The sequence below is a fragment of the Sminthopsis crassicaudata genome, chromosome 5 (genome assembly GCF_048593235.1).
Source record: "Sminthopsis crassicaudata isolate SCR6 chromosome 5, ASM4859323v1, whole genome shotgun sequence".
Lineage (NCBI taxonomy): Eukaryota > Metazoa > Chordata > Mammalia > Dasyuromorphia > Dasyuridae > Sminthopsis > Sminthopsis crassicaudata.
The window spans coordinates 242,535,111-242,657,006 of record NC_133621.1 but is presented as its reverse complement, the minus strand read 5'-3'; the positions used below and the strand labels follow the sequence as shown (position 1 = coordinate 242,657,006).

The window sequence follows — 121,896 nt, the reverse complement described above, 5'->3', positions numbered from 1 at the left end:
TCAGCATTGTGTACCTATTTAGGCATTAAATAAATGCGATCGATGATGAAATTGATGGTACTCATGCTAGCATTTAGGCTTGTCTCTTTTTAAGCCCTCCTCTCCCATGTTTCCACAGGCTGACACACAGCTAATACGCTGTGTGTGGAAACGAAGTTAAACGCAATCTCCACCTCCTTCGCGTTGATACTATGTTTGTCCTTCGCGGCTTGCCGTCCCCGGCTCTAGGAAGAAACTATGGCGGCGCTCGTAAGCCTTCTCCGGCATGCTGGATGGCCCCGGACCCGGGCTCTGCGCACTTTTGCTACCGTTTTGTCTGCGGCCAGAGACTCGCAAGCTGACTCGCAAGTTCCGAACATGCGTGAGTTTAGTCCTCCCCACTCCGTTTCTTTTTAGACTTTGACTCTCTTCACCCCCAGATCGACGCTGTCTACCTTGAGCTAGCATAGGACAGAGGGGACGGGATTTGTGCAAGGCTTGGGGTCGGAAGCTGGAAGTTGACTCGGGCCCACCCGCAGCGTAGCGAGGGTCCTGCGGAGCTGTGGCTCACTGTGTGAAACCTTGTGTCCAATAACACTTATTAAGCCACAATTCCGCACCTTGCACTTGGGTCGCCCCTGCCCTCAGAAGCTTACAATCGAGTAAGAGAGACAACGTGCAGACCACTTTGTACAAACGAGGTATTTGCATAACAAATTGGAGACTGTCGCAGGAGGGTAGTCCCAAAGTTAGAGAGGACTGTGACTTTTAGCTTTGACTATAAAAAAAAATCAAGGAATTGCACTAAATGACTCCCGAGAGTCTAAACCTTTGGTCCTATCATTTCTGGAGGCAGCCTTTTCCCCTTTGAGTTAGTTAATTGAAATGCTTTCTTATTTGCAGTTGAAATAAATTATTCATTTTTGCTATCATTTATTAAGTTCCTACTATGTGCCAGGCACTTTGGTGAAGTTATTTAAATAATCTAAAGTCCCTGCCCTCAAAGAAATTTGTAATTCTATGGGGGAGACAACATACAAATGTGTACAGAGCAAGCTATTCAGAGAATAAGTAGGAAGTAATTAATAGAGGGAAGATACTAAAAGTAAGAGGACATGAGGAAGACTTCCCGTAAAATACAAGATTTTAATTGGGAATTAAAGAAAGAAAAGGTCAGTAGCGAGAACACAGTAAGAGAAAAGAGTCAAGAGATAGAGTAATAGGATTTTTCCAAGCCCTTTAGATCCTCTTTGCATCCAAATAAGAACAAGACCCCTTGCAAATGACAGTCTTTCCTACTAGATGAGCTGAACTTGGTAGGATTAGGGTTAATTGAATATGGAAATTGACTAATTCTGTCTGCCAAAAAAAAAAACACCCAACTTGCTCTGTTTTTATTGCCTTTTGTTCATGTATGTAAACATTTCGTACAATTATTTATACTTACATACGACATAAATACAAAATAGAAAAAAACACTTTACCATGTGTACAAAATACAAGAGAATTCAAAATATAAAATAATAAATTTCAATTTCAAGAAAGCCTGTACAATTAATACTACACATTTATACTTTGTATTCAGAGCTGTTCATCTTTGCTTCCTTCTAAGTTTTCTTTTGCTCTCTGCTGTGCACTTTTTACTTTATTCTTTTTTTCCCTTTTCCTGGTTTCATTCCCTCCCTCCCCCCAAGAAAGCTACAATTAAGCTTGGAGATAGATAAATAGATACATACATATACTTTGGCCCTTGTCTGCCTCGAAACTTGTAGAATTAAGCATTTTGACAAGAAAAAAAATCCTTTGACACTCGACCCTTGCTCAGCACTTGTCACAGTATGTTGTCTTGTTTTAGTAATAGAGGTGTGAGGTTGGCCACACATACTGCCTAGCTCTTGATGCCCCTGCTATTTGCTCTCAGCGCAAACTCCCCAACTAAGGTAGTAATGATCAGGATTATCTGGTTATAGTCCATGATGCTTAGATTGTGCAAGTCAGCTGGCAGGTTGCTGGGCAGTCCTGCCACTGCAGCATGTAGTTTCCGAACTTCCAAAACATCAATACTGGAAAGGTCACTGAAGAGAAGCAGCAGCAGCAGCCGGTAGTGGGAGGCCAGGTGGAGGCTATGGCAACAGACGACCTAGGATTCCCGACAACCCTGAGCTCAAACAGGCAGGAGAACCTGTTAGGCCCATAGTTTCTGCCTTCATATCCAGATCCCCCCCCTCACTCCAAGGTAAACTTGGACAGTTAGGGTAGGGGGAAGAATATAGCGATTTCTCTCAGAAATCTCAGATTTGGGTCAAGAAGGAAGGAGCTTGGCTGGGTTGGGCTGGTTTTTCTTGGCTCTCCACAACTAGAAGCACCACTTATCCCTTTGGGGAACTGGGTGGGAAGGAATGGTTAGGCTGAAGCCTGGATCTGTACTCCTTATAGGAAAAATTTGCTCTCTAATTGTAGTTTTTGCCTCTTGTCTTGCTTTCTAGGTCTAATTAATGAGAAATACCAAGGTACTGACTGTATATACATGTATACACATATATACATACTTATTTATAGACACATGCACATGTGTATTCATATACTATATTATGCTTATTTGTCCTGTTTCTCCAAAGCTAGATATTATCTTCCTATATAAGTTCAAGTCTTTTCATATTCTTCTAAATTTACTAACTCACATTTTCCTACACTACAGTGATATTCCAACTTTATATTGTCTAGTTACTTTAAATAGTCTAAACTATTAATTGTGTCATAGAACAAATATACTTTCAGACCAGCAATTAGCTATCCTTGCTTTTTTTGACCTATACATTTTACACCTGATCTTTATTATTATGTTTGTGTGTTTCTCCTACTTCCCATTCCTTCTATTTCTTTTGCTTTACCTCCCTACCTACCTGTTTCTTTGCCTTCCCACTCTTCCTCCAAGGATCTCTCCCTTGTCCTCTCCCCTCATCTTTCCCCTTTCTCTTTATCTCATTACTTTTAATCACCTTATCTCATTCCCATTAATCTGCCTACCCTTCTATACTTTCCCCTCCCATCCAATTCCCTTACCCTCATTTCTTTATAAATTCTTAAAACTTTTATTTCCTTCCAAATGTTTATATTATTCTCTTTAACCTATATCTGATGTGAATAGAGTTCCCTTTAAAAATCCTTTCTTTATCCTCTCCCCCATCCCAATCCTCTTACCCTCCTGCTTCTTTCTGAATTTAGGAAACTTACACCCTTCTAGATATAACTGTCTGGCTATCTTTTGTTCTTTAACCCATTCCCAATGAGTGTAGGGTTCCAAAACTAATCCTGCCTTCCTGCCCCATCCAACTCCTATGTCATTTATTTCTCTTACACTACTTTCATATAATATAACTACTCTTTATCTTTTCTAACACAAGTTTTGCTTTTTAGAATCACATCATATTCAGCTCTACCCCAATCCTTAGAACTGCTCATTTACTGCTTAGACATTGTTTGCATTTCCTTGTATAAAGCATAAAAAGTTTGTTCTTATTGAATCCCTTGTAATTAGTTTTTGATGTTTATCTTACATTTTTCTTAGTCTTATATGTCAAATTTTCTGTTGTTTAGGTTTTTTTGCAACAGAATTCTCCAAGTCTAGCATATCCTTTTTTTTTTTTTTTTTTTTTCATTCAGGATTAAACTTATTTTGCTGGGTATGGTATTTTCATATGCAACCCCAATTCTTTTGCCCTTCAACCTGCGTTCTTTTAATGTAATTGCTAGTAGTTTTGTGTGATTTTAACTGTGGTTCTGCCGTATTTGAATTCTTTTTTTCTTGTTGCTTGTAATATTTTCTCTTTGACTTGTGGGTTTTGGAATTTGGCTATGATATTCCACTAAGTTTTCTACTTTCTTGTTCTAACACTTCAGGACAATTTTCTTTAATTTATTTTGTTCTTTAATTTTCTTTAATTTTCTTTTTATCTATTCTAGATGAGGTGTTTTTCTTATGAGATCTCACATTCTCTTCTATTTTTTTCATTCTTAATATTTTCTTTTATTTTTTTGTTAGTCTCATATCTTTGGTGTTTTCCCCTTGCCCAATTCTAGTTTTCAAAGAATCATTTTCTTCCTTAAGATTCTAGATTTCTTTTTCCAGTTGATTGACTTTCTCTTCATAATCTTGTTTTTCTTTGATTGTTTTTTTTAAATTTATCCTCTATTTCTCATTTGATTTTTTATAAGTCTTTTTTTTTTTTTTTTGAGTTCTCTGAATTCTTTTTTGAGCAGATAACCACTTGAAGTTACTTTTTTGGTTAGAAGAGGCTTTTTTTGTTTTAGTATCCTTCTCTGAAGATGAATGCCTTTTTCCTCTATTCTCATAATAACTTTCTGTGATTGGGCTCTTTCTTTGCTTGCTCATTAAAAAAAAAGAAAAAAAAATTATAGGAGCTTGTTAGTAGGGTGTTTTCAATATTTTATTTTTTCCAAGTACATGTAAAGATAATTTTCAACATTCATTTCTGTAAAGCTTTGTGTTTTAAATTTTTCTCTTTCCCTCTTTTACCTCCTCTCTTCCCAAGATAAACATATTTATCATATTGTACAAGAAAAATAAGACCAAAAAGGGGGGGGGGAAGGTGAAAATACTAATCTATAATTAATCTCTATAATTCTCTTTCTGGATGTGATTAGGATTTTCCATCCCAAGCCTATTGGAATTGACTTGAATCACCATATTATTGAGAAGAGCCAAATCCTTCACTTCTTGTTACTGTGTACAATGTTCTCCTGGTTCTAAGGGGCTTGTTAGTGTAATCACCTCTAGTCCTAGTGTCTGTGGGATGGTGCATCTGGCCTTCTATAAACAGATATTTAATTTTTTAATTTTAATTTTAATTTTTGGCAGAATTTGATTTTTTTTTTTTTTCAGTCAAAATGTGTTTAAGCAACCAATACATAGACTATCCTTGGAGTTACTAAAATACATGAATTTGCAATTTCAGTGATGTGGATGTTTCTCTAAAAGTTTGCAGATTATAAACCACCCATGATTGTTTAAATGTGTAATTTTTAGTGCTCTCAGAACTTCTGTATAGGAAATCCTCTCAGTGTTATGAATAAATAAGGAACTGATTCAAAACCTTAAGAATAAAAGCCATTCTTCAGTTGATAAATGATTAAAGGATATGGAGAGGTTATTTTCTTTTTATAAAGGAATTTGTATTAGAAAGGTTTATTAAGAAACAGACATTTAAATGTCTTCTTGATACAAAAGTCAAGTGAATAAAATAATAGTAATAATAATAACAATATCATGATAATAATTAAATAATTATAATAATATAAAATAAATAATAACAATATTATAATAATTAAATAATTGAAATAATAATAATAAAATAACAATAATAATAAAATAACAGAAAAAGATAACATTTAAGCTTGCCAAATAGAGGAAGAGTTGGCAGTAGAATTGATAAAATATTTTGATATTAATAACATCCTTATTCTCTGAGGTTCTTGATTATTATCCTCTTTTTTTCCCCAAGAAAACCATATGCATGGATAATTTTTCAACATTGACCCTTGCATAGTCTTGTGTTCCAAAATTTCCCCTCCTTTTCCCCACCTCCTCTCCTAGACACTATGTTAAGTCCAATATATGTAAACATATTTATACAATTATCTTGCTGCACAAGAAAAATCAGATCAAAAAGGAAAGAAAATGAATAAGAAAACAAAATGCAAATGAACTACAACAAAAAAAGTGAGAATGTTATGTTGTGATCCACACTCAGTTCCCACAATCTTCTCTCGGGGTGCAGATGGCTCTCTTCATCACAAGATCATTGAAACTGGCCTCAATCATCTCATTGTTGGAAAGAATCATGGTCATCAGAATTGATCGTCATATAATCTTGTTGTTGCTATATACAATGATCTCTTGGTTCTGCTTATTTCACTTAGCATCAGTTCATGTAAATCTCTCCAGGCCTTTCAAATCATCCTGCTGATCATTTCTTATAGAACAATAATATTCTATTACATTCATATACCATAATATTCAGCCATTCTCCAACTGATGGGCATCCACTCAGTTTCCAATTTCTTGCCACTACGAAAAGGATTGCCACAAACATCTTTGTATATGTGAGTCCCTTTCCCTCCTTTAAGATGAGGTTATTTTTTTTTTAATTTTTTATAATATTATCCCTTGTATTAATTTTTCCAAATTATCCCCCCCTCCCTCTATTCCCTCCCCCCGATGACAGGCAATCCCATACATTTTACATGTGTTACAATATAGTCTAGATAAAATACATGTGTGTGAATATCATTTTCTTGTTGCACAATAAACATTAGATTCCGAAGGTACATGCAACCTGGGCAGACAGATATTAGTGCTAACAATTTACATTCACTTCCCAGTGTTTCTTCTCTGGGTGTAGCTACCTCTGTCCATCATTGATCAACTGGAAGTGAGTTGGCTTTTCTTTATGTTGAAGATTTCCACTTCCATCAGAATACATCCTCATACAGTATTGTTGTTGAAGTGTACAGTGATCTTCTGGTTCTGCTCATTTCACTCAGCATCAGTTGATGTAAGTCTCTCCAGGCCTCTCTGTATTCCTCCTGCTGGTCATTTCTTACAGAACAATAATATTCCATAACCTTCATATACCATAATTTACCCAACCATTCTCCAACTGATGGACATCCATTACATGAGGTTATTTTGTAAAGAAGAAATCCAAACTATCAACAGCCATATCACTAATAAATAGACAAATGCAAGTTAAAGCAACATTTGTCCATTTCTCTAATTCCAGAATGTCCATTGTGCTTTCAGGAGTCTTAAATGATCTACCCTAAAGAATCACAACAAAGACCATGTGACAAAATTCTGTTTGTTCTCTGAGCCAGGCAGCTCGCTAGCACAGTGAATATATTGTCAGGAAGAGTAATCTTCCCAAGTTCAAATGGCCTTAGATATCAAGAGTTATATTTACCTCAATTTTCTCATCTGTAAAATGAACTGGAGAAGAAAATGGCAACCACTCCTGTATCTTTGTCAAAAAAAACAAACAAAAAAAAAACCTAATAGAGGTCACAAAAGGTTGGATACAACTCAACACATTTCTAAACTACATAAAAATAAACAGTTTCTTCTTTTAGCACAATTATTAGACAACTTTGAAATTCTAGGGCTCTACCTTAATTTGCGTTCTTGCAAATTGGGGTCCCACATACCACTGTTCAGTTTGGTTAACTTTTATTTTTTAGTGTTTATAACATTTTTAGAAAAACTATTCATAACCAAGCAGTTCTTTGCCCACTCAAATACTCCCTCCTTTAAAGTTGAAAGAGGCCTTCTTTCCATATTCTCTATATTGAGAACTTAGGTGATAACAGTAATTCAAAATCACTAAGTCCTGGAGAGTATTTCTCTTTCTCTGTTTGCCTTTTCCATTGGGAAATAGAAAGATTCCTTTTTCTGTTTTTCCTAATTATAATATTCCTTTTCTTTTCTTTTCTTTTTTAAATTTTATTTTTATTTTATAATTATAACCTTTTTTTTTTTTTTTGACAGTACATATGCATGGGTAATTTTTTACAACATTATCCCTTGCACTTACTTCTGTTCAGATTTTTTCCCTTGCTCCCCCAACCCCCTTCCCCCAGATGGCAGGCAGTCTTATACATGCTAAATATATTACAATATATTCTAGATACAATATATGTGTGTAGAACCGAATTTCTTGTTGCACAGGAAGAATTGGATTCAGAAGGTAAAAATAACAGTTTACACTGTTCCTTTTCTGGATGTAGCTGATTCTGTCCATCATTGATCAATTGGAATTGGATTAGCTCTTCTCTATGTTGAAGATATCCACTTCCATCAGCATACATCCTCATACAGTATCATTGTTGAAGTGTATAATGATCTTCTGGTTCTGCTTGTTTCACTTAGCATCAGTTGATGTAAGTCTCTCCAAGCCTCTCTGTATTTCTCCTGTTGGTCATTTCTTACAGAACAATAATATTCCATAACATTCATATACCATAATTTACCCAATTATTCTCCAATTGATGGGCATCCATTCATCTTCCAGCTTCTAGCCACTATGAAAAAGGCTGCCACAAACATTTTGGCACATACAGGTCCCTTTCCCTTCTTTAGTATTTCTTTGGGATATAAACCCAGTAGTAGTATGGCTGGGTCAAAGGGTATGCACATTTTAATAAATTTTTGGGCATAATTCCAGATTGCTCTCCAGAATGGTTGGATTCTTTCACAACTCCACCAACAATGCATCAGTGTCCCAGTTTTCCCACAGCCCCTCCAACATTCACTGTTATTTGTTCCTGTCATCTTAGCCAATCTGACAGGTGTGTAATGATATCTCAGAGTTGTCTTAATTTGCATTTCTCTGATCAATAGTGATTTGGAACACTCTTTCATATGAGTGGAAATAGTTTTAATTTCATCATCTGAAAATTGTCTGTTCATATCCTTTGACCATTTATCAATTGGAGAATGGCTTGATTTCTTATACATAAAATCAATTCTCTGTATATTTTGGAGATGAGGCCTTTATCAGAACCTTTAACTGTAAAAATGTTTTCCCAATTTGTTACTTGCCTTCTAATCTTGTTTGCATTAGTTTTGTTTGTGCAGAAACTTTTTAATTTGATGTAATCAAAATTTTCTATTTTGTGATCAATAATGGTCTCTAGTTCTCCCTTGGACACAAACTCCTTCCTCCTCCACAAGTCTGAGAGGTAAACCATCCCATGTTCCTCCAATTTATTTATGATTTCGTTCTTGATGCCTAAATCTTGGACCCATTTTGATCTAATCTTAGTATGTGGTGTTAAATGTGGGTCCATGCCTAGTTTCTGCCATACTAATTTCCAGTTTTCCCAGCAGTTTTTGTCAAATAATAAATTCTTATCCCAAAATTTGGGATCTTTGGGTTTGTCAAACACTAGATTGCTATTTTTATTCACTATCTTGCCCTGTGAACCTAACCTATGCCACTGATCAACTAGTCTATTTCTTAGCCAATACCAAATGGTTTTGGTGACTGTTACTTTATAATACAGTTCTAGATCAGGTACAGCTAGACCACCTTCACTTAATTTTTTTTTTCATTACTTCCCTTGAAATTCTCGACCTTTTGTTGTTCCATATGAATTCTGTTGTTATTTTTTCTAGGTTATTAAAATAGTTTCTTGGAAGTCTGATTGGTATAGCACTAAATAAATAGATTAGTTTAGGGAGTATTGTCATCTTAATTATATTCGCTCGGCCTATCCAAGAGGACTGAATATCTTTCCAATTATTTAAATCTGACTTTATTTTTGTTTAGGTATCAGTACCATGTCTGTGTCATAGAAGGAATTTGGTAGGACTCCTTCAATCCCTATTTTTTCAAATAGTTTACATAGCATTGGAGTTAGTTGTTCTTTAAATGTTTGGTAGAAATCACCTGTAAATCCATCTGGTCCTGGGGACTTTTTCTTAGGAAGTTGGTTAATAGCTTGGTCTATTTCTTTTTCTGAGATGGGACTATTTAGACTACTTACTTCTTCCTCTGTTAATCTGGGTAAGCTATATTTCTGAAGGTATTCTTCCATTTCATTTAAGTTATCAAATTTATCAGCATAAAGTTGAGCAAAGTAGCTCCTAACTATTGTTCTAATTTCCTCTTCATTAGTGGTGAGTTCACCCTTTTCATTTTCAAGACTATCAATTTGCTTTTTCTCTTTCCTTTTTTTAATCAGGTTTACTAAGGGTTTGTCTATTTTGTTGGTTTTTTCATAGAACCAACTCTTAGTTTTATTAATTAATTCAATAGTTTTTTTACTTTCAATTTTATTAATCTCACCTTTTATTTTTTGAATTTCAAGTTTTGTGTTTGGGGGTTTTTAATTTGTTCCTTTTCTAGCAATTTTAGTTGTAAGCCCAATTCGTTGGCCCTCTCTTTCTCTATTTTATGCAAGTAGGCCTGTAGAGATATAAAACTTCCCCTTATTACTGCTTTGGCTGTATCCCACACATTTTGGTATGATGTCTCATTATTGTCATTTTCTTGGGTGAAGTTATTAATTATGTCTGTGATTTGCTGTTTTACCCAATCATTCTTTAGTATAAGATTATTTAATTTCCAATTATTTTTTGGTCTATTTTCCCCTGGCTTTTTATTAAATGTAATTTTGATTGCATTGTGGTCTAAAAAGGATGCATTTACTATTTCTGCCTTACTGCATTTGATTTTGAGGTTTTTATGCCCTAGTATATGATCAATTTTTATATAGGTTCCATGAACTGCTGAGAAGAAAGTATACTCCTTTCTGTCTCCATTTAGCTTTCGCCAAAGATCTATCATATCAAACTTTTCTAGTATTCTATTTACCTCTTTGACTTCTCTTTCTTATTTATTTTGTGGTTTGATTTATCTAATTCTGAGAGTGCAAGGTTGAGATCTCCCACTATTATAGTTTTGCTATCTATTTCCTCTTGCAGCTCTCTTAATTTCTCTTTTAGGAATTTAGATGCTGCACCACTTGGTGCATATATGTTTAATATTGATACTGCTTCATTATCTATGCTACCCTTTAGCAAGATATAATGCCCTTCCTTATCTCTTTTAATTAGATCAATTTTTGTTTTTGCTTGATCTGAGATGTGGATGGCTACTCCTGCTTTTTTGGTTTTGCCTGAAGCATAATAGATTCTGCTCCACCCTTGTACTTTTAGTTTGAATGTCTCACCCTGTTTCAGGTGTGTTTCCTGTAAACAACATATAGTAGGATTCTGACTTTTAATCCAGTCTGCTAACTACTTCCTCTTTATGAGGCAGTTTGCCCCATTCACATTTATGGTTAGAAGGACCAATTCTATATTGCTTGCCATCCTATTAACCCCTGCTTATGCTTTTCCCCTTTCCTTCCTTCTTACCCCCCTACCCAGTATTAAACTTGTGAACACCACTTGCTTTTCACAGCCCTCCCTTTTTAGGATCCCTCCCCCACCTTAAAGTTCCTCTCCTTATTTTACCCCTTTTCCTCACAATTTCTGTATTCCCTTCCCCTTAGCTTACTCCTTCCCTTTCACTTTTCAATGAAGTAGAAGAAGTTTCACCATAAATCGATTATGTCTATTGATACACACTATGTTCATCTCCTTTCTTTCTCTCAGATATAATAGGTTATCTTTGCCTCTTCATGAGATGTAGTACCACCACTTTACACTTTTTTATGATATAATTTCCTTTCCACCTCTAGTTTCTAAGACAAATTGTGCATATGTTCTTTACATATTTTTTTGGCAGAAGTATAGTTCTCAAGATTTCTTTTTACCTTTTTAGAAATCTCTTGAGTTCTGTATTTGAAAATCAAACATTTTATGTAGGTCTGGTTTTTTCATCAAAATAGATGGAATTCATTTATTTTGTTAAATGTCCGTCCATCTTCTTCCCTGGAAAATGATGCTCATTCTTGCTGGGTAAGTGGCTGCATACCAAGTTCCTTAGCCTTTCGGAATATCATGTTCCAGGCCCTGCGTTCTTTTAATGTGGATGCTGCTAGATCCTGTGTTATCCTTATTGTGGATCCTCTATATCTGAATTGGTTTTTTCTAGCAGCTTCCAATATCTTTTCCTTTGTCTGATGGTTCTTGAACTTGGCCACTATATTTCTTGGCGTTTTGATTTTAGGGTCCCTTTCAGTAGGTGATCGATGAATTTTTTCAATGTCTATTTTACCCTCTGTTTCCAGAATGTCTGGGCAGTTCTCTTTGATAATTTCCTCGAAAATGATGTCCAAGCTTTTTTTTATCTCACATTTTTCAGGGAGTCCGATTATTCTCAAATTGTCTCTCCTGGATCTGGTTTCCAGGTCTGTTGTCTTTCTAGTAAGGTCTTTCAATTGTTTTATTTCTCTGGTTTTGATTGACTACCTCTTGGTTTCTCCTTGAGTCATTCATTTCTACTTGTTCGAGTCTAATTTTCAATGATGTATTTTCTTCACTCACTTTTTTTATATCTCTTTGTAATTGTCCAATTGAGTTTTTATCTTCTATGGAATTTTTTTCCATTTTATCCATTTTATTTTTTAGAGAGCTGATTTCTTTTTCCAACTCACTAATCCTGTTTTCCTTGGAGTTGTTTACCTTTTCCAGCTCACTAATCTTGTTTCTCAATGATTTGATTTCTTTATCCACTCTGTCTTTAAATGCATGGGATGACTTCTCCAGGCTCTCTTGCCAAGCTTCCCTTTCCTTTTCCCATTTCTCTTCTAGCTCTCTTGTGAGAGCCTTTTTGATTTCCTCTAAGAGATTCTTTTGTATTGAGGAGCAGATCATATCCCCCTTAGGGGATTCCTCTGGGGACAGTCTGTTTTTAGTCTCCTCAGTGTTTGAAGGCTGCTCTCTCTCCATACAAAAGCTGTCAATGGTTAGAGCCCTTTTGAATTTTTTGTTCATTTTGTCAGAGTAGGAATCAAAGAAAACAAATTGACAAGAGAAACAATTGGTCTGTTTTGCGGGGGATGGGGCTGGCTGGTATTAATGGGCTTTCTCTACAGACTGGGTGTAGGGCAGCAGAGAGCCACTAACAGGACAGCGATGACTGGGCTGAGTCTGCACTCTGAGGCTCTGAGAAAGCGCCGAGTCAGTCCAGGTGGGGGTTGGGGGTGGCCGGGTTCTGAGAGACAACAGCTTTCAGGGGTTTTAATCTTCCCCTCCGGTGTTTACACCCTCTCCACTGATCCTAGCTTTCTGCCAAGACGGAATATCCACAGTGAGGAAAAAGTCTTTTTGCAGAAACGGCAGAGATCACACCCCTCCCCCTCTGGTCTGAGCTGTGTGAGCTGTCTGTCTCGCTCTGACTTGCCTGCCCTCAGTCTGCGCCCAGTCTGATTGACCCTTCCCCGAGCAAACACAGACCTTTTCTGGCGACTTTCAAGGATGTCTTCTCTTGGTGATTATTTGTGGATTTCTGGGTCAACCATTAAGTCTGAGGCTTGTCATGAAGTAAGTTCTTAGAGAAAACGAGGAGCTCAAGCAGCTGTCTGCCTCCACGCCGCCATCTTGGCCGGAAGTCTCTATAATATTCCTTTTCTAAGAGTTTGAAAGTCCCTTTCAGTAACCCAAAAAATCCAGTCTCTTGGCTGTTTTGTAGGTAAGATGAGTGAAGGGTCTTAAATTACCAGGCTGACAGGCCAATGTAGCTAGTGAGTCTGAAAGACTTAACCGTTGTTGAAGAGGGCCACATCCATCAGAATTGATCATCATATAGTATTGTTGTTGAAGTATATAATGATCTCCTGTCCTGCTCATTTCATTCAGCATCAGTTCATGTAAGTCTCTCCAGGCCTTTCTGAAATCATCCTGCTGGTCATTTCTTACAGAACAATAATATTCCATAATATTCATATATTACAATTTATTCAGCTATTCTCCAATTGATGGGCATCCACTCAGTTTCCAGTTTCTGGCCACCACAAAGAGGGCTGCCACAAGTATTCTTGCACATACAGGTCCCTTTCCCTTCTTTAAGATCTCTTTGGGATATAAGCCCAGTAGTAACACTGCTGGGTCAAAGGTGATGCAAAGTTTGATAACTTTTTGAGCATAATTCCAAATTGCTCTCCAGAATGGCTGGATATATTCACAGTTCCACAAGGTACCTTTCTTAACACATTCACATCAGACTCTGCTTGTTCAGTAGCCATAGACAATTTACTCTCCATTCTTCTAGGGATGGGACAAGGGCCATCAGCATCTCTAGAGACATTACCAGAACCATCATGTGTGGGCTGACCTTTTGCACTGCCCATCCCCTACTTCATTCTGTACCAGTCCTACAAATTAAGCCATTTGTTCTGGGTTGAACCTGACTCAGACCAGTCCTTTGGTAAGAAAGATTTCATATTGAGATAAAATAAGATAATCATAGGTTATTCAACAGTTATCAAAAGGAAATTTACTTACCCAGGATAGGAGAAGAATGTTTAACCAGGATTAGTCTTGAGGACATCTGGAATTCATTCACCTGAGTGAGGTTCCTGTGCCTGTTCTTCTTTGTTCCCTATCTCAGTGTCCTTGATTGTTTTGTAGTCAGGTGATCAGGAAGTGCTGGTAACATCTTCAACAGTCCCTGAAGTCCATCAAATTTCAAAAGATATGTTTCTTTAAGGAAATAATATACATGGAAGAAGGATTAGAATATTGCACTTACTTAATACAAGTCCATTCTTTCTTATTTATCTGTAGTATAATTTTGTGGCATTTAATTACTAAAAGACCTCTGGGTTTGGTGTCAGGAATTAGGATATAAACCCACTGACACTACTATGAATCTGATGCTATCTGTGTGTACCTCTTTGGTCCTTAGTTTTCTTATCCATAAAAAATAACTTCTCTTATTCCTTCCAACTCTAAATGTATAATCTTTATGAACATCAGAACATTTCCTACTTTCTTTTGACTTTTCTCTCACTAGATTTATTGCTCTTAAAAGATTTTTGCTCTTAAAGAGAAAACTATTCCCTCTCCCTTGGGAAAACAAATTAAAAAAGAAAAATATTAATTGTCAGACAAAACATATGTCAATAATAGCCCTGCCCAAAATATATCTGTTTCATTCTGTACCCTGAATTCACCACCTCTGTGTCAGGGAGTGGATAGCATGTTTCATCATTAGTTTTTTAGAATCCTGGTTAATCACTATATTGATCATTTGTTTTAAAATGTTGTTATTGGGTAAATTGTTCTCCTGGTTTTGTTCACTTTACTCTGTATCAGTTATACACTTCTTCCCCAACTTCTTCTCTTAGAGAAAGATTAGGGTAGCATATGCCAGGTAAGGTGGAGCATCATCTTCAAATCCTGAAGGAGACAGCACTAAATTCTGAAATCAAAAGTCTTCGTAATAGGATTGTCCCTCAGATTGCTAGACCTGCTTCCAGCTTAACTTCCATCTCCATCAATGAGGGAAGAAATCATTATGCAAAAGGGGACCCACATCCATCATTACCACCAGCAACAATTGCTCACCAGTTGTCATCAACAAACAAATTGTCACAGGGCCTTGGGAATAATTGTTCTTTTCCCTGCATACCACTCACTAGTCTTGCCTCTATCCTAGGACTCGTGGCCGTCATATAGGGAAAGGATCACACATCTTCATCAACTTGCCACCCAATTGTTATTTTGACATTAGGCAAGCCAGCCCAGCTGAAGAATCAGAGCAGCTGAAAGGAGGAAGTGTGCTAGATCTTCATCTTCATCTTCCCATAGATTTGGAAGGAGATAGTCCCAGGAATCTGAACTCCAGAACCTTGGGGATATCAATGCCCACCAGCCAGGCCCCCACAGCCATCACTGAAGGAAGAAATTATTATGGAGAAAAGGCCCATCTTCCTCATCTCCCCTTCCCCCTTCGCTTCCCCCAGCTTACAGGAGTACAGGAACCCTGGGAGTGGCAGCACTTCCGCCCTTCCTCTCCTCCCCCACCACTTGCCTTAGACCTCTTATCTGTCACTGAGGGAAGCAACTCCTGTGGAAAAGGAGGAAACCATTCTACCAGTTTCCAATGAAGGCACCCTGAGGAAGAAACAGGAAGCAGCATGTGCCAGGCAAGTCATACTACTACCACCACCTTGACTACCATCTCATTAGACATGAATGGAAATGTTCCAGAACCCTGGACTGAAAAAAAATATTATTTTCAATCCAGTACCCACAGCCATCAAGCTGGGAAGCAAGTCTTATGGAAGTTCAGCCAAGACTGCTTCTATAGGTGCTGTAGCTATATCCATTAAAGGTCCAAAAAAGAAAGTACAATAGTTCAATAACAGAAATTTATATTTTCCATGGAAATAATGTTTTTTAAAAAATCAACATCTACTTTGCCCTAAGGATCATGGGGCTTTTCTGTCTGATTTGCAGCTGAAACCTTCTATAGGTATTGCCTCATTCATTAAAATGTAAATTTCTTGAGAGCAAGAACTGCCTATATTTCTCTTTATTCCCAGTGCTTTGCACATAGGAAACATTTGGTATGGATTTCATTCTTTTCTTAAAGCAAAAGAGTTTTTATTATATTCATATAGTATAATTTGATGTTCATTCAGTTGTGTCTGACTCTGTTGATTCTGTGGATCATAGCTTGCCATCATTTGATGGCTACTTCTTTAATTTCCAATTCTTTAATCTCACAAAAGATGTGCAGGAAATATTTTTATTCTTTTGCTCTTTCTTAGGTATTAGATTAAAGGCCAAGTTATAATATGGCTTTGTCAAAGGATACACACAGGTTAGTAGCTTTTGGGTAGTAGCAATTCTAAATTACTTTCTAGAATGTCTGAACCATTTCACAGCTTCACAAACAATGCATCTGTTTGCACAACAGCCCCTTTAACATTTGTTGTTTTCCTTTTTTTGTTAGCTTTGCCAATCTGGTGGGGCAGAAGTAGAACCTGAGATTACTTTAATTTGTATTTCTCTATTAATAACTTGTAGCATTTTTTTTTTTTCAGGTGAGTATTGATAGATTGGATTTCTTCCTTAGAAAGCAACCTATTTATATCCTTTATTAATTGGAGGATGGCCTTTTCTTAAAGATCTGAATCAGTACCTTATGCATATTTGAACTGAATCCCTTCCCATTAAAAACTTGCTGCAAAAATTTCTTCCCAGTTAACCTGTTTCCCTTCAAATTTTAGCTGCATTGTTTTGTTTGGGGATTTTGAGGTTATGTAATCAAAATTGGCCATTTCCCTTCCATATTTGGTCATGAACTATTAGATCTAAAAGATAATTATTCATTACTTATCTATTTTGTTTATGATGTCAGCCTCTATGTCCTAGTTATGTATCCATTCAAAGCTTCATTTTGGCACATAGTGCAAAATATTGCTCTACCCCTAGTTTCTGTCTTATTGCTTTCTGACTTTCCCTATGGTTTTTGCCCCTGGGGCGGGTCCTCTGAGGGGTGGGGCCAGTCCGGAGGAAGCCCAACACCCTCAACCCTTCCAGACAGGCATTGTGGAATGACCCAGTGCAGTGGCCTTGGTCTGGTCCCAAACCCAGGGCCTTGGGACAACTAGGGAGAGCCTGGCCCACGTGCTCCGAGGTGAGCTTCCTGACCAGCAGCGCCCCTCAGGGTATCCGAGACCCCCGGCTTCCCTGCAGTGGAGACCTGCCCATCTCCGTGAAGCCCTCTCTCACCCTGCCACTCAGGAGGCCCCACCTCGTCCACCTCAGCCTTCGGGTGGTCCCTCGGTCCTCCTGACCCGGAGCTCATCCTCCGGACCTCTGCCAGTTATCCTGTCCTCCCGGCCTAGCCATGGGCATCTGGCTCCCTGACTCCGGCCAATCCGATCTCTTAGTGGCCAGCTCTGTGCCGGGGCGGGGCGGGGGGGGGGGGGTTTCTCCGCTCTCCCCCCCACCCCACCCTGGGCTCATGTTTCTGCCTGTTTGGGGTAGTTGGAGTCTTTCAACTTGCTTGTTATTACTACTCAATACTTACTTACTTTTTTGCTTCTGTAGGTTTTATTACCTAATCTGTTCCATTTAATGACCTCCATTTTATCAATTATTTTAATAATTTGTTGTTTAGTTTGAAACATGCTTCTAGTAAGGCCCTTTCTTCTGTGTGTTAATCTCTTTTTAGACCTTTTGTTCCTTCCAGTCAGTTTTGTAGTTTTGTTATTTTTTTTTCTCTTTCTATAAAGCAATGCTTTGGTAGTTATATTGGTATGATATTGAATTTATTTGTGTTATATTATCATTATATTGGTTCATCTCTACTCTCATCAGTTTTTATTTCCCTAATTATTTTGGTCTGTCTTTATTTCTGTATATCTTATAGTTGTAATCTTAACGTTCCTTGATAGGTAGACTACCAGGTATTTTATAAATTTTGTTGTTATTTTAAATGAGATTTCTCATTTAATTTTTCTGCTGTTAGTAAATACTGAAAGTTAATATAGATTTATTTTATATTCTGAAACTTTGCTGAGGTTATTAATTACTTGAATTAATTTTTAATTGTCTAGTATTCTTTAATGATATCTGCAAAAAGCAATAATTTTGTTTCCTTTTTTGCCTATGCTTTTGTTTTGCTTAGTTTCTTTCTGAGATTAGATTATTTAAATTCTCTGATTTTTGTCTTATTTGGACATTTTGTATTTTTTAAAGTATTAACTCGTTTCCTTTGAGTTTTAGTTTTAAGTTAAGGATAAAGTAATTTCTAATGGTTTCCTTGAGTTTTTGTTTGTTGTGAATTCTTTTTTCATTTTTGATTCTAGTAACTTGATTAATTTGATATGTCCTGAGGTTGAAATCACATAGCTTCTTTCTTCATTTCTTTTCCTATTACCCACACTCTCAGACCTATCATGTAAAAGTGTAGCTTCCCCTTGGTACACATTGGATGTGTGACCCATCTCTGGGGTACAAGCCACAGAGCTGACAGTTGGCAACTCTTCCTGCCTCATCAAACTTGGTCCAGCTTCTTACCAATTGAGTCTTAGCACTGGTAGGCTTTTCCGGGCTAGGTCCTGTCCCTACTGCCCTCAGACTTCTATTTGTCTCTCTGGCTGATCTTAGAAAATTAACTTGTGATTTTTTTTCCTTGGTTTCACAATTATATTTTGTCTTGACACTCTAAAGTTCTTCTTGTAGGTATTTATTTATTTATTTTGGTGTTAAAAAGATGTGTTTTATTGCCAAGGAATAGTTTAGATTTATCCAAACACATGTTATGCTTTCATATATATTTATGTCAACAGTCTTATGTCCCCGTGATAGAATAAAAACTCGTGGCAATAAAAGCCATTTTCCTTGTAAGTATTTAGGGAGGAGTTGTCTGCATTGCTTCTTTCTGTTCTCCGTTCTTTGCTGGTTTCTACCAACCTTTAATTTTAAATATTAAGTAATTTAAGTTACCATTATGAGTTTAAAGTTAAACTACATGGCAAAATTAATTTTAAAAACTCTTTATTTTGCTTTGTAGTTAAAACAGAAAGCAATAAAACAGGGAAAACATCTGGAAAGTCCAAAAAACAGGTAAGCAGTAAAAGTAATGTTTGCCATAAATTTTTAAGTATAATTTTGGGAGATTTAAATGTTTACTTATATGTTGATACATAGTTATTTCAATGGTTGTTCTCCTTGCCTCAAGTAAAGGGAAATGTAACAACCCAAATGCAAAATGTGTTTTCATAGTGTGAATTCATGAATAGAGAGGAATAATTTTTAGGAAGGAAGTGAGTGAAAGTTCCTTTACTTAGGGTTTAAGGAGTCAGTAAAAATGGTACTTTAGTGAAATATTCTTTCTTAGATAGATAAATTCTGAAAAATTGGTTTAAAAAAGGATAAAATGATACCTCTTATTCCATGAAATTCTTAAAACTAAAACACAAGTTGCTCCTCTCTACTGCATATATTTTGCTTTACTTTGTTGCTTTTAAAATGGTTTTTAAAGAAAAAATTTGGACATGCACAAAAATATTCTTGTTTAAATATTCTTTTATTTATTTTTTTTTAATATTTTTAAATGTTTATTCTTTAGGTTCTAAATCCTAGGACAACAAAGATGACAGTGGATCAGGACTGGATGAGTGTTTATCCTGCTGCAGCACCATTTAAACCTTCAGCAGTGCCTCTTCCTATTCGAATGGGCTATCCAGTGGAAAAAGGAGTACCTATGGCCAAGGATGGAAATCTAGAACTTTTAAAGGTAAAATGAATTTCAGTTCTATTGGTTAAAGAAAAGAAAGAGAAAATGGTTTTCATTTGAATGTAGTAACTTGAATTAAGGTATAATATCCACACATTTAATTTTAATATGTGCTCATGTAATTATGTAATATGTTCATAATTTTCTTAGGGAGGCAGGGCCAAAGGAAATATATTCAGTAAGTGAAGTTGCTAACTATTTAGCTTTGTTGTTTTGGCCATGGGACTAGGAAAGTAAAATATGTATAAATTAGAAGTTTTGCCAGAGAAAAGATTATGAAAATTCTACTCCTTGGTCAGTTCTTGCTTTTTACCTCTCTAAAAAGACAGTAGAAAATTGATGAGACAAGCAAGTCTCAACTTCTGCATTCCTGAAACATCATAAAGTTATACATTAATAATTTGATTAATAGAAAACTATAATTTGTGGGCAGATTTTTAATTTAATGATATGAGCTATAGGATTTTTTTATTTTTGTAAAGAAAATAGGGCTACTAAGGTGATTTATATTGGAGAGCATTTCTTCTTATATTACAAATGACTAAGTAGTCTTATTTCTGTTATTCCACTAAATCAGCCCTGCATAGAACATTTTCCTTGGAGCTGAGAGGGCTGAAATTGAATTCTACTTTAGATACTTCATACCTATGTGATCTTGAGAAAGTCATCTAGCTTCTCTTAGCCATTTATAAAGTGGATATAATGGTACTTGGACTATATACCTCACAGCGCGACAATGACAAAACTTAATGCACTATGCAAATGTGAGTTATTGTTAGTATTATTAAAAGAGATTCTTTTTGACTCTTAGAAAAAAAGTTGACTGAAAGAGAATGCTGGAAATGAGCTGTGTTTTTAAAGGGAATATTTGAAGGAATCTAAGAAAATTACATTCAAGTTAAGAAATTATAAATGCTTCTGATAATAAGCGAATTTGATAATATTTTTTGCATACATATATATGTAGTAGAGTATGAATAATAAGAAGTAGTATGGCATAATAGAGAGAAAAATGATCTCAGAAACCCAAGTTCCTGCTTTGCCTTCTTATATGTCAATATACATATTGATATGTCACCCTAGGTAACCAATTTTACTTCTTAATTTTTTAGAAAAAGCTCTAATTGATTTTAACCGAAGAGAAGCTGGTAACTTGAATTGGTTGAGGGAGTGATCATTTAAGTCACAGGTTCAGTCCCTATCCTCCAATACAGAAGGAGTTAGTTTGAAGTAAGGTACAAGATAGACACAATAATAATAAACAATTATAAATAGTGAAAAAAGATGTGGCCTCAATATAAAAGATTTTTGTTTTTTTTGGTTGTTGTTTTTTATTCATTCATTCATTTATTTATTATTAAAAAAACAACAACAACAACAACATCATACCAGGATCTATCTTATTTCTCATGAAAGTTGTCACATTGTGTAGCTATCCATATCAAGTGATGCTACTGTGAATGAAAACAATTTTTAGATGTTTCTTTTGAAATTGTCCTCAAAGTACATTCTTTCAAGATTCCTTAGGTGACACGTTTTGTTTTATGTTTGAGAATTGCTTTGAATTTTACAAATAACCAAAAATAATTTGGGCAATAAGATGGATATTTTTGTTTAAAAATGGCTCCATGAGTCTTATGCTAGAGTATTGTCATTGTGAGAAATTGAGTCATTGGTCACAGATGAGCTTCTTTGCATCACATGGTATCTTCTAAATGCTTCAGAATGCTTGTGATGCTATGATTTAATAGAATAATTTCTGCTTAAAGAAAGCAAAAAGCTACACTGTCTTTACCATCTTTCCTTTTTGGCCAGGGTTACCAGGCTAGTCAGTAATAGGAATGCTGTAGACATAGGATAACTGAATTTCTGCAAAGTATTTGATAAAGTTTCTCCCCATAATTTTGTGGGCTAGATTAGGAATATTAGGTAGATTCTGAACTGGTTGAATGACCTACCCCTAACAAAAGAGCAACTTAAAGGAGAGAAGTTGCTGCTGCTGTTGTAGTTATCAGAAAGTTCATTGAAGGAGTATGCTTTATTTTTTTAAAATCTTCTTAAGATATTTTATTAACTTATTTTCTTAAATGTGGATTCATTTCAGATCCCCAATTTCTTGCATTTGACTCCTGTGGCAATTAAAAAGCATTGTGAAGCTCTAAAAGGTGAGTGATTATTTAAAGTTTGTGTAAACAGTACAAAAAATAAAAAATTTCATAACTGTAATATATTATAAAACTTCTAACTTGTTTTAATATTTCTGTTAAATTTCTCCTTTTTAAAAAATTTTATATTATTTTCCCCATGCTTCTTAGTAGTCTTTTTCTTGTATTTATTGAATTTATTTTATCATAGAGACTGAGAGTCGAAGACCTGAATTAAAATCCTGCCTACTTAGCTTGCTGTGTGACCCTGGACAAGTCATATAACATCTCTCGACCTTAGTTTGCTCACCTGTAAAATGGGGATAATAATAGCATCTATTTCAGGATTGTTGTGAGGATCAATTGAGTATGTAAATCTATAAAGTATTTTATAAACTTTAAAGTCTACATAAATACTATTATTATTAACTGTAATGTTTACTGTAATGTTCAGTTCTAGACCTTATGAGGAATAAAAAGAATTAGAATAGTTTAGTTTAGTTGACATAGAGATTCCATATGTAAAAAGGCAAAAAAACATATTTATAGAGTAATATTGTCAAATAGAATTTAAAGTAGGACAAATTGAAGAAATAGATGTCAAAGAACAAGATGTTAATATTTTGGCTAAGTGAAACCACAAGAATGAACTATTTTGAACCTTCCAAGGAGACAAGGAGTTCTAGGTTTAGTAAGTAGATGGGTTATACAGAGGAGCAAATTTGTGAATATCTTTTTTGAGAAATTGAATTCAAGGGTGGTTTTAAAAAATGTAGGTTGAATTTACAACAAAGTGGAAGGACTAGAGGGAACCACCTGTTGGACATGCTTAGTATATGCATTCAGAGCAAAGATAGAAGAACAAAGCAGAATTTCAGAGAGGCAGGTTCATCCTAGTATTCCCATTCCCACTCTTTGTCTAGGATAGGCTTTCCTATTGGATTCTGACTTCTCAGTGCTTGTGATCAATAATTTAGGCTGTAGGCCAAAGTAACACAAAAAAAGGGACAGAGAATAAATATACTCTTTCCAAAGTTACACCCTTTCTGAAGGGAAGATATGGCATGTAGCTGGAATTTCAGCTTTGAGAGATAAGGAAATTATTAAAGGGAGGTGCCTGAGGCTCTTTATGCTTTAAACCTCTGGAGGGTTAACTAAGCAATGTAAAATAATACTTATATGCTACTTTCACTATAATATATATATAAAAAATTTTTTTTATCCCTAAATGCCTTCACAGTCTGTTTCCTTAATTTGACTATGTATTAGATTGTAATGGACTGAGTGGTGGAGAGAAAAGGAGGGGTAAGACTAGGAATGACAAAAAAATGAGGGAAGATCATGAACAGAGAATGAGGAATCTTGAAGAATAAATTCTTTAGCTGAAAGAACATAGAACTAGAAGCCAGGAGAACTGGGTTCTAGTCAGAGTTCTGCCATTAACAACTTGTATAATTTTGAGTAATCACTGAATATTTCTAAATTTCATTTTTTTCTTTGTTAAATGGGGATATATCAACTGCTTTGGCTTTCTCATTTCATCATCATCATCAGTCACATTTTTGAAGTACTTTAAGGTCTGCAAAACATTTTACATCCATTATCTCATTGGATGACAAGCTTAATATGAGCTTCAAAAAGGTAATGTGAAAATGTGAAAATATATTTTATAAACCAACTTCCTATTATTTTTGCAATTTGATAAACGAACACTGTTGGAGTCTGAAGAGGTCTCTATATTCTCTACATAGCCATATTTGAAATAAACTTTAAAATTCCCAGATTTCTGTACTGAATGGCCAAAAGCACTGGACAGTGATGAGAAATGTGAGAAGCATTTTCCCATTGAAATTGAGACAACTAGTTATGTTTCAGCAGGACCATCTCTTTATAATCCCAAAGCAAGAGCTGTGACATTAAAGGTAAGACAACTTTTTTTTAAAATTAATTTTATAATTATAACTTTTTTTTTTTGACAGTACATAAGCATGGGTAATTTTTTACAACATTATCCCTTGCATTCCCTTCTGTTCCGAATTTTCCTCTCCTTTCCTTCACCCCCTCCCCTAGAAGGCAGGCATTCCCATACATGTTAAATATGTTATAATATATCCTAGATACAATATATGTGTGCAGAACTGAATTTTTTTTGTTGCACAGGAAGAAATGGATTTAGAAGGTAAAAAATAACCCAGGAAGAAAAACAAAAATGCAAACAGTTTACACTCATTTCCCAATGTTCCTTCTCTGGGTGGAGCTGATTCTGTCCAATATTGATCAATTGGATCTGAATTAGAATTAGATCTTCTCTTTGTTGAAGATATTCAGTTCCATTGGAATACATCCTCATACAGTATTATTGTTGAAGTGTATAATGATCTCCTGGTTCTGCTCATTTCACTCAGCATCAGTTCATATAAGTCTCTCCAAGCCTCTCTGTATTCATCCTGCTGGGTAAGACAACTTTTAAAAAAATTAAGAAGCATTGTGACATATTTATCTTAAGAATTTTTAACCTCAAATTTAAAATAAATTAACATTGTTTAATCACCCTACTTCACTGATGCCTGATTTTAGAGACATCACATTTAAATACTGTTCTACTTAAGAGAGCATCTGACCAGAGTAAAATTTGATAGGGACTGCCACTTACCTGCTTCTGGGCTCTAGGTCTTTTTTGGTGTAGACTGGTATTAATTCGTGGTATGAATTTTTCATATTTTGTGGTTTCTTTTGGCACAGTAAATGACCATTTCATTCATATGTTACAATATGTTCAGCTATTCTTTTTCACAGGAAAGTCACATTACATTACAGGTAAACACCTAAACAGTCTTTGACTGACTACACCTTCCCCATCTTATGCTTGTACAAAGAAGTGATTTTTTTTGGAATCCAAATGTAAGATTACATTTATCCCAATTAAATTTTCTCTTATATTCAACCCAACATTCAATCCTTTTAAGACTTTTGAATTCTGATTCTTTTGTCCCAGCTTTGTGTCATTTGCAACTTGTGTGTGTTGATTAAAATGTTAAAGAGTAAAGGCCATCTATAGATAAATGGGATACTTGAAGAGAGTCTTTTCTTCCTAGTTTACTTTTATCCATTAATGTCCACTTTTCTGGTAATTAGTTCCAAATCAACCTCATCATATTATTGTCTAATCCACATCATTAGATCTTTTCCACAAGAAAACAGTCAGATGCTTTCCTTAAATCTCGATAAACTTTTCTGCTTGGCAGTTTGGATTTATTTTTAAAAATAAGAAAAATATGTAAAATACTTATAGTCAGATATCCCATTGCTAGGCATATACTGTCAAGAAGATCAAAGACTTCCAAAGACTAGGAATAAGGTAATGTCAATTAAGTAAAGAATAATTAAACAAATTGTTGTTTGTGGTAAATGAAGGTAAAGCAATATTACCATGGTATTAGAAATGATGAATCTGGAGAATTCAGAGAACTTGGGAGCACTTATATGAACCACCATAGGGAAATATGCTATCAGTCAATAAGCAAGCATTTATTAAATATCCACTGGTTTCTGAGCATTGTAGTAGCATTTAGAAATATAAAGACATAAATGAATTAGCCCTTACAACTAAGGGTATACAGGGACTTGAATTTGGAGTTCAGGATGATATGACGGGATATGGAAACAATATACACAAATATCATTAAATTCTAAATGTATATAATATGTAAAATATATAAAATAAAATGTATCTAAAATAAATGCCTGCTGATTTTGGAGTAGAACAAAGCTTCTTAAACTGTGAGTCGTGACCCTATATGGAGTTGCGACCCTATATATGGAATTACTTGATTGAAAGTGAGGGTCATAAAATTATGGTTTATTATCAGTAAATGTTTGATTTGTAAACCTATTTTATATCTCTTTATACCTGGAAAGTTATAAAGTTCTTGGGTGATAAAGGGTTGTGGGTAGCAAATATACCCATAAGTGGGTAGCTCTGGAATAGAAGATGCTCATAGCTGAAGGCATCAGGAAAGACTTCATGTGGAATGTGATGTTTGAGCCAAGCTCTGAAGCAAAGGAGAGGTTCTAAGAGGCAGAGGTGAGGAAAGTGTAGATTTCCAGATATGGAGGACAGCATACACTGTTTGTAAGGAACACAGAGGCCAATTTGGCTAGACTGTGTAAGAAAGGGGAATAATATACAATAAAGTTAGAAAGATGTGTTGAGGAGGCTGTAAAGAGCTTTACAAAGCAACCAGGGAAACATATCTGATCCCAGAGGTAGTAGTGTGAGATAGGTGAATAGAAAGGAAGGGACAAAGGTGAGATGCACGTTTATGGAAGCAGAATGCAAGAGTTTTGTTAACTGATATATAACATTTTTTATTTATATATATATATATATGTAGAAAAAACAAAAAAAATGAAAGCTTTATAATCATAATAATCAAGAAGGTTTGCTTTGGAAAAGAGTTGAAAAAATATATTTCTCTCCTGTCTTTACAGAGGTAAGGGAACCAATGAGGATTGAATATTATAGACTCAGTTATTATATTAATATATATTATAATTTATATTATATATTAATTATTAAACATATTAATTAGTTATAATAATTAATATTAATTATATATAATATAAAATATTATAGACTCAGTTGTTTGGTTGATTGATTTTGCTGACCTGCTTCCCCTCCCCCCTTCTTTTTAAAATTTTTCTGATACATAGGTTTGGGAAGAGGTAGGAAAATTTTGGAATGAAGGTTATGTAAAAGCAAAAGATACCTGATGTCTTTCTAGTTTAATTTTAATTTACATTATTGTGATCATTGGGCAAATTGTTTCATTGTTTTGACTTCTCTCTTTAGGTCATACAAGTTTTCCCAAATTTCTATGAATTTTTTATATTTTGCCATTTCTTTTGGCACAGTAAAATGACCATTTCATTCATGTGCCACAATATATTCAGCCATTCTTCAGTCAGTGGCCACCCACTTTGTTATAAGTTTTTGCTACCATTAAAAAATGTTGCTACAAATATTTTTGCATCTATAAGGCTTATATTTCATTCTTATGGGTTTATGCTTAGTAAAGCTCTTCCTAGAGCAAAAAATTATATATTTAGTTTAATGGCTTGTGCAATATAATCTAGATTGTTTTATAGACCCTATATATAATATTGGACATGGCTGTTACGTTGATTTTTTTCTGAAAAATTTCCTTCTTTTTATTCTTTGTTAAAAAGAGATGATTTTCTTGGATGGGGAGGGATTTTTTAGGTAATATGAAAACAAAGGATGTCACTGAGTATATAGGGATGCATGAATGTTCATTATTCATGGTAATCCTTGCTCCTGGGAAGGAGGAAACTGGTGGATTACTTAAGCTTGAGGGCTCTGAGGTGCAGCAGGGCTAACAAATCTACACTACGTATCCATGTTATTTGTCATCAGTATAGTGAGCTCCCTGGAGTGACAACACTACATGGCTGCTTAAGGAAGGGCAGACCAGCCCAGGCTGGAAATGGAGCAAGTCAAAGCACTCTGCTAATCAGCAGGGGGCAACCCATGAGTGGCACCTGCAGCCTGGACAAAATGGGGAGACCTAGTTTCAAAATAAGATATCATCAACATTGATATTAATGAATAAAATATAATAAAGAGTATAGAAAAATGGTAGGGGAAGATGAATTCCATTTTGGACATGGACATGTTGAGTTTAAAATTAAAATGTCTGAAACAGCCAGTTTGAAATATCCTGTAGGCAGTTGGAGATGTATTATTACTAGAGCTTAGGAGAGACTAGAGGTTTGAGAATCATTTGCATAGAAATGAAAAATAAATCCTTAGAGCTAAATGAGGTGATCAAATTAGAGAATTGAAGAGGATTGAGAAGAGATCCCAGGAGAACACTCATAGGGGGCATAATATGGATGATAAGCTATCAAAAGAAACTGAAAAGGAACATTCTGACAGAAGAATCAAAATAATATTAACATCATGAAAACTCAAGAGACGAGAGTTTTCAGGAGAGAAGGTGGTCCCCAGTGCCAAGTGTTGCAAAAAGTCTTAAGAGGGACAAGGACTGGGAAAATGCCATAAGATATGGTATTTAAAAGGTCACTGTCAATAACTCCACTTCTGCTGGGTAGAGGAAGAAGCAAGCACACCATTCCCAAAACCTGATCCTTTCTGACAGGAGTTAGTACCATTCTGAATGGGGTAATTTCTAGAAATGTGTCTACTAAATATATTAATGAGAATAATATTAAAGATCCTTTGGATACTTCTATATTTACTCCTTCTGAGAATTTCCAAACATTATTTAATGCTAGTTTACCACAGAAAGTTGCCCTACACACATACATACATACACACACACACACAACTAGATGAAATTTATGTTGCAATTTTAGTTGCACACAATGATTAGAAGAAAGAGGAATTGATGTTTTAAAAGAATTTGGTGAAGAAGATGCATTGGTAGCACTTCAACAATTTAAAAACTGCTCTCATATTTCTTAGAATAAAATATTTTTTTTGGTGGAGTTAATGGAAGCATAAAGGTAGAGAGAACAATAGGGAACCAAAGTGGTTGATTCTCGCCAAGGACTAGTTATGGCAAACAATTAAGGCAGTCTTGGAAAGAATAGGTTATGCAATTAATGTGACCACTCAGAGAAATAAAGGATGGGGGGAGGACTTCCTCTAGATTCATTGTTTTCTAGACAACAGCATTTCATTGGCACATAACTGTTTGAAGGTGGACTTTTTCTATTATTGGAAAAAGCTAGGCCTGTCTGCATGATCCTAAATCTTACTTACTGAGAGATCTCTTTACTAGTCTAAATAGAGTATTTGCTTTTATAGTTTTCTCTGCAAAGCAATTCAAAAGTTAAACTATATAATATAAATATATATAAACTCTTAAACTGTGTAATATTCATGAAATTTGCTCTGGAAACATCAGTATTTGCATCTCAGCCACCAATAATGAAGTTTTTGCTTTGTTTATTCCTAAGAGCAAATCTGAGGAATAGATTCTTGAAAAATTTAGCAAATTATAGAGAGCCTTGGAGGTATCTTTTTGTGCCACCAACTAAATGACAAGAAAAAAGAAGCAAGGATTCTGGGCTAAGTCAGATCTTGAACGGTGAATATGCTGTTTGTATGGTATCTCTGTTTTGTCAGTTTGGGAGACTGGAAGAAATAAAACAACTAAAGAATTATGCATTCAGTGGGGGCAGCAAAGTGGCACAGTATCACCAGCCCTAAAGTCAGGAGGACCTGAATTCAATTTTGACCAGACACTTAAAATTTCCTAGCTGTGTGACACTGGGCAAGTCATTTAACCCCAATTGCCTCAGGGGGAAAAAATGTTAAACAAGAATTATACATTCATTCACTTAGGTGAGTGAGATGGTGCTATAAAAACTTAGAGGGGAGAAAATGTTGCAATTTTTCTAACCCAGATCAAAAAAAGTAAGAACGTAAAGCCCCAAATCAAGCAACTAAAAACCAAATTATGATGATTTTTACTGTTATAGTTCACTCATATGCTCCCTTCAATGAGAGGTCGGTGCTATAGAGGTAAAAGAAAAAGGGATATCCTTCAGGATATTATGGATATGAAGATTATTGTGATCATTTTGGCTGTGATTACCATAACTCATGGTGGATATGAAGATCTGTATTCAGGTCAAAAGATTTTCAAATGGGAAATACAGAAAATCTTGGTGCTGCTCCATTTAGAGAGTGATGCTGCTTCTTCCTGTGTTAGAGCTGATTATTCACAGAGGCATTTGTGATGACAAAGGAGATAAACTAGCAACAAAGAGACCACAGGGCAGATCCATACCTGTCTAAGTGAAGTTGACTTGCTTTCTGGGATTATACCCGAAGTCTGGAAAGAAGTTGAAGGAGATCAAGCACTCTTAAGTATTTCACCTGAGTAAAAATATATGGAAGACTTGTCAGCGAAGAACATGAAATTATATATTGGATGTTGAACTAATATTTTGATTTTAGTATGAATTTCTTTTAATAAGTTTTTTTTGCAGTGCAGTCTATCAAAAGTAAAACTTCTTTGTTTTCCTAATATCTTCCAGCAAAATTTTTTTCAACTTATTTTAATAAAGAATAATTCCTCTTTTAAAAAAAAAAGTTGCGGACAAGATTAGAAGGGAAGCAGTAAACTGGGAAAATATTTTTCAAGGCATCATTTCTAAAATATATAGAGAATTGACTCAAATTTATAAGAATTCAAGCAATTCTCCAATTGATAAATTGATATCAAAAGATATGAACAGAAAATTTTCAGATGAAGAAATTGAAACCATTTCTAGTCATATGAAAAGGTTTTCTAAATCACTATTGATCAGAGAAATGCAAATTGAGAAAACTCTGAGATACCACAACATACTTCTCATTGGCTAAATGACAGGAAAAAATAATGATGATTGTTGGAGGGGATGTGGGAAAACTGGGACACTTAATACATTATTGGTGGAATTGTGAACTGATCCAACCGTTCTGCAGAGCAATTTGGAACTATACCCAAAGGGTTATCAAACTGTGCATACTCTTTGATATAGCAATGTTTCTACTGGGTTTATATACCAAAGAGATCTTAAAAGGAGGAAAGGGGACCCACATATGGAAAAATATCTGTGGCAGCCCTTTTTGTAGTGGCAACGAACTGGAAACTGAGTGGATGCCCATTAGTTGGTGAATGGCTGAATAAGTTATAGTATATGAATGTTATGGAATATTATTGTTCTGTAAGAAACAATCAGCAGGCTGATTTCAGAGAGGCCTGAAAAGTCTTACATGAACTGATGTTGAGTGAAATGAGCAGAACCAGAAGATCATTGCACACAGCAACAAGAAGATTGTACAATGACTAGTTCTGATGGATGTGACTGTCTTCAACACTGAGGTGATTCAGATCAGTTTCAATGATCTCATGGTGAAGAGAGCCATCTATACCCAGAGAGAGGACTGTGAGAACTGAGTGTGGTTCACAACATAGCGTTTTTACTCTTTTTGTTGTTTGCTTGCATTTTATTTTCTTTCTCTTTTTTTTCCAGTTTTGATTTGATTTTTCTTGTGCAGCAAGATAATTGTATAAATAAAAAATTGTATAAATGTATGCATATATTAGATTTAGCATATATTTCTACCATGTTTAACATATATTGGAGTACTTGCCAATATATGTTGGGCTGGGGAGGGATGAGAGAAGGAGAGAAAAATTGGAACACAAGTTTTTGCAAGGGTTAATGTTGAAGAGTTATCTCCATGAAAATATTTTTAATTGACATTAGTTTAATATTTTAATAGTTTTAGAGACCATTTCTTTAATGAAAAAATAAGTAAAGGGAAAAAGAGAAAATACATTCTAGCGGTAAGCATTAAGAGAATCTGAGGGCTTTCAAAAACATCCCCCCATCACCCAAGTTTATTATACAATTTATTAAAGTTTTTTATTTTTTAAACACATGCATGGATAGTTTGACATTAACTCTTACAAAACCTTGTGTTCCGATTTTTCCTCTTTCCCCCCCACTAGAAGGCAAGTACTCCAATGTATGTTAAACATGGTAGAAATATATGTTAAATCCTATAATGCATATATATTTATACAATAAGTAAGAAGTATGGATAGCTTTTTCCAAGAGTTTATGAAAGGGGGAAAGAGTTATAGAATTTGAAGGAATGATAAGGTAGAGCCTGGATTTGGTCTAGTATTGGTCACCTTGGTTTTTTGTTTTTTGTTTTTGTTTTTGTTTTTTGCAAGCAAGAAGGAAAGATTTAGGAGATAAGAATAACCTGAAGCCTAGTGAGAGATTAGTTGTTATACCACTAGAGAAGATTAAGCATTAGAGGATTAAAGAGTACATATAAAGGGATTGGATTTAATAGCAGTTTATCAAAAATGAGTCAAGAAAGAATAAGGAATGATATTAAGAAGCTTTGAGATATAGGACTCATGACAAATGATCTTAATTTTCTTTTTTTTTTTTTATTAAAGCTTTTTATTTTCAAAACATGTATGAATAATTTTTCAGCATTAACCCTTGCAAAACTCTGTGTTCCAATTTTCCATCCCCTCCCAATGTAATGCTGGAAAAACTGGGGCAAGATAGAGATTAGAGAGTTTTTAATATTTTATTTGAAAGGGAGAGATTTACTGGGAATGTGAGGTTCCCATAAAATGTATATACACATGTCTCCAAGCTACTGGGATAGACCAAAGCAGGGGTAGAGTCAGAGCACTGAGAGTGGGAATGGATTCTCAATCCAGTTCTGACAGGATAGGGGAGACATTCTGATAAATTAGATCAAGAAGAACAATGACAGAATGGGGAAAGACACTGGGTGTTCTGGATAAGTAGGGAAGGTCTGGGGTCTAAGACAGAAAAGGTCTTTTTTCCTTATCTGGATCATGATGATTAGGAGGGAGGGTTGTTGTTGCAGGATTGAGCAGAACAATTAGAAACTGAGATACAATACCCTAGATGTCAAGTAATCCAATATATGTTAAACAGAGTGCAAATATATGCTAAGTACAATATATGCATACATATTTATACAATTGTTGCTCAAGAAAAATCAAACAGGAAAACAATGAAAAAAATGCAAGCAAGCAACAACAAAAAGAGTGAAAATTCTATGTTCTGAACCATACTCAGTTCTTGCACTCCTCTCTCTGGGTTATAGGTGGCTCTTTTCATCACAAACCTTTTTGGTCTGAATCATCTCATTGTTGAAGAGAGCTATGTCCATCACAATTGATCATCACGTAATCTTGTTGAATGGTCTTAATTTTCTCAATGAGATACTCAGCTGGGAAGGATATAATGGGAGACTTTAGGGAGAAGAAATTTATTTTCTTTCTTTCTTTTTTTTTTTTTTTAATTAATTTTATAATTATAAAAATTTTTTTGATAGTACATATGCATGAGTATTTTTTTTATAACATTATCCCTTGTATTCATTTTTCCAAATTTTCCCCTCCCTCCCTCTACTCTCTCCCCTAGATGACAGGCAATCCCATATATATTAAATGTGTTACAGTATAACCTAGATACAATATATGTGTGTGTAAATCCAATTTTCTTGTTGCACGTTAAGAATTGGATTCTGAAGGTAAAAGTAACCTGGGTAGAAAAACAGTAGTGCTAACAGTTTACATTCAATTCCCAGTGTTCCTTCTCTGGGTGTAGTTGTTTCTGTCCATCATTGATCAACTGGAAGTAAGTTGGATCTTCTTTACTGAAGATATCCACTTCCATCAGAATACATCTTCATATAGTATTGTTGTTGAAGTGTATAGTGATCTTCTGGTTCTGCTCATTTCACTCAGCATCAGTTCATGTATGTCTCCCAAACCTCTCTGTATTCATCCTGCCGGTCATTTCTTACAGATCAGTAATATTCCATAACCTTCATATACCATAATTTACCCAACCATTCTCCAATTGCTGGACATCCATTCATTTTCCAGTTTCTAGCCACTACAAAAAGAGCTGCCACAAACATTTTGGCACATATAGATCCCTTTCCCTTCTTTAGTATTTCTTTGGGATATAAGCCCAGTAGTAGCACTGCTGGATCAAAGGGTATGCACAGTTTGATAACTTTTTGAGCATAGTTCCAAATTGCTCTCCAGAATGGCCAGATTCTTTCACAACTCCACCAACAATGCATCAGTGTCCCAGTTTTCTCACATCCCCTCCAACATTCATCATTATTTGTTCCTGTCATCTTAGCCAATCTAACAGGTGTGTAGTGGTATCTCAGAGTTGTCTTAATTTGCATTTTTCTGATCAGTAGTGATTTGGAATACTTTCATATGAGTGGATATAGTTTCGACTTCATCTGAAAATTGTCTGTTCATATCCTTTGACCATTTATCAATTGGAGAATGGTTTGATTTCTTATAAATTAGGATCAGTTCTCTATATATTTTGGAAATGAAGCCTTTATCAGAACTTTTAACTGTAAAAATATTTTCCCAATTTGTTACTTCCCTTCTCATCTTGTTTGCTAGTTTTGTTTGCACAGAAGCTTTTTAATTTGATGTAATCAAAATCTTCTATTTTGTGATCAATAATGATCTCTAGTTCTCCTCTGGTCATAAATTCCTTTCTCCTCCACAGGTCTGAGAGGTAGACTATCCTCTGTTCCCCTAATCTATTTATGATCTCATTCTTTATGCCTAAATCATGGACCCATTTTGATCTTATCTTGGTATATGGTGTTAAAGTGTGGGTCCATATCTAATTTCTGCCATACTAATTTCCAGTTTTCCCAATAGTTTTTTTTTTTTCAAATAATGAATTCTTATCCCAAATGTTGGTATCTTTGGGTTTGTCAAACACTAGATTGCTATAGTTATACCCTTTTTTGTCCTTTGTATCTAATCTGTTCCACTAATCGACTGGTCTATTTCTTAGCCAATACCAAATGGTTTTGGTGACTGGTGCTTTATAATATAGCTTTAGATCAGGTACAGCTAGACCACCTTCATCTGACTTTTTTTTCATTAATTCTCTAGAAATTCTCCACCTTTTATTCTTCCATATGAATTTTGTTGTTATTTTTTCTAGGTCATTAAAATAGTTTCTTGGGAGTCTGATTGGTATAGCACTACATAAATAGATTAGTTTGGGGAGTATTGTCATCTTTATTATATTCGCTCAGCCTATCCAGGAACACTGAATATCTTTCCAATTATTTAAATCTGATTTTATTTTTGTGGCAAGTGTTTTGTGATTTTGCTCATATAGTTCCTGACTTTTCTTTGGTAGATGGATTCCCAAATATTTTATACTTTCAATATTTGTTTGGAATGGAATTTCTCTTTGTGTCTCTTGCAGTTGCATTTTGTTGGTGATGTATAAAAATGCTGAGGATTTATGTGGATTTATTTTGTATCCAGCAACTTTGCTAAAGTTGTGAATTACTTCTAATAACCTTTTATTAGAATCTCTGGGGTTCTCTAAGTATACCATCATATCATCTGCAAAGAGTGATATTTTGATTTCCTCATTACCTACTCTTATTCCTTTAATCTCTCTCGACTCTTATTGCCGAGGGTAGCATTTCTAATACAATATTGACTAGTAATGGTGATAGTGGGCAACCTTGTTTCACTCCTGATCTTACTGAGAAAGGTTCCAGTTTATCTCTGTTGCATATTATGCTTACTGACAGTCTTAAATATATGCTCCTTACTATTTTAAGGAATAGTCCATTTATTCTTATAATCTCAAGCGTTTTTAGTAGGAATGGATGTTGTATTTTATCAAATGCTTTTTCTGCATCTATTGAGATGATTGTATGGTTTTTATTAATTTGATTATTAATATGGTCAATTATACTAATAGTTTTCCTAATATTAAACCAGCCCTGCATTCCTAGTATTATCCTGGGGATGATTTTCTGAAGTCTTTTTGCTAATATCTTATTTAAGATTTTAGCATCAATATTCATTAAGGAGATTGATCTATAGTTTTCTTTCTCCGTTTTCAACCTACCTGGTTTAGTACCATGTCTGTGTCATAAAAGGTAGGACTCCTTCATCCTCTATTTTTTCAAATAGTTTATATAACATTGGGGCTAGTTGTTCTTTAAATGTTTGGTAGAATTCACATGTAAATCCATCTGGTCCTGGGGAGTTGATTAACAGCTTGTTCTATTTCTTTTTCTGAAATGGGACTATTTAAGCAGTTTACCTCCTCCTCTCTTAATCTAGGAAGCCTATATTTTTGGAAGTAGTCATCCATTTCACTTAAGTTATCAAATTTATTGGCATAAAGTTGGGCAAAATAACTCACTATTTCTCTAATTTCCTCTTCATTGATGGAAAGATCACCCTTTTCATTTTTAAGACTAACAATTTGATTTTCCTCTTTTTTTTTTTTTTCCCCTAATCAGATTTACCAAAGATTTATCTATTTTATTGGCTTTTTCATGAATCCAACTCTTAGTTTTATTTATTAATTCAATAGTTTTTTTTACTTTCAGTATTATTGATTTCTCCTTTTAATTTTAGAATTTCAAGTTTAGTTTTTGGTTGGGGGTTTTTAATTTGCTCTTTTTCTAGCTTTTTAAGTTGCAGGCCCAATTCATTAATCTCCTCTTTCTCTATTTTATTCAAGTAAGCCTCTAAAGATATAAAATTTCCCCTTATTACTGCTTTAGCTGCATCCCACAAATTTTGGTATGATGTCTCATCATTGCCATTATCTTGGGTGAAATTATTAATAGTTTCTAGAATTTGCTGTTTTACCTGGTCATTCTTTAAGATGAGATTATTTAGTTTCCAATTACTTTTTGGTCTATTTACCCCTAACTTCTAATTGAATATAGTTTTTATTGCATTGTGATCTGAGAAGAAGGTATTTACTATTTCTGCCTTTCTGCATTTAATTTTGAGATCTTTATTTCCCAATATATGGTCAATTTTTGTATGGGTTCCATGAACTGCTGAGAAGAAAGTATACTCCTTTCTATTACCATTCAGTTTTCTCCAAAGATCTATCATACTTAGTTTTTCTAATGTTCTATTTACCTCTTTAATTTCTTTCTTATTTGTTTTGTGGTTTGATTTGTCTAATTCTGAGAGTGCATGGTTGAGATCTCCCACTATTATAGTTTTACTGTCTATTTCTTCTAGAAAATCTCTTAACTTTTCCTTTAGGAAGTTAGATGCTATACCACTTCGTGCATATATGTTTAGTATTGGTATGGCTTCATTGTCTATGCTACCTTTTAGCAGGATATAGTTTCTTCCTTATCTCTTTTAATTAGATCAATTTTTGCTTTTATTTGATGTGAGATAAGGATGGCTACCCCTGCTTTTTTGTCTTTACGTGAAGCATAATAGATTCTGCTCCAACCTTTTACCTTTACTCTGTATGTATCTCCCTGCTTTAAGTGTGTTTCCTGTAAACAACATATTGTAGGGTTCTGACTTTTGATCCAGTCTGCTAATCTGCCTCCGTTTAATGGGAGAGTTCATCCCATTCACATTTACAGTTAAAATGACTAATTCTGTATTTCCTGCCATCATATTATCCCCTGATTATGCTTTTTTTCCCTTGTCCTCCCTGAACCCCTTTCCAAGTATTGAATTTATGGACCCCACTTGTGACGCGCAACCCTCCCTTTTTAGTATCCCTTCCCCTTTCTTATACCCTTCCCTTATTCCCCTTTTCCTTTTCCCTTTTCCTCTCCCTCCCTTATAATGAGGTGAGAGAGAATTCTCTGAAAAACAAACATGTCAATTATTTACTCTTTGAGCCTACTCTGATGAGAGTAAGATTCACACAATGCTTCTCCCCCTCTCTAAATTCCCTCAGATGTGGTAGATTTTCTATGCCTCTTCCTGGGATGTAGTTTCCCTCTTTTTATCTCTCCTTTCCCTTTTTCCGATACTATCCCCTTCCCTTTACTACTTCCCTTTTTTTATGTTATATCAGTAAAATCAAATTATCCGTGTGGACTTTCTGTATATCCACAACAGAGATACAGTTCTCAAGAGTTCTTTTTACCTTTTTCTGCTTCTCTTCAGTCTTGTGGATGTAGATCAAATTTTTTGTTTAAGTTTGGTTTTTTTCTTAGAAACAAATGGAATTCCTCTGTTTCATTAAATGACCATCTTCTTCCATGGAAGAAAATGCTAAACTTAGCTGGGTAGTTTATTCTTGGTTGCAATCCTTGTTCTTTTGCCTTTTGGAATATCAGGTTTCAGGCCCTTCGATGGTTTAATGTGGAGGCAGCTAGATCTTGCGTGACCCTTATTGTGGCACCTTGATATTTGAATTGTTTTTTCCTAGCTGCTTGCAATATTTTTCCCTTAGTTTGGTAGTTCTGTTGCTTAGCCACAGTGTTCCGTGGAGTTCTTTTTTTAGGGTCTTCTTCAGAAGGTGTTCGATGAATTCTTTCAACGCCTATTTTCCCTTCTGTTTCTATTATCTCTGGACAGTTCTCTTTGATGATTTCCTGTAAAATAGAATCTAGGCTCTTTTTTTCATCATAATTTTTGGGAAGTCCAATCTCTCCTAGATCTATTTTCCAGGTCTATAGATTTTCCCAGTAAATATTTGATGTTATTCTCCAGCTTTTCATTTTTTTTGTTTTGTTTGATTGATTCTTGGTTTCTCAATGAATCATTCATTTCTTTTGGTTCAGTCCTGATTTTTAATGAGTTATTTTCTTCATTCACATTTTTTAGTTCTTTTTGTATATGTCCAATTGAGTTTTTAAGTGAATTATTTTGCTCTGTTGAATTTTTTTCCATTTCACTAATTTTTTTTTTTTTTTTTAGTGAGTTATTTATTTTTTCCAAATCACAAATCCTACTTTTTTGGGAATTTTTTATCTTTTCCAATTCAGAAATCCTACTTTCCTGTAATTTTTTTTAACCTTTTCTAATTCACAAATTTTGTTTCCCTGCACCTCCTGCTAATTCTTTGTTTTTTCCAACTCAAATTTCAGGACATTATTATTCTCTATCATAGCTTCTCTTTCCTTTCCCCATTTTTCTTCAAACTCTCTTAACTTTTAAATAGTCTCTTCTAGGAAAGAGTTATGTGATGGGGGGCAGGTATCATTCCCCTTTAGGGTGTTATTTGGAGACTGTCTGCTGTTAGCCTCCTCAGTATTGGATACCCGCTCTTTCTCTGTATAGAAGGTGTCAATTGTTCTCTTCAACTTCTTACTCATTGTTAACACTCTGTGGGGGGTCTGCTTCCTCCCAGAGTGGATGGATGCAGCAGTCTTGTATCTGGGCTAAGAGAGAGCTCTGGGAGAAAGTTCCCCTCCCCCCTCCCAGGAAATGCCTCAGAGGTGGTTAGCACCGATGTGCTTCGAGGAGTGCCCTGTGAGGAACGCTGCTGTGTGGCCTAGCGACTGCCCTGAGGTTTAAGGCTGAACAGTGTAAGCGTCACAAACCCCAGCCAAAGCCTCCCATGGGGCCCTGGATATTAGCAGCTGACGCGAAAAGCCCCTGCACTCAAATCAGAAGTGTCTGCCCAGAAACCACAGTCCCTGCTGAGGAGATTCCACTTCTCTTGGAGTTCCGCTACTGCTAGAATTCCACTGCTTCAGGCTGAGTCCCGCACTATGTGGATTAGAGGCTGCACCAGGCTGTGTCCCCCTGATGTTCAGGTTCTTAACTGCCCCAAGGAAAAGCCCCGGACGGTAGAAGGCGGCTGCACAGCCGTGCAGAAATTGGTGTTAAGTCGCTTCCGGATTTGGGTGGTACTAGGATCTGGCTTTATACTTTAAAGTGGCTTGATTTCTCTTCTGATCTGCTGTTTTATAAGCAGAGAAGAGCTATCAGCCTGTGCCAGATTCCTTTATCTCAGTGGCTTCTCTGATCCCAGAGTTCTCCCCAGCCCGTTTGGCACAGTGTGCTAGCTGTGCTAGTCCAGCCCTGTCTGTGCTGATCTTTTTTTCCCCTCCCCTCTGGAACCAATCTTTTCTGTTGAAATTTTTCATTCTCTTCAGCTGGTAAATTGTGCTTCTAATCCTTGTGGTTTTTATCAGTCCAGCGTTATTTTTGAGGCTGATTTAACTAGTTGGTATTGAGGGAAGAAGGGAGCTTACAAATTTGCCTGTATCTTCTCCGCCATCTTCGAGAAGAAGTTTAGAACAATCTTTGTTGTTCTAACAACAGCAGAATAAAATGGGGTAGAGAAACCATTAGGCAGAAATGAAAGATTGTCTTTCTGGTGTAGAGACTCAATTGGGTTCCAATAACACAAATTTGGGCAGCTAGGTATTTCAGTGAATAGAGCCCGGGGCTCTTCTCAAGTTCAGTTCTGGTCTCAGATTTGCTTTATGCCCTCCAGGCAAGTGCCTTAATTCTCTTTGTTTCCTCAACTGTAAGAATGAGCTGAAGAAGGACATGGCAAGCCACTCTAGTATCTCTGCCAAGAAAACCTCACTATGGGATCATGAAGAGTTAGACACAACTGATATGAACAAACAACAACTACAACATAAATTTGTAGTGGATTCAGATAGTATAGTTTCCTGATTTTCTCCAGCTCAATTTACCAGCAGGACCAAAGGAGGTAGATGGAATAATCCAAATTTGGGGCTTGGAAAGACGGGCAAGAGACTCGAATAGAGGATGATATGTAGTTAAATTGGTTAATTGTAGAATTGAGATTGAAAAGAGAAGTAAGGGATGGGATGTTAGAGCAAGGCTTATGACCTAGAAAAGTATTGAAAGATGGCAGGAAGGGGGGGTGGGGGATTAGTGATCCAGGAGAGGTCAAAGATTAGGTAGGGAAGATTAAGATATTGGGAGAGATGGACTGATAGGAACATATGATTTGATAAAGAGAAGTGAAACACTTGTGGATATGATGAGCTAAAGGATATCTCCTTTCCTGTGTTTTATTGAGGTAGGGAGAAAACAGGTCAGAACAGTTGAGGAAAGTATAGTGTGTATAGTGACAGACTGCTGTGCCACAGTTCCCTTTTATTGTCCTGCCTCAGTTTCCCTAATAGTTCCTGCCTCAATTTCCTTAATAGTTCTGCCTCAATCCCCTTAGTTGAAATACCCCCCCTCCAGTTCATTAAGACTGATATAACTCAGGGCTACTTTAAGGTTATAAATTGTCAATATGTAAACTCAAGATAAGGGGGACTCCAGATTTCCTAGCTCTAAGCTGGACACCTCCTTTACTCCCAGTTTGATAGAATTTATGGTCCTATCCCCTGTCCTGTCATTGTTCTTTATCCCAAGTTTTCAGAATGCCCACCCTGTCAGAATCAGATTGATAGTCTGTTCCCTCTCTCAGTGCTCTCACTCTGCCCTACCAGGTAGCTTGGAGCCATGTGTGTATATATATATATATATATATATATATATATATATATATATATATATATACTTCATGGGAAGCACACATTAGCTGCTGGATACTTTGGACATCAGCCCTGAGGGCAACATGCCCCCAGCACAATCTTTCCCTTTCAAATAAAATATTAAAAACTCTCTAATCTCTATCTTGCCTCAGTTTCTCCGGCATTACAAGACAAGTTAGGGTACTGAATTTCGTGAGAAGAGGCACAATGACTTGGGGGAAATAGAGAATTGATATTAGGATTATGGGATAGATAGATAGATGAATGGATGAGTTTATTAAAGACTTATTCTATGTTAGGCACAGTGCTAAGTGTGGGGAGTTATGAAAATTGAAGACAAAATGTTAAAGGGAAGCTGGAAAGCCTGGAGGAAACTGGGGAAGTTAGAAGATCAAGCCATAGGGTGAGCCTGAAGTGTAACAGCAGAACTGGACCTTCTCCTGATATGATTGTTCATGGAAGGGACTCATCAGTCAATGATGTGAATCTCAGAATGGTAGGTTCGTAGCTGAGGAAAAATCGACCCTGGGGAGCAAGGAAAATTCTGAATCCTCCAGAACTAGGGTGTCAGAGTTATGAGAGAGAGCTCCAATGCTGGGTAAAGACAACTATTGCCAAATATGAGAATGAGAAGGTGGAAGAAATCTCCAGCACAAAAATGAAAGAAATTTTGTTACTCATGAAAGGGGAGTTCCAAAGTGCTTAATGGAAGGAAGGGGACATAGAAAAAAATAGGATTGAGGGGAATAAGAATGAGAGAACTAGAAGTGGAGATTGGGGAGAGGTGTGGCTTATTCATGATCACTGGGATGGTGAAGCTTATGAATTTTTTCTTAACATTTTTAAATGCATTATTTAATGTAAAATTTAAAAGATTTTTTTGCAGATTGTAGAATAAATCAATTACAATGAAATATAGTTATCAATATATTTTTAAAAATAAGTTCATAGTTTCCAGGTTAGGGCAATGTTACTGTTAGGAACCTGTTTTTGATATCTATTATAAATAGCCCTTGAGACATTAGAACTGTTACTACAGAGGAAGGAAATAAATATCTTGTTACTTATTTATTCTCTTTATCTTCTGAGTTTTATTTTGGCTAGAATCAACAAAAAGAAATAATTAAAATATTTTAGCTTTTATGAATATATGTGTATGCACACATTTGTTTTGTTTTTCTACATCTTGCTAAATGCTTTATTAAAAAAAATGAACACCTGTGTAAATCAAACTTGAAAGGAGTTTGAATTGTTCCATATTAATTTCGGTATAATCCTAATAAAATACATTTTTATACTTTAAAATAGAGGACCTTTAAAAACTTTTTTTGGTAGGTTTATTAAAACAATGAAAAAGAAATGCTGCCTATGTTGGTGTTAGTCTGTTCAAAGTGAAAGTAATTTTGCAATGCCTTTGTGTTCTACCAGGTGGCGTAAGTGTGCCATAAACTTATTTTGAAACGTTTATGGGCTTATGGTATAAACTATTCAATTTTGCTGAAGTATTAAAATGTTAATGTGAAAATGAGTAAATGGTGACATGAATAATACTGTGATGATAAGGATTGCAGCTACACATATACGTTTCCTTTATATTTCTTAGGTAAATAGCCAAATTATAGTGGTTATTGAATATTTTTTAGAAGTTTTATGTTTTCAAAGTACTTGAAACATATTCATTGTTTTTGGCAGATTTTTTTAAAGGTCAATATTATTATTAAGTGCTTTTAAAAACTTCACTTTGCCTTTTTTTTGGTTGTTTCCCCCTTTATTGTTTTAAAGTGTTTCTAATAAAATCTGTTTTGTTTAGGTAATTCTTAACAAACCAAAAACTGTTTTCCATCTCTTTTTAAAAATAAAATCTACTAAAATTAATGAAAGATGGTTTACAAAGAGCTAGAGAAAGGCGTCTCTTAATCTCTTTTCCCTTCTACTAGATATACATTACCCAAGCTATTCTAGATATATAAAAGTATAATTTGTTTTTAAAAATCTCTTTGTAAGGAGAATCCAGTTGCATTTAGTATCTTGTTTCCAGAAGTTTGTCTATATCTTTACTACGCTTTTTATAACTTCAAGGCTGTTTTTCTGTTTAACACTGAATAAAGAATGACCACATATTGGGGCAGCTAGGTGGTGCAGTGGATAGAGCACCAGCCTTGAATTCAGGAAGACCGGAGTTCAAATTTGATCTCAGACACTTAACACTTCCTAGCTGTGTGACCCTGGGTCACTTAACCCCAGCCTCAGGGGGGAAAAAAAAAAAAAGAATGACCACATATTTATAAAACATAGTGAAGGTGTCCTTTCTTCAGAGTGTTGACACCATGTCTTTTTGTCTTTTGACTTTTTTTCCCTTTAGGTTCATTTCTAATCTTCTTCAAGGTCTAACCTGTTCCTATTGTGTAAATGCCTACAAACTAGATATAGTAATATGATTCTGGTGGTCTGGTAAATCCATCAAAGTCACTATGCATTTATGAAGCTCCTCCTATATGCCAGGCACTGTGCTTGAAATACCAATGTATGTAATGAAACAATCCCAGCTTCTAGGGAAAAGATCAATAGGTCTCTCTTTAGAGTACTTGGGTTCAGATACTATCTCTGATGCTTATTATTTGTGTTGCCTTGAGCAACACCACTCAATCTCTTTGAGCCCCAGTTTCTTTAGATAAAAAATGAGGAAATTGAACAAATTGGCTTCTGAGGTTCATTTCAGTCCTTACTACATGATCCTGTGCTCCTATTCTGTCCTTTGTGCGTTTTTTTTTTTTTTTAACATATTATCTTTTACTGCTTTAGCCTAATCTTAACTATCTATCCATTAGAAGTGAGTGATTAACTTCCTGAAGGAAATTCTCAGTTTCTTAGAAAACCCAATATTTGGTCTTTTGGGGAAAATACTCAATGGATAGACTAGACAGAAAACTCAAAAATACTTTACATGATTTTGCTTCTATCTGTTTCCAATGAGAAATAGAATAAACCAATTATTATTATGTCCCAATAGATGATTTTAGTTTTTTTAGAATTCTGATGTGATTTCATCCTAATTGACTTAAAAATCTAAATCTTGTATTTAAATCTAAATAGTATTATCACCTGCCTGTGGTTGTTGGTATTAAATGTATCTAAACTAATTTTGCTGAATTATATTGCTTCTTGGACATTTCAGATTAGACTTTCCAAACTGAATTTAAATGACCATGCAAAGAAGAAATTTATTAAACTCGTTGGAGAGCGATATTGCAAGAACACAGATTTACTAACCATCACTACAGACAGGTAAAGACAAAAACTTCATTTTATCCACTTTATCAACTTTGTCTCTCTATCAGGAATCATTGTGGCATGGTCATTTTAACACCAACCTCAGATTTAGGTTTATCCAGTATTGCTGTTAATTTAATTTTTTAAAATTAAAGCATTTTATTTTCAAAATATATGCATGAATAATTTTCAGCATTCATCCTTGCAAAACCTTGTGTTCCAAATTTTTTCCTCCCTTTCCCTCCAGCTTTACTCCCTAAACGACAAATAATCCAATATATGTTAAACGTGTGCAATGCTTCTATTTCCACAAATGTCAAGAAAAAATGATCAAAAAGGGAAAAAATGAGAAAGAAAACAAAATGCAAGCAAACAGCAACGAAAAAAGTTAAAATACTATGTTTTGATCCATACTCAGTTCCCACAGTCCTCTCTCTGGGTGCAGATAGCTCTCTTCATCAAAGACTATTGGAATTGGCCTGAATTATCTCATCGTTGAAAAGAGCCACATTCATCAGAATTGATCATCATATAATCTTGCTGTTGCCATGTATAATGATCATCTAGTTCTACTCATTTCACTTAATTGCTGTTAATGTTAAATTTATCTATTTATTATACATTAGTGGAAACATAGGATTTATTGGCCATTTAAAATTGTAAACTTTTTGCAGAGACAAAAAGTAAGACATACAATTTAAAATATATAATAATTTAAATATTTTACCTTAGTAATAGATTCCTTTATCAAAATATCTTCTTGAGGTAATAAAGTTTTCATGATCAGAATTAAAGTTTACTTTGGCTTAATAAATTAGACTTTGATTGGTTTTGATAAGTACCATTAGGGTCAAAGTAGAAGTGATCTTAGGAAATTTGAATTATTGTGAAGGTTTGTGGCCTTCAATGTGTCAAACATCTAGGTTGTAAAGTAGAAAATTGATCCTATTATCTGGATGTTTTCTTTTCAAGTTGCCAAACATTAGGATATCTTCAGTATATAGAAAAAAAGCTACTAATGATTAATTTTAAAATTCATATATTTTGGCATTATAGAAAAAAATAATTTGTTCAATCTGAACTAAATAAAATATGAATCTTGTACAGAAAATATAAAGTAGCCAAGTTTTCATCATCCTAAACTATCTTATTGAAACTACTGGCAGAGGAATGGTTATATGAATTTTTATTGGATCATTAATTATTGACCATGATTGATTCCTGCTGCTTTATTTTTCTTTTCCTTTTTGATGAAAATAAATATGTAGTTATTCAACTTGTATAACTTGGAAAAAAATTCTTTAAATTTAAATAAATTAAACTTAAATGATTAAGCTTTATTAGCTTAATGCTTTGTTACTTCAAGAATCTAACGTTTTATTATAAGAAGATAAGGGTCGAGGGGTTTCATTCACTGATGCACATATACCAGCCCTTGCCATAATGTAGAAAATCTATGTGAATTGTTGTGGCCAGATGAGCCTCTCCAAATTTAGCTAGGCTAACATTTGGACAAGAGTTATGTAAATCCATCATGAGTTATGTTATTGAAATTCTTCAAGTTATTATTGCTCCTTAGCATGATGGGAGTATCAGGATATTTAAGATTAGATAAGATTAGAAATAAATTCTTTGTCGTTCAGTCATGTCTGACTCTGTTTTTCCATTTGGGCTTTTCTTAGCAAAGATACTGGAGTGGCTTACCATTTCCTTCTCCAGTTCATTTTTTCAGATGAGGAACTTAGGCAAACAGGGTGAGTGACCTGCTCAGGGCCATACAACTAGTGAGTGCTTGACTGGGCCACTTAGCTGTCCTCCAGTACAGATTATAACATAAATTATAGTTTGTGTTTATATTTATGTGTTTTGTGGCAAAATAATTATTTCCAGTAGAAGGGTGCAAAATAAATAGAATAGAATAGAAATGCAATTCAAGAAATTTGCTATGTGGTAATTACATTGGTTAAGTGTACAGAAAGATGGCCTCAGAGACACAAAGATGTAGGTTCAAGTTTTGCCTCTACCTGTTTGGCCCTAGACAGATCAACTATCCTCTCAGTGCCTTCGGCAATTTCCTTAATACTGTAAATTGCAGAGTATTTGTAGAAGAAGTGTCCTCCTCAGTAGTTGTCTACACTACAAGTGTCAAACACCGTATTTGGCCCACAACACTCTGAGTGTGGCCCAAACCAGATTAAAATGTAATTGGGAAATACTTAACAAAATAAATTAATTAGTAAAAAAAAGAAGTATAAACATAAGTGGTTTTTAAAGTCAATATGCGGCCTGCAGAGATCCTTATGTATGGTCTGGTGGTCCCTGTTTCTATTTAAGTTTAACAGCACTGCTCTAAACCAGTGAAACCACAGGCTTGGTTTAAAAAAAAGTTACATTTTATTTTTAAATAAACCAAATGCGATTTTATTTCTTTTTCTGCTTTCTTATATAAAGTTTAACAGAACACATACATCTCAAACTTATGGAAAGATTAATATTTGATAATCACACTGAAAAAATAAGATTATATACAGTAGTGAACTTTACAAAGTTAGATTTGAGAAAAGTTTTCTTTTTTCAGTATTGAAACTAATAGTAGACAGAAGTTTAATGAATTCATTAATACTAGAGGTGGCCATCACTGAGAAAGAATAATATAGAATTCTGTTTGGAGAGATTTAAAAATTTCAAAAGTCTAAAACAATTACTAGGCAAAACAGTTTTATTAAACAAGAAAGCAAAAGTGGATAAATGTAAAAAAAAGAAAGCTCTGAATTAAATAACTAGTAAAGAAATACTTTGTTTTATTTATAATATAAGGCATAGAATCAAGAATATATCAGTTACATAAAAAGTTTCCAAGTAAAGGACTGAGTTTTAAAATGTTTTTGAGGAATAAGATGTGTAAGTTAGTATATATAGTTGTAAAAATTCAGTGTACTGAGATTTTAATCCTTGTTTTTCTTACTCTTTTTTAAAGGTGCCCTTTACAGAGACAGAATTATGACTATACCATGTATCTCTTAACAGTTTTATACCATGAATCATGGGTAAGTTATTCTGTTTTGAGTATTTAACATCTTTAGCAAGTTTTTATTCTAATGATGTTAATTTTCACAAAGCCTTATTAAACATATTCAATTGTTTGTGGATATTAACACATATATGCTACAGAATGTCATTAGTAGCTGTTGCACTGAAAGTAAAGTAAGTTAAAACACACTTAGGTAGGAGGAGAAGGGAACAAGTGTATTTATTATGCACTTCCTCTTTGTCAGGCACTGTGCTAAGCAGTTTTCTCACTTGATCCTTACAACAGCCCTGAGAGGGAGGTGGTAACATCCTCATTTTACAAATCAGGAAACTGAAGTAATTTGGTGAAATGACTTTCCAGGGTTACACAGCTAGTGAGAGTTATTGCTGGGTTTATTCAGCTCCATTTACTCTATTTGAATGGCAGCAAAAGTGAAATGATACTCTTTCCTTGAGACAGTTTAATTTTGACTTGAAGTAGTAAAACTCCTTTCAGAACCTATAGCCTGGTAAATACAGCTCAAATAAATGGCAAGTAGTTTTGTTTCTCTCATTTTGCCAGTAGCTTGTAAAATAAAAAAAATCTGACTTACCAGATTCTTTCTCTGGTTATCCTAGAATCCAAATAAGCTTGCATTCTGGGTTTACTTGAGAAGCCTTTGATCTTGAAGATTAATTGCTTTGGTGCCAAGGGAGCAAATTAGACTGGAGTGAATAGATGTAATTAAAAGAGTGACTGTGTTAAATTTGGCTTTTGATCTTTTCTCAACAAGTCCCATCACTGAAGAGGCTTTGAATTGAAGAATTGAGATGAGCCATGAAAATATACGGGATTAAACAAAATTTTTAATGAATTGCAGCCTTTTCTTCCTTTACTGAAGTGCAATTCATATTTCAAATTTGATAACACTAGTCCTGTCTTCTAGATCTTTTCAACTCAATGATGTTTATTATTATTGTCTTACTATTAGTCAGTTGGTCTTTATGAAACATCTACTTTGTGTTAAGCACTATAGATACAAATCTAGCGAATGAACTTATCCTTATAAGGAGAATGCTTCCAACAGGAGAGACAACTCAGATATGTATAAATATATGTAGAATAAATCTGAGGAGAGTAAATATAAGTAAATTTATATTTTTAAATGAGTGTAGTGTGAAAGGGAGGACTATTAGCAATTGAGGGTATCAGGAAAAGCTTCATTTAGCAGGTGTATCTTAACTATTCTTCAAGTAAGGAAGAGTTTTTGTGAGACAGATTTGAGGGAATGCCTTCCAGGTGTGGGGACATGCCAGCTGATGGGAGATGAAGAGTATGGAAAAAACAGAAAGAAAGCCAGTTGGACTGGATCACAGAGGTCATGGGGGTGGGGGGGGTGGGGGGGGTGGGGAGGGGGAATGACTGCAGTGAGTCTGGAAACATTTGATCCTAGAGGCAACAGGGATGAGTGGAGATTTGGGAATAGGAGAATGACATTGTGAGAATCTATACTTGGAAAATCAGATTGCTAGCAGTAGAGAAGAAGGAACAAAATGGAGACCAGAGGCAGTAAGACTCATTAGGAGTCTTACTGTGGAAGTAATCTAGGTAAGAGGTAATGAGGGCCTAAACTAAGATGTTAATTATTTGAATAGAGAAAAACTGTTGGATAGAGGTGATGTAGAAATAGGAAAAGTAAGATTTGATGACTTTTAATACGTGAAGTGAAGAAGGATGAAGGGTTAAGAAAATCAAAAGTTATGGGCCTGCAAGAATGAAAAATGAATTCTGTCTGAGAAGTGTTGAATTTGAGACATGAAACAGTGCAGCAACATCATTAGAGAGCCAGCCTCGAAACCTGGAAGACCTGGGGACTGGTGTCACCTCTAACATTTTCTAGCTTGTTCACCTTGTGTAAATCTTATAACCTCTCAGTGCTGTAGACCATCCTTGAGATTCTAAGTTGCAGAGCCCACTTTGGTATGGTTAAGTTTTCTCTGGCAGTTTGCATATCAGGCAAATAAAGGGCCAAGCTTTATACTCTCTCAAAGATTTTTTTTTTTTTTTTTAAATAGTTCAGTAAGCTTAGTAATGTGAAATTAAAGTACAGGGGAAAGACAGGGGATAGATATATAGGGCTCTGAGTCATCTGCACAGAGATGATAATAAAACCAATGGAATCTGAGGTTCCCTGAGAAAATAGAGTAGGGGACCTAAGAAGAACTGTGGAGAACACACAAGTTAGAGTCAGATTGTATGATAGACATGATGCCCCAGCCAAGGACACTTCCTAAGCTGCTAGACTGAGAAGACCAGGAGAGAAGGAAGGTTATGAAAATGCAGAAAGAGGAGAGCCTTCAGGAGGAGAGGGGTGAGTAGCATCAAATGCTACAGAAAAGTTGAAGGGGAAGACTATCAGATTTAACAATTAAGAGGTCATTGGTAACTTTAGAGAGAGCTTTTTCAGTAAGAGGATGAGATTGGCAGCTAGAGTACAAAGGAGTGAGTATGAGGAAAGGTAATGAAATAAACTTATTCTGGTTGTTTGGCAGAAGGAGGGAAGGGAAATAAAGGACAATAGATGGAGGGGATCAGTTGACCAGTTAATCAGCAAGTTATTTATTAGAGCCTTTTGTGTCTCAGGTACTGTCCCATGCTGGCTCTAGAGCCAAGAATGAAATAATCTCTACTTGCAATGAGCTTGTACTCTAATGGAGAGGGCACTGAGTACATATAAAAACCTGTACAAACAACATTAATATGAAGTCAATAAGTAAAAATATTCAAAGTAGTCAAATATAAGATAGTTTGAGAAGAAGGTACAAGCAGTTGGTGGGGATCAGGACAGCCTTTAAACAGAAGGTGGTATCTAAGCTGCATTTTAGTGGAAGAGGAGGATGCTGTAAAGAGATTGCATTCCAGCCATGGAGGATGGCCAAAGCAGTAAAAGGAGATGAGATATGGAGCAACAGAGGTCAGTTTGGTTGGCTCATACGGTGCAAGGAATGAGCAGTGTAGGACAAGAGGACACAGAACTTGAGAGAAGACAGTATAGAATTGAACAATAGACTGATTCTAGGTTCATGATTGGAGGAGGGAGAAAAAGAAAATCAAAGTGGGTATAAAAGCTAGAAAATGAGAAGTGGAGGGATTAGAGGTCACAGTGAACACAATGAAAGGGTTTAGGAGGGCTGAGGCATAGGGAGAGATTTAATTAAGGAAGTGGAACAACTCAGAGAGGTAAGCCATCACTTTGGAAGAGACTCTGAATTTAAGAGGTTAAGGAATTTGAGAGAGCATCAACCTGGATGTTGAAGTCCCCCAGGGTAAGAGCAAGAGATGGAGAAGAGAAGAACAAAGTGAGTCAGGTGCTGAACTATTTAATAAGGAATTAATAATCCAGGATACAACAGCCACCATAATCATGAAAATGTTTGATATTGTGAACCTCTGAGGAGGAAAGGTTGATAAGGTGTTGAAGCGAACTGGAAATGGAAGCAGGCATTCCCCCTCCAAGACAATTGTGTTGGGCATGTAAATGTGACAATTCAGCTGGGGAAAGAGCAGAACCTGACTAAGGTGGGGATGGGAAGGAGGAAAAGGAGCCAAGTCTAATGAGGGTTAATAGATGGATGGGATGTGACAGAAGGAAGTCAGGATGAGAATTTCAAAGGAGCCAGTGGAAGGAGTAGACAATTTTAAAGTTTAAGATATAGATGGGAGAATGTTGAGGAGAGTGGAGTTTAGAAAACAGGAGATGGAGTTAGTTGTTTGTTTATTTGTTTGTTTGTTTTTTTAATTATTGAGTGATTGATTGGGATCAGCAAAAGTCTTTATTCTTGGTCTTTAGTGATAGAAGTCAAAGGAATGGACAAGTAGGATCTCCACGACCTCACCTCTTCATCTCCCGCCCAGAAGTGACCCTGGCTAGTCTCACTCCCCTAGTCCATCCTCCAATTCTCTGTATACACCAAATGATTGGGCCAGCACAGGATAGTGGGAAGGGCCATTTTCCAAGGGTATTTTTATAGAGTATTGTCCAATCGGTAATTAGTCTCAAGTGCTTGATTGTCCAACCTCAGTGCATTAACTCAAAAGTTTCAGCCCTTTACAATTGCTTAATAAAAAGCAAAAAAATTTAATATTTGTAAAAGCACTTAACACAGCACCTGACATGTAGTAAATGCTATATATGTGCTTATTTTCTTCCCTTCCCTTTAATTAGTTTTGGGTTTGAGTCAGGGGGACAAAAGCTTAGAGTTCTCATTGATAGTCATTGATAGTTGCAGAATTACTAAGATAAAGATTTGATTTATTTGGACCACAATAATTCAATTTGTTTAATTTTTATGGGAAGTATAAAAAAATGTGGATGGTAATCTGAATGTGATGGTGTGGATGTGATCTGAAAATCCTGGAATTCTTGTGCTTTGAAGAATTCTTATATTATTGATGTGTTGATACATATTATTTGCAAAACATATGCATGGTTAAGTGCAAATCAGTCTTGCCTCCATGTTTAATTCATTGTAGTCAGATTTTTAAATAGTTTCTCCAAGTTTTCATTTAATACAAAATGAATTTGTAAAGTAAGATTCAGTTTCTTGGGTGCTCTGTAATCCATATTGCCTTTTTTTCCCTAATGGGAAGTGTGAGGATTTCATTTGGATTCTACTTTTTCTTTCTTTCTTTTTTTTTTTTTTTTTTTTTTTTTTTTTTGTAAAGGACATTAAATTTTATTTATTATATTAAATATATCATTATATTATGCATATAATAACCTAATGTAGTATTAATTATTATAAATTAATATTTTAAAAGTTCTCACTATATGTATTAAGATAGCAAGTTGAAGGACCCCAGATGAAGAAACTCTAGCTAGGGTTTCTTTTGTTCAAAGAGCAGCAAGCAGTTTATAACAGCAGAGCCAGGACAAAGACCTCAGTATCACATTAGTGTGAATATGTTGCAGGATAAGTCAGTCTCCTAATAATTTCCTGAAGATAGAATAGTAATGATGACTTGAGACTAGGGAGATTCCATCCCCAGGGAACGGTGAGGAAGAAATAGATTATACTATGTAATTTTCTCTGATTGTCATTTTCATATATGTGAAATCAACATTAAGGGCTGCCTTGAAGGGGAAATATATATATTTTTAAAAGAGGCAACTGAGAATAGGAATCAGAGATTTGAGTAGAAAAGCACCTAGAGATCATCCATCTAGATCAATATCCTCAGTTTATAGATAAGAAAGTTGATGCCCAGAAACCTGAAATATGTTGTTTAGGGCTGCACAAGTAGAAGGATCAGGATTTGAATCCAGGTCTCTGATTTTAAGTCTAGCATCCTTTTCATTTCATGATAATCCTCCTAGGAAAGCAAAAGAGTGATGGGCCGTTGACTATAATCTCATTTTAGGTATGTAATCCTTGGATCATTAAAAATACATGCATTCATACACATGTATATATATGAATATGTGACTATATATAGGTGTGTGAATAAAACTTCCCTAAAACCATCTTTGACATACACTCAACTTTGACACTTAATAAATTCATTATAGTATTGTATCTCTTTTTTCTCTTTTTTTAAAAATTTATTTTATTATAGCTTTTTATTTACAAAACATATGCATGGGTAATTTTTCAACATTGACCCTTGCAAAACCTTCTGTTCCATATTGTCCTCTCCTTCCCCCCACCCCCTCCCCTAGGTGGCAGGTAGTCCAATATATGTTAAATATGTTAAAATATATGTTAAATCCAATATATGTATATATTTTTTTTCTTTTTTTTTTTTTTAATTTTAATTTTATTTTATAATTATAACTTTTTTTGACAGTACATATGCATGGGTTATTTTTTACAACATTATCCCTTGCACTTACTTCTATTCAGATTTTTTCCCTTCCTCCCCCAACCCCCTCCCCCAGATGGCAAGCAGTCTTATATATGTTAAATATATTACAGTATATTCTAGATACAATATATGTGTGTAGAACCGAAATTTTTGTTGCACAGGAAGAATTGGATTCAGAAGGTAAAAATAACAGTTTACACTCATTTCCCAGTGTTCCTTTTCTGGATGTAGTTGGTTCTGTCCATCATTAATCAATTGGAATTGGATTAGCTCTTCTCTATGTTGAAGAAATCCACTTCCATCAGCATACATCCTCGTACAGTATCATTGTTGAAGTGTATAATGATCTTCTGGTTCTGCTCATTTCACTCAGCATCAGTTGATGTAAGTCTCTCCAAGCCTCTCTGTATTTCTCCTGTTGGTCATTTCTTATAGAACAATAATATTCCATAACATTCATATACCATAGTTTACCCAACCATTCTCCAATTGATGGACATCCATTCATCTTCCAGCTTCTAGCCACTATGAAAAGGGCTGCCACAAACATTTTGGCACATACAGGTCCCTTTCCCTTCTTTAATAATTCCTTGGGGTATAAGCCCAGTAGTAGTATGGCTGGGTCAAAGGGTATGCACATTTTGATAATTTTTTGGGCATAATTCCAGATTGCTCTCCAGAATGGTTGGATTCTTTCACAACTCCACCAACAATGCATCAGTGTCCCAGTTTTCCCACAGCCCCTCCAACATTCATTGTTATTTGTTCCTGTCATCTTAGCCAATCTGACAGGTGTGTAATGATACCTCAGAGTTGTCTTAATTTGAATTTCTCTGATCAATAGTGATTTGGAACACTCTTTCATATGAGCGGAAATAGTTTTAATTTCATCATCTGAAAATTGTCTGTTCATATCCTTTGACCATTTATCAATTGGAGAATGGCTTGATTTCTTAATTCTCTGTATATTTTGGAGATGAGGCCTTTATCAGAACCTTTAACTGTAAAAATGTTTTCCCAATTTGTTAATTCCCTTCTAATCTTGTTTGCATTAGTTTTGTTTGTGCAGAAACTTTTTAATTTGGTGTAATCAAAATGTTCTATTTTGTGATCAATAATGGTCTCTAGTTCTCCCTTGGACACAAACTCCTTCCTCCTCCACAAGTCTGAGAGGTAAACCATCCCATGTTCCTCCAATTTATTTATGATTTCGTTCTTTATGGCTAAATCTTGGACCCATTTTGATCTAATCTTAGTATGTGGTGTTAAATGTGGGTCCATGCCTAGTTTCTGCCATACTAATTTCCAGTTTTCCCAGCAGTTTTTGTCAAATAATGAATTCTTATCCCAAAATTTGGGATCTTTGGGTTTGTCAAAGATTAGATTGCTATTTTTATTCACTATCTTGCCCTGTGAACCTAACCTATGCCACTGATCAACTAGTCTATTTCTTAGCCAATACCAAATGGTTTTGGTGACTGTTGCTTTATAATATAGCTTTAAATCAGGTACACTTAGACCACCTTCCTCTGACTTTTTTTTCATTAGTTCCCTTGCAATTCTCGACCTTTTATTCTTCCATATGAATTTTGTTGTTATTTTTTCTAGGTCATTAAAATAGTTTCTTGGGAGTCTGATTGGTATAGCACTAAATAAATAGATTAGTTTGGGGAGTATTGTCATCTTTATTATATTCGCTCGGCCTATCCAAGAACACTGAATGTCTTTCCAATTATTTAAATCTGACTTTATTTTTGTGGCAAGTGTTTTGTAATTTTGCTCATATAATTCCTGACTCTCCTTTGGTAGATATATTCCCAAATATTTTATACTATCGACTGTTATTTTGAATGGAATTTCTCTTTGTATCTCTTGCTGTTGGATTGTGTTGGTAATGTATAAAAATCCTGAGGATTTATGTGGATTTATTTTGTATCCTGCGACTTTCTAGTACTATATTGAATAGTAATGGTGATAGTGGGCAACCTTGTTTCACTCCTGATCTTACAGGGAAAGGTTCTAGTTTATCACCATTACATATGATGTTTACTGAAGGTTTTAAACATATGCTCCTTATTATTTTAAGGAATAGTCCATTTATTCCTATACTCTCAAGCGTTTTTAGTAGGAATGGATGTTGGATTTTATCAAATGCTTTTTCTGCATCTATTGAGATGATCATATGGTTTTTATTAATTTGATTATTAATATGGTCAATTATACTAATAGTTTTCCTAATATTAAACCAGCCCTGCATTCCTGGTATAAATCCCATTTGGTCATAGTGTATTATCCTGGGGATGATTTTCTGAAGTCTATTTGCTAATATCTTATTTAAGATTTTAGCATCAATATTCATTAAGGAAATTGGTCTATAGTTTTCTTTCTCAGTTTTCGATCTACCTGGTTTAGGTATCAGTACCATGTCTGTGTCATAGAAGGAATTTGGTAGGACTCCTTCAATCCCTATTTTTTCAAATAGTTTACATAGCATTGGAGTTAGTTGTTCTTTAAATGTTTGGTAGAAATCACCTGTAAATCCATCTGGTCCTGGGGACTTTTTCTTAGGAAGTTGGTCTATTTCTTTTTCTGAGATGGGACTATTTAGACTACTTACTTCTTCCTCTGTTAATCTGGGCAAGCTATATTTTTGAAGGTATTCTTCCATTTCATTTAAGTTATCGAATTTATCGGCATAAAGTTGAGCAAAGTAGCTCCTAACTATTGTTCTAATTTCCTGTTCATTAGTGGTGAGTTCACCCTTTTCATTTTCAAGACTATCAATTTGCTTTTTCTCTTTCCTTTTTTTAATCAGGTTTACTAAGGGTTTGTCTATTTTGTTGGTTTTTTCATAAAACCAACTCTTAGTTTTATTAATTAATTCAATAGTTTTTTTACTGTCAATTTTATTAATCTCACCTTTTATTTTTTGAATTTCAAGTTTTGTGTTTGTCTGGGGGTTTTTAATTTGTTCCTTTTCTAGCAATTTTAGTTGTAAGCCCAATTCGTTGGCCCTCTCTTTCTCTATTTTATGCAAGTAGGCCTGTAGAGATATAAAACTTCCCCTTATTACTGCTTTGGCTGTATCCCACACATTTTGATATGATGTCTCATTATTGTCATTTTCTTGGGTGAAGTTATTAATTATGTCTATGATTTGCTGTTTTACCCAATCATTCTTTAGTATAAGATTATTTAGTTTCCAATTATTTTTTGGTCTATTTTCCCCTGGCTTTTTATTAAATGTTATTTTGATTGCATTATGGTCTGAAAAGGATGCATTTACTATTTCTGCCTTACTGCATTTGATTTTGAGGTTTTTATGCCCTAGTATATGATCAATTTTTGTATAGGTTCCATGAACTGCTGAGAAGAAAGTATACTCCTTTCTGTCTCCATTTAGCTTTCGCCAAAGATCTATCATATCAAACTTTTCTAGTATTCTATTTACCTCTTTGACTTCTTTCTTATTTATTTTGTGGTTTGATTTATCTAATTCTGAGAGTGCAAGGTTGAGATCTCCCGCTATTATAGTTTTGCTATCTATTTCCTCTTGCAGCTCTCTTAATTTCTCTTTTAAGAATTTAGATGCTGCACCACTTGGTGCATACATGTTTAATATTGATACTGCTTCATTATTGATGCTACCCTTTAGCAAGATATAATGCCCTTCCTTATCTCTTTTAATTAGATCAATTTTTGTTTTTGCTTGATCTGAGATGTGGATGGCTACTCCTGCTTTTTTGGTTTTGCCTGAAGCATAATAGATTCTGCTCCACCCTTGTACTTTTAGTTTGAATGTCTCACCCTGTTTCAGGTGTGTTTCCTGTAAACAACATATAGTAGGATTCTGACTTTTAATCCAGTCTGCTAACTGCTTCCTCTTTATGAGGCAGTTTGCCCCATTCACATTTATGGTTAGAAGGACTAATTCTATATTGCTTGCCATCCTATTAACCCCTGCTTATGCTTTTCCCCTTTCCTTCCCTTTTACCCTCCTACCCAGTATTAAACTGGTGAACACCACTTGCTTTTCACAGCCCTCCCTTTTTAGGATCCCTCCCCCACCTTAAAGATCCTCCCCTTATTTTACCCCTTTTCCTCGAAATTACTGTATTCCCTTCCCCTTAGCTTACTCCTTCCCTTTCACTTTTCAATGAAGTGGAAGAAGTTTCACCATAAATCGAATATGTCTATTGATACATACTATGTTCATCTCCCTCCTTTCTTTCTCTCAGATATAATAGGTTACCTTTGCCTCTTCATGAGATGTAGTACCACCACTTTACACTTTTTTATGATATAATCTCCTTTCCACCTCTAGTTTCTAAGACAAATTGTACATATGTTCTTTACATATTTTTTGACAGAAGTATAGTTCTCAAGATTTCTTTTTACCTTTTTAGAAATCTCTTGAGTTCTGTATTTGAAGATCAAACCTTTTATGTAGGTCTGGTTTTTTCATCAAAAATAGATGGAATTCATTTATTTCGTTAAATGTCCGTCCATCTTCTTCTCTGGAAAACGATGCTCATTCTTGCTGGGTAAGTTATTCTTGGCTGCATACCAAGTTCCTTAGCTTTTCGGAATATCATGTTCCAGGCCCTTCGTTCTTTTAATGTGGATGCTGCTAGATCCTGGGTTATCCTTATTGTGGATCCTCCATATCTGAATTGGTTTTTTCTAGCAGCTTCCAATATCTTTTCCTTTGTCTAATGGTTCTTGAACTTGGCCACTATATTTCTTGGCGTTTTGATTTTAGGGTCCCTTTCAGTAGGTGATCGATGAATTTTTTCAATGTCTATTTTACCCTCTGTTTCTAGAATGTCTGGGCAGTTCTCTTTGATAATTTCCTCCTAAATGGTGTCCAAGCTCTTTTTTTCCTCCCATTTTTCAGGGAGTCCGATTATTCTCAAATTGTCTCTCCTGGATCTGGTTTCCAGGTCTGTTGTCTTTCTGGTAAGGTACTTGACATTCTTTTCAATTGTTTCATTTCTCTGGTTTTGCTTGACTACCTCTTGGTTTCTCCTTGAGTCATTCATTTCTACTTGTTCCAGTCTAATTTTCAATGATGTAGTTTCTTCACTCACTTTTTTTATATCTCTTTGTAATTGTCCAATTGAGTTTTTATCTTCTATGGAATTTTTTTCCATTTTATCCATTTTATTTTTTAGAGAGCTGATTTCTTTTTCCAGCTCACTAATCCTGTTTTCCTTGGAGTTGTTTACCTTTTCCAGCTCACTAATCTTGTTTCTCAATGATTTGATTTCTTTATCCACTCTGTCTTTGAATGCATGGGATGACTTCTCCAGGCTCTCTTGCCAAGCTTCCCTTTCCTTTTCCCATTTCTCTTCCAGCTCTCTTGTGAGAGCCTTTTTGATTTCCTCTATGAGGTTCTTTTGTATTGAGGAGCAGCTTATATCCCTCCCAGGGGATACATCTGGGGACAGTCTGTTCCTAGTCTCCTCAGCATTTGAAGTCTGCTCCCTCTCCACACAGAAGCTGTCAATGGTTAGAGCCCTTTTGAATTTTTTGTTCATTTTGTCAGAGTAGGAATCAAAGAAAACAAACTGACAAGAGAAACAATTGGTCTGTTTTGCGGGGGAAGGGGCTGGATGGTATTAATGAGCTTCCTCTACAGACTGGGGGTAGGGCAGCAGAGAGGCACTAACAGAACAGCGATGACTGTACTGAGTCTGCGCTCTGAGGCTCTGAGAATGCACCGAGTCAGTCCAGGTGGGGGTTGGGGGTGGCCGGGCTCTGAGAGACACTGGCTTTCTAGGGTTTTAATCTTCACCTCCTGAGTTTACACCCTCTCCGCCGCTCCTGGCTTGCTGCCAAGACGGAGCATCCACACTGGGGCAAAAGCCCTTTCACAGAAACGGCAGAGATCACACCCCTCCCCCTCCGGTCTGAGCTGTGTGAGCTCCCTGTCTCACTCTGGCTGCCTGCCCTCAGTCTGCGCCCAGTCTGATTGACCCTCCCCCGAGCAAACACAGACCTTTTCTGGCGACTTTCAAGGATGTCTTCTCTTGGTGATATTTTGTGGATTTCTTTCTGGGTCAAACATTAAGTCAGAGGCTTGTCATGAAGTAAGTTCTGAGAGAAAACGAGGAGCTTAAGCAGCTGTCTGCCTCCGCGCCGCCATCTTGGCCGGAAGTCTGTATATATTTTTATACAGTTATCTTGCTGCACAGGAAAAATCAGACCTAGAAAGAAAAAAAAACCTGAGAAGGAAAAATTAACAGAAAGAGTGAAAGTGCTATATTGTGGTCCACACTCAGTTCCCATTGTCCTCTCTCTGGGTATAGATGGCTCACTTCATTACTGAACAATTGGAACTGGTTTGAGTCATCTCATTGTTGAAGAGACCCACGTCCATCAGAATTGATCATCTTCTTGTTGCCGTGTATAATAATCTCTTGGTTCTGCTCATTTCACTTAGCTGGATGCTACTTTTTCTAAAAATGATGAAATTCTTGTGGCATAGATGAAGTAAGTGAAGTTCAATCCTGATTCCAATTTACTTGCAGCAAGAGGCATGGATAAGATTAAACTCAGATGTACTTGGAAGTGAAATGCATTTATTTTGTAAAGTTAACACAAAATCTCCCATTTTAGTTTCAAAACATAATGTAAACTTACTAGTTGTGTGAGCCTGGGCTTAACTCCACTTAACCCCAATTGCCTCATCTTCCCCCCAAAAATGTAACAAAATAAAGCAAAGCAAAACAACAATATGTAAGAGTACCATAGTGTCTAGAATGGTAGTTCTTAAATAATTTATGATTAGGTATTCTTTGTCATGGAGACTCAGAGCACACTGAACATTTAAGTTGGTTTGAAAAAAAGGGTTCCCAAGTAATTTCGTGTGTACACTAATCACCTAGGCTTTGAGATTGTTTCTCTTCTCTCTCTCATCTGCCCTCCCCCATTTTCTCTAAAGCATTGACCACCTCAATCATTACCTTTTTCTTTCTAAACTTCAGTCTCTTACTTCCTATTTTCTTCCATACTGCCTTCAAAGATGCTTCTTTTCAGGCTTCTTACCTACTCATTGAACTGGACCTACCCCTTCCCAAGTTACCAAATAATCATTTAGTTGCCAGATCTCATGAGCTTTGTTTCATCCTTCAGCATTAGACCCTGCTGACACTCTTCTCATGTTTTTGGTCTTTACTGACACCTCTCCTGACTCCTCCTGTTACCTGCCTAACCATTTCTCATTCTCACTTGCTAGTGATATTGGAACAGACTTGACAAGGAAGAATAAGAAATAATAGAATTCAGTGACCCATAAATTGAAAAAACAGATTGCCTAGGAAAGAACCCTCTGCTTGGTAAGAACTGCTAGGGAAAAAAAAATTTAGAAAAGATGTCTATTTTTATATATATATATATATATATATATATATATTTAATTTTATAATTATAAAAAATTTTTTGACAGTACATATGCATGAGTAATTTTTTTTTTTATAACATTATCCCTTGTATTCATTTTTCCAAATTTTCCCCTCCCTCCCTCTACTCTCTCCCCTAGATGACAGGCAATCCCATACATATTAAATGTGTTACAGTATAACCTAGATACAATATATGTGTGTGTAAATCCAATTTTCTTGTTGCACATTAAGAATTGGATTCTGAAGGTAAAAGTAACCTGGGTAGAAAAACAGTAGTGCTAACAGTTTACATTCAATTCCCAGTGTTCCTTCTCTGGGTGTAATTGTTTCTGTCCATCATTGATCAACTGGAAGTAAGTTGGATCTTCTTTATGCTGAAGATATCCACTTCCATCAGAATACATCTTCATATAGTATTGTTGTTGAAGTGTATAGTGATCTTCTGGTTCTGCTCATTTCACTCAGCATCAGTTCATGTATGTCTCCCAAACCTCTCTGTATTCATCCTGCTGGTCATTTCTTACAGAGCAATAATATTCCATAACCTTCATATACCATAATTTACCCAACCATTCTCCAATTGATGGACATCCATTCATCTTCCAGTTTCTAGCCGCTACAAAAAGAGCTGCCGCAAACATTTTGGCACATACAGGTCCTTTTCCCTTCTTTAGTATTTCTTTGGGATATAAGCCCAGTAGTAGCACTGCTGGATCAAAGGGTATGCACAGTTTGATAACTTTTTGGGCATAGTTCCAGATTGCTCTCCAGAATGGCCAGAGTCTTTCACAACTCCACCAACAATGCATCAGTGTCCCAGTTTTCTCACATCCCCTCCAACATTCATCATTATTTGTTCCTGTCATCTTAGCCAATCTAACAGGTGTGTAGTGGTATCTCAGAGTTGTCTTAATTTGCATTTTTCTGATCATAAGTGATTTGGAATACTCTTTCATATGAGTGGATATAGTTTTGACTTCATCTGAAAATTGTCTGTTCATATCCTTTGACCATTTATCAATTGGGGAATGGATTGATTTTTAAAAAACCTTTAATACAGTAAAATATTTATAGCTGGTGGAATGGGAGGTTAGTTGCATAGAAATGGAAACAGCAAATAGGGAAATAGCTAATCAAATTGTAGTATATAAACCTAATGGGATATTAATGTGCTGTAATGTACAACAGATATGAGTACAGAGAAATATAGAAAGATTTATGTGAACTGATACAAAGTAGAGTTATAGAGCGAAGAAAACAGTATAGTTGGTGACTGCAGTGTTATGGGGAAAACAGCGTCTTTGAATCAATTGAAAATAAATATTTCAGAATTATATGGAACAGTATGGCTCCAAAAAGGGGATATGTGAAATCGTTTTCCTGCCTGTTTGCAGTGATGAAGGTCCAAGGTGTAGTATTTCAAATAGCATCGGGTTTTTTGGTTTGGTTTTGGTTTGGTTTGTGGGTTGTTTGTTTGTTTGTTTTTGATATGTTGATCTATTTTGTCTGAGTTTTTCTCTTCCTCTATTTAAAAAAAAAAAAAAAATATATATATATATATATATATAGTCTCCTTTTAAGAGGAGACTCCCTGGGAGATGAGAAAAGGAGGAATACAAAAGGAAATCTAGATGATATAAAAATAAAAGCTATCTTTAAAAAAGTTACAGATTAAGAGGAAGAAAGGATTTTTTCATTAAAAAAAAAAGATTATTATACTTTTAACTTTTATCAGCTGAAAAACCTTAGACACTCAAAGATGTCTAGGACCTCACAATGATCTTTTTGCTTAAATTAGGCCATGACTCCAGAAAATAGGATAAATTTTGTAATGTAGTGGTGGCTTGGTGCAACACTTAGTTTTCTTTATGTGTGAGAAAACTATATGAGGTTCTTCTTATCTCTGTGTCTGGAATAAAAAAAAAAAAATTCATTTGTCTAGACATGGAAAATGCTGTGTGAGATTGTTGGTATCATCTTGACAATTTTTAAGAACTGAAGTTTGACATGGAAAATTCTCCCTTATTTGTGTATTGCATTTCAATGTGATAGGAAGATAATATATAAAAAGAAGTCAATTTCTTCTTAGAAGTGCTACCTCAAAATAAAAATGAGTAAATATTTCATACTAAGTCCCAAACATTGTAAAGGCTCCCAGGTTTCTCATTCACATATACCTGCGTTCCACTTGGTTTTCTGATATTGCATGAATACTCACCCAAAATATTTTCATCATTACCACTGCCTTTTCCATGTTGTCATATTTAGAGTGCTGAGGCTGGATGACATACAGCCTTGAGGTTATTTCTTAGTACTCCTATATTCACTCAAACATTGCAGATCCTTAAACTTTCCCTTGTGGCTACAGTAGGGATGGGAGAGTCTGACAGGAAACCTCTATGAAAGAGTTTATTTTTCCCTCTCATCCCTGTATTGTCCCAAGTTTTCAACCATGATAATCTTGGGAGGTAGCCAATAGAGGTATTATTAGCTATCATCATCATTATCATTATTATTACTCTTATTAACTTCACATTAAGGATGTGGCATGGAGTATATATATATATTCATGGTTTAAGTACCAGCTTCTCAAAATTAGAAACAAAACTTGCTGCAAGGTGACAAATTTTTGTCCACATCAGTTCATAGAAAATATATATTATGTATGGGTGTATGAGATACTCGCACTGACAGTCACAGACTTTTGAAATATTGTAGAAATACAGATGAAGAAACTATGGTTCAGAAAGAGGTTAAGTGGCTTGCTAATTTTTACACAATAAATTTTTAAAATTCAAGTTTTTTAAATCTGCATTAAGGAATTTTGAATATTTAAAACTATTTTCTTCCAGAAAACTGAAGACTGGGAGAAAAAGAAGACTGAAGCAGATATGGAGGAATATATATGGGAGAAAAGCCGCTCAGAAAAAAAATATCCTGAAGATTCTTCTCCAAATTAAAGCTTCAGAAAAAACTGCTGGAGTCACACAGGAAGACCTTCTTCGTTCTGAAGAAGTTGAGAATTATAAAAAATCTGTTGTTGCACTTAAAAATGAAGGTGATACTAAAAATAACCTTTCTCATTATAAAGAAGCAGTAAAGAAGCTATTGAAATTGATATGACTGTGATGTTTGGGGGCAGAACTCTTGATCATAATTTGTTGTGAAATATTGGATAGTTTGATCTCTTGATGTGTACAAAATTTTAAATAATATATTAGAAGTCACTTTTATTCTAGAGTTAGAATTACTTCATAATTTTAAAGATTTCAACACTTATCTAATTTTTAACATCCTTTAATTAATAATTAAAAGTGAAATTGTTATCCTTTAATGTTAACTGATTTTTTTTCATTACATCAAACTTTGCAGATTACATTCCCTGTCCCTTAATATGATGTATGCTTATTTTTAATGTGTATTTTTTTAGACTGAAAGCGTTGCCTCTGTTAGTATTAAGCTTAGAATCCATATTTTAAAATGTTTCAGTTGTTTCTTGCAAATGCCCCCCCCCCCAAAAAAAAAAAAAGAATGAGAGATTTGTTGAATCCAATCCAGATTTCAGGACTTAAGTATTTCTGACAGAGGAATAGAAAAATTCCAAAACAATTGATGGTAAGTTTAACATAAAATGAAGATTTAAGTTGGCAAGCTCCAGTTTATGTAATAATGATCCTGTATTATGACACTGTGCCAAAAGGGGAAGAAAAAACCAGCACTGTATTATATTCCATTAATTTATGTACCATTTGTAAGATAGTATAATTACTTAGCTTGGGTTAAGTTTCTAAGTATAATTTAAGAAGTATTGCATTTCAAAATTTGAAAGAAAAATTGTGAAGTGGTAAAAAGAAGAAATCAAACCTTTAAAAATAAAGCCAAGTAATTTGGCTTTATCAAGCCAATTTAATTTATCAAAAAAATTGATAGATGAGTCTAGGCATTGGTAGACTATTAAATAATTAGTGCATATAGTGGAAGCATACATGAAGAATTGATAACTGAGGCAATACTAATTGAGGTTTAATGAAAATTCTTTCAAGCTACAAAAATTATGCAATGATTAAGATGAAGATTAAGCAATTCTCCAGGTTCTCAGTTGCATTTGCTGATAATTAATAATTATAGTTTCAGGAATAATTAATTAATTCAGATTTAAATGTGAAACTGTTATCTTAGAACTTTAAATATTGTAAATATTTAAATATTACCCTTTAAATATTGTAACTTTCAAACTGAGATCAGATTGGATTGAATTTGGAGAATTATACAGTTCTTTCACTGATCCTAAATTACTCACTGCTACAGAAGTCAGCATTGTGACCAGCAAAATTTTCCTGAAGTTCTACAGCTGTGGAATATGGAACTCCAATGATGATGAAACAATCAAAATTGTAAATAATGCAAGAAATTACAAAAACACACACACATACATACACACACACACACACACACACACACACACACACACTAGCCTATTGTGGACTCAAGTAGGCATGAGAAGTGTCATAAGGGACATCATCACTGGAAATGTATTTGATTAATTAAAAGGAGTCATCAATTTGTCTTTCAAAGAGCAGAAATATAATTTTAAGTACAATATAGTGAGAGGAAAGTTGTGACCTTTATAATGGGCTTTTTATTGGGAATAATTGTTCTCAATGAATTTTTTATCACATGGGCAGGATAGTGAGGTTTTGGCTATTGAAATATAGTTATTTCTTACATAAATCCTAATCATGATTGCCTGAACATTTAGCATAGTTGCATGGCTATTGGATAATCAAAACACATAAGAAATGTAATCCATGTAAAAGTCTTTGTCATTTAATAAATGTTTACAAAATCTAATCCAAATAGAGAATATTGAGAAATTTATGTTTTAATTTCAGAAGACAAAGAAGTTCTCATTTCTTTACCAAAGATAATAAGCAGATATTTTTTAATAAACATTTATTAAATGTCTACTATGGCATTTGCATTAGGTACTGAAATAATTCCTGTCCTCAAGGAGTTTACATTCTAATAGGGAGATATAATTCATCTATAGGTAAGTGATGACCAGGGAAGGTCATCAGTTAAAGCAGTCAGAGGGATTATAAGTGGAACCATGTTCCATGTGCCATTCTTCACTCAACTAATGCTAATCTATCCTAATTCCTAGGCCTGATCAGAGAAACTCTGGTAAATATAATATCAATCTTACCTCTGTTTTGGGGTCCTCAGAAGCCTTTCAGCTGCTGTCTCATACGGGCACTGTTTGAGCACAACAGAGCACCCAAGAGTTTTGGCACACAAGCTTAGACTTTATTCACGTTGTTTATACCTCACTCTATGACCTCCTGCACTCTCTTGGTATCGGCTCCCTAGGGTCAAACTCCTGGGTAAAAAGAGAGTACTTCCTCCTTTTTTATTTAGGCTCTATGAGGTCACAGGTATAAGCCAATCAATGATGAAGATTACATCCTGAACTTGATGAGATTTCAGAGTGAGATTTTAGGATTCCAGCCTTGGCTGGAGGTCCCACCCACAAAGGAAGTCCCTATGTACTCAACTCCAGTCACATCCTGGGACCTCAGAGACCATTGGCCTACTTACATCTCAGTTGCTCTTGTCTGACCCTTCTAATGGACCCTTACAGGTCCATATGGAAACAGATTTGTCACCAAGTAAGGTAGTAGATTTGAATATTTGTTCCCAGAGCAATAGGAAGAAGTGAAAGTATGTAGGTATGCCTATAGCTTCGTGCCAATGCCAATGCAAATGGCACAATACTGTTTACTCCTGCTGTCCTAGTTGAATGGGATATGAAACATGATATGGGCTTGACTAGATAGATAATGAGTTTTCAATCACTTACTAATCAGAAAAATTGCAACTTGCTAAAGTGTCCTGAAGTTAAGTGGACTAATTCAGATGAATAGTGGCTGGTCTTTAAAGATAGTCATTTTTTAATGGGAAAAAGGAAGACAACAAAGCAAATGGCACAGTCAAAACTTAAACTTTGATTTTTGTTCATTTTTTAGTCCTGTCAGAAATACTTAAATCCTGAAATCTGGGTTGGATTCAACAAGTCTCTCATTCTGACTCTTACTTTTTTTTTTTTTAATTTTCAAGAAATAATTTAAATATCTTTTTAAAATAATATATTTTATTATACATATACATATAATAAAATATACAAAATTAAAAATATTATAAAAATACAGATTTTAACTATCTTCTTCCTATCAGTAGTTAGGGGATTTTAAATTAAATCATGTGCTTTTTTTTTTTTTTTTTTTTTTAGTAAGTACATGCCAGATGAGAGATATTTTAATTTCTCACCAGCAATCTAGATAGGAATAGTAACTTAACCACTTAATTTTTTAACAATAGTTATTAGCTAGCATGTGCATAATAAAGAATAGTAAAGGTTTGCAAAGCACTTTATTTTATCTAATTTGATCCTCACAATAACCTTATAAAGTAAGAATTATATTTATAGATAGATAGATAGGGGGAGAGAGAGAGAGAGAGAGAGAGAGAGAGAGAGAGAGAGAGAGAGAGAGAGAGAGAGAGAGAGAGAGAGAGAAAGAAACTTAGCCTGAGAAAGGTTAAGTAACTTGCTTATATCCTAGCATTGATAAGAATCTGAGAAAAAATTTTAATTTAGGTCTTTCTGTCTCCAAACCAACATTCAAAGATATTAGATATGCAGAAACTTGCAACTGTCAATATTCTCTCCAGATTAAAATGTAATAGGAAAAATTTAATTAAAAAAAACACAGTAGAATATAGATAATGTTAAGGAAGTTTTCTAAGTCAATATGTAGCTAGTTCACAGGAATCTTTAAATGCAAAGTAGTGATCCCAATTTCTGAGTCTAGCATCACAAAGACGTTTATCTACTTTTTACTGTTGGTCAATAGAGGTCCACATTTCCCACACTACATCATCCCCCAAAGGGATGTGTGATATATATGTGTGTGTGTGTGTGTGTGTGTGTATGTGTGTGAAGCCTAAAATATAACATGTTAATATTAGCTTCATATTTAAAGAATATTGAAATTTTTCCCCCGCGGTAAATATTGTTTTGTTTTATATTTTAATTTCATGAGTTTCTAAAAAAGTATCTTTGGGAAGCAGATACAAAAATCAAGACAGTCTGAAGTAAAAAATAAGCTTTAATTGGATTTAAGAAAGAATTCAAATGTAATGATTATAATAGTTGACTTTTATATAGCTTTAAGATTGCAAAGCACTTTATGTGTTTGTATGTGTGAGTGTGGGTGTTATATAATTTTTTCCCCCCTAACACTGGTAGTTCTTTATATAAAAGTTAAAATCATCAGGGGACAAAATTATTTGATGCTTTCCCATTGCTTACCAAAAAAATCTTTCACTATGATATCCCAGATTTTCTCTAATTTGGCCAAAATGTCCATATATCTCACATCCAAATAAATAATTCAACAAACATTTGTTAATTCTGCTTTGTGGAGGACACAAGAAGGAAAAAGACAGTGCCCTCAAGGAAGTTAAAATCTAATACACGTTAAAACATGGTTAATTGCATTGGAGAGGGCAAACGATGGAATGGAGATTTAAAGGAAAAATAGGTCAAGGAAAGCTTCCCAGAAGAGCTGTTGTCTATGTTGGAATTTTAAGGAAAAGGAGGATTTCAGAATAATCTCAGGAATAATGGGTGGCATACACAATCACAAAGGTGTGAGAAGACAGTACACCAGTGGGAAATAGTTAAATAGTCCAGTTTGGCTTGAGCAGAGCTTGTATAGAGCACAATAGTAGTAAATACAGTGGGAAAGATATTTCCAGTGATGTGCCCTAGTCTGAACAATACGTGTTTCATCTACTTTCTTGTAGTTTGCTCTTAAACTTACTTGAAGAGATGTAATATTTTCCAGGGGCTCTATGTGATTAATATGTCATCTGAATAAGAATATTTAAAAACCTTCACATAAGGAATTTCCTTTTATGTAGGTAGGGGGATTCCTAAAATGTCCATGTTCTGTGATAAGGAAACACTTTTAGATGTTCATGTCTCCCTATTGTACACCTCAAGGTGATTATTGACAGTTATTTCTATAGTTATATTTGTCACTTCTAAATAATAAATATTTATTTTTAATATAATACTATATATTCTAAATATTCCCTGTTCTTAATAATAATTCTAAACTATTCATTTTGCTGGAGTTAAAGAATCCTTGAAATTATTTTCTACCCAAATGATTTTTTCTAAATAAAATAAGGAAAGATCTCTTCTTCTCTGTTCTATATTCTGTTATCTTTCTCTCTCTCTCTCTCTCTCTCTCTCTCTCTCTCTCTCTCTCTCTCTCTCTCTCTCTCTCTCTCTCTCTATATATATATATATATATATATATATATATAAAATGTGTGTGTGTGTGTTATATATGTATATCTAAAGATATAGACCACTGTCTTATCTTTTCTATTCTTTTTTATTTTTTATTCTATTCAATTTTTTAAAAATCAAGGATACTTTTACTTTGCATCAATTCTTAGAAATATGCGGTAGAAATGAGAAAGCAGGCATTTTAAATTTATGTAATCTTAGTTCCCTTTTTTTTCTTTATGAAAGCAACATCCATAACCTTTTATATTCTCTTGGACTCATCTTTTTTTATGGTGTCTTAAAAAGTGATCCCTGATTGCCCTAAAATTGATGTGCTTCATCATAGATTTATTCAAGGTCAGCAGATCTATCTTCTTTTCACATATAATGATTCCATTATGAAATAGTGATTTAAGGAAATTAAACAGATTTGTAGGTTTTTATCTATTTTTTCTGTTTTTTGGGATGAGTCCTAAGGCGGATTTTTCCCCCACTTGCTTTTTTTTCTATTGTATGAAAAAATATAGAATTGGAAATGAGGAAAAACTGGAGTCAAGTCTTCCCTCTGAAACACATTGATGGTACAACCCTTGACATTTAAGTCAATTAATATGTTAGTGCTCTAGGCAATTTTCTTTCCACTTCCCCAATTTAAAGCTTTAAATTCCAAGTTCTATCCTTCTCTCCTTCCCCTATCCCCAAACTATAAAATATCAGATATAGATACCTATATCTGTATAATTATGTGAAACATTTCCCTATTAATCATTTTATACAAGAAGACTTGGGGGAAAAAATGAAAGTAAAAAATAGCATGCTTCAATCTGTATTTAATATCAGTTCTTTGGAGGCAGACAGTATGTTTCATCAATAATCCTTTGGGATTATCTTCAATCATTGTATTGCTGGAAATATCTGCAATGCCTGAGAAACTGAGCAAGATAGAGATTAGAGAGTATTCAATACAGAATTTATTAAATGGAGAGATTTACTGGGCCCAAATGGATCCATGGTTGGTCCCAGGGCTGAAGGAGACTAATGTCTAAAAGAGTCCAACCCTGATTTCAAAATGCAAGACATTTATAGGGTAACACGAACAATGACATAATGGGGGAGGTACCTAGATGGGGATAACCTAATGGGGGGAGACATCTAGGATGACATAATGGGAGGTACTGGAGAGGCTCCTGATATTCTAATGATGTCTAAAATGGATAAAGACCTTTTATTGAGGGAATGACTATAGCCTAATGTCTAAGATATAAGAACTTTATGCCAAGATTAAGAGGGAATGGTTATAACCTGAGGCAGAGTAAGTGAACAGGACAATTAGGGAAACTGGGTCAGGATATTAAAAGAGAACTGTGGCACAACATATCTAAGTCATTCAGAGTTCTTCACTGAATAATATTGCTGTTATTGTATACAGTGTTCTGTTGATTTCACCATGTTCATGTAAATCTTTCCAGGTTTTCCTGAAAATTTTCCTGTTTGTAATTTTGATGAGGTGTGTGAATGAATGAATGAGATTCCTTCTACTCAGAGGCATGCAGGTTCAGAGGCGAAAGAATTCATTAACCCCAGAGTCTGTGGCAAAAAGGAGATTTTATTTTACACTAAGAAGCTTTCCCCTAACGGGCCTGTTTATTTCTTTGTTTTGTTTTTGTTTTGTTTGTTATTCATTTTTTAATTTTTTATTTACAAGATATATGCATGGGTAATTTTTCAGCATTAACAATTGCAAGATCTTTTGTTCCAATTTTTCCCCTCCTTCCCCCCACTCCCTCCCCTAGATGGCAGGTAGCCCAACATATGTGTGTGTGTGTGTGTGTGTGTGTGTATATATCTCCATACAGTTATTCTGCTGCACAAGAAGAATCAGACTTAGAAATAAAGTAAAAATAACCTGAGAAGGAAATCAAAAATGTAGGCAGATAAAAACAGAGGGGTGAGAAATGCTAAGTAGTGGTTCACACTCATTTCCCAGAGTTTTTTTGCTGGGTGTAGTTGGTTCTACTCATTATTGAACAAATGGAACGGATTTGGTTCATCTCTATGTTGAAGATGGCCACGTCCATCAGAATTGATCATCATACACTATTGTTGTTGGAAGTTTACAATGATATCCTGATTCTGTTCATTTCACTCAGCATCAATTCACATAAGTCTCTCCAGGCCTTTCTGAAATCATCTTGTTGGTCATTTCTTACAGAACAATAATATTCCATAATATTCATATACCACAATTTATTCAGCTATTCTCCAATTGATGGGCATCCACTCAGTTTCCAGTTTCTGGGTGCTACAAATAGGGCTGACAGACCTACTTCTTAATGAAGAAATATTTTGCAAAGAATGATTAACAAAAGACCTATTCTTTAAGTAAATCTTGGGGCCGTTTGAATTGATAATCAGACCAGGATTTCTCAGTTGAGTGGGAATTACTTTGAAGATTTTAGAATTTCTTGAGTGAGGATGTGATTCTCAAAAGATCAATGGGAGTTGATTTGCCTTTGAATAATGTTCTCTCATCTTGGGAGGATGGGCCCTCTCTCTAGACTCCTTGGAGCCTGGGAAACCCTGATCTCTTCTTCTTTTGCAGATCAAAGGGGACATGGTTTCAGTGGTTATTTTACACAATTTTTCAGTGACTATTTTACACAATTTTTACAGAGTTCACTTGTGTCATCTCCCCCCTCAAGCAATTACCTCCAAATTCATTTGGGGGAAAAAAGGGCAAAGATCTCAGACTTCTGTATCTTCTTCAAGCTGAGAAGGTTCATAGAGCTATCCCTGAGCTCACTGGGGGTTCATGCTAGAAGGAAATATGAGATCTGAAGACCCTAGTTGTGGCATCCAACAGATGTTGATGATGTGTTGTCCCATGATTTCCAAGCTGCAGGAGCAGTTGAAAATTTGCAGCTTGAAGCCTAGAGGAAACAAATCTCATGAGGAGTCTGAAAATGCAGGGGCTGAATATGAGCAAAAAGAATAAGTTTAGAAGTGGAGTTAGTATAGGAGTTAGTAGAGAACCCCTACCCAGAGGAACACTGGGGGGTATGTGAGCAGTTGCTTATGAATGTCTTGCATCCAGTCAGCTTTCTCTCAATTCTCTCAGTGTGAAGCTCGACTTCCCTTGAATTGTTAATGTATATTCATCAGTTGACCAGAACACAGACACCCTGGTTAGAGGCAAGGCTAAGGCCATTTGGTTATCTAAAACCATAGCAAGAGAATCCAGGGATTCTTGGATCTCTTGGAGAGAATATGCTGTTTCATTGGCCATCTGCTTGATTATGGCTGTCAGGTTAGAGAATGCTTTCATGTTCTAAATATCCCACCCAGGGCACTACATTGCAGTGCCTTTCTTTAAGTACCACAGAACAGGGGGCAGCTAGGTGGCGCAGTGGATAGAGCACCAGCCCTGAATTCAGGAGGACCCGAGTTCAAATCTGGTCTCAGACACTTAACACTTCCTAGCTGTGTGACCCTGGGCAAGTCACTTAACCCCAGCCTCAGAAGAAAAAAAAATACCACAGAACATTTCCCCACAATCCCTGCTTTTGTCTCCTTGAAGGGCTGGGGGCTGTGTCTGAGGAGCTGGCATTGTATACAGTGAAAGGAACACTCAAGTAGCCTAAGATACAAGACCATAGTGCTTAAAAAGGGTCAGGCAGGATTCTGATAAAGGCCTCATTTCTAAAATACATAAAGAATTGACTCTAATTTATAAATCAAGCCATTCTCCAATTGATAAATGGTCAAAAGGATATGAACAGACAGTTTTTGCATGAAGAAATGGAAACTATTTCTAGTCATATGAAAAGATGCTCCAAGTCATTATTAATCAGAGAAATGCAAATTAAGACAACTCTGAGATACCATTACACACCTCTCAGATTGACTAAAATGACAGGAAAAGATAATGCTGAATGTTGGAGGGGATGTGGGAAAACTGGAACACTGATACATTGTTGGTAGAATTGTGAATGCATCCAGCCATTATGGAGAGCAATTTGGAACTATGCTCAAAAAGTCATCAAACTGTGCAATACCCTTTGACCCAGCAGTGTTACTGTTGTTATACAGCTACAGCCAGCAAAAGAACTCTGGGAAATGAGTGTGAACCACAACATAGCATTTCTACTCCCTCTTGTTTTTGTCTGCTTACATTTTAAATTTCCTTCTCAGGTTATTTTTACTTTATTTCTAAGTCCGATTTTTCTTGTGCAGCAAAATAACTGTGGATACGTATAGATACACACACACACACACACACACACACACACACACACACACACACACATATATATTGTATTTAACATATACTTTAACATATTTAACATGTATTGTTCTACCTGCCATCTAGGGGAGGGGGTGGGGGGAAGGAGGAGAAAAATTGAAACAGAAGGTTTGCAAGGGTCAATGCTGGAAAATTATGCATTCAATATATCTTGTAAATAAAAAGCTATAATAAAAAAAAAAGGGGGGGGGGTCAGGCACCAAGTAGAGAGAATTACAGGTGGGAGAGGGTTCCAATCAGAGGCATTTCTCTTAACAGGCCCCTTAGAAACATTGAAGTGGAATAGAGAACTTACTTTACAGAGAAAAGCATATCCCTTAGGCACACAGATGGTACCTGAGGTCAGATTCTGTAGCAGTTTCCTGGTTGCTTGTCCCCAAGGATGATTATAGTCACATAACATTCTGTCAATTGGAATGTTAGTTTTTAGGAGGTTATGAAGAAGCTTCAAAGAAGGTGTTGTAGAAGCAATCAATGTGAGTGAGTTTGCCAGGATAATCTCGGAATAGAATCCCTACAGTTATTCTTTGGGGAGGTCCATAATCAAAAGTACACCTAGCCTGTGACCCACCTGTGCAGCTGGTACAGGTTGCCAAGGTGAAATTGCGGCAGGCCTGAGAGGAGTCACACTTGCTGGCACCAACAGTATTGGTGGTACATGTCAGTGTCCCAACATCAGGGATGTAAACATGGCCATTATGGGCCATGGTGACAACCACTGTCTCTGTGGTAAGGTGATGTGTAAATATGAAATCTTTCCCAGCAAGAAAACAGAGGACAGTCAGGTCAGAGTAGTTCCCCAGTGGGTTGGCTAGTACAAATGGGGCAGCGTCCAGGGAGGAAATGATGACATGTGGGAATGGGACCTTTGCAAAAAGTGCATTAGGCCTCGGACTTCCAGCCAAGATGGCAGAGAGAAGGCACACAGCTGCTTGAGCTCTGAGTTTTCTCTCAGAATTTACTTCATGACAAGCCTCGGAATTAATGCTTGACCAGAAAAAAAAAAACACAAACCCACAAATAATTACCAACAGAAGACATCCTTGAAATTCTCCAGAAAAGGTCTGCAGAACGACCTTTACTCCAGTGTAGATATTCCGTCTTGGCAGCAAGGTGTAAACACAGGAGGTAAAGAATAAAACCCCAGAAAGCTAGTGTCTCTTGGACCTGACTACCCCCACCTCCACCTAAAGTGACTCAGCGCAATTTTAGAGCCTCAGAGCGCAGACACAGCGCAGCCATAGCTGTCCTGTTAGTGCCTTGCTGCTGTATCCTGCAGTCTGTAGAGAAAGCCCGGTAATTCCGTTCAGGCACATCCCCTCAGAAACAGACCAATTGTTTCTCTTGTCAGTTTGTTTTCTTCGAATCCGGTCTGACAAAATGAACAAAACATTTAAAAGGGCTCTAACTATTGACAGCTTCTGTATGGATAGAGAGCAGACTTCAAACCCTGAAGAGACTAAAACCAGGTTGTCTCCAGAGGAATCCCCTAAGGGGGATATGAACTACTCCTCAATACACAAGACTCTCATAGAGAAAATCAAAAAGACTCACAAGAGAGCTAGAAGAGAAATGGAAAAGGAAAGGGAAGCTTGGCAAGAGAGTCTGGAGAAGTCATCCCATGCATTTAAAGACAGAATGGATAAAGAAATCAAATCATTGAGAAATAAAATTAGTGAGTTGGAAAAAGAAAACAAAATAAAATTGATGAAATGGAAAAAAATTCCATAGAAGAAAAAAACTCACTTAAAAACTCAATTGGACAATTACAAAAAGATGATTAAAAAAATGAGTGAAGAAAATACATAACTGAAAATCAGAATCGAACAAGTAGAATTGAATGACTCAAGGAGAAACCAAGAAGTAGTCAAGCAAAACCAGAAAAATGAAAAAATGGAAAAGAATGTCAAGTACGTTATTGGGAAGACAACAGACCTGGAAAACAGATCCAGGAGAGACAATTTGAGAATAGTCAGACTCCCTGAAAAATATGAGGAAAAAAAAAAGCCTGGACACTATTTTCCAGGAAATTCTCAAAGAGAACTGCCTAGACATTTTAGAAACAAAGGGTAAAATAGACATTGAAAAAATTTATCGATCACCTACTGAAAGGGACCCTAAAATCAAAACGCCAAGAAATATAGTGGCCAAGTTCAAGAACCATCAGATGAAGGAAAAAACATTGCAAGCTGCTAGAAAAAAAATCAATTCAGATATGGAGGAGCCACAATAAGGACAACCCAGGATCTAGTAGCATCCACATTAAAGGAGCGAAGGGCCTGGAATATGATATTCCGAAAGGCTAAGGAACTTGGTATGCAGCCAAGAATAACTTACCCAGCAAAAATGAGCATCTTTTTCCAGGAAAGAAGATGTACATTTAATGAAATAAGTGAATGCCATCTATTCTTGATGAAAAAACCAGATCTACACAAAAAGTTTGATCTTCAAATACAGAAATCAAGAGATTTCTAAAAAGGTAAAAAGAAATCTTGAGAACTATTATTTCTGCCATGAAGATATGTAAAGAACACATGTATAATTTGTCCTAGAAACTAGAGGTGGAAAGGAAATTATATCATAAAAAAGGGTAAAATGGTGGTACTACATCTCATGAAGAGGCAAAGGTAACCTATTATATCTGAGAGAAAGAAAGGAGGGAGATGAACATAGTGTGTATCAATAGACATATTCAATTTATGCTGAAACTCTTCCACTTCATTGAAAAGTGGGAGGAAAGGCGTAAGCTAAGGGGAAGGGAATACAGAAATTGTGAGGAAAAGGGGTAAAATAGGGGGAGGAACTTTAAGATGGGGGAGGAATACTAAAAAATACTAAAAAGGGAGGTCTGTGAAAAACAAGTGGTACTCACAAGTTTAATACTGGGGAGGGGAGTAAGAGGGAAGGAAAAGAGAAAAGCATAAGCAGGGGTTAACAGGATGGGAAGCAATATAGAATTAGTCATTCCAACCATAAATGTGAATGGGGTAAACTCCTCCATAAAGAGGGAGTTAGCAGATTGGATTAAAAGCCAGAATCCTACAATATGTTGTTTATAGGAAACACACCTGAAACAGGGTGATACATTCAGAATAAAGGTAAAAGGGTGGAGCAGAATCTACTATGCTTCAGGTGAAGCCAAATAAGCAGGGTTAGCCATCCTCATCTCAGATCAAGCAAAAGCTAAAATTAATCTAATTAAAAGAGATAAGGAACGGCATTATATCTTGCTAAAGGGTAGCATAGATAATGAAGCAGCATTCTTAAAAGAGAAATTAAGAGAGCTGCAAGAAGAAATAGACAGCAAAACTATAACAGTGGGAGATCTCAACCTTGCACTCTCAGAATTAGATAAATCAAAATAAATAAAAAAGAAGTCAAAGAGGTAAATAGAATACTAGAAAAGTTTGATATGATAGATCTTTGGCTAAGTGGAGACAGAAAGGAGTACACTTTCTTCTCAGCAGTTCATGGAACCTATACAAAAATTGATCATATACTAGGGCATAAAAACCTCAAAATCAAATGCAGTAAGGCAGAAATAGTAAATGCATCCTTTTCAGACCACAATGCAATTAAAATTACATTTAATAAAAAGCCAGGGGAAAATAGACCAAAAAATAATTGGAAACTAAATAATCTCATACTGAAGAATGATTGGGTGGAACAGCAAATCATAGACATAATTAATAACTTTACCCAAGAAAATGACAATAATGAGGCATCATACCAAAATGTGTGGGATACAGCCAAAGCAGTAATAAGGGGAAATTTTATATCTCTAGAGGCCTACTTGCATAAGAGAAGAGAAGGTCAGTGAATTCAGCTTATAACTAAAAATGCTAGAAAAGGAACAAATTAAAAACCCTCAGACAAACACGAAACTTGAAATTCTAAAAATAAAAAGTGAGATTAATAAAATTGACAGTAAAAAAACTATTGAATTAATTAATAAAACTAAGAGTTGGTTTTATGAAAAAACCAACAAAATAGACAAACCCTTAGTAAATCTGACTAAAAAAAGGAAAGAAGAAAAGCAAATTGTTAGTCTTAAAAATGAAAAGGGAGAACTCACCACTTAATGAAGAGGAAATTAGAACAATAGTTAGGAATTGCTTTAAAAAACATAGCTTGCCCAGAATAACAGAGGAAGAAGTAAATAGTCTAAATAGTTCCATTTCAGAAAAATAAATAGAACAAGCTATTAATCAACTCCGTAAGAAAAAATCCCCAGGGACAGATGGATTTACCTGTGAATTTTACCAAACATTTAAAGAACAATTAACCCCAATGCTATATAAACTATTTGAAAAAATAGGTATTGAAGGAGTCCTACCAAATTCATTTTATGACACAGACATGGTACTGATACCTAAACCAGGTAGGCTGAAAACAGAGAAAGAAAATTATAGACCAATCTCCATAAGAAATATTGATGCTAAAATCTTAAATAAAATATTAGCAAAAAGACTACAGAAAATCATTCCCAGGATAATACACTGTGACCAAGTGGGATTTATACCAGGAATGCAGGGCTGGTTCAATATTAGGAAAACTATTAGCATAATCGACTATATCAATAACCAAATTAACAAAAACCATATGATCCTCTCAGCAAATGCAGAAAAAGCATTTGATAAAATCCAACATCCATTCCTACTAAAAACACTTGAGAGTATAGGAATAAATGGACTATTCTTTAAAATAATCAGGAGCATATAATTAAAACCATCAGTAAACATCATAAGTAATGGGGACAAACTGGAACCTTTCCCAGTAAGATCAGGAGTCAAACAAGGTTGCCCATTATCCCCATTACTATTCAATATCGTACTAGAAACACTAGCCTTGGCAATAAGAGCTGAGAAAGAGATCAAAGGAATTAGAGTAGGTAATGAGGAAATCAAACTATCACTCTTTGCAGATGACATGATGGTATACTTAGAGAACCCCAAAGACACTGCTAAAAAGCTATTAGAAATAATTCATAACTTTAGCAAAGTTGCAGGATACAAAATAAATCCCCATAAATCTTCAGCATTTTTATACATTACTAACACAATCCAACAGCAAGAGATACAAAGAGAAATTCCATTCAAAATAACTGTTGATAGTATAAAATATTTGGGAATCCATCTACCAAAGAAAAGTCAGGAACTATATGAGCAAAATTACAAAACACTTGCCACAAAAATAAAGTCAAATTTAAATAATTGGAAAGACATTGAGTGCTTTTGGATAGGCCGAGCAAATATAATCAAGATGACAATACTTCCTACACTAATCTATTTATTTAGTGCAATACCAATCAGACTCCCAAGAAACTATTTTAATGACCTAGAAAAAATAACAACAAAATTCATATTGAAGAAAGGTCGAGAATCTCAAGGGAATTAATGGAAAAAAAGCAAATGAAGGTGGCCTAGCTGTACCTGATATAGAACTATATTATAAAGCAACAGTCACCAAAACCATTTGGTATTGGCTAAGAAATAGACTAGTTGATTGGTGGAATAGGTTAGGTTCACAAGACAATATGGTGAATAAAAATAGCAATCTAGTGTTTGACAAACCCAAAGATCCCAACTTTTGGGATAAGAATTCATTATTTGACAAAAACTGCTGAGAAAACTGGAAATTAGTATGGCAGAAACTAGGCATGGACCCACACTTAACATCACATACTAAAATAAGATCAAAATGGGTCCATGATTTAGGCATAAAGAACAAGATCATAAATAAATTAGAGGAACATAGGATAGTTTACCTCTCAGACTTGTGAAGGAGGAAGAAATTGTGACCAAAGGAGAACTAGAGATCATTATTGATCACAAAATAGAAAATTTTGATTACATGAAATTAAAAAGCTTTTGTACAAACAAAACTAATGCAAACAAGATTAGAAGGGAAATAACAAATTGGGAAAATATTTTTACAGTTAAAGATTCTGATAAAGGCATCATCTCCAAAATATACAGAGAATTGACTCTAATTTATGAGAAATCAAGCCATTCTCCAATTGATAAATGGTCAAAGGAAACGAACAGACAATTTTCAGATGATGAAATTGAAACTATTTCCACTCCTATGAAAGTGTTCCAAATCACTATTGATCGGAGAAATGCAAATTAAGACAATTCTGAGATACCACTACACACCTGTCAGATTGTCTAAAATGACAGGAACAAATAATGATGAATGTTGGAGGGGATGTGGGAAAACTGGGACACTGATTTTAAAGAATCCAACCATTCTGGAGAGCAATCTGGAACTATGCCCAAAAAGTAACCCTTTGATCCAGCAGTGCTACTACTGGGCTTATATCGCAAAGAAATATTAAAGAAGGGAAAGGGACCTGTATGTACCAAAATGTTTGCGGCAGCTCTTTTTGTAGTGGCTAGAATCTGGAAAATGAATGGCTGCCCATCAATTGGATAATGGTTGGGTAAATTATGGTATACGAATGTTATGGAATATTATTGTTCTATAAGAAATAACCAGCAGGATGAATACAGAGAAGCTTGGAGAGACTTACATCAATTGATACTGAGTGAAATGAGCAGAACTAGGAGATCATTATACACTTCAACAACAATACTATATGAGGACATATTCTGATGGAAGTGGATATCTTCAACATAGAGAAGAGCTAATCCAATTCCAATTGATCAATGATGGATAGAATCAGCTACACCCAGAGAAGGAACACTGGGAAATGAGTGTAAACTGTTTGCAATTTTTGTTTTTCTTCCCAGGTTATTTTTACCTTCTGAATCTAATTCTTCCTTTGCAACAACAACAAAATTCAGTTCTGCACACATATATTGTATCTAGGATATAATATATTTAATATGTATGGGAATGCCTGCCTCTAGGGGAGGGGGTGGATGGAAGGAGGGGAAAATTCAGAACAGAAGGGAGTACAAGGGATAATGTTGTTAAAAAAAATTACCTATGCATATGTGCTGTCAAAAATGTTATAATTATAAAATTAATTAAGAAAAAAAAAAAAAGAACTGGTAGAATACCTATGCAGATTAAAGCAGGCTTTAAAAAAATGTATTAGGCCTCATCTATGTGCCACCTTGGTGGTTATGATGGCATACCCAACAATCTTAGACACCCCTATTCCCCACAGAGTCCCTAGTCTGACCAAGAAGTTATCATTCCACTGGCGAGAGCTCAGAGTAAAAGATGGAGAGAGAGTACTAGGAGTATATTCCTAATGATGAGGAGAGAAAGATTATAGGTAATTTCACCCTCCTTTCTCCAAAGGTTTTTCAGGGTTCTTGCAGGTGAGAAACTTCAGGTCCTATATGGACTCACAGGAATATTCTAAGGTATCTGAAGGAGAGGTTAACAGAATCAGCATTTTTAATCCTAGAAATATGAGTCCAGCTGGGAGACCCTTCCAGTTTAATTGCTATTGGAGTAGTTAGAACAACTTTGTATGAGCCTTTCCACTTTAAACCTAGAGGGTCAGACCCTTGAGGCTTCCAGGTTTTTAAGTACACCATGTCCCCAGGATTTACAGGAGAGACAACCTGAGCATGAGTATCTATAGGTTTATGGACATACTCATTTGCATATTCAGAAGGGACCTTCTTAACTGTACCAAGCTGTGTAGCAAACTGAGTGACCAGATGCTGTTCTAGATCCACAAGAATGTCAGAGATGAGGAAGGGCCTTCCATACAAAAGTTCAAAAGGGCTCAGCTTAATGATCTCCTAAGGGACAATTCTTCTCTTTTTTATCGTTTTTTATTATAGCTTTTTATTTACAAAAAATATATGCATGGGTAATTTTTTAACACTGACCCGTGCAAAATCTTCTATTCCAGCTTTCCCCCTCTTTCCTCCCACCCCCTCCCCTAGATGGCAGGTAGTCCAATACATGTTAAATATGTTAAAATATTTGTTAAATACAATACATGTATACATATTTATACAGTTATCTTGCTGCACAAGAAAAATTGGATTTAGAAAGAAAGTAAAAAACCTGAGAAAGAAAATAAAAATGCAAGTGAACAATAACAGAAGAGTGGAAATGCTATATTGTGGTCCACACTCATTTCCCATAGTTCTCCCCCTGGGTGTAGATGGCTTTCTTCATTACTGAACAATTGGAGCTAGTTTGAAACATCTCATTGTTAAAGAGAGCCACATTCTATCAGAAATGATCATCATATAGTATTGTTGTTGAAGTGTATAATGATCTGGTTCTGCTCATTCACTCAGTATCAGTTCATGTAAGTCTCTCCAGGCCTTTCTGAAATCATCCTGCTGGTCATTTCTTACAGAACAATAATATTCCATAATATTCATATACCACAATATATTCAGCCATTCTCCAATTGATGGGCACCCACTCTGTTTCCAGTTTCTGGCCACTACAAAAAGGGCTGCCTTTCCCTTCTTTAAGATCTCTTTGGGATATAAGCCCAGCAGTAACACTGATGGATCAAAGGGTATGCACAGTTTGATAACTTTTTGAGCATAGTTCCAAATTGCTCTCCAGAATGGCTGGATGCATTCACAATTCCACCAACAATATATCAGTGTTCTAGTTTTCCCACATCTCCTCCAAAATTCATCATCTTTTCCTGTCATCTTAGCCAATATAGGAGGTGTGTAGTGGTATCTCAGAGTTGTCTTAATTTGCATTTCTGACTCTAAGCAGTCCTAAAGGGAGGTTCTTTATTCAATCCCCTCAAGTTTCTAAGCACAGTCTAGTGAGGACTTGCTTGAGGGTGGTTCATTTTCTCCACTTTCCCAGAGGTCTGAGGGCACCAGGCAGAGTGGAGATGGTAGATGATTTTAAGCCCTTTGGCTACACCTTGCATTACCTGAGAAGTAAAAGCTGGCCCATTATCGCTCTGTAAGGAGCTAGGCAAGCCAAAACGTGGAATGATATCTTTCAGCAAGCACTTAGATACCTCCTGAGCTTTTTCAGTCCTAGAAGGAAAAACTTCTATTCAGTAAGTGAAGATATCAACAAAGACCAAAAGCAACTTGAAACCTCTACAAGGGGGCATATGCGTGAAATCTATTTGCCAATCCTCACCAGCATACTTGCCCCTTCTCTGAACTGTCTTCAGGAGAGATGGGGGCTTAACAGCTCTCTCAGGATTCACCTGGGCACAAATTGGGCAGGACTGGCAAACCTGTTTGTTTCTCTCAGCTTTGGACCAGTGAAAATGCGTTTCACCAGGGATTGAAGAGCATTTCTCTCCAGGTGTGTAGCCTGATGAAGACCAAAAATCAATTTCCATTAACTTGTCTTTGAGATTAAGAGATGGTCTGAGGGCGTTTGAAACCCACCAGAGGAAGAAAGAATGTACCCCTTTTCAGAAGAAGGGCTTTTCCTGTTAACTATAGGAAGGGATATATAAGAATCAGGGAGTTGGGGGATTAAAGGTGCCATAGTCAAGGGTAAACTGGCAACAGCTTTAGCAGTTGAATGTACCAGCCTGTTTCTGTTAGCCTGAATTGAATCTCCCTTCTAATGTCTTTTACAAAATATGACTGAGATCTCCCTGGGTTCATGGACAGCTTGCAACGGATGCAGAATTTCTTCTGTGTTTAACGGGAGAATTCTTTTCTGTCAACAGACCTCTTTCCCTCCATAAAGGTCCGTGAGTACCAAATATGAAAAGCATATTTGGAGTCAATATAAATTCTCACTCATTTCTTTCCCCAGTTCTTAAGCTCTGAGTCCATCTTCTTTGACAAATAAGCAACAAGTCTGGGGGCAGTTCCCACAGCCTGAATAAGGACCCCCAAACCTGTCCACACCTTTCATCCACATACAGGGTGAAGGGCTTCTCCAAGTTAGGCAAGGCAAGGATGGGGCAGAGGTCAGTTTGGCTTTCAGGGTTTTAAAAACCTTGGCCTGATCAGGTCCCTATTCAAGAGGAAGGTTATCGGGACCTTGAATAGAATCATAGAGAGTTTGGCAATAATCCCAAAATTGGGAATCCAGATCCTGTAGAAGCCAGCCATGCCTAGGAAAGGGTGTAGTTGTTTCTTTGAGGCAGGGTCTGGGAGGCTTAGAATACTTGTATTCTCTCCTCAGTTAGAGAGCAAGCAGTGGGAGTGGAAATTGTGGCCCAAACACTTGACAGACTGGCAGGCAGTGTGGGTCTTTGGTAAGGAGACCCTGTAACCTCTCAAGGCTAGAAAATTTGGGGTCTTTGTGGCTATATGTAGAGACTCCTCTCTGGTGGGACTAAAGAGTAAAATGTCATCCACGTATTGGATAAGGCTATTAGTAGTAGGCAGTTCTAGTTTCCTTAAATCTTTAGCTAATGCCTGTCCAAATAAATGCGGGCTATCTTGGAAGCCTGAGGCAGAACCATCCAAATTAGTTGGCAGGGAAGCTCTCCTGGCTTCCTCCATTCAAAAACAAAGAGAAACTGCTAGTCTTTATGCAAAGGTATACAGAATAAGTCATCTTTAAGACCTAGGGTGGAAAACTACTTTGTCTTTCCAGGAATCTGAGTAAAAATTGTATAAGGATTAGGCACAATGGAATGGATCAGAATGACTGCTTCTAATTATCCTGAGATCCAGTACCATGGTGGAACTCCCCATTGGGTTTCCTAGCAGAAAGAATTAGAGTGTTGCATGGAGACTGGCAGGAAATCAGAAGCTTAAACTTAAGAAATTTCTTAATCAGAGGTTGCAATCCTTCCCTGGCCTCAGATTTAATTGGTTATTGGCATCTATGCGGAAATACATTAGGATCTAGCAGCTTAATTAGGGCTGGTAGCATGTATCACCCTTCCTGGTCCCACACAAAAGAATCTATTTCCTCCCAGATTTCATAGGGAATATTGGAGGGTCTTGAAAGGAGTTCAAAAAGATCACTCAGAGGACTGAGAAGAGAGAATTGGGCTCTAAGCTTCACCATCAAATTTCACCCCAATGATGGGGTGAGGCAGGAAGGGATTATTAGAAAGGAATGTGGAAACAATAGGTCACCAAACTGGCAAAGCAGAGGAAATGCTGTTAGAGTGTAGATTCCCATTTCAAAGTCAGATCTTTCCCAACAGTTCTGAAGTTTCCCTTCAATTCCCATTACCTTGTGAGTTGAGGGACAAGTGGGACCCAAGTGTGAGAGCAGAACTAAAAGAGAGGCCCCCATATCGAAAAGAAATTCAATGGGCTTACTGCCACTTCCAAAGTGATGCTGGGTTTGGCAGTGGTGATGGAGTAAGCGGGGAGGGAGCTGGCTGAACCTCAGGCCCCATCACTTCTGGTCCTGAGGAGACTGGAGGGCAAGGCTTGAGGTGGCGGTTCTACCCCTCTCTGGGCAGTCCCTCTTCCAGTGCCCTTCCTTGTTACATTCAGGGCAAGGACCAGGAGTTTTTTTCTGAGGGCAGTTGCACACCCAGTGTCCTTGCTCCTTACACCTAAAGCATGAACCCCTGTGTTCTTTGGAAATAGCAGCAGCCAAAAGTTGAGGCTGCTCTTCATTTCTTGCTCTGGCCCTGCAGTCTTCCTCCTCTGCTGCTACTTGGTCCCTGTTGTTAAAAACTCCAAAAGTCACTTCCATTAATTGGGTCATGGGAATCTGGGATCCCAAGGCTGCAGTTTCTTTCATATGTCTGGGGCAGATTGGTTAGTAAAATGCATGCTGAGGACAGTGGTCCCCTCTGGAGAACTGGGGGTCCAGATTAGTGTATTTCTTTAAAGCATCTACAAGGCAACCCTGAAAAAGGGTGGGATTTTTTTCAGCTGCTTGGGTGATCTCTCTAATTTTGTCATAATTAACCTGCTTCTTAATTCCCCTCCTCATGCCTTCAGTGAGGCAAATTAAGAAATGGTCCCTTCTCTCTCTATCTGCATTCCCCTGAGAGTGGCATGGCTATAGCTCCGGGAGCTATCCACCAGAAGAGGAGGAGGCAGCCATGTCATTCCCAAACTTTTGGGCCAGATCCCAGATTCTCTTTTTCTCCTCTGTGGCACAACAGGAAGAGATAATGATATTAACATCTCCCCAGGAAAGATCATATTGGTGGTTAATGGCTTTAAACCCTTAAGTATACTTGGTGGGGTCCTCAGAGTATCTGCCCAGTTTCTCCTTAATTTGGAAAAGATCTGACATTGAAAAGGGTATCTGTACTGTAAGCATTCCTCCCCAAGGATTGGCAACTTCCCTCAATAGGTAAAGTTTAGAAGTAGCCACATCAGGATCTGTAGCTGAATCAGGCTCTTGGGGAAAAGAAAAGAGAGTTCTACTCTCAGTATGAGAAGGATTGAGGCATGGGGGCTGGGCAGCTTCAGAAGGAGGTGGGAGGGAGCAGGTTGAGGAAAAAGGGATCCTGCTTCTTGTGTGAGAAGGGTTAAGGAGTGGGGGCTTTGTGATTCCAGAATCCGGCTCCAGAATCCATTCAAGGAGAGGGGAGTCAGATATTGTGGGACCCAAGGTCCTGTTTTTGATAAGGGGGGATTTGTAGGCCTCCTGACGAGAGCTGCACCAGGTAGCAGATGCTACTTGCACCCCTAAAGGAGTGAAAAAGAGGAGGTCATCTAAAAGGTCGGTTTCTATCTCCAGTTCTGCATTAAACCTGACCAGTAACATTCAACAATTTTGCCTTAATTTAGGGTCTTAAGAGAAAGCCATGAAAGCATGAACATAAGGAACTTCAGTCCATTTACCTTGTCTTGGGCAAAATAAATCAAGCTCTTTGATGGTGCTGTAATTAATTGGCCACCTTTCATGGTTCTTCAAAATATATTGAGACTAGGCAGCATTGCAAAAGTAAATAAGCTTTTTTGTTTTGGATCTTTCAAGCTAAATTTGTCCCTGTATTTTAAGAGACAACCCAAAGGTGAATCTTTAGGAATAGAAGAAGTAAACTGTCTCATTTTTGCCACAGACCCCAAGCTTTACCAGTTCTATAGTTTTCCCATTCTCTGTAGGTGTCCCTAGGGAGAAAACTATGACAAAAACTTTCCCCGATTAAGGGGGCTTTTTGTCAAGTTGCAGGAATTTTCTGGCCAAGTGTCAAAAAATTCTGCTTGGGCATAGAGCCCCAGACAGCCCAAAATTTTTCTGGGAGTTTGGGCTATCCTCGCTATAGAACGGGCCAGAGGAAAGAGGGCTTACCTCGACTGTTTCTTGGGATCCCTGTATGGGCCACCAGATGATGAGATGTGTGAATGAATGAATGAGATCCCTTCTGCTCAGAGGCATGAAGGTTCAGAAGCAAAATAATTCACTAACCCCAGAGTCTGTGGCAAAAAGATTTTATTTTACACTAAGAGGCTTTCCCCTATTTCTTTTTTCTTTTTCTTTTTTTATTAATTTTATAATTGTAACATTTTTTGACAGTACATATGTATAGGTAATTTTTTACAACATTATCTCTTGTACTCCCTTCTGTTCCGAATTTTTCCCCTCCTTCCCTCCACCCTCTCCCCTAGATGGCAGGCATTCCCATGCATATTAAATGTTATAGTATATCCTAGGTATAATATATATGTGCAGAACCGAATTTTGTTGCAAAGGAAAAATTGGATTCGGAAGGTAAAAATAACCTGGGAAGAAAAACAAAAAATTGCTAACAGTTTACACTCATTTCCCAGTGTTTCTTTTCTGGGTGTAGCTGATTCTGTCCATCATTGATCAATTGGAATTGGATTAGATCTTCTCTATGTTGAAGACATCCACTTCCATCAGAATACATCCTCATACAGTATCATTGTTGAAGTGTATAATGATCTCCTAATTCTGCTCATTTCACTCAGCATCAGTTGATGTAAGTCTCTCCAAGCCTCTCTGTATTCCTCCTGTTGGTCATTTCTTACAGAACAATAATATTCCATAACATTCATATACCATAATTTACCCAATCATTCTCCAATTGATGGACATCCATTCATTTTCCAGTTTCTAGCCACTACAAAAAGGGCTGACGGGCCTATTTCTTTTTTTTTTTTTTCCCTGAGGCTGGGGTTAAGTGACTTGCCCAGGGTCACACAGCTAAGAAGTGTTAAGTGTCTGAGATCACATTTGAACTCGGGTCCTCCTGAATTCAAGGCTGGTGCTCTATCCACTGTGCCACCTAGCTGCCCCCACGGGCCTATTTCTTAATGAAGAAATATTTTGCAAAGAATGATTAGCAAAAGACCTATTGTATGAGTAAATCTGGGGGCAGTTTGAATTGATAATCAGACCAGGATTTCTCAGTTGAGTGGGAATTACTTTGAAGATTTTAGAATTTCTTGAGTGAAAATATAACTTCCCAAAACATCAATGGGAATTGATTTGCCTTTGAATAATGTTGCTTCTCTTATCCTGGGAGGATGGGCCCTCTCTCTAGACTCCTTGGAGCCTGGGAAAACCTAATCTCTTCTTTTACAGATCAAAGGGGACATGGTTTCAGTGCTTATTTTACACAATTTTTCAGTGCTTATTTTACACAATTTTTACAGAATTCACTTGTGTCAATTTCATAGCACAATAATATCCCATTACAATCATATACCACAGCTTGTTTAGTCATTCCCCAATTAATGGGAATCTCTTTGATTTTACTGGAAAAGGAAGCTAAGGACCACAAAATGTATGTTGGGGAAAAGAACAAAGAAAAGATAGAACCATTGCTTGATGAAGATGGATTGATCACAAAAACAAGGCAAAATCAAGTCTTGATTTTGTTTCTCTTTGGGACTGTCAAGGAGAAAGATCTTTGCACAGAAAATGACAGGACAAAAATGGCTCATGAGGACGAATATGTAAGGAAATAAGAAAATACCTATTTGCCCTTTCTAAATTCATGTTACTTGGCACATATGAAAACCATCTACAAGTCCTGAAAGAACTGGTAGCTACGATTGCTTGGCCAATTTCAGTGATATTTGGAAGACCATGGAAAATTGAAAAGGTACTGGTGAACTGGAGAAGGGAAATGTCCTAATTCACACACACACACACACACACACACACACACACACACACACACACACACACCCCTGCCCCCTCTCCCCCCTTTCAATTTTTTTTTTTTTTTTTTTTTTTTTTTTTTTTTAAGAAAAGAGAACAGAGTCTGGGAACAAAATTCTCAAATGGATCACAAAGATTATTAGTGAACATTAAAAACCTTTATCGATTACAAAGAATCAGGCTCGATCAAGAAGATATATCAGTTTCTCCCTTTTTTTTTTTGACAGAGTTATTAGCTGGTATATCAGGACAATGCTATAGAAGTGGATAGTTTACTTAGATTTTTGTACATTTTGGTGTATTTGACCAATTCAAAGAATAGTTTTAAAAATTCAAAACTCTCACTTGACATGTCCTGAAGGTATTATCTCCTATTTCTTTTTCATTGTCAAATTCCAAGAAAATTCCAAAATGCCAAGAATTATCTCCATTTTCTCATCTACTTTTTTCTCAGCCCCTTGCAATCTAGTTACCATAACTATTGATTCATAGAAACCAATCTTTTCAATGTCACCTATGATGTCTTTATTGCCAAGTTCATGTTCTTTTCACAGCCCTCATTCATCTAGACCTCTCTGCAGCATTTGACACAGTCACCATCTTAGTTCAATCTCTCATCACTTCTCACCTGGACTATTGCAATTATTCTAATCGGATTTGCAGGGTCAAGTCCTTTCCTACACTAATTGTTCCTTCATAATTTATCATCCACATATGCTACCAAAGTGATTTTCCTAAAGTTCAGTTTTGATCATGCTATTCCTGTGCCTAACAAACTTGTGAAGTGCACATACAAAACATCAGTATCTCTTCATATATCTGACAACACCAAGCAGGAAGAGATAGAAAGGAAATTTTCATTTAAAATTAATATATTCAGCATAAAATACTTGGAAGTCTGTCAATTGAGACACACACAAAGTAACTATATAAATATAATTACAAAACAATTAACAGAAATAAAAACAACTAAATATGTGGAGAAATATCAATTTCTCATGGATAGGCCAAACTAATATAATAAAAATGATGCTAGCTAAATTAATTTATTTAGTATAATACCATTCTAAACTACCATGGAAATACTTCATAAATCCACAAAAATAACAAATTCATCTAGAGTAACAAAGGATGAAAAATTTCAAGAGAATAAAAACAAATTGGAAGAGGGCCTAATAGCACCAGATCTTGAACTATACTACAAAGCTGTAGTTGCCAAAACAATTTGTTACTAAGAAATAGGTTAGGCAGTGGAACAGATTAGGTACATAACATGCAAAAGCTAATGAGTACTGTAACCTAGTGTTTGATACACCCAAAGATTTCAGTTATTAGGATAAGAAGTCACTATTTGACAAAAACCTATTGGGAAAACTAGGAAGTAGTCTGAACAAAACCAGGCATAAAGTAATATCTCACACTATATATACATAAGCTCAAAATGGGTACATGATTTAGACATAAAAGGTGATATAAACAAATTAGTGGAGTATGGAAGAAAATAGCTGTCAGATTTATGGGTGAAGAAAGAGTTCATGACTAAACAAGTTAGAAACTTCACAGAATAAAACAGGTAATTTTGATTATGTAAATTAAAAAAATTTTACACCAATAAAACTAGTGCTGCTAAAATCAAAAGAAAAGCAGGAAACTTGGAAGAAAGTTTTTCTAGTAATTATCTCTGATAAAGGTCATTTCTAAAATATATAGAGAACTGAGTTAAATTTACAACAAGGGCCATTCTCCACTTGATAAATAGTTAAAGAATATGAATAAGCAAAAATCTAAATTCTCAGTAGTTATATATAAATGCTCTAAATCATAATTAGAGAAATGCAAATTAACACAACTCTAGGGTACCACTTCATACCCAATCAGATTAGCTAAACTGGCAAAGAAAAATAAAAAAAAGGAAAATGGTATGCTGAAAGAGATATGAGAAAAAAGGCATGTTAATGAGGCTGTATAAAAGTCCATCCATTCTGAAAAGCAATTAAGAAACCATTCCCTTAACACTTTTATAGTGTACATATACCCTTGGACCTAATGATACTCCTATTAAATCTATACTCCAACAGAGATCAAAGAAAAGAAAAGGATTTTTGTGTATATGTTCTGGCAAAGAATTGAAAATTGAGGGAATACCTATCAATTGGGGAATGGCTAAACAAATTGTGGTATATGAAAAGAATATGATTGTAATAATTGATGATATTATAATAAATTATGAACAGACTTTTTTTTTACCCTCTCTATTTTTTTTATACACCTTATATCTTTACAATCTGTCTCCCCTGTTAGAATTTAAGGATCATCAATCAATAAACATTATTAATCCTCTACCATGTGCTAAACTTCAAAAAGGCAGGAAGTTTAGATTTTTTTCTTAGTATCTCCAGTGCTTTGCACACTGCTGGGCACATAGAAGACCCTTAAAAATGTTTGTTGATTAAATGATGATGATTTCTTATGATTAATTATGTTTTCAAAATATTTGTTAATTTAGTTTGGAGAACTTGGTCAAGGTTTTTTAGAGGATTCCTGTTTTTCATCAATCTGTAACATGTTGAGGACAAATAATGTTTGTGATAGCCTCTCTGTTTATGAAGCAGGTTGTGGTCCCTTTAAGAAATGAATCCTTTCAGACTGATTTATTCCTTTCTGACTTCCAGCCCCTCCTCGCTGATGCATTATCAATTCAAGAAGCTAGGACATTTGGTTCACAAATCCTGGTCAAAAACACCCCTTTGAATTCCAATAGGAGATCCAGGCTTGTCTCAGCCCCCTTCAGATCTGAGCCAACTTGAGAATCCACCCACAGGCCCCTTTAGCTAAATCTCTCATTATAAAAAGAGCCAAACAAAAATCCTCTCTTCAGAGAGGTTTCAAACGCCTGGCACGCCAAAAGTCTCTGACCACTGGAATACTGCTTCTAGTGCCCTCTTCTCTTTAGCCTCACCTATTTCCTTAACTAGACTTTAACCTTACTTCTAATTCCCCTTTATCAATCTAAGTTTTCGGGTCTGTAAATTCCTTTACAGAGAACTGCTTGTGCCACCAGAAGAGAATCCCAGAACTCCTACTCTTGCACCACCTCTAGACCCATTTAACTCCCTGACCACCAGAAACCCTAATTTCATTTGAGTACCCCAAATCTAAACCTCATCATTTATTCCTGAGCTTAGTTGAAAACTGCAATATAAAAAAGCCAAGTACTCCATGAAATGACTTTTATGTTTCCCTTTGAGTGCATAATTAACAAACTTCTCCAACTCTTATTTATAGTTTTAAGAAGAAATGGAAAGTTATCCTTCCATTTTGTTGCAAAATACAATTCTTCTGTTCTCATTTACCAAAATAAAAACATAAATATGGGACATGGTTTTTCTCATGCCAACTCATTGGTACCAACCTTTTAGTGACTATTTCTTCATATATAGTTAGATTGGTCCTTGGGCAACAAATACATAATTGAAGGTTGGTACTATTTGCCTGCTTTTTGGAAAGCACAGTGTCACCCTCATGTCATGATGAAGCATTAGGCTATGTCTAAAATTCTATTATTAGCAGGGTTTTTCATTAGTCATGGGGTCACAATTATTGAAGCTCTCTTTGTTCTTTGGTGGAGGAACAAGGGGTCATATTCCACTAGCTTCTTTCTGTCCCTTAGATTTATTCATATCTAACTAGTAATGTTTATATATAGCCCAAACTAGAGCCAAAAGAAACTGTTCTTTTTCTTTTATAATTCTTTCTCTGGGGCTATTCTGTCCATTTGTAAATTGTTGCATTGAGTTTCTAGGAGGGGAAACTGCTCTGAATCTGTACAACTAAAACTATGGCTGATGAGATTATTTACCTTTAATAGTCAGCCAGTAAATACAATTAATTCAAAGTGGGACAATAGAACTAATGCTACAGCTTCTGTAGCTTAAAAGATCAAAGGACTTGGTCATTAGGTACAATGTGATGATGATTCACAGGAAGCGCCACAAAGACAAATGTTGCCAATGCTTGGGAGCCTCTTGAACTGAAAACAAGAATATCATTCAGAGGTGAATCATGGTCATGAAAAGAGGGAAAGAGAAACTGAGGGGTAGCACTTTACCTGCTTTTTCAATTTACAGTTTACCTGGATTTTATGCTGTGTCTAGAAACTTCAGAAATGGCTCTCTTTTCTGGAAGAATGAATCTGGCTCCTGCAATTTCCATATTAGGGGGTGTGGGGAATGGTGTGTGTGTGTGTGTGTGTGTGTGTGTACCTATATATTGAATACTGAATGAATGAAGAAATGGAAATTATAGGAGCTCTACTTTTAAATTCTAGAGCTAGGAAGCACTGCTATTTGATTACTCTTTATTGGTTAAGATAAATCAGTTGACAACAAAAGAAATGTGACAACCAGGAAACATGTGAAAATAAATCATTGTAATAGATTACTTCAGAAAAAAGGGTAATATATGGAGTCATTCGTGTCAATAGAAGATCTCTGCCAATTATAAATAACTGACAAAAGTTTATTAAGCACCTACATTGTGTCTTACATTTTATTAGACAATAAGAGAAATACATAGATTAAATAAATTTCCTGCCATAGCAGAAATCACGGTCTAGTTGGAGCTGCACACATATTTGTATATACATACATGTATATATATATATATATATATATATATATATATATACATATATATACACACACACACATATAAACTATAATATAAAGTAACACATCTGTAGCTAAATAATATGAATTAATAGGGCAATGTCAAGCTGAAAAAGTCTTTAGTGGGATACTGATGATATGTGGGAATGAAAGAGAACTCCTCTCCACTCAAAGACACAGCTCCAAATGCAAAGAATTCTCGAAACCCAAAGACTGTGGTAAAAAGGAAATTTTATTTTTTCACTAAGAAGCTGTCTCTTAGTGGGCAAATTTCTTAATGAAGAAATTTTCAAAGAATGGGTTGACAGAAACCTATTTTATGAGCAAATATAGGGGTAGTTTGAACTGATTATCAGACCAGGATCTCCCAATTGAATGAAATTACTTTGAAGGTTGTTTTTTGTTTGTTTGTTTGTTTGTTTTTTTAGAATTTTGAGAAATTTCAGAATTTAGAGTTTCCTGAATGGGGATTCCTACTCAAAAAGATCAATGGGGGGGAGTGATTTGCCGAGATTTTCAATTGAATAATGTTGCTTATCTCTATCTGAAAAATATGCTTTCTTCCAGACTCTCTGGAGCCTGGGAGACCCCGAATCTCTCATTTTTTTGCAGATCAAAGAGGACACAGTTTCAATGATTATTTTACAGATTAAAGGGGACACAATTTTTACAGAGTTCACCTGCACCAATACCATAGAATTTCCCTATTTTTATCCATGGCTTGGGTGAAAACCAAGAAAACATTCTTATTTAATTTGCCAAATATACAAAGCTTGGAAAAACGATTGATTTGTGTAAGAGTCCAAGAAGAATCTCACAAAGTATAAGAGGAAGTAAAGCGGCTTTGATGCATGAGACACACAGATATAATAAAGACCTCTTTGTCAAGAAAAGCTCTAGTCCCATTGAGGACACATCATCAATGGAAGACATCTCCTTCCCTTATTGGCTGTGCTTATGTGACTTCATAGACCCTATATAGGCAATGGGGACCAGGGAGTATAGGAGTTCAAAAGGAGTTCAACAGGAGTTCAATAGTAGTGCAGGAGGTATGCAAGAGTAGTGCAGGATGTAATAACTTGGAATAAAGTCTTGAACTCGCAAGCCATTGTGTCCAGGCCATTCTGTTGAATATCGAACCACTTCTTGGTGTAGAAGTGGCCAGAGATGTCTGAAGACCTGGGATTTTAGGTAAATTGGCAATCAGTAATCTCTGAGGGAGAGGTACCAGACTTGAAGACAGAATCAAGGTTTTATCTCAACAGTTCAATTTAAGAAACCTTTATTCATGTTCTCCTAAAGGATAGACCCTAGGTTAGATTAAAAAGTTTGAGATAAATTCTCTGCCTTCGTGTATCTTACAGTCTAATAGGGAGGTATAATCTATTGTACAAAATAACTACAATACAAAAATTATAAGATAAATGCATAAGACAAATTTCTGTAAATTATCACAGTATATTTGAGTAAGGAAAATCTGAACTAACTTTAAAGAACGAATAGGGTTTCAACAGTTGTAGCTTGAGGAAGGAAGATTGAGGGACTGGAATTCTAGACCCAGAGAAAAGCACAGCAGGGGAACACTAGGTAATTTTACCTTGACTGAGATATAAACCCAATCATCTTAAGAGTTTTTCCTCCCTCTCTCTCCCCTGCTTGTTGATAAAGCATGGATTTTCAATTATTTTAATTTTAATAGAAAGAATATTTTCTTTTTTTTTTTGTCTTACCAAAAAAGCATCACTTTAGAGTATAACAAAAAGAGTATCTCAGAAGGTACCTATCTGTATTGGGTGTTCCTTATAATGAAATCATATGTGGTAAGAAAAAAATAATTAGTATGATGACTAATAAATTAATAAACAGGATAACTGGATCAGAGATTTAGAGCTAGAAAGGACCTTTGAGTTCATTGAGTCCAATCACCTCATTTTACAGATAAGGAAACAGATTATAATTAATAAATAGAGAATAAATTATTTGCCCTCAGTCAAATACCTAATACATATTTAAAGAAGATTCAAATTCACTTCTTACTGATTCCAAATCCAACCTTCTTTCTACTATTATATCTTACCAATACTGACAATGAAGTAAACTTTAAAAGTTTTTCATCATCTTTGCACCATTAAGTGTTGTCGCAACCTTCCCTTTTCAGTGGTACATTTCATTGCATTTTGGCTTATAATGGCCTTGCCATTTTGGGCAGCATCCTGATACAAGAAAGACCAGACAAGAGCAAAGGAGGATGATGGATATGCTGAGTGCTACGGGAACTAACCATGTGTTTGAAGCCATAGATTCTTCAACTGGCCTCTGTTCTTCATTTTCTGAAGTGTAGTACTTACTGTTGTACCATTTGGTTTCATTCAACAGCTGTTTGCTACTGTCGAGATGCGCTGGAATAGGCATATGTGAAAGTACTTTTGTTTCTCCAGGTTTAAATGCAGGAAAAATTGTCCTGTTACTTGAATTATTGAATAGATAAGGACTGGGTGAAGCCATTTTTATTTGTGTAGTAATTAAGTTATTCAGTGGAATGGATGTTGTCCAAGAATCTGTGGTTACGGCATTGGAGAAACTGATATTGCTGGTATTTATGACCAGATCTTGATATGTTGATATGGTTGAAGTTGGAGCATCTACTGACAGTAACATGGGACTTACTAAGATAGAGTGCTTCTCTAAATTCGTGGTCTTTATGTTGTTTAGCCCATTCCATCTATTAAATGAAGACCGTGTATTTAAATCTCTGGTAGAAGATTTTTGAAAAACAAGCAAATCTGGATCAATACCTGTAAGGCAAAGATGCTGTCACTAATTGTCTTTCTGACTCAAAGGAAAAATTATAGAAGTGTTAAATTTGAGAAAATTTCATAGAATTTGTATGCTTTTGTATAATTTTGCCACTGTATAAATTTTCCACTAAAGTTACTTGCAAATTGCAATTTAAATTCTAAAAGGCTGGAATAATTCCCACATTGATTGAAAATCTGGTTAAATATAACCTGGGAGAACTATGTCCCAGACTGTTGAAAGATCAGGTAAAAATTTTACTCAACCACTTCTGGTGATCTTTTCAAAAATCAGATATAGCACAGGATTGGAAATGGACAATATTGCAGTTTTCAAAATGGGAAGAGGATAGATCCTGCAAATAAATTGATGAATTTGTCTTTGATTCCTAGAAAAATCTAGGAATTCATTATTAATAATAGAGATGTTTTTTGAGCATTTAAAAAAGAAAATTAATCATTGAGTGCATCAAAAAAAAATCATGTCAGATTAACTTGATTTCTTTTTTTTTTTTTTTTTCTGGTGCAATTGGGATTAAGTGACTTGCCCAGTGTCTGAGGTCAGATTTGAACTCAGCTCCCCCTGACTTCAGGGCTAGTGCTCTATCCACTGCACCATCTCTACTGCACCACCTAGTTGCCCCTTGATTTCTTTTTATTACAGGGCTATTGGTAGAACTAGAAAAATTATATAGTTAAATAAATATATTTAATATTTTAAAATAACATTTTGTTTTCTCCCAATTACATTAAAATATTTTTTAAAAAGTTTTGAGTTCCAAATCTATCCTTCCCTCCCTCATTTTTCTTCTCTCTGCATGATGATAAGCAGTTCCATATTAGTCATTTTGTACAAGATGACTAGAGAAGAAAGAAAAAGAAAAAATAGTATGCTTTATTCTGTTTTCAGACAATTTCAACTTTCTTCAGACAGCATGCTTCATCATGAATCCTTTGGGATTGTCTTAGATATATTGTCTTAGATATTAGAGTAACTAAATCATTTACAATTATTCATTGTATAATATTACCGTTACTGTGTACATTCTCCTTGTTCTGTTCACTTTGCTTTGAATCTAGGATTCTATTATATTCTTTTTGATAAACACCAAATATGAAATGACACATTAAAATAGTTACATGCAGAAATTTATTCAATGAGCATAGAGAAATTTCCTCTATTTTACTCCAAAATTTTCTGTAGTCCTCTTTAGTTATTTATAGTCTGGATAATAGTATATTTAAATGGACTAAGAATGGTTGAATGGATAGATATCGATTGATTGAAAATAGTTCAGTGTTAGTTTGACAGATGGTGTCCAGTGGAATGCCACAAAGATCTTAGCAGGCATATCTAGCAGCCTAGGTATGCTTTAAGTAGCTATCTAGTATATGCTTTCACTATCAAACCTAACACTGAGATTTTTTTATAGAAACCTTCTTTTCATTATGTCATGAAGAGTGATATTTTGGGAAAAGCTGATAAAGAATTCCCCATGCCCAAATATTCTACCTTTTCAGAATTATAGTTTGAATATTCCACATCCCTCAGAATATCTATTCAGTTTTTTAACTTTAATCACTGAAACATTTAATTAAATGATTGTTTAATTGGTTTGCTTCCCTCCACCTAAATTAGTTAGTTTCTAAATTAAGGTGTTAATAAAATCTTTATCTCCTGCAGTAAAAATGTCAATTTTTAATTTATGTTCAGTTCATTTACATAGATGGAGGAGAATATTATATTAAAGTGCTTAGTGCTCTTTAGAAAAAGGATGCTATTGAATATATAAGATTATACTTAAGTTATTTATGATTTGGTCTTTTAACCTGTCATGGATTTTTTAAAATCATATTTGACAAACTAAAGGAAAGTTAGATATTTGTCTAATTGCAATCTTTGTTCATTAATTGTTTTCCCCTGGATATCTCATAGCCAATACTTGCTTTATGGAAAGTAATTACTTGGAAAACATTTAGGGACAGTCTATCACCAGCCACAAAGAGTTATTACTATGGTTTTTATCATGATCTTTTAAAGTCAAGCAATACCCTATAAATCTTTACCTGCTGTGACATTGTACAGGATGGCACTATGCCTAGGTTGTAAGATGCAACTCTCCAAGGTTGGACAGTAAACATGAAGGCAGTTGACATTGTCATGGATGGGATCATGGAAGAAAATAGCCAGATTGCAGGGAGCTGTAAAGAAAAATACTGAATATTTGGAACTTTCCTTTATTGCCAACAAAACTTTGACTTCAGCCCTGTTTATGCTACTTCAAAAATAAAGGACAAGCTAGTTTATATAACAGATCTCTGTTCTTAATTATATGAACTTGATTCTTGTTATAGCCATATTTCTCTGGACCTCAATAGTCAATTATCAAACTGCTTCATCCCTTGAATTTCAAGTTTCTTATCTGGAAAAATGGGAGTAACTGGACTATATTTTCTCCAGTCTTTCAACATCCAAAGTCTGACCATCTATGAACTGAAATCATTTTTTTTTCCTTTTTTTTTTTTTAGGCTGGGGTTAAGTGACTTGCCCAGGGTCACACAGCTAGGAAGTGTTAAGTGTCTGAGACCAGATTTGAACTCTGGTCCTCCTGAATTCAGGGCTGGTTCTCTATCCACTGTGCCACCTAGCTGTCCCCTGAAATCATTTTAAGGGAAATTTAAAAGCAGTTCTCTAATAGGTTCAGAGAGAAAATATTCTCCATCTGGTAAGCAGATTCTAGATTGCCTAAGAAGCAAAAAAAAGTTTAAATCCAGACATTGTGATAAGCACTTTACAAATATCTCATTTGGTTCTGCTTTTTTTTCCCCCATTCTACATTAGTTTAATACAAATCTCCCCGTAGCTGATTTTTTTCCAGTTGTCACTTTTAACTAACACTTTCTAGTTTGCAAAGTATTTAGTTATATGATCTCATTTGAGCTTTACAACAATCCTATTGTATGTGTACTATGTATGTTGTTTTCCCATCTGATATATGGAGAAACTGAGGTTCAGAGTAGCTAAGGTACATATTCATGGTCACACAGATAGTGTCAATGGAAAGATTCTCCAGGCCCAGCATTCTATCTACTATGTCAAAGTAGTTAATTCACTTCAGTTAGTGATGAGTGTACCTTCTTTGGGTAAGCATTCTTTTAAAATGTCAAACTCTTATGGTTGGAAAGGCCCTTAAAGGTCATCTGATTCAAATATAGTTGACTACCAAAAAACATATATACCTACATACACATATATACACATATTTGGAAATCCAGGAACACAAGGAAAGAAACACATTAAAGAATGAGACATATTTCTGTCAGAGTGGCCTACATATCTTATATACTACCTGGGTTTGAAGGAGAAACTGGATGAGCTGAAATAACAGATGATGAATCTGTTAACAGAAGCATGATGTTGCAATGTTGGAAGGCTCCAACTATTTGGATGTGGCTGTTATAAAATTTTTTAAAAAGCTCTTTGGAGTCCTCAGTACTTTTAAAAAAGGGTAAAAGGATTCTGAGACCAAAAAGTTTGAGAACTTCTGTTTTACAAGTCAGTCATACTTGCCTTCTTGGTATCCCTCATGCTTGACAATCCATTTCCTATCTCTGCATCTTTGCAGTGACAAAGTTCCAAACCTCTGGGAAATATTCTTTCTTGAAGAAGCCCAGATTTCTTTTAAGGTTCAGCTCAATAACTATCTTTTTTTTTTTTTTTTTTTTTTTTTTGGAGGCTGGGGTTAAGTGACTTGCCCAGGGTCACACAGCTAGGAAGTGTTAAGTGTCTGAGACCAAATTTGAACTCCGGTCCTCCTGAATTCAAGGCTGGTGCTCGATCCACTGCGCCACCTAGCTGCCCCTCAATAACTATCTTTTATATGAAGCTTTACCTGATACTCCAAATGCTACTGACTACTTTGAATTTGTTTAGTTTTCATTCTGTACACGTTTATATATGTACATATTATCTCGCTCAGTAGAATATAAATTTCTTGGGAGTATGGACTTTTTCAGGCGTTGATTTTTTTTTAAATTTTAAATTCCCAGCACCTAGTACAGTTTCTGGAACATAGTGGGTACTTAATAAATGCTTATTTATTGATTTATTGCTACCTGTAGGTGGGTGGATATGAAATTCCCCCTTTGATTTGGCAAAAATTCAATTTTTCTTCTTAATTATTTTCATAATCATCCAGCTAAGTATATTGCAATTAGGAGTATTAGGGAATGAAAGCTGAAGGCATGATTCTATCTATTTTTTATTTCACATATTATCATGCTGTTTTTTACTTTAAAATAATTCAAATTTAAAAATTTCTCACAAGCTATATAACAACTATATTTACAAGGAACTATATATTTTCAGTGCTCATGCAAATATCTACACTTACCATCCTTCATAAGGCAACAATTCCTTCCACACTTTTGGCCTGTGCTTTCTGAGTAATACTTTAGGAACCGAGCTCCAAACTTCTGAGATTCCTCCAGGTCAATTAGGAAACCTGGAAAGCGTCGGATCCAACAATTCTTGTAAAACACAGTGGGTGAACAGAGGGCATTGGAACGCCACACCACATTCAGAACCAACAGCAATTCTGCTGCTGCTTCTACCAGCCCACGCATTTCTTCAATATGAAAAGCTCAATAAAAGTCTTTTTTTTTTTTTTCCAGCAAAGGAAGATGTGACAAGTCTTTGTTTAAGAAAGAATTTCTTGCAAATTGCTGAGAAAGGAAGAGTTTCTCTTAGATTTTTCTTGATGTGCAGTTGCCAGCAATCTAAGTCAGTTTAGGGAGCAGCATTTAGGTTTTTTTTCTTTCTCTCCAAAATGAGGTCCCAAGAGAGTGGTGGGTTTCCTGTTGTCCCTTTCTGGATAGTTTTCACTTCAGTGTTCTCTTCATGCCTTGTTTTTTACTCATTCACAGAAAAAGAGAGCCTCTCTTATATCTTCCCTCTTTCCCTGAAATTAAACAGCCACAGAAAACCTTTACTATAGAAATATAAGGACAGATGAGGAACATAGGAAAGCTTCTCTCTGACCACAGTATTTTGTTGATTTCTGATAACAGAATGGTCCTGGTGAGATTTTACTTCAAACAAAACAGATGAACTTTTATTTGTCTCCAGTTTTTTTTTGTTTTTGTTTTTTTTTTTTTTGGCAGACAGCTTTATTTCTTTCTTTGAATTTGTTGCTTTCTCTTGTTAGGTTTGTTTTCTATTCCAAAAAGACATTGCTCTCTCATTTACTTAAACAAATGCAAAATCAAGAATGAAAAAGTTTACTTTGAATTTTATTCCGTCCAGAGATGGCAAACCAAGAAGTAAAGAGTTTCACAGCCTGATGTCACAAACCTGCTGAAATGTCCACAGTTCTAGAAAGAGTTGTTACTTATCCTAAGAACTGAAGGAAAAAACAGATTTCTTAATGCCTGCCCAAATACATTAGATTGCATTTTCTTAATGTCTGCCTGAATAGTGTATCTGCTGGAGGCAAGAAGCAAGAGAACAGTAGTTCTTTCTTTAGTACATATTCATAATTTATTTGGAACATCGCATATTCTCTATTGAGGAACGAGAGGCCAAAGTTGGCAGGGGAGCTAAATTATTATTTAAATAACTCCCTACTAACAATGGCTTCAGATAACGTTTTCAAAGGCAATATCACAGGAATGGTCTCCTATCCCCTAGTTCCCAAAGCTAATGAAAGCTAAAATATTAAAAATATTGCTTTATTTTTTCTATTATGTCTAATAATGATTATAAATGGAGTAATAGATCATTTTGTTAGTGCTTTAATATTTACAAGGCCTAACATGCATTATCTCCTTGGTGACATCTAGCTTTTTAAAAAAATGAGTACAGCTATAGTATTCTCTCTCTAACCTTCTGCCTAATGATTCATTTGTTCAGAGCACAATAAGCAGTTTTCAGAAATCATTCTTCACAGAATCTTATTCCAGCTGTTTATTAACAATAGACAAATTAACATTATGTAACAGATTCTGAATACAAAAAAGCAATGAAGTTATTAAACAGATGCTTATTTTAAAAGTTTCCTGTAACTCTTCTAACTACAATTAAAAAAAAAACAAAACGTACTATCCTGAAAATATGTGTTGTATAATACACTATCACCTAACATTATAGGACTCAGATAATTAGATCAAAACTGTAGATTCCCATATACACTTTAAACAAGCCTCTTACCTGCAGAAGTCAGATATTTCCACCTGTTCCAAGGGAAGAGGGAAATGGCATTTTCCAAGGGGAAGACAAAAAGCTGACATTCAAAATTGACTCTCCATTGTTCAGTGTTCTCAGTTACAACATACTTTCAGTTTTCTTATTATTCCTATAACTAACATGATTTACTAAGATTAAAAATACTTATCCTAAAAGTAGTTTCTCTCTTTGTAAAAAAGATATAGTTTCTATTAAGGTAAGAAAACATTCTTTAAAGTTTTTGGCTTCCCTGAATGACAATGGAACAATCCAAAACCCTCCTAGAACGGAGTGCTCTTAGTTCTTAACCCCTTAGATGTCTAACAGGGATAAAAAAGAATAGAAAACTATTTTTTGATAGAAAATGTAATTTCCAAAAGCCATAACCAAGATTAAAAATATAGTCAACACTACCATAGCATATGTTTCACTCCTTATGACCAGCTACACTGGACTGGGGTGTGAACATTTCAAAAAGTTTACTGGAAAGCTTTGCACTCATCCTGTCTCATCTATCTAAGCCCCAGCCTCAGTGCAAGGCCATTCTAAGTGAATTTCTTAGTATCCACTGTAGACAGATGATTCATCCCAAGATAGAAACTATTTGTAATGATGATTCAGTATTTAATCTTTAATTATGAAAACTTTGGATTCCTTTCTTTTAGATAACCACTAGTGTCTAAGTCTACTGAAAGTGCTTGATGTGTACCAAGACCCATTCCCCCAAATAAAATATGAATTTAAAAGAGGCCTTTAAAATGCAGGGCCTCATCATTTCCAAAATATATAGAGAATTGACTCTAATATATAAGAAATCAAGCCAATCTTCAATTGATAAATGGTCAAAGGATATTATCAGACAATTTTCGGATAAAGAAATTGAAACTATTTCTAGTCACATGAAAAGATGCTCCAAATCATTATTAATCAGAGAAATGCAAATTAAGACAACTCTGAGATACCACTACACACCTGTCAGATTGGCTAGAATGACAGGGAAAGATAATGCAGAATGTTGAAGGGGATGTGGGAAAACAGGGACACTGATACATTGTTGGTGGAACTGCGAATACATCCAGCCATTCTGGAGAGCAATTTGGAACTATGCTCAAAAAGTTATCAAACTGTGCATACCCTTTGACCCAGAAGTGTTGCTACTGCATTTGTATCCCAGAGAGATCTTAAAGAAGGGAAAGGGACCTATATGTGCAAGAATGTTTGTGGCTGTTTTTGTAGTGGCCAAAAACTGGAAACTGTGTGGATGCCCATCAATTGGAGATTGGCTGAATAAATGAATTATGAATATTATGAATGAAATATGAATATTATGGAATATTATTGTTCTGTAAGAAATGACCGACAGGATGATTTCAGAAAGGCCTTGAGAGACTTACATGAACTGATGCTGAGTGAAATGAGCAGGACCAGAAGATCATTGTATACTTCAACAACAATACTGTATGATGATCAATTCTGATGGACATGGCCCTCTCCAACAATGAGATGAACCAAATCAGTTCCATTTGTTCAATAATGAAGAGAACCAGCTACACCCAGCAAAAGAACTCTGGGAAATGAGTGTGAACCACTACATAGCATTTCCAATCCCTCTGTTTTTATCTGCCTGCATTTTGGATTTCCTTCACAGGCTAATTGTAGACTATTTCAAAGTCTGATTCTTTTTGTACAGCAAAATAACTGTATTTATACTCTAACTATTTAATATGTATTGGTTGACCTGCCTTTTGTGGGGGGGAAGGAGGGAAAAAATTAGAACAAAAGGTTTGGCAATTGTTAATGTTGTAATATTACTCATGTATATATCTGGTAAATAAAAACTATTTTTAAAATATGCAGTGCCTCAGCATTGTGTCCATTTTCCAGGTATTTCTCCTCAAATCTGGAAGATCATATTTACACATAATCACTTCCTGATTTTAAAAAATTCTGAAAATCAGCACCAAAGAACATTTTGATATGGACAGTATGAACAATATGAGCAGGATTCTTTATGAAAACATTAATTTTTCTTTCATGCCAATTGTCCTTACCCATATTACCCAAGAGGAGTGGTCATTTGGAACATTTCTGAATGCCAGCTTCATGGGTAGAGGAAGATAATTTTTGCTTCTTTAGCACTAAGGTCCCAGAATCTAGCTTTCCATTATCCAGAGAAGAGAAATTTCTTGGCTATCATATGCCTTCAATGATAAATAATTTCATATTTAATAGTTTGGTGACCTAATAATCCAGGGAAAGAAGAGTTATTGCCAGTGTGTTTTTTAGGGGGAAAACAGATTTTCCCATGTCACCCCTTCACCACTGCTTCAACCCTAGCTGGAAAAACAATAAGGAGCATGTTAAAGGAGACAGAAGATTTATATTAACTCTCTCCTGTTGCTAAAGATGATTCAAGTAGTTCATATCTGATGCTGAGTTAGATCTGGCAGGATGACTCCAAAGATAAAGATGGCTCTATAAGCCTTGGACTATAGAAGAGACCCAAATGAGAAAGGATTTCACTGCAATGTCAAGATATTGCCTTATTGACAACCTTGAGAGCAATTCCCTTTTGAAGGGAGGCCATATGTTATAGTGAAAAGATTAAGAGAATTTGTTAAGGGACAGGTCATTGTTAAGGAACAGGTCAATTACCCAAGAGCCTCCACAGCTGTGGATCATAACATCAGAAGGGTTTTCGAGGCAGCCTTTGCTGACACAGGTATTGCAGACTGGGAATGAAATAAATTGGAGGCGGAGGGAAGAGGAGAGAAATCAGACAATGCAATGGCCTCTCAGTCAGAGAGGTCAGAGAACAGGACCTGTCTCTCAGTCTCCTTGTATCATCCTCTCACAAGAGGAGATCCATTCTGCAGGTCTGGGTTGGTTCTCCAGCAGTCATTGTCAGGTGATGCCTGTGTATTCCAACAGCTCCCATGTATTCCAACAAGCATTGAATTTTTGATTTTAGGATCTAAAGTTAAATTCAAACTCTGCCACTTTTTATAAAAAGGCATTATTTAAACTATCTAGTCCTCTGTTTCCTCATCTGTACAATGGGCATACTGGATTAGCTGACCTCTAGAATCCCTTCTACTTCTGTGATACTATAATGAAAGAAGGAAACAAACATTAAGCACCTGCTATGTGCTAGGTACTGTATTATCCATTTTACAAGTATCTCATATGACAGAATAACCTGGTAGGTAAACACTATTATTATCCTCATTTTATAGCTGAGGGAACTAAGGCAATCAAAGAGTGGCTGACTAGTTGGGGTCACATAGCTAGTAAGTGCTTGAAGCTGGTTTTCAACTCAAGTTTTCCTGATCTAAATCATTATTTTAAGTATTGTGCACTGCCACCACTCCCCCAATGACCTAATGCTTAATGAGCACTTTATGTGTTGTCTATATTTCACTATAGATTCCTGTGAACACTTTGCTGATTTTGTTGTTTTCTGTGAAAACAGAATCTGTCCTCCAAAGATCTTGTGATGATGAGAGCCACCTACACCCAGAGAGGACTGTGGGAACTGAGTATGGATCACAACATAACATTTTTATTTCTTTTCCTTGTTGTTTGCTTTAATTTTATTTTCTTTCTTATTTTCTTTCCTTTTTGATCTGATTTTTCTTGTGTAGCAAGATAATTATATAAATACATATGCCTATATTGGATTTACATATTTTTTTTATCATGTTTAACATATATTGGATTACTTGCCATTTAGGAGAAGAGGTGGGGGGAAGGGAGGAAAATTGGAATACAAGGTTTTGCAAGGGTGAATGATGCAAAATTATTCTTATATATGTATTGAAAATAAAAGGCTTCAATAAAAAAAGAAATAAAGTCTATTCTTTATTTGTGTTTTTTAAAAAAAGAATACAGATTTCAATTTATGGAGAGGTATAATGAGAGACTATTCATGACAAACAAATGAACAAAGCTGCAATATTTAGTGATCAAGCGAAGAAACTAGGAAACGAATTGAATACAAATGACTATTGGATCACAGAGTCAGAGAATTAAAGCTGGAAGGGACCTGAGAAAAATTTAGTCCAACCCCTTCATTTTACAGATGAGGAACTAAGGCCTAGAGAAGTGAAGGTCTGAAACTTCCAAACATGACTCCAATCTGGAAGGCTTCTCTTACGGGCTGTCTTCTCTGTCACACTGCATGAATCTTGACAAATATATTTGAATTGCAAATTGATATTTGTTATATTGTTTATGATAATCACTCCTTCTGTTTATCAGAGTCTTGTTGGGAAGAATTCAAAGCTCAGGAAGACTATTGCCTCATTAATCATCACAATTTTCCTTTCAGAAATTAGTTTCATTTTGCAACTAAGAACTCTGTACAAAGTCACTTAGAAACTGAGTGGTAGATTTGGGCTAAAAACCCAAGGTTTTCATAGTTAAATATAAAATTCAAAATAGTAACTAATAGACTGGATTTCTGTGAGAAAAGTTAACTGAGAAGACTCAGTTTTGCACTCCACACACTCTGAGTTGCAGATACTGGCATAAATGAAATTAAACATTCAGATGCCCGAAGTCAATGGAAGTTTTGCCTGGGTGAAGTTAAACTTAAGTCAAAAGGGAACAATTTAAGACTGAGTATTACATGTAATTGACTTTAGCAGTCCCATATGATATGTTTTAATAGTATAAAACTATGTAATTTTTGTATTTAAAAACAAATTCAGAAATAAAGTTGTCATAAAAATTCCTTTTAAAAGAACAAAATATAGAACTGTAATTTTTGGCAAAGTATTTGAAATGTGGATTATGAATAGGTACTCTCTAACTCAATTTTAAAAAATCCCATTTTTCTCCTAGGGTTTTAGGAAGAGAAGGGTTTCCTAAGAAGGAAGGAAGGAAGGAAGGAAGGAAGGAAGGAAGGAAGGAAGGAAGGAAGGAAGGAAGGAAGGAAGGAAGGAAGGAAGGAAGGAAGGAAGGAAGGAAGGAAGGAAGGAAGGAAGAACAGAGAAAGGAAAAGGAAAGGAGGAAGGGAAGAAGAAGAGAAGGAGGGAAAGAAGGAAGGGGAAGAAAGAAAGGCAGTAAGAAAGAAAGGGAGGAAGGAAAAAGGGCAGAAGGACAGGAAGGAAAAGAGGAAAGGAGGAAAAATAGAGGAAGGAAGGAAGGAAAGAAGGAAGGAAAGAAAGAAGGAAGGAAGGAGGAAAGAGCAGAGAAAGGAATGAAGAATGGAAAAAAGAAGGAAGGAAGGAAAAAAAAGGGAGGGAGGAAGGAAGGAAGGAAAGAAGGAAACAAACATATATTAAGTGGCTATAGTGTGTCAAACATTGTATTAAGTGCTTGACAAATATTTCATTTTATCACAGTGACAGTCCTTGAAGGTAGATGTTATTATTATCCCCATTTTACAGTTAAAAAAACTGAAGCAAGTGGAGATTAAATGACTTATTTATCGTCTCTGAGGCTATATTTGATTTTGGGTCTTCCTGACTCAGACTTAAGGTTCTAAACATTGTTATCATATTGCTCCCAATATTTATAACTATTTTACCTCCTAATAAATTTTCTTTTCTCCAATATCTCTCCCTTATCCGATCAGTTGTTCACATCTGCCTAACTAGTCTTTATTATGTATGGGTCTGGTTATAATACTCCTCTCTCCCTAAAATTGATCAGAGATGTTGCAGAGGTAAAATTGACAGGCTTTGCCACCATACCCGTGTATTGGGGCAGTGGTGGGAAGGAGGAGAGGGTTGAGGGAGAGTGAAAAGTCCAGGATGACCCCAGACTTCAAGAGTCTGGAAGTATGGTGTTAGTCTCCATAGTAACAAGAAAAGCAGGAGGAGGGGAATGATTAGTGAAGAAGCTAATGCTTTTTTGCTTTCTGTTTTGGACATGCTGAGTAAGAGAAGTCTGTTAGGCATCCAGTTTGAGGTATCTAAGATAGTGCTGGAAATGCTTTGATTGAAGAGGGCAGGGAAGAGGGGAAGAGGGAGAGGGAAAGAGAGAAGGTGAAGGAGAGAGAGAGACAGAGAGAGAGACAGAGAGAGAGAGAGAGACAGAGAGAGAGAGAGAGAGAGAGAGAGAGAGAGAGAGAGAGAGACAGAGACAGAGAGACAGAGAGACAGAGACAGAGAGAGACAGAGACAGAGACAGAGACAGAGACAGAGACAGAGAGACAATGAGAGACAGAAACAGACAGCACTTAGAGGATGACAAGAGATGTTGGGAGGATTTGAAGTCTTTCAAGAATACATATTTTATGGTAGATCCAGGATCAGGGGGCTCTGCTTGGCTCCAGAGCTAAGTAGACCAGGATTGCGGGACTAGAAGCAGAGACAGAATGTGGCTGGTTAGCAGAAAGGGCTTCTCACACAACCAGCTGCCACAGACATAATGAAAGGGTTATCCTGCTCCAGCTGAAGCCAAATGTCAACTTTCTAGGCATGTTACTGTGAGCTCTGGGGAGTGTGATTTGGTTCTCCTGAAGTCCCTTTCAAAACTGGTCTCTAATGATCATCAGGGGACCTCAGAGTGGGACTGCCTGTTTAACTCCCTCCACTCTGGGGTAATGAGAGGAGAAAGGAAGGGACTTGACCAGAGTCACAAGGTAGTAAGGAGTAGTATGCAACTTTGCCATGTTTTCATATTTATTCATCCTCCATTCCTGTCTGGTTTCCATCTTCTGCATATTTATCCTTTTCTGTTCCCCATCCAGAGAGCCATCCCTTAAAGTAAAGAATCAAAAAAAGAGAGGAAAAAAGATTGATCAAGTATGTGTGTATGTGTGTGTGTATGTGTATATACATACACATCTAGATCTATATTCATATATATCTCTATGTACATATAATTTCATTTGAACCTTACAACAGCCCCAGAAGATAGGTGCTGTTATTTATTCCCATTTTATAGAAAAGGAAAAAAAAAAATAGAGTCAGGATGTAATGAGGGGTTAAGGGAGATCTAGGACCTAAACTTGTGAAGACTTTCCCTGCTGAATGGGCAGATTGAGAGCAATTTGTTCTAATGGTTATGAAGGTGTTTAGAGATTTCACAAACTTCAAAGATACCACTGAACGCTGGACCATGGCCAGCCTTCTGAATTTTGTCATGCCGCTGGACTTAGATGACTCTGGAGGAGTCGCTGGAAGAGATAGTGAGGTTGATGACTTTGAACAATTTCTGTCTCATTTAAATCTAATTTACCCACCAGTTAAGACATCATCCTGTGATGTTCAATGGTCCTCTTTAAAAACAAAGGATGAACAAAAAGTATATCACATAGGGCACCGTGTTATCATTAGATTACTTTCAGCCATATTATATATTGCTCCCATATATGTAATTTATCTTTCAGCCAAATTGGATTCATTTCTGTCCCATGAAAATACCTTGTCGTTTATTCAGACTATTCTTTATGTCTATCTTATCTTATCTTTATGCCTGTCTTATCTATTTGTCTGTCTGTTGAATTCCTATCTACACTTAAAGCAGGGCTTCTTAAATTTTTTCCATTCCCTTTTTGCTTAAGAATTTTTATGTGGTCTGGGTATATAGGGATATAAAATAGGTGCACACACATACACACACACATACACAAATAGATACACAAACCAAACTTCACAATAAATCATAATTTTGTGACCCTCATATTCAGTTATATAGCCCCATATGGGGTTGAAATCCACAGTTTAAGAAGCTTTGCAAAGGCCTACTCTACAGGCTCTGTTCAGGAATTCTTTGATTCTCTAGTTGACAATGTTTTTCTCCATCAAAGCAATATATGCTTCTTATATATTGTTATAGAATGTTCTGTTTTATAGTTATTTGAATAGACATTGTCCCTGTAATATTCTTCTCTAAAATGCAATGTTCTCTGGGAGCAGGTTTCTTGGGGGGCTTCTGGGAGCACCCTTCCTTTCAGTTCAGTAATCACCCCAAATGCAGCCAGGTATTAAAGTTCAAATCCTTTATTGTCTCTTTCCAAGTCTTGTCTCCTTTCCTGGGGCCCGGTTAGCTTTCTTAGAGGCCTATCTCTCTCCTTGGTTCAGAGAGTTTAAGTTCCTGCCTCCAGTCCTTTGTCTTCTCTGCTTCTGCTCTTAAAGGTGTGAATCCTGTAGAGCTATAGTAAGTACTAAGTACTTAGTACTTAGTACTTAGTATATGTACTGAACTAGAGAACTGTTAAGCACCATGCCAAAGTAGATAACCATTGTCTTTATCAATTCCACTGATTTAGCACCTTGTTTCAAGTTCTGGCTCATAACACCTCCCATTAGTTAAGATCTCTGTGTGGGTCAGACAAATCAGGCATGGGCTCAACAATGCTGGGAAAGAGAGCACAAAATCAAGAGGCTGATGATGGTATAGTAAGTGGGGCCCACTGACCAAGATGTGATGAGGGTAAATCTGGGAACAAATTTGAAAATCTGATCAAGATGTGATGAGGGTAAATCTGGGAACAAAATTGAAATAGTTTCAATTTCATCATCTGAAAATTGTCTGTTCATATCCTTTGATCATTTATCAATTGGAGAATGGTTTGATTTCTTATAAATTAGAGTCAGTTCTCTATATATTTTGGAAATGAGGCCTTTATCAGAACCTTTAACTGTAAAAATATTTTCCCAATTTGTTACTTCCCTTCTAATCTTGTTTGCATTAGTTTTGTTTGTACAAAAGCTTTTTAATTTGATGTAATCAAAATCTTCTATTTTGTGATCAATAATGATCTCTAGTTCTCCTTTGGTCATAAATTCCTTCCTCCTCCACAGGTCTGAAAGGTAGACTATCCTCTGTTCCTCTAATCTATTTATGATCTCATTCTTTATGCCTAAATCATGGACCCATTTTGATCTTATCTTGGTATATGGTGTTAAGTGTGGATGCATATCTAATTTCTGCCATACTAATTTCCAGTTTTCCCAAACATTTTTTTCAAATAATGAATTCTTATCCCAAAAGTTGGTATCTTTGGGTTTGTCAAACACTAGATTGCTATAGTTGTACCCTTTTTTGTCCAGTGTACCTAATCTGTTCCACTGATCGACTAGTCTTTTTCTTAGCCAATACCAAATGGTTTTGGTGACTGCTGCTTTATAATATAGCTTTAGATCAGGTACAGCTAGACCACCTTCATCTGAATTTTTTTCATTAATTTTCTTGAAACTCTCCACCTTTTGTTCTTCCATATGAAGAGTATTGTCATCTTTGTTATATTCGCTTGACCTATCCAAGAGCACTTAATATCTTTCCAATTATTTAAATCTGACTTTATTTTTGTGGCAAGTGTTTTGTAATTTTGCTCATATAATTCCTGACTTTTCTTTGGTAGATGGATTCCCAAATATTTTATACTATCGACAGTTATTTTGAATGGAATTTCTCTTTGTATCTCTTGCTGTTGCATTTTGTTGGTGATGTATAAAAATGCTGAGGATTTATGTGGATTTATTTTGTATCCAGCAACTTTGCTAAAGTTGTGAATTATTTCTAATAACTTTTTATTAGAATCTCTGGGGTTCTCTAAGTATACCATCATATCATCTGCAAAGAGAGTACATTCTAATTTTAATATTATTTGACTCTATCCCTACCTTTCTTCACTTCTTGGAAGAAATGTAGAAAGAGGAGGACATGGGCTTTAGGTCCCTACTTTCTTCTTCAGTTTTATTTTCTTCCTGATTCCAAGATGGATGTGTTAGCTTGCTAGGAGGTAACGTTTTGAGTTTAAGAGATCCTGGGTCCATTGATAGTGGTGTCAACCCTAGCAGAGAACAGGAAAAGGAATTGTTTGTATATCAGAGCCAAGGTGAAATATAAAATGTCTATTCAATAGTTCTAATAATTGGTTTACATATTTTTTATTATAGCTTTTATTGATAAAACATATGCATGGATAATTTTTCTTTTTTATTTATTTATTTTACATTTTAAAAAATTAATTTTGTAACTTTTTTTTTTGACAGTACATATGCACGGGTAATTTTTTTTACAACATTATTCTTTGCATTCACATCTATTCCGAATTTTCCCTCCTTCCCTCCACCCCTTCTCCTAGATGGCAGACAGTGCCATACATGTTAAATGTGTTATAATATATCCTAGATACAATATATGTGTGCAGAAACGAATTTCTTGTTGCACAGGAAGAATTAGATTCAGAAGGCAAAAATAACCTTGGAAGAAAAACAAAAATGCAAACAGTTTACACTCATCTCCCAGTGTTCCTTCTCTGGGTGTAGCTGATTCCATCCATCAATTGGAACTGAATTAGATCCTCTCTTTGTGGAAGATATCCATTTCCATCAGAATACATCCTCATACAGTATCGTTGTTGAGGTGTACAACGATCTCCTGGTTCTGCTCATTTCACTCAGCATCAATTCATGTAAGTCTCTCCAATCCTCTCTGTATTTCATGCATGGATAATTTTTCAACACTGACCCTTGCAAAAACTTCTGTTCCAACTTTTCCCTTTCTTCCCTCCACCCCCTCCCCAGGATAGCAGGTAATCCCATACATATTAAATATATTAAAGTATATGTCAAATACAATATATGTATGCATATTTATACAGTTATCTTGCTACACCAGAAAAATCATATTTAGAATGACAGTAAAACTAATCTGAAAAAAAAACAAAAATGCAAGCAAACAATAACAGAAAGAATGGAAATGCTATGTGGTGGTCCACACTCATTTCCCAGTGTTCTTTTGATGGGTATAGCTGGTTCCCTTAATTTCTGATCAATTGGAACTGATTTGAATACTCTCATTGTTGAAGATAGCATTTCCATCAGAATTGATCCTCATATAGTATTGTTGTTGGGCTATATAATGATCTCCTGGTTCTGCTTGTTTCACTTAGCATCAGTTGATGTAAGTCTCTCCAAGCCTCTCTGTATTCATCTTGCTGGTCATTTCTTACAGAACAATAATATTCCATAACATTCATATAATTGGTTTATATATTAATGGGTTTGAGTCTCAAGCTCCCAGGAAAGTATAAGTCTAATCAATAAGCATTTATTAAGTCCTTACAATTTGCCAGATATTGTGGGTAGTGCTAGGACACAAAGGTAGCTGGTTCAGTTCATTGCTGGTCTTAAAGTTAAGAGGACCTGCCTGAGTGCAAATGTGATCTCAGAGACTTTATGACTTTGGGCAAATACTCAACCTCTCTATCTTAGTTCCCTCAACTGTAAAATGGGGATAATAATAGTACCTACTTGGAAGGATAGTTTTGAGGATCAAATGAGATAATAGTTGTAAAGCACCTAGCATAGTATAGGTGCTTAATAAATACTATTATAATTATTCAAAGAAAGACAAACCTAGTCCCTGCTCTCAAGGAATTAGTTCACAAGCCAATGCAGAAATAATATGAAAAGAACTATTTATAAAGATATATTCAGAATAAATTGGAGGTAATCTCAGAGGGAAGAGATTCTTCTAGTATTAACAATGTCTTGAAGAAAGATTTTAGCTGTTACATTTGTTTGTAGGAGCTTGACAAAAGTCAGGGAACAGAGATGAGGAGTAAGACAATTCCAAACATGAGGTATAGTAAATAAAAAGGCATGGAGACAGAAGGTAAGGGCTATCAAGGAAGGTACAACTTACAGTTCTCTATGTTGCTTCTTTAAGATTTTTGTTCTTTAAATGGGAGTTTGTTTTTTTAATTTAGCCTGAAATCCAGTGTGAGCCTCTGCTTTTATAAGGTCTTTTTACTAAATGGTTAAGAATCCTGTTTTAGATGATTCTTGTAGAAATATTCAGGCAAAATTGTCATGAAGAGAATTAATTTATTATTAATTAGGTCTTTCAGTAAATAGGTCAGCTGAGGATAAAGAAGAGTGTGTTTTGACTTCACAATCCTACTTCAACAGAAAACCTATTGTAAGTTTTATAAGCTATCTGATCATTTAAGAGCCTTCCATTCCTAAAGGATGTTATCATCATGTCAAATGACAAAAAGTATGAAAGGGATACTTATTGTCAGAGAAACACTGTGGCTCAGGTTGATCCTGCTCAGATAAGTCTACATTACTGCTTTTGTAACACAAGTTTATTTTCTGTGAATCTTAGACCATTTAAAATGGCCAGAAAACACCAGTCTGGGATGTATCTATGATGATGGTCAGGGAACAAAAGCTTCTATTAATGAGAGATTCTAAAGGAAGAAAGAGAGTTCACTACTTTCTGATGTCCCCATTTAAACTTTGTTAACTAATACTTTTTTTTTTAAATCTGAGAGAGGTTGAAGCATCTAGTCCTAAAGAGTAAACAGATATACTATGGTAATGAATATACACATACATCTTTTTAAAAATTTTAATCCTTGAGGTGGTTATAACTTTAATTACAAGCCTAAACATGTCATTTTACTACTTTAGAAGTTTCAGTAACTATTGCTAAGATGGAGTTACTCTCTTCTTTAAGGTTGGATTTTTGGATATCGCTGGATCTGTTAAACTTCTATGTAGTGATCTTTGTCTTCGCATTTGTTCATATTTCTAGCTTTAGTTCCCTAAATATGGCTTTTTGCTTATCCTTGACTTGGATTACCTGTTTCCTGCCTGTACTCTGTCTCCTGGGGTTAATCACCCTCCTCTACTGGATTTTTAGGTTTAGCCTTCAGAGTCTTTTATGGATATTTGGGACAGAGTGGCTAGGGACTTCAGGACCCCAGCACCTAGCATGATGTAATAAATGCTAATTGGCTTGATCTTGAAGAGGAAAGACACCCCTCTGGACTGAGAAAAATATAATCTTGAAACTCTGTAGTTAGAAGTTTGTTACTAACTCTTCATGCCCTAATGCAAATGGTATTTTTTACACCCCCACATGTGCTGCCCTAAAAAAGCCTAAGACTGTGACAAATTGATAAACATAAAGAAATACTGTCTTATTGCCTGTCTTGGAATGGCACCCTTAATGTGATAAGCTTTGCCTCCTGTCTAGGATGAAATTCCTTTACAAATGTATTAGGTAACTTTTATGTCTCTTCCTATAAATATATGTTTCTGAAATCGTTTGATACTGACTCCCTTGTTCTGGTCGGGTTCATCTGCTAGCTAGTAATAAACACTCTTAAATTTACATTATTTTGGCTATCCTGTATTTTCTCTTGTCTGGGCACTTCATTTGGAGGCTCCCCAGCAAGATATCCTTTGGCTCTGTTCAACAGCCAGTCTCTTTTCCTGGAGGGCACGGGGGGTAACCATCTCTAGGGGGATGGCCACTGAGATGATGTTTCTCGGCCTTGGACCTTGATAACCCACTTTTGCAGATTAGGAGAGCAAGACATAAATTTGACTCAATTGGCTTCCAGCATTCTGGGAACCAGTTGAATTTCGGGTGATTACCCGGGGATAGTAGGTGGCTATGCTGTATGCAGCATCAGTACCCTCTACTGGCCTCCACAGGATATTGTCAAAATGCCCTGGTTGTATTGTCTGTCTTTTGTGTTCCAGAATTGTTTGTCTATTGTCTCTTTGTGTTTAAGTGTAATTGTGTCTATCTGGTTGTGTGTCAATGGCACAACTCTGGTTTCTGCCTTTTTTTTCTAGGCATTCTCTGTGAAGGCACAGAAATGCACCAAACAGGGCTTGGAAGCCTAAAAAGCTCCATTTGGATTCTGGAAGGGAAGACTCTCAAGCTGCAATAATTTCCCTTAGGGCTATTCTAAGGTTTCCACATAACCCCTAGTCTGTATATGTTAAATGTTTTGTTTAATGTTGTAATTGTGCAGTCTATATCTGTGTGATTTGTGTTCTGTGTTTGTGACTTGTCTGTTGTGTTGATTTAAAGAGCTCTTGTTAAGTTTTAAGAACAATGGTTAATAAATTTGGCAATTGGTTATTTCAATGTTGCAACTGCTTAGTATAAAAATTTGCTTGTGATTTTAAACTTTTTAACCTGTTGTACTAATTTGTAAGTAATAGAACAGAAAAGCTTGACTATTTTAAACTAGCATGGAAATTTTTTTCCTGAAAAGCAGGTTTTCAAAGCCTGCTAGAGAGGAGTAATGGCAATAAAATCTTATCTGCTTGATGCTGCCTAGGGAAAAGAAGTTTATGCTAGTGGCCTTTCAGGAAGAAGGAAGAAAAACTTTAAAAAAAAACTATTTGGTTTGCTTCTGAAACATTGGGTAATTTGTTAACATTATAAGTTATGTTTTGCTGGACATGTGAGTTTTATAGAGTTATTTAGCTATTTACTGTATTGTGAATCTTAAACCTTCTGAAGGGAAAAGGAAAGGAGAATGACGATGATTTATGAAAGATTGATTTACAGGAGCAGTTGTAAGTTTGAAGGGTTTTAAGGGTAAGGAAGAGAAGAGGTAGGGGAGGGAAAAATGGGAGAGGATCTTTTGTCTTTAAAGGTAAAGATTCAACTCACTCCCCCACTGCTTCTGCTACCTTATCAATGGAGCATTTAGTTACAAGGGTTGTTAGATTTTGTTTAAAGTATGTAGCTGAGGGAAAGAGAAGAGTTAAGTAAGAAGAGAAAAAGGAAAGTTTTTAATGAAAGGATTTCTGTGTGGGGAAACTTGAGTGGGAAATAAGAGGGAATCTTTTGTGCAGATTTAGCTCACCTTCCCTTCTCTCTCCTCCTTCCCCTCCACCCCCCAACTAAGTGTGTTCCAGTTTTTTGTTTTTTTTAATCAAGTTGCTGGTTCTCGGCTGAAAGGAACAAACTGTGATTTTTAAAGAGACAGACCTACATTTGTTTTTTAAAAGATGATACATAATGCTTTCCTTGGTTAAGGAATATGGCTATAAATGTGATCTGTAATTGGTAGAGTTATTTCTAAAAGTTTAATTGATATTTTAAAGAATCTTTCAGATTCTTTTATGTGGTATTAGGATATTCTGTATGAGTTTTAATTGTTGTATTGATTGTATACTGAGGTTATGCCCGTCATTTAAAGGGCTTCGGAAAATATTAGTTTTTTTTTCTTTGTCCTTTTGAAAATATTTCTGGGCAATATGCAATTTGGAACTTTTCTATGTATTGGGTATTTTAAAGCAAAATGATTTGTATAATGTTCAATTTATGAAACTGCCTACTTAGATAAGAAAGATAAGTTTCGAACTTACTGGGACAAATTTCTTACTATTATCAATATAAGGTCATGGTAAATACCTGTTTGGGGTTTATCTGAAACTCTGGTTAATGGGATTTGCTATTGGTGGTAAAATTTCTTGGGTTTGTATTTAATATTTATAGGGAGTTTTACAACTCCATTGGGACAATTACTGGAGTAAAACTGAGTTAAGTCTCCTTTAGCTTGCATTCTGTATGGGCTGAAAGATCAGTTTTTTAATATTATGTTATAGTCATGTCCCTGCATTTTTTCCTCCTGTGATTGATTTCTATGATCAGAACAAAAGTCAATAAGAACTGTTAATGCAATTTACTTATGTTATAATTTGCTGTTTCCAATCTGATTCTATGTAATCATTGTATCCTAAATACTTAGACAAATGAATATTTAGCCTGATCATCTATCTGTGTCTTGAATATTCAAGTTTTTTTTTTTTAAGTTTCTAAATAATGAGAGGACAATTAGTCCTTCACATAGTCTGTGAAATCTAAACTGCTGTTTTTTATTGGGACAGCTATTTGTCTGTCTTGTGAGACAAGTATGTTTCCTTACATGGGAAGCTGCTGGCCACTCTGTTTTGGTTTCCTCACATCTTGTAGCAGTCCTTGTGGACCAGTATTTCTGTCTCAGACTGTCTTTACCCCCTTATCAGCATGAAGCAGTTTTTGACTGAGAAGTTTCGCCCCCTGCCCCTAATAGATTGATATGGAGAATTGGAAAATGGCTGATGAATGACTGTTAAATCCTGACTAGGTCATTTATTACTGTGTGTTTAAGATTTGGGATGAAATTTGTTAAAATTGTGTAACTATTGCTGTTATGTTTGAGAGATTTTTAGGAAACCCTTCTGTGATAAGTATAGGAATTCACTCTTGGGTTTCATATGTGGGATGGTTATTTGAGTATTTGCTTTTTTGGATGATTTCATTTGCCTGGAAGAAAAAGAGGGGAGGAAGAGATAGGAAGTTGAGAAAACTGGTGGATTTTTCTCAAAAATACCTGGAAGAATGGGAACTCCTAGTTTCCTGTTCACTTTGCCCTAGGTACTTCTGCCCCACCCCCTATTTCACTAGTTCAGATGGAATTGGAAGTCCTTTAAGCAGTCCTTTTTCATTTTTACTCCTTGCTTAAATTTACTGGCATGTGACTGCTGGTTATGTTTTAACTTTGAAACCCCTTATTCTGTTAGAATTGCCCTGACAGACTCAGTCTTTAGAACTTTTTTTTTTCTTTTTTTTTTTTTTTTTTTTTGAAACAACCAGAAATCAGGCACCGTGGGACTTGGCAGTCTCCAGTCTTGTAATCCCAGTTCCTTAATTTGTATTTCAGCATTCTCAAAGGACCTTGCAGTTTGGTATCATCAGAGTTTGCCTGGAAATTCTAACTGTGCATACTCTGATAACTCTGCTCAGAAATCTGGATCCTTCCTGTATCCTAGTAGCAGCCCTGTCTGTTCCTCTGGACAGGAACAGGTTGAGCTACTCCAAGCCTCACCCTTCTCTCTCACTCTTCAAGAGCTGAAACTCTTGAGTCAATGCACTGAGATTGGACAATTGAGCACTTGAGGCTAATTATTAATTGGACAATACTCTATTAGAATATGCTTGGAAAATAGCCCTTCCCACTATCCTGTGCTGGCCCAATCGTTTGGTGTATACAGAGAATTGTGGGAAGTACTAGGAGGTGCAGTGAGACTAGCCAGATGCACTCTGGGCAGGAGATGAGAAGGTGAGATTGCAGAGATCCTATGTGTCCATTCCCCTTCACTTCTACTGCTAAAGACCAAGAATAAAGACCAAGGACTTTTGCTTATCCTGAGTCTGGCTGATTCTAAGGTATCCAGGGTGCTAATGCAGTTGTCACATCCTGGAGTGGGTTGTCCTTCTGAATGGGCAGTACGACTGTCTTGAGCCCTGCTACTCCCTATATAAGCAGAGGCTGAGTTAAATTTAGCACAAATGACTGCAGACCATCTAACCCACAGTGAACTGTCCATCTGGATTCTCTGGCTGAGATGGTGCCCTAACTGCACAGGACCTGACATGATGCAACAGGGAGCATGCTGTTAACTCCAGGGTTGTCAGAGAGAAACTTATCCTTGCCATAAGTCCTTGCATTTTTCTAGTTCTATTTTGGTTTATTTGCCTCAAATAAGGTTGGTCAAAATTATGGTGCTGAGACCTTCCAGGTAGCTAGAGTGTAGTAATTCATTGATTTGAACTGTTATGCCACATTTCTCTTTAATAGTCCTACCCCAGTTTCCCTAAATGATCCTGCCTCAGTTTCCCTGAATTGTTCTGCCTCATTTCCCCTGTTTGCAAAACCCCCTCCTGTTCATTAGGACTGATATAACTTAGGGCTAGTTACTCTAAGGTTACAAATTGTAAATGTGGAAACTCAAGATAAGGGGGAGTTCAATGAAACGTATGGGCAGTTGATCTTCACACAGGCCTCAAGATCCTCCTAACCCAACTGATGGCCAGGGTTGGTGGCACACTTCAGAAGAATGTGTGATTTTTCCAAAAACCTTGATCTATCTCTTTTTTTTTTCAAAACTGCATTCTCTAACTCACTTAGGGGGGGATTTGCTTATATGATCTGCTTTCCCCCCTTTTTTTTCTCTTGCCTGGAGTGAAATCCCTCACTGAGATTGCTAATAAGAACTACTGGGGGAGAGGTAAAAGCCCAAACTATGAGCAGCCATGGTTCTATCTGGATCTATGCCAGGTCTTGGAATTTCCCCCCTTCCCACTGATATTGTTTTACAACACTCATAAAAAAACCAGTCTCTCCAAGTTGAGGGAGGGGAGTGTGGAAACAGGGCCCTCCCCTCATATGGATATGAATAAGAACTTATAGCTCAAGAGAGCATGGAGAAAGGATTGGGGAAAACCCAGTACCATATATGCTCAGCAGATGGACCGTCTAAGTGTCAGGGGTTGGGCCAGTACCACTGCAGATTATGGGGTTGTGAGACCATAGCAGATTGGCTCTCTGACAGAGGCCTTGACTCCTACATTAAGGTGCATAGGTTAACATCACCACAACAATGTCAGAAGGGAGGAAGCTGCAATTCCATTGCAGTCACAATGAAAGAATGGTATAATGATGTCTGGGGATTGGGAAGGACCTGGGGCACCAGATTTTATGTGGCAGGAAGAGATTTGGGAGTCCTGTTCAAATCCAGAGAAGGACCCTCCCAAGGGAAAACATCCCCATAGACCCTAATGCAATTATTAATCCCTTTCATTTACTCTTGAGACCAGCCTTGACCACTTCTCATCTGAGAGGGGAAATCATGACAGTTATCTCAAAACCCCCTCAGCCTCCACTCCCTAGAGGACCACTGTCTCCCTATAAGACCTTTATCTCAGCCCTTGATGGAATATACTGGCTGATAAACCTAACCAGCCCCACCCTCACCACAAGTTGTTGGCTCTGACTGGACCTGGCCCCCCTTATTTTGTAGGCATAGGCATATGTGCCACCTGGAGGACAGATGCCCACTACATCCAGAATCTTTCACCCTCTGGGGAGAACCTGCTCCCAGAGTGGGAGGGGTGGAGGGTGAGACACATTGCATCAAATTGGAAGGCTACAATCTGGAGCGCTCCAGGTGCAAAAAGCATTGTGTAGTGGTTACTGAGGTTCCCCCATATAAGAATACTGTAAACTCTCTTAATATGGGTCCCGACAGGGTCTTTTTTTGCATGTACCATGGGACTAACCCCTTGTATCAGAGAATTTAGCCTTGGAAGAATCTCCCAAGCTTTGCATACTTAAATATGTATTCCCTTAGGTGTATTTATACTTTGAGAAAGGGGCCCCAAAGAATATTTTGGTCTGTTAGATAGGGCAACGAGGGATGCTCCTATTCTCGTCCTCCTTTTAGTGGGACTAAGGAATAGCAGGCTCCATGGCTGTTGGGATAGCTGCCCTGCTCAGTGGTGACAGCCAGCTAGCTATCAGCTCTGGACCAGAATTTAAAGGACCTGGAAAATCAAATATCCTTTTTGGAGAACTCCCTAAACTCCTTGGTAGAGGTGGTTCTACAGTCGGGGCCTAGATTTGCTCTGTCTTAAGCAGGGAGATGTATGTATGGCCCTCAGGGAAGCTTGCTGTTTTTATGCTAAGAACTGGAGGTAATAAGAGAGTCCTTATCTGCAGTCAGAAAGTGGATCAAGGAACAAGAGAGGGCTCAACTTTAATCAATGTCTTGGTATCAGTCACTTTTCAATTGGTCCCCCGACGACCTCCTTTATAACCTCCCTGATAGGCCCCTTACTTTATTTTGCTGGCTCTACTAATTGCCCCTTGTTTGATTAGCTGCTTAACCATATCTAGCAGGAAGAGGACCCAGGCTGTTAAGTTGTTTGTCACCATAACCACTTACTCTCCTGGTTTCTGATGAGTCTAGTCTCTAAACAGTGCAAGAAAAGGGGGAGTGAAGTGGAGGGACACTCCTCTGGACCATGAGAAACATAATCTTGAAACTCTGTACTTAGAAATTTGTTACTACCTCTTCATGCCCAAATGCAGATGATATTTTTATACCCTCAAATGTACTGCCCTAAAAAACCCTAAGACCTTGACAACTTGATAAACATAAAGAAATACTGTCTTATTGCCTGTCTTGGAATGGCACCCTTAATGTGATACGCTTTGCCTCCTGTCTAGGATAAAATTCCTTTACAAATGTATTAGGGAACTTTTATGTCTATTTCTATAAATATGTGTCTCTGAAATAGTTTGATACTGACTCCCCTGTTCTGGTGGGGTTCATTCACTAGCTAGCAATAAATGCTCTTAAATTGGCTGTCCTGTATTTTCTCTTGTCTGGGCACTTCAATCTGAATAGGCTTATCTCAGTCAAGGCATTTTTTTTCCTGTACATTGTGGGATACATTTATTATAGAATTTTAAAAGATGTAATTTTTGTGAGGCACTCCAAAGTGACAGTAGAGAAACAATGAAGAATATGGATGCAAAATGCCTTTGTCATATGAAAGGTATATGACCCTGAGCAGTTTACATAGTGTTGTAATGCCATGGGTATCTCTCTAAAATTACAGGTTGCAAAGTAGATAGTAATATGAATTAAGTGGAAGTCACTCATCTGACATTCCCTTTATTGATCAATTTGGTTCAGCATTTTTTAAAATGATGAAACATTTGTTTTTGAGGGAGCTATGCTGATAAAAGGAATAAAATCACGCTGG

General features: G+C 35.9%; 2 protein-coding genes across 2 annotated transcripts; one reads left to right on the top strand and one right to left on the bottom strand.

Moving 5' to 3' along the window:
• Positions 1-204: 204 nt before the first annotated feature.
• On the top strand, positions 205-63,612 carry MRPS35 (mitochondrial ribosomal protein S35). Its single transcript, XM_074270670.1, is given in 9 exon segments — positions 205-361; positions 18,981-19,033; positions 19,539-19,706; positions 21,811-21,871; positions 23,633-23,772; positions 43,903-44,012; positions 46,975-47,044; positions 63,131-63,205; positions 63,207-63,612. Coding segments are annotated over 9 exon segments (996 nt in total). The 5' UTR covers positions 205-237; the 3' UTR covers positions 63,402-63,612.
• Positions 63,613-89,633: 26,021 nt separating this feature from the next.
• MANSC4 (MANSC domain containing 4) lies at positions 89,634-102,043 on the bottom strand. Its single transcript, XM_074270669.1, has 4 exons — positions 101,563-102,043; positions 99,749-100,315; positions 97,422-97,556; positions 89,634-95,354 (listed from the first exon to the last, which is right to left on the bottom strand). Exons 2-4 carry the CDS (start codon positions 99,978-99,980, stop codon positions 94,714-94,716), a joined length of 1,008 nt encoding a protein of 335 aa, XP_074126770.1. The 5' UTR covers positions 99,981-100,315; positions 101,563-102,043; the 3' UTR covers positions 89,634-94,713.
• Between the last annotated feature and the right edge of the window lie 19,853 nt (positions 102,044-121,896).

Bases quoted from the DNA above. Each gene is read 5' to 3' on its own strand.
- MANSC4 (XM_074270669.1), bottom strand. From the start codon at position 99,980: ATGCGTGGGCTGGTAGAAGCAGCAGCAGAATTGCTGTTGGTTCTGAAT. The intron at 97,557-99,748 runs GTAAGTGTAGAT...TTTTCTTTACAG, and splicing joins TTGTTGCCTTATGAAGGATG to CTCCCTGCAATCTGGCTATT. The intron at 95,355-97,421 runs GTAAAGATTTAT...TTTGCCTTACAG, and splicing joins CCTGTACAATGTCACAGCAG to GTATTGATCCAGATTTGCTT.